Raw genomic sequence first — 142869 nt, 5'->3', positions numbered from 1 at the left:
CCATTAGCCTGCGGGTTGTATGCGGTTGTGCGGTGGACTTTAGCCCCCAGTCCATCAGCCATGGCCGACCAAAGCTCGGAAATGAACTGGGGGCCTCTGTCTGACGTAATGTCCGCGGGTGGGCCGAAACGCGAGACCCAGGTCGACAAAAACGCCTTGGCCACCACTGCTGCGGTAGTGGACGCCAGGGGGACCGCCTCCGGCCACCTGGTGGTCCGGTCAACAACAGTCAAAAGGTGCGTAAAACCTTGTGACTGCGGCAAGGGACCCACCAGATCGACATGCACATGATCGAAACGTTTGCCGGGTATGAAGAACGGCTCCAGGGGCGCCTTGGTGTGTTTATGAACCTTCGCACGCTGGCAGGGAATGCACGCCGACGCCCATTCCTTAACAGATTTGCGAAGGCCTGGCCAAACAAATTTAGAGCTGACCAGTTTAACAGAGGCCCGGACCCCTGGATGAGAGAGAGCATGTACCGAGTCAAAAACTTGACGACGCCAGGAAGCGGGAACCACAGGGCGAGGGCGGCCGGTGGAAACGTCACAGACGAGGAGGGGACCACCGTCCTGCACGGGTCTGTCCTCCAGTATGAGGCCCGTCTGGGTGGATTTAAGCGCGAGGATGTCAGGGTCACCGCTCTGATCGGCAGCCATAGCGGAGTAGTCTATGCCGAGAAAGACGGGAGAAACCAGCGCACGGGACAAACAGTCAGCCACATGATTGGATTTACCAGCCACGTGCCGAATGTCCGTGGTAAACTCAGAAATGGCTGCCAACTGGCGCTGCTGGCGTGCACTCCATGGATCGGAAACCTTGGACATGGCAAACGTCAAGGGTTTGTGGTCCACGTATGCGGTAAAGTGACGACCCTCGAGAAAAAAACGGAAATGACGAGACGCCAGGTGGAGCGCCAGTAGCTCCCTGTCAAAAACGCTGTAATTGCGTTCGCTGTCACGTAGCGTACGGCTGAAAAAGGCGAGCGGTTGCCAGACACCCGAGATTCGCTGTTCCAGCACCGCACCCACGGCTATGTCCGACGCATCAGTGGTCAACGCAATCGGCGCTGAGGGGGATGGGTGGGCCAGAAGGGCAGCATTAGCTAATGCTGACTTAGCATCAGAAAACGCTTGGATGCTGTCCGGAAACCAGTCATTAGCTTTTTTACCCTTTAACGCCCCATAAAGGGGCTTCAGCAGATGTGCCATTCACTCGGATCTGTAACTGTGTGTATTATTATTAAGTATAAGTAAGCAATCAGATTACTTATGTAATCGAATTACTTATGTAATCAGATTACTTATGTCAGTCCGTTATCTCTACTATCCGTCAGTGGCGTCGTTAGGCCTATTTTAGGGGTGCTGAAGCCTCCCTAAAATATTCTTAATAATAATAATGGATACTTTATTGATCCCCATGGGGAAATTACTTGTTTTTCTCTGCATTTGACCCATTCACTCAGTGAAGCAGTGGGCAGCCCACTAAGCAGGCGCCCGGGGAGCAGTGTGTAGGGACGGTACCTTGCTCAGGGGTACCTCAGGGTAGCCGTTAAGTGGATTCGAACCGCCGACCTTCCGATCATGGGGCGACCACTTTACCTACTGAGCTATCCCTGCCCCCCTAAGCCCCCCTAAATAATTTGGTGGGGTTTTTTTTTTTTTTTTTTTTTTTTTTTTAACTTATTCGATTTGTTTTTTTACAGAACTTGCAGACAAATTCAATATAAAGATGCAGGAATATGAGTTTAAAGAAATAATAATATAAACCTGTCGCTATTCACACAAATATGATCATAACTCGGTTGGTCCCTTTCGCTTTACATTGTTAAGGTAGCGTCAGTGCTTCGTTATCCAATCCCTTCCAGTTGTTCACAGGGGACATCCACATGACTGAAAATCCAGTCCTCGTTTTCACTGCTACTTTACACTCCGCTCGTATACACCTGCAGAAACACTAGCGTGCATGTGGCAAACGGCAAGAAATCATGGATATACGCAAGTTTTTCAAGAAAGTAAGTCTTCATCACTGGCTGGTAGTAACAATTAGTTAGCTCCAGCTAACAGCAGAGAGTCCCATGTAAATAATGAACCAGGTGCTCCCCATTTTGTAAATAAAAACCTGGCTAGCGCACTAAGTTAAATTGTTAGCATTGTGGAGGTATGTAACAACGACAGGAGAGGTCTCAGTGTCTCACTCCAACAACTTTATTAACTGACAGAACTTCACATATAGTCAGCGCCAAAATCTCCACCCCCACACTTCCCTTCAACTTGTGTGTGAGTGGAGCCACCTGGTGGTCCGCCACACATACCCCCCCTTGAACACACAGTCAGGTCTCCATTCAGTCCAGGACCCTGGGTCTAAGCAAACGACCCGCACGACTGAACCTGGGAGGGAGAGAACAGGCAGAGGAAGGTCCATCCTGTGAACGAGGCTGGTGAAGGCGAGCAGGAAAGGCAGGAGGAGGCTCAAACGTTGGTGGTCCGGGGGTAGTCCTGGGGGGAAAACCAGAGACTGTCAACCCCAGCGCAGGAGGTCGGCCACGGCGAGGGGCCTGGGCCGGCACTACATCACTGTCCGGAAGAACATGTGCTGGTTTAAGTCTGTCAACACACACAGTCTCCCTTCGACCCCCAAAATCCAAAACAAAATGTTTCTGGCCCGGTTCAATAACCCTGAACGGGCCGTCATACAGCGGCCGCAGCGGTGTCCTGTGGGCATCGTGCCTGACAAAAACAAACTTAGCAGTCTCTAAAGTCTTTGGAACAAAGGTGTCAGGCACGCAATGGTGCACCAGACCAGGAACCCGAAGCGAGTGCAAAAGCGGGGTGAGAGAGAGCACCGATGGATCGAAGCAGGGAGGAGGATTTTCAGGCAAGAATTCTCCAGGCACGCGGAGGGGCTGACCAAACACTAGCTCAGCTGGGGAAGCGCCGAGATCCTCCTTAACCGCAGAGCGCAGCCCAAGCAAAACCCACGGGAGGCGGTCAACCCAATTGCCATCCTTTAAGGAGGCGCGAAAGGCAGCCTTCAGCGACCGGTGGAACCGTTCACACATCCCATTAGCCTGCGGGTTGTATGCGGTTGTGCGGTGGACTTTAGCCCCCAGTCCATCAGCCATGGCCGACCAAAGCTCGGAAATGAACTGGGGGCCTCTGTCTGACGTAATGTCCGCGGGTGGGCCGAAACGCGAGACCCAGGTCGACAAAAACGCCTTGGCCACCACTGCTGCGGTAGTGGACGCCAGGGGGACCGCCTCCGGCCACCTGGTGGTCCGGTCAACAACAGTCAAAAGGTGCGTAAAACCTTGTGACTGCGGCAAGGGACCCACCAGATCGACATGCACATGATCGAAACGTTTGCCGGGTATGAAGAACGGCTCCAGGGGCGCCTTGGTGTGTTTATGAACCTTCGCACGCTGGCAGGGAATGCACGCCGACGCCCATTCCTTAACAGATTTGCGAAGGCCTGGCCAAACAAATTTAGAGCTGACCAGTTTAACAGAGGCCCGGACCCCTGGATGAGAGAGAGCATGTACCGAGTCAAAAACTTGACGACGCCAGGAAGCGGGAACCACAGGGCGAGGGCGGCCGGTGGAAACGTCACAGACGAGGAGGGGACCACCGTCCTGCACGGGTCTGTCCTCCAGTATGAGGCCCGTCTGGGTGGATTTAAGCGCGAGGATGTCAGGGTCACCGCTCTGATCGGCAGCCATAGCGGAGTAGTCTATGCCGAGAAAGACGGGAGAAACCAGCGCACGGGACAAACAGTCAGCCACATGATTGGATTTACCAGCCACGTGCCGAATGTCCGTGGTAAACTCAGAAATGGCTGCCAACTGGCGCTGCTGGCGTGCACTCCATGGATCGGAAACCTTGGACATGGCAAACGTCAAGGGTTTGTGGTCCACGTATGCGGTAAAGTGACGACCCTCGAGAAAAAAACGGAAATGACGAGACGCCAGGTGGAGCGCCAGTAGCTCCCTGTCAAAAACGCTGTAATTGCGTTCGCTGTCACGTAGCGTACGGCTGAAAAAGGCGAGCGGTTGCCAGACACCCGAGATTCGCTGTTCCAGCACCGCACCCACGGCTATGTCCGACGCATCAGTGGTCAACGCAATCGGCGCTGAGGGGGATGGGTGGGCCAGAAGGGCAGCATTAGCTAATGCTGACTTAGCATCAGAAAACGCTTGGATGCTGTCCGGAAACCAGTCATTAGCTTTTTTACCCTTTAACGCCCCATAAAGGGGCTTCAGCAGATGTGCCGCTCTGGGGAGAAAACGGTTGTAAAAATTCACCATCCCCAAAAATTCCTGCAGTGCCTTAACAGTCGTGGGACGCGGAAATTCCGAAACAGCTCGGACTTTGTCAGGCAACGGAACCGCGCCCTCGGCGGAAACACGGTGCCCAAGGAAATCGAGAACGGGCAACCCAAACTGGCATTTAGACGGATTAATAATCAGTCCATGCTCCGCCAAACGCTGAAAAACCTGACGCAGATGGAACATGTGCTGCTCCTTCGAGCTGCTGGCCACCAGTATATCATCAAGATATACAAAAACAAAGGGCAGCCCGCGCAAGACCGAGTCCATCAACCGCTGGAAGGTTTGGGCGGCACCTTTCAGGCCAAACGGCATGCGCAGAAACTCGAAAAGGCCGAAAGGTGTAATTACGGCGGTTTTGGGGACATCCTCCGCGCGCACGGGAACCTGGTGATATCCCCGTACCAAATCGATCTTAGAAAAAACCGAGGTCCCCGCAAGATGGGCGGAAAAATCTTGGATGTGGGGAATGGGATAACGATCGTTCTCCGTGACATTATTAAGACGGCGGAAATCCCCACAAGGTCGCCACCGACCATCAGATTTAGGCACCATGTGTAACGGAGAAGCCCAGGCACTGTTCGAACGCTGCACGATGCCCAGACGCTCCATGGTGGCAAATTCTTCCCTAGCGACAGCCAGTTTGGCGGGGTCGAGGCGGCGCGCGCGCGCGAACACCGGGGGCCCTACTGTAGTTATGTAATGCTCTACCCCATGCTTCGTCACCGTGCTCGAAAAAGTGGGGACAGTGAGTGAGGGAAACTCAGAAAGCAAACACTGAAAAACGTCACCCGAATCTACTGAGTTAGCATGCACCACGGGCTGAGCACCCCGAGTCAAACAGGGTAATGAGGAAAAGGACACAGCATCAATTAAACGTCTGTTAGCCACATCAACCAGTAGTCCGTGAGCACAAAGAAAATCAGCGCCTATTATAGGCACAGAGCTAGCAGCAACAACAAAGTTCCACTGAAAGTCACGGTCGTGAAAGCAAACAGTCACCAACCTTTCACCGAAGGTTTTGATGGGAGAGCCATTAGCCGCTGTTAGCAATGGCCCGCAACCCTCAGCTAGCCTGTCCGAGCCAGCCGGGGGAAGAAGGCTCTTCTGTGAGCCGGAGTCCACCAGGAAACGCCTCCCCGAGCGTGAGTCCTCTAAGAAAAGCAGCCCTTCCTTGTTGCCAGCGGTCGCGGCTGCTACAGAGCGCTGACATGCCCGTTTCCCTGGGTCTGGAAACTGCAAGGCGGGAGGCAGCGCCGTGCCTTCGCTCCAAAACGCTGGTGATAAAAACAAAGCCCCTTTCCGCGGTGCCGCCGTGCAGCGATTCCGGCCACAGTGGACGAGTCGGAGGGCCCGTGGAGCATCGGTGAGGGGGAGGGGGAAAACGCTGGTGGGTCCTGAATAACCGTCTGGACGCCGAAAGTCCTGGTAGCCAGGAGGATGCGATCCGCCTCTTCCGCAAGGGAGCGGTAATCCTTCGTGGCCAATAGCGGGGAGTTGGCAAGGCCAGCGCGCACTGGAGCCGGCAGCTGTCGAAGAAAGAGGTGGGTGAAGAGAAATCCTCCGTCCTCCGCGCCCAGCAAGGACAGCATGCTCTCCATGAGCTCGAGGGCGGTGCCGTCGCCCAGGCCCGCGATGGAAAGGAGTTTCTCGGCCCGCTCAGCATCAGAGAGGGAGTAACGCCGCAGCAGCAGCCCCTTGAGGGCGGCGTACTTGCCCTGGGCTGGGGGATCCCGGAGGAGAGTCATCACACGGCGGGTTGACAGCGGGTCAAGTGAGGCCACCACATGGTGGTATTTAGTGTCGTCGGCTGAAACTCCACGACGAGCAAACTGAGCTTCTACGTGCATGAACCACGAAGAAGGATCGTGAAGCCAAAAATCCGGCAATTTAAGCGCCACAGCAAACGCAGCCATCGGCGGAGGTGAAGGTCCGGCGGCCGCCGATGCTTCCAGGCCAGAGCTGGCTTCATCGTCGAGCCTTAGCATGTTCACTACAGGGGTCACCAATGTGGAGGTATGTAACAACGACAGGAGAGGTCTCAGTGTCTCACTCCAACAACTTTATTAACTGACAGAACTTCACATATAGTCAGCGCCAAAATCTCCACCCCCACACTTCCCTTCAACTTGTGTGTGAGTGGAGCCACCTGGTGGTCCGCCACAGCATAATGTTAATTTCTGTCACTCGTTTTAGCTCTGAAAAATCCAGCTGAGCTCATTCAGGTATGGTTATCATCAGTGGAAATAATAATAATCACTCCATCCCCATTAACCTGTAGGAGTCAGGGCAGAGGAGCACAGAGAGGCAGAGGGGAGAGACGTCTGCTGGAGAGGTGAGTCAAAGGATGGAGTCATTTGTGATGGAGACAGTCTGATTAGAATTTTATGGGACTCAATATGGATATGAAATATGAAACATTTCAGTCACGGTACAACATATAAGACCTGTTTAACTTGAGCTTTTATTTAGGAGAGTCAAGGTTAGAAAGTGGAGAGAGCAAAGAGAGAGATATGTATATAAGTCAAATTAGCCTGACTCACATATTTTTGAGGGTTCTATTTTAATATTACTTCAATTCAAGTAATTTAGTAATATTTTTCAGGGCTTTAAATTGCAACCATTTTAGTCACATGCGTGCTCAAAATATAATGTTTGTAACTTCAAAATATTTGGGAGCAACAAATTACTGTGGAGCGGGAGCAGAAGTCATGATATTAGCAATTTACATTACAATTCAGTATGTTTTAATGTATCTTGAAGGGTGAGGCAGAAGGAGTGGCTGAGGGAGAAAAAGGTCAAGGTGAAGGTGAAGACAGCCCAAACAGAGGGAATTTTCTTGCGTGCATGGAGCTTTTGAAGGAGTTTGATGCTTTTCTTCAAAAACATAATCCCCCATCAAATGCACAGTATATCTCACCAACATCCCAGAATGACATGATTGACTGTTGTGCCCAGGAAGTTACTAGTGTCATTGTATCTGAAATGACAAAGTCTAAAGTCTATTCCATCATGGTGGATGAGGCAAGGGATAAAAAGGCAGAGCAGTTAGCTGTTTGTGTCAGGTACGTGTCAGAGGGGGCAGTGAAGGAGCGTTTCCTTGCACTTGCAGAGATAAAATCATTTGATGCCCAGTCCATTGCAAATGAGATTCAGCAGCAGATCCAAAACTATGGTCTTGCAGAGCTTAAGTGTGTAGCACAAACATATGATGGTGCAGCCGTTATGAGTGGCTCCACTGGAGGTGTACAAGCACATTTTAGAAGGCTCCATCCTGAGGCTATCTATGTGCATTGTTATGCTCATCAACTCAACCTGGTTTTGTGCAATACTTGCAAGGCTGTCCCAGAGGCTGTGGAGCTTTTCAGCTTGTTGGAGTGTGTGTATTCTTTCTTCAGCACCTCCCTAGTCAATCATCATAAGTTCATGGAGACTCAGGCAAAGCTTGGATTGACAAAAACTGAGCTTGTGCAACTTTCAAACACTCGCTGGGCATGTCAGTTGCGATCAATCAGTGCAGTTCTTGAGACATTGCCTGCCATTTTGGAGTGCCTATCTGCAATTGGATCCCCCATAGCTGTTGGTCTCAGAGCAAAGCTCTACAAGTTCTCAGCAGTCTATGCACTACTGATGTTTCAGTCGATTCTGTCTGTAACCGAAGGACTCCACAAATTCCTGCAGAAAGAGACTTTAGACCTGGCAGAAGCTTTTATCTGCAAACAAGCTGTGTGTGACACACTTAAGGGCAAACACTCAGATGCATTTGCTACAGAGCTGTATGAGAAAACCAAGGCCCTGTGTAACACCCACAGTATCCCTGAACCAGGTGCCAAGACAAGGCACAAACAGAGGAAAATGGAGGATTTTGTCCTGGAGGCAACTGTGGGTTCACGCACTGAATTGAACAACTCAGACACATTGAAAAGAGAGTTACTTTTCCCTTGTGTGGATCGGATGGTTGGCGAGCTTGATCAAAGATTTTGCAGTGTAGATGCAGGGCTGCTAAAAGGCGTCCAGGCATGCAGTCCTAAATCTGAGAACTTCTTGAGTGAACCACACTTGAATGAACTTGCAAAGCACTACAGACTTGACCTGAAAAAAGAGGAGGTTCTGGTGGCCAGAAACTTTCTTACCCGGAAAACAGAGGCTGGATGTCCACCCAAAAATATGTTGTCTGTGTACAACCTCCTTGATTCAGACATGTTTCCCTCTCTGAAGGCAACCATCCAAGTTGCTCTAACAGTGCCTGTCAGCAGCTGCTCGTGCGAACGGTCCTTTAGTGCACTGCGTCGGCTGCACTCCTGGCTGCGTCAAACAATGGGTCAGAAAAGACTTCACAGTCTTGCAGTCATGTCTATTGAAAAAGACACGCTTCAGCATCTGAGTCACAACAGAGTGATTGACCGATTTGCCACTCTTAAAAACAGACGTCATTCTTTGATGCTTCCACCCACCAAGTAACTGGTGATTGCAGCCAGAAAAATGTACTTTTTTATTTTCAGTTTTTTTTCTTGTTATTGATGCGGCAAACACATTTCCTCTGTTTTTTTGTTGTACTGTATTATAAAGCAGACTGAAATAAAACAATAGATCTATTGGTGGCCTAGGATGTTTAATCTGTCCAAAAAAGTAGGAAAACAATTTCTCAGTCTTTGTTTTCTGTTTGTGAAATTTTGTGCTCATTCACTACGTTCGTTCATGTCGTGTGCATCTCTTGGGGGCTAAGCCCCCCCTGTCCTTAAAACCTAGTGACACCCCTGCTAACCGTATATCTGTATGAATCATCCTAAAATGTCTGATATATGTGAAGTATTTCCAGAGAAAATAAAGTCATTCACTCGCATCTGTAACGGTGTGTGTTGTTACTAAGTATAAGTATAAGTAATCAGATTACTTATGTAATCAGATTACTTATGTAATCAGATTACTTATGTCAGTTAGTTATCTCTACTAACCGTATATCTGTATGAATCATCCTAAAATGTCTGATATATGTGAAGTATTCCCAGAGAAAATAAAGTCATTCACTCGCATCTGTAACGGTGTGTATTATTACTAAGTATAAGTAAGTAATCAGATTACTTATGTAATCAGATTACTTATGTCAGTCAGTTAACTCTACTAACCATATATCTGTATGAATCATCCTAAAATGTCTGATATATGTGAAGTATTTCCAGAGAAAATGAAGTCATTCACTCGGATCTGTGACGGTGTGTATTGTTACTAAGTATAAGTAAGTAATCAGATTACTTATGTAATCAGATTACTTATGTAATCAGATTACTTATGTCAGTCAGTTATCTCTACTAACCGTATATCTGTATGAATCATCCTAAAATGTCTAAAATATGTGAAGTATTTCCAGAGAAAATAAAGTCATTCACTCGGATCTATAACTGTGTGTATTATTATTAAGTATAAGTAAGGAATCAGATTACTTATGTAATCACATTGCTTATATAATCACATTACTTATGTAATCAGATTACTTATGTAATCAGATTACTTATGTCAGTCAGTTATCTCTACTAACCGTATATCTGTATGAATTATCCTAAAATGTCTGATATATGTGAAGTATTTCCAGAGTAAATAAATTCATTCACTCAGATCTGTAACTGTGTGTATTATTATTAAGTATAAGTAATTAATCAGATTACTTATGTAATCACATTACTTATGTAATCACATTACTCATGTCAGTCAGTTATCTCTACTAACCGTATAGCTGTATGAATCATCCTAAAATGTCTGATATATGTGAAGTATTTCCAGAGAAAATAAAGTCATTCACTCGGATCTGTTTTTTTGTTGTACTGTATTATAAAGCAGACTGAAATAAAACAATAGATCTATTGGTGGCCTAGGATGTTTAATCTGTCCAAAAAAGTAGGAAAACAATTTCTCAGTCTTTGTTTTCTGTTTGTGAAATTTTGTGCTCATTCACTACGTTCGTTCATGTCGTGTGCATCTCTTGGGGGCTAAGCCCCCCCTGTCCTTAAAACCTAGTGACACCCCTGCTAACCGTATATCTGTATGAATCATCCTAAAATGTCTGATATATGTGAAGTATTTCCAGAGAAAATAGTCATTCACTCGGATCTGTAACTGTGTGTATTATTATTAAGTATAAGTAAGTAATCAGATTACTTATGTAATCACATTACTTATGTCAGTCAGTTATCTCTACTAACCGTATATCTGTATGAATTATCCTAAAATGTCTGATATATGTGAAGTATTTCCAGAGTAAATAAATTCATTCACTCGGATCTGTAACTGTGTGTATTATTATTAAGTATAAGTAATTAATCAGATTACTTATGTAATCACATTACTTATGTAATCACATTACTCATGTCAGTCAGTTATCTCTACTAACCGTATAGCTGTATGAATCATCCTAAAATGTCTGATATATGTGAAGTATTTCCAGAGAAAATAAAGTCATTCACTCGCATCTGTAACTGTCTGTATTATTATTAAGTATAAGTAAGTACTCAGATTATTTATGTAATCAGATTACTTATGTCAGTCAGTTATCTCTACTAACCGTATATCTGTATGAATCATCCTAAAATGTCTGATATATGTGAAGTATTTCCAGAGAAAATAAAGTCATTCAGTCGGATCTGTAACGGTGTGTGTTGTTACTAAGTATAAGTATAAGTAATCAGATTACTTATGTAATCAGATTACTCACATAATCAGATTACTTATGTCAGTTAGTTATCTCTACTAACCGTATATCTGTATGAATCATCCTAAAATGTCTGATATATGTGAAGTATTTCCAGAGAAAATAAAGTCATTCACTCGCATCTGTAACGGTGTGTATTATTACTAAGTATAAGTAAGTAATCAGATTACTTATGTAATCAGATTACTTATGTCAGTCAGTTAACTCTACTAACCATATATCTGTATGAATCATCCTAAAATGTCTGATATATGTGAAGTATTTCCAGAGAAAATGAAGTCATTCACTCGGATCTGTGACGGTGTGTATTGTTACTAAGTATAAGTAAGTAATCAGATTACTTATGTAATCAGATTACTTATGTAATCAGATTACTTATGTCAGTCAGTTATCTCTACTAACCGTATATCTGTATGAATCATCCTAAAATGTCTAAAATATGTGAACTATTTCCAGAGAAAATAAAGTCATTCACTCGGATCTATAACTGTGTGTATTATTATTAAGTATAAGTAAGGAATCAGATTACTTATGTAATCACATTGCTTATGTAATCAGATTACTTATGTAATCACATTACTCATGTCAGTCAGTTATCTCTACTAACCGTATATCTATATGAATCATCCTAAAATGTCTGATATATGTGAAGTATTTCCAGAGAAAATAAAGTCATTCACTCGCGTCTGTAACTGTCTGTATTATTATTAAGTATAAGTAAGTAATCAGACTATTTATGTAATCACATTACTTATGTAATCAGATTACTTATGTAATCAGATTACTTATGTAATCAGATTACTTATGTCAGTCAGTTATCTCTACTAACCGTATTTCTGTATGAATCATCCTAAAATGTCTGATATATGTGAAGTATTTCCAGAGAAAATAAAGTCATTCACACGCATCTGTAACTGTCTGTATTATTATTAAGTATAAGTAAGTACTCAGATTATTTATGTAATCAGATTACTTATGTCAGTCAGTTATCTCTACTAACCGTATATCTGTATGAATCATCCTAAAATGTCTGATATATGTGAAGTATTTCCAGAGAAAATAAAGTCATTCAGTCGGAACTGTAACGGTGTGTGTTGTTACTAAGTATAAGTATAAGTAATCAGATTACTTATGTAATCAGATTACTTGTGTAATCAGATTACTTATGTCAGTTAGTTATCTCTACTAACCGTATATCTGTATGAAGCATCCTAAAATGTCTGATATATGTGAAGTATTTCCAGAGAAAATAAAGTCATTCACTCGCATCTGTAACGGTGTGTATTATTACTAAGTATAAGTAAGGAATCAGATTACTTATGTAATCAGATTACTTATGTCAGTCAGTTAACTCTACTAACCATATATCTGTATGAATCATCCTAAAATGTCTGATATATGTGAAGTATTTCCAGAGAAAATGAAGTCATTCACTCGGATCTGTGACGGTGTGTATTGTTACTAAGTATAAGTAAGTAATCAGATTACTTATGTAATCAGATTACTTATGTAATCAGATTACTTATGTCAGTCAGTTATCTCTACTAACCGTATATCTGTATGAATCATCCTAAAATGTCTGATATATGTGAAGTATTTCCAGAGAAAATAAAGTCATTCACTCGCATCTGTAACTGTCTGTATTATTATTAAGTATAAGTAAGTAATCAGACTATTTATGTAATCAGATTACTTATGTAATCAGATTACTTATGTAATCAGATTACTTATGTAATCAGATTACTTATGTAATCAGATTACTTATGTCAGTCAGTTATCTCTACTAACCGTATTTCTGTATGAATCATCCTAAAATGTCTGATATATGTGAAGTATTTCCAGAGAAAATAAAGTCATTCACACGCATCTGTAACTGTCTGTATTATTATTAAGTATAAGTAAGTACTCAGATTATTTATGTAATCAGATTACTTATGTCAGTCAGTTATCTCTACTAACCGTATATCTGTATGAATCATCCTAAAATGTCTGATATATGTGAAGTATTTCCAGAGTAAATAAATTCATTCACTCGGATCTGTAACTGTGTGTATTATTATTAAGTATAAGTAATTAATCAGATTACTTATGTAATCACATTACTTATGTAATCACATTACTCATGTCAGTCAGTTATCTCTACTAACCGTATAGCTGTATGAATCATCCTAAAATGTCTGATATATGTGAAGTTTTTTCCAGAGAAAATAAAGTCATTCACTCGCATCTGTAACGGTGTGTATTATTACTAAGTATAAGTAAGGAATCAGATTACTTATGTAATCAGATTACTTATGTCAGTCAGATTACTTATGTAATCAGATTACTTATGTCAGTCAGTTATCTCTACTAACCGTATATCTGTATGAATCATCCTAAAATGTCTAAAATATGTGAAGTATTTCCAGAGAAAATAAAGTCATTCACACGCATCTGTAACTGTCTGTATTATTATTAAGTATAAGTAAGTACTCAGATTATTTATGTAATCAGATTACTTATGTCAGTCAGTTATCTCTACTAACCGTATATCTGTATGAATCATCCTAAAATGTCTGATATATGTGAAGTATTTCCGGAGAAAATAAAGTCATTCACTCGGATCTATAACTGTGTGTATTATTATTAAGTATAAGTAAGGAATCAGATTACTTATGTAATCACATTGCTTATGTAATCACATTACTTATGTAATCAGATTACTTATGTAATCAGATTACTTATGTCAGTCAGTTATCTCTACTAACCGTATATCTGTATGAATTATCCTAAAATGTCTGATATATGTGAAGTATTTCCAGAGTAAATAAATTCATTCACTCGGATCTGTAACTGTGTGTATTATTATTAAGTATAAGTAATTAAGTAGATTACTTATGTAATCACATTACTTATGTAATCACATTACTCATGTCAGTCAGTTATCTCTACTAACCGTATAGCTGTATGAATCATCCTAAAATGTCTGATATATGTGAAGTATTTCCGGAGAAAATAAAGTCATTCACTCGGATCTGTAACTGTGTGTATTATTATTAAGTATAAGTAAGTAATCAGATTACTTATGTAATCAGATTACTTATGTCAGTCAGTTATCTCTACTAACGTATATCTGTATGAATCATCCTAAAATGTCTGATATACTGTATGTGAAGTATTTCCAGAGAAAATAAAGTAATTCACTCGGATCTGTAACTGTGTGTATTATTATTAAGTATAAGTAAGGAATCAGATTACTTATGTAATCAGATTACTTATGTCAGTCAGTTATCTCTACTAACTGTATATCTGTATAAATCATCCTAACATGTCTGATATATGTCAAGTATTTCCAGAGAAAATGAAGTCATTCACTCGGATCTGTGACGGTGTGTATTATTATTAAATATAAGTAAGGAATCAGATTACTTATGTCATCACATTACATATGTAATCAGATTACTTATGTAATCAGATTACTTATGTCAGTAAGTTATCTCTACTAACCGTATATCTGTATGAATCATCCTAAAATGTCTGATATATGTGAAGTATTTCCAGAGAAAATAAAGTCATTCACTCGCATCTGTAACTGTCTGCATTATTATTAAGTATAAGTAAGTAATCAGATTACTTATGCAATCAGATTACTTATGTCAGTCAGTTATCTCTACTAACCGTATATCTGTATGAATCATCCTAAAATGTCTGATATATGTGAAGTATTTCCGGAGAAAATAAAGTCATTCACTCGGATCTGTAACTGTGTGTATTATTATTAAGTATAAGTAAGTATTCAGATTACTTATGTAATCAGATTACTTATGTTATCAGATTACTTATGTCAGTCAGTTATCTCTACTAACCGTATATCTATATGAATCATCCTAAAATGTCTGATATATGTGACGTATTTCCGGAGAAAATAAAGTCATTCACTCGGATCTGTAACTGTGTGTATTATTATTAAGTATAAGTAAGGAATCACATTACTTATGTAATCACATTGCTTATGTAATCACATTACTTATGTAATCAGATTACTTATGTAATCAGATTACTTATGTCAGTCAGTTATCTCTACTAACCGTATATCTGTATGAATTATCCTAAAATGTCTGATATATGTGAAGTATTTCCAGAGTAAATAAATTCATTCACTCGGATCTGTAACTGTGTGTATTATTATTAAGTATAAGTAAGTAATCAGATTACTTATGTAATCACATTACTTATGTAATCACATTACTCATGTCAGTCAGTTATCTCTACTAACCTATAGCTGTATGAATCATCCTAAAATGTCTGATATATGTGAAGTATTTCCGGAGAAAATAAAGTCATTCACTCGGATCTGTAACTGTGTGTATTATTATTAAGTATAAGTAAGGAATCAGATTACTTATGTCATCACATTTCATATGTAATCAGATTACTTATGTAATCAGATTACTTATGTCAGTCAGTTATCTCTACTAACTGTATATCTGTATGAATCATCCTAAAATGTCTGATATATGTGAAGTATTTCCCTAGAAAATAAAGTCATTCACTCGCATCTGTAACTGTCTGCATTATTATTAAGTATAAGTAAGTAATCAGATTACTTATGCAATCAGATTACTTATGTCAGTCAGTTATCTCTACTAACCGTATATCTGTATGAATCATCCTAAAATGTCTGATATATGTGAAGTATTTCCAGAGAAAATAAAGTCATTCACTCGGATCTGTAACTGTGTGTATTATTATTAAGTATAAGTAAGTAATCCGATTACTTATGTAATCAGATTACTTATGTAATCAGATTACTTATGTCAGTCAGTTATCTCTACTAACTGTATATCTGTATGAATCATCCTAAAATGTCTGATATATGTGAAGTATTTCCCTAGAAAATAAAGTCATTCACTCGCATCTGTAACTGTCTGCATTATTATTAAGTATAAGTAAGTAATCAGATTACTTATGCAATCAGATTACTTATGTCAGTCAGTTATCTCTACTAACCGTACAGCTGTATGAATCATCCTAAAATGTCTGATATATGTGAAGTATTTCCAGAGAAAATAAAGTCATTCAGTCGGATCTGTAACGGTGTGTGTTGTTACTAAGTATAAGTATAAGTAATCAGATTACTTATGTAATCACATTACTTATGTAATCAGATTACTTATGTCAGTTATCTCTACTAACCATATATCTGTATGAATCATCCTAAAATGTCTGATATATGTGAAGTATTTCCAGAGAAAATAAAGTCATTCACTCGCATCTGTAACTGTGTGTATTATTATTAAGTATAAGTAGGTATTCAGATTACTTATGTAATCAGATTACTTATGTAATCAGATTACTCACATAATCAGATTACTTATGTCAGTCAGTTATCTCTACTAACCGTATATCTGTATGAATCATCCTAAAATGTCTGATATATGTGAAGTACTTTTCCAGAGAAAATGAAGTCATTCACTCGGATCTGTGTGTATTATTATTAAGCATGAGTAAGTAATCAGATTACTTATGTAATCAGATTACTTATGTCAGTCAGTTATCTCTACTAACCGTATATCTGTATGAATCATCCTAAAATGTCTGATATATGTGAAGTATTTCCAGAGAAAATAAAGTCATTTACTCGGATCTGTAACTGTGTGTATTATTATTAAGTATAAGTAAGTAATCAGATTACTTATGTAATCATATGGTGTGTTATGTCATTGCGTGTATGTGTTTCCTTTTTTATTGTGAAGGTCTGCGTCTTATGTGAGTGTTTTCAGTTTGCCTCCCTAGTCTCGTCACGTTAATCACTCCCAGCTGTGTTCCCTACCTGCGTGTAATCTCCCTGTGTTCTCTGAGTGTATTTAAGTTGTGTCTTCTGTCATGGTAGTTGCTGCTTCGTCTGTGTTGTTTCCCCTCGTCTCCCCGTATGTATTTCCTCGGACCTCCCTGCATCTACGTTTCTGGTTTGTGTTGTTAGTTTCCCCAGTTTAGGTTTCCGGTTTCATGTTCACTCACCATTGCTGTTTGTACCCACTCCTGTAAATAAATACTCACCTGCACCAGAGCTGCCGCCTTTTGGGTCCTTTCTCCAACTCCACACGGCTTGCCCCGGCAAACCGTGACAGGATCTGTAACGGTGTGTATTATTATTAAGTATAAGTAAGTAATCAGATTACTTATGTAATCAGATTACTTATGTCAGTCAGTCATCTCTACTAACCGTATAGCTGTATGAATCATCCTAAAATGTCTGATATATGTGAAGTATTTCCAGAGAAAATAAAGTCATTCTCTCGCATCTGTAACGGTGTGTATTATTACTAAGTATAAGTAAGTAATCAGATTACTTATGTAATCAGATTACTTATGTCAGTCAGTCATCTCTACTAACCGTATAGCTGTATGAATCATCCTAAAATGTCTGATATATGTGAAGTATTTCCAGAGAAAATAGTCATTCACTCGCATCTGTAACTGTGTGTATTATTATTAAGTATAAGTAAGTAATCAGATTACTTATGTAATCAGATTACTTATGTCAGTCAGTTATCTCTACTAACCGTACAGCTGTATGAATCATCCTAAAATGTCTGATATATGTGAAGTATTTCCAGAGAAAATAAAGTCATTCACTCGGATCTGTAACGGTGTGTATTATTATTAAGTATAAGTAAGTAATCCGATTACTTATGTAATCAGATTACTTATGTCAGTCAGTCATCTCTACTAACCGTATATCTGTAGGAATCATCCTAAAATGTCTGATATATGTGAAGTATTTCCAGAGAAAATAGTAGTGATGGGCAGATGAAGCCCCATGAAGCACTGAAGCTTTTCATCCAATTGGTTCACCCCAACGCGAAGCTTCATGAAGCTTCATTTGCTCTAGCAGGACACCTACTGGACGTAAAAATAATAGCTGGCATGAATTTGAAGAGTGTGGCCTTTTGCACACAGCCTGTAAATGTCAACAACAAAAGGAGTGTGTAAAACATGTATATTGTAGTGATCCAGTATACTGTGTATATTTATAGTGGCAGTATGGGAAATGATTATTTGGAAATGCTTGAAATGGAAATGATCATTTACTGTGAGGTGAGGTGTGGTTGGGGTGTGGACAGTGGTTGTGCTTTTGTAACGTTGAGGTATGGACAGCTACACACTGAGGCCTCAGTCCTGCCTGTTCACATTTTATTCTGTAAAAACTAAATTTTCACTGCTTTTATGACCTTTTTAGTGGGGAGAACATAGCTAGGATTTAATGATTTAACAAATCTTTTGAATCCTTTGTCCTCCACAATGCTAAATGGCTGGGAGTCCTCAATCACCATGCTAACCAGGTCTTCATCTATTTGAGATTGTTCTCCTGAGGAAAGACAATAAAGATAAAGCACAAATATAAATATCACATACGTAACTTATAACAGTTGTATAATATTGTTATATCATTTAGTAACATTACTGCATGCTATATTATCATGGCATTTGATGGCTCACCTGGTCTTGCTCCACAATCGGTGTTCCCCTTATTCTCATGCAAAGCTCTGTAGTGCCTAAGCATGGATGAGGTGTTGTTGTTATATCCCAGCTCCCTGGCACATAGCAAACACTTCACCTTGTACAAAAGTCAAGACAGCTCAACATAAATTGTATTGCACCATCAGTATTATGAAAATACATCTTCTGTAGAAATTTACATACCTTGTTGGGAGGAATAAGATCAAAATGTTCCCACACAGGGGAGGACATCCTCCTCTTCTTAGCTGGCTCCATTCTCTCCTGACTTTCTCTCCTCACTCTCATAAACCTCCAAACGGTCTCCAAACTCTCACTAACCGCAACTCTCCATCAAACACCCACATTTTTGAATGAAGTCTGAGGGGTTTATATCGCTGTCATATCTCGCGGCAAAGTTCGAACCACTTCATGAACCAGTCACGTGGTACAGCCGGGCAGCGAGGCTTCGGACGTCATCATTTTCAGCTCCTCCCATAAATGAAGCAAGCCTCGATACGCGCTTCGCGGAAACGCCCCCTCCATTACTCGACACACGCTCCGAAGCCTCGATACAGAACGTCCCATCACTAGAAAATAGTCATTCACTCGCATCTGTAACTGTGTGTATTATTATTAAGTATAAGTAAGTAATCAGATTACTTATGTAATCAGATTACTTATGTAATCAGATTACTTATGTCAGTCAGTTATCTCTACTAACCGTACAGCTGTATGAATCATCCTAAAATGTCTGATATATGTGAAGTATTTCCAGAGAAAATAAAGTCATTCACTCGGATCTGTAACGGTGTGTATTATTATTAACCCTTGTGCTCCCCTTCGGGGAAGCCCCAGACCCCGGGGGTCCCAAAGTACCCCTGGGTCGCATTTCACAGGCCGCGCATCAGGGTTGGCTCCTGCACCCCGTACACCCACGTTTCCCTCCCTGAATGCCACTCCCATTTCAATTTTTCTCCTAGTTTCAGGCAGTCTCTGTCATGTTCGTCCATGGGAGGCCGCTGTTAACCCTTGTGCTCCCCTTCGGGGCAGCCCTAGACCCCGGGGGTCCCAAAGTACCCCACCCTCAGTAGAGACAGGTGAATGAAAATGAAAAAAAAACAGAACGATCATTTGGGGTCGAAGAGTGCCCCAGAGCGATTCTAATGGGTTCGTCAGGGGATCAGGAAAGAAAACGTAGCACTTGGGGGCCACGCACAGAAGCTGCTGCGGCAGCATGGGGGTCATTGATACCCCAGTACATAAAAATGAAGCATAATCACAATAATGATAATAATGATAATAATAATAAGAAGAAGAAGATGAAGAAGAAGAAGGAAAAGAAGAATACAACACAAAGACGGTTCTGAGTTTTATTTTATTTTATTTGAAATTACACTCACGATACAACTGAGGCTTTTTTGTCTTTGTTCTTCCTCCTGTCTCCTCTTCAGCCTTTCTCCTTCGAGTTTCTTCTGGGCCGCCTTATACATCTCGTTGGTGTGGTGGTTTCCTCCATTGAAATCCACCATTTCATCTATTTCATCCAAAAGACAGCCCCAGAATAGAATAGAATACAATAGAATAGAATACTTTTATTTGTCAATTTCTTCAAATGTACTTGCCATACAAAGGAATTGAAATTACGTTTCACACTGTCCCATGCGTAGACATTGACAACAATAAGGTGCAGATGCACAACAAAAACAGCCCTAACAATAAGGTAATAAATAGTAATATAATAATATAAATAGTGCTAAAAGAAATACTAAAAAAATATATATAGCAGCAGGTGTGTGCAATTGCTATGCAAGTCAGGAATGTTTTCAGTTCTTGGTTCAGAGAGTGTTTCCTTGTTGGAGAGTGTGCGTGGGTGCAAAGAAGCTGTTCAGGTTGTTGAGCAGAGTGGTGTCGCTCTCACAGCTACGTGCTACAGGCTTGTAGTCTGTAATAGCCTGGATGCCTTGCCATAGGCTTCTTGCGTCCTTGCTATCATTGAAGTGGGAGGTTATCTTGTGTGTGTAGTCCTGTTTCGCTTTCCTGATGCCACGGGACAGGTTGGCTCTCGCTGTTCTCAGGCCTATTTCATCCCCAGCTCTGAAGGCCTTGTCTCTGGCCTTCAGCAGCCTGTGGACATCTCCTGTTAGCCATGGCTTCCGGTTGGCTCGAGTTGTGATACTTTTCACTTGTGTTACATCATCAATGCATTTGGTGATGTATGAGCTCACTGTGTCTGTGTACTCCTCGATGTCTATGATGTTATTGTAGGTGGCTGCTTCCTTGAATATGTCCCAATCAGTTGACCCAAAGCAGTCTTGAAGAGCAGAGGTGGCCTCCTGTGGCCACACTCTTACCTCTTTCATAACAGGTTTGATGACCTTCACTCTCTGTCTGTATGCTGGCATTAGCATAACAGTGAGGTGATCAGAGGTGCCGATGTGGGGGAGGGGGATGGCTTTGTATGCTCCTTTTTCCTGTGTGTAGACCAAGTCCAATATGTTGTCTCTGTCACGGGTCTGGGTCCGTTGGACCCAGTATGTGGAGTTTCATGTTTTTGTTATTCCATGTTTGAGGTTATTATGTTTTGGTTTTAGTTTGCATCAGGGATTGTTTTCTTGTTCTTGTTGTGTTTATGATGATTATGATGTTTATAATTTGAGTTTCATGTTTAAGGATTTGTTCTCGGTTGTATCTCACATTTAGTTTAGTTCAGGTTCCATGTGTCATTCTGTCTGTCTCTCAGTGTCAGGTCTGCGTCTTGGTGTGGTGTTCTCATTTCCTGTTTTATTGTGAAGGTCTGGGTCTCATGTGAGTGTGTTCAGTTTTACCTCTGTCTCGTCTTGTTGATCATTCCCAGCTGTGTCCACCACCTGTGTGTAATTCCCCTGTGTTTCTCTGGGTGTATTTAAGTCATGTCCTCCGTTATTGTAGTTGCTGGTCCGTCTGTGTATTCCACCCTGCCTCATCTGCGTTTCTACCATGTCTCACCCGTGTGTTCTCCCTGCTGTCCGCCGTTAGTCTCTTCTGGTCGTTCTCGTTAAGGTTTGTGCTCTGTAGTTTAGTTGATCCCAGTATAGTTTAGTTCTAGCTCCATTTGCCGTTTGTATTTACTTTCATGTTCAATAAACCACCTTTACACCTTCACGACTGTCTGCATTTGGATCCTCCTTCATTTCCTCCACACGGCTCACCTCACTCGCTGTGACAGTACGGACCAGCCAGATATGGATCCAGCGGCATTCACCCCACCCACGGAGCTTCGGGACCTCATCACGAACTCCGCTTCAAAAATAATCAACCTGTGGCTAGAGCATGAGGGAGAAGCATTCCTCCACGTTCTGGAAGCCAGACTGCAACAGCTGCTCACGGATTATCCCTGGCTATTGGACTCGCTACACCCACTCGTGCAAGACTTCATCCTTCACGAACTTCACCTACACCCACCAGCCGCTACCGCTTCCCAACCCAGCCGGACGCGGAGGTTTTGCCCGGCCCGCCGGAGGTTTTGCCCGGGAGGAAGCGACGATCGCGCCGTCAGCGCGTCGCCCCACAGCCGGAGATTAGGACTTCGGAACTGCCGGCTGTGGTGAGTGGAAAAGACGCTCCGTCTGTTTCACCAGTTCATATGACTGTTTATACCGGGGCTGTGTTCGTTGAGTCAGCTGCTCAGCCGGTAGCTCGGTTAGCTGCCCAGCAGTCGCTAACTCAGTCAGCCGCTCAATCATCACCTCCATTACAGTCACAGTCAGACCCAGTAGACACCATGTTACAGTCCATAGCCCAGTCAATAGCTCAGTTGGCAAGAGATTCATCAGCCTTATTATCAGTTCAGCCAGCCACTCCACCACCTGTTACTACTTCGCTACCTGTAGCTCAGTTGCCACCAGTTCAGCAGCCTGTCCACTCATTTACCCAGCCTTTATCCTCACAGCCTCATTACAAGCAGGGAACACACTCCACACAAACTTTTGCTGGTTCATTTAAGCTGGCCACCTCAGAGACAGTTGCTCCCTCTAGGGCCTCCCCAGAGGCTGGGTGTCAGTCACCAGCCAACTCTGGACCCCTAGAGGTCAAGACGCCAGCACCAGCAGCCTCACCAGAGAACTCACCAGAACAGTCTCGGCTCTCAGCACCCCCTGAGAGTTCAAGTGAGTTCACCCGTCCGCCTCAGTCCTCTGCTGAGTGTATTGGGGAACACTTTCAGCCCTCTGAGGACTGTATCCCACTGTTGCTGCCTGAGTCTAGCCACTGTGCTGCTCAGTCCCAGCCAGTGTCCACACTGGCAGAGGTCTCCATACCTGCTGCTTCGGAGACTGGTTCCACTGGAGGGCCTGAGGAGCCCGTCCAGTCTCAAGTCATGTTAGCTGGGGGTTCAGGTGAACCCAGCCAGCGTCCTGCCTCGTCGGCTGGAGGGCCTGAGGAGCCCGGCCAGCCTCAAGTGTCGTCTGCTGGGGGTTTAGGAGAACCCAGCCAGCCTCAAGTGTCGTCTTCTGGGGGTTTAGGAGAACCCAGCCAGCCTCAAGTGTCGTCTGCTGGGGGTTTAGGAGAACCCAGCCAGCCTCAAGTGTCGTCTGCTGGGGGTTTAGGAGAACCCAGCCAGCCTCAAGTGTCGGCTGCTGGAGGGCCCGTGGAGCCCGTCCAGCTTCAAGCCACGTCTGCTGGAGGGCCCGAGGAGCCCGTCCAGCTTCAAGCCACGTCTGCTGGAGGGCCCGAGGAGCCCGTCCAGCCTCATGCCACGTCAGCTGGGGGGCCCGAGGGGCCCGTCCAGCCTCATGCCTCGTCAGCTGGAGGGTCCGAGGGGCCCGTTCAGCCACCCGTGTTCGCTGGAGGGTCCGAGGGGCCTGTTCAGCCACCCGTGTTCGCTGGAGGGTCCGAGGGGCCCGTTCAGCCTCCTGTCTCCGCTGGAGGGCCCGAGGAGCCCGTTCAGCCGCCACCTGCAGCCGCCTCGTCATCGGCTGGTCCAACTTCTGCTTCTGCTACGCCTGGTCCGGCCTCTGCTTCAGCTTCGTCTGCGCCTGGTCCGGCCTCTGCTTCAGCTTCAGCTCCGCCTTCGTCTGGTCCAGCCTCCGTGTCTTCATCCACGTCTGGTCCAGCTTCAGCTCCGCCTTCGTCTGGTCCAGCTTCAGCTCCGCCTTCGTCTGGTCCGGCCTCGTCTGGTCCGGCCTCGTCTGGTCCAGCCTCGTCTGGTCCGGCCTCGTCTGGTCCTGTGGTTGCCACGCCGCCGTCAGTGCCAGCTCGACCCGTTCCGCCTCGCCTCTGCCGGCCGTTTTCCGGGCCTCTAAGATGGCATCATGGCCTTCGGGGACGGCCTCCGGAAAGAGTTCGTCGCCGCCGCTGGCATCGCGGCCGTCCTCCGGACCTGCTCAGTGGCCGCCACTACCTTCCAAGAGGTCGGCCTCCTGAACTGTTTGCCTGTCGCCGCCGTTGCCGTGTGCACGGTCGGCCCCCAGAACTGTTTGCCCGTCGCCGCCGTTGCTGTGTGCATGGTCGGCCCCCTGACTGTGTTATGGACTAGTGAACAGTCGTGTTTTGGTTCTGGACTTTCGTGCTCCTGGTTTTTTGTGTTTCGGTGATGATGATTATGATGATGTGAAGTTGAGAGTTGTTTGCTCCGGCGGTTCGGGGTCCCTCCAGACCCCAGTGTTTGCCATCGTAACTTACGAATGTGCATTGGGGTTGCGAAATACCCCATTGTGGGTACACTTTGACCCCATAGTAATCGTGGAGTAGAGAGCATCCCCGGTCCTCGCAAAGGCTGGTTTACACGTAACCCGAGGCCCATAAGGCTAAGCACTCACCTGCGAGGAGCAGGAGAACCGAGGAACAGGAGGCAGGAGGACTAGTGTTGAAATCTCCCAATTCTTTGAATCTTTGGGCTGAAGGAAGGACAATACTCGGTGTATAAATGCTCAATCAACAATCATTTATTTCCATACAATTCAACACAAAGAGCATTTAGAACCATCATGATGGGGAGACATGCATGAAGAGGGTCACAGCAGTCTCAAAATGGTGACGGGTTACTCAGCTTCTTATAGTCTCTGGTGGCCCCCACCTAGTCGTAAAAGCCTAAACATTACATTCTTTCTCTCTTACAGCGCCTAAGTTATGACCTCGGCTCCCTGTCTTTCTGCTCTTCTGAAAGGTGGGGGTATGGAATGTGGTCTATCTCCCCTGTCTTAGACACCAAGTCTCCTGCTTACAACCTTCTTTTTATGATTCAACAATAGAGCATGTCAAGAAAACAGTGTAACACATTCCCAGCAGATCAAGGATACAGAGTGATGCACACTTATCTAATGAACTAATATGTGAATATGTTCTGTTAACTCAAAAGTATAATGAGAACTAAACTACATACAGATCACACGCTCTATATTAAAGGGTATAATATGATCTACAGCAGTATTCTAATTCAACTACTTTGATTACATATATAAGGTAACATATAGTAACAGAATAATCTAATACTAGGATACAGGGGGCGTCCGAGGTCCTCATAGAGGCCAACGCCAACACTGCTCTCTCCAAAGCTAAGCGTCCGACAGCGAGGCACAGGAGAACCGAGGAGAAGGAGGACTAGGAGGCAGGGAGTGTCCGAGGTCCTTACTTAGGCCGGTTTACGCGAACACTGCCAAGAAGGAGACGACGATGATGATGATGATGATGTGAAGTTGAGAGTTGTTTCCTCCGACGTTTCGGGGTCCCTCCAGACCCCAGTGTTTTTCATCCTAACTTACGAATGTGCATTGGGGTTGCGAAATACCCCATCGCCATTACTAAGGGGTCACAGTGTACCCACGGAGTAGAGAGCACCCCCATTCCTCGCGAAGGCCGGTTTACGTGTAACTTGGGGCCCACCCGGCTAAGCGCTTGCCTGCGAGGAGCAGGAGAATGGAGCAGAAGGAGGTAGGAAGGCGGCAGGGAGAGTCTGAGGCCCTCAAGGAGGGCGGTTTACGCGAACTCTGTCCTCTGTAAAGCCAAGCGTCCAACAGCGAGGCCCAGGAGAACTGAGGAGAGGGCCGGTTTACGTGAAGACTACCCTCTGTAAAGCTGAGCGTTTGCAAGCGCAGGGTAGAAGGACCAAGGAGAAGGAGGAAGGAGACGATGATGATGATGATGATGATGATGATGATGATTGTGTGAAGTTGAGAGATGTTTGCTCCGGGAGTTCGGGGTCCCTCGAGACCCCAGTATTTGCCATCGTAACTTACGAATGTGGTGTGGGGTGGCGAAATACCCCATCATGATCACTAAGGGGTCACAGAGTACCCACGGAGCACTGATCTGACTGTTTATTTGGTTAAAACCAAAATGTTAGAAAGTTCATGTTCAGTGAAATCACTGAACAAAGTGAGGAAGCTGATGCACTTTTAAATGTTGTCTTCTTTGGACCACGACAGCTGTAACTAGAGAACGGTCGAGGAATCTGGCTGTTCATTTGAAGCAGCTACTGCAGTTCATGGAAATTGGTACATTTAGCAAAGTGTGATCCATGGTCTGATTTAGATGAGTGAAATCATTGAACAAAGTGAGGAAGCTGATCCACTTTGACATGTCTGTTGTGAAAAGACTTTATTGGATTCCTACATCCTGGTAGGTCTGGATAGCTGCTTGTCCCTTAAAAAATTAAGGGGGATCCCGTTTGGATCTTTAGCCATCAGAATTGTTGTCTGAAGGCCAAGAAAGATGCCTAGAGGATTTACTTTACCATCATGGCCTTGCTATATTGGTCCATTTGATTGACCTTTATTATAATTATGTATTTATTTTATTTTCAGTTGTTACAGATGGGACAGACATGACTGGGGGATAGGACAGGGAGAATGAAAGAAAGAGAAGGAGAGAAAGAAAAACAGAGGAGAGAAGAGATAGTGAGAAACGGGGGAAGAAAGAAAAACACCTGAATCACCTGTCGACAGAAGAAAAAAACAGAAAACAAACAAAAAAGAGCAACATAAGAAATACAACACCATCACACAATAAACTAGCTAACAGTAGATAACAGTAGATACTAAAGGTAGCAGCCAAGAAAGGTGTAGCTTGTGTCTGTGAACACCCGTTTGTACACCTGTGTGGATCAGCGCGCTTGTATTCAAAAAGTTTCTCCATGTAACGATCTGCTAGGGAGTGTGGGGAGCAATAGCCCCGTCCCCCAGTGCATGAAGCAGGTATGGAAGGAGAACTAGGCCCCAGACATCCAGAGGGCCCAGAGTACGAGAACCCAGGGAGGACGGCCAAAGGGGCAACCGTGCCACCCTCCTGAGAAGAGCTGAGGAGAGCCCCAGATGAGGGGTCACCCAGCAGCCACGGAGCAGAAGCCAGAGGGGGTTGCAGTGATGTGCCTGTGGGCTCTGCCGGCAGCCAGCTGTGCCAGAGAGGACCAAGCCCCACGCCCAGAGGCCAGAGGGCCCCCCACCCCCCGGAAGGGGCCCAGCCGGGCCGCAGGCGCCAGGCCTGACTCTCCTTTTTCCTGACTTCTGTGTCTGAAAACAGAGAAGAACATTTCATGATTTGGAGGATATAGCATCAACTGAAATCATTTCCATTAATGGTGAAAAAGAACAGTAAAAGCAGTGTTTGTTTCTTAGACATGAGAGGACAGTCTGTGTCACCTCTTGGCTGAACTGCCTCTGTTAAATCTGACAGCAGTGTACTCAGTAACTTCCTGTTCCTGCATGTGTCTGTGAGGCTGAGCTGCTCTGATGTTGGAGTAGAGAGGATCTGCCTGGTTATTGGAGAAGTGGATGCTGGTATACTGAAGATCATCCTGCTCCTCTGGCTGTCTCTGATCAGGTAAACACTGTATAGGAAAAAAGAAAATCTCAGCTACAAATGTGATCAAATGTATTTCAGTTAAAGAACAACAGCAAAGAAGTATTTGTGAGTCCAACAGGAAGTGTAAAACCAAAATGTTGGTTATTTGTGCAACACTGATGTGACTGTTTTCACCTGTTCTCTGTTGTTGGCTCTGTCTTCAGATTCAGCAGATTCCTTGGACATCCTCTTTTTTTCTGGTTGGGACAATTCATGTAGAACAAAATAATGACATTCATAAACTGTTAAAATCAAAGTTTATCTCACAAACAATAATGTAACAGATCTGCTCACTGAATCCACAGGAAGACAGAAGAATATGACTGGCAGGAGAACAGCAGCAGTTACTCCAGCTGCTTTTAATGTTCCTGTTCCTGTGGAAACAAAGATCAAAATAAAACACTGTGTATATAATGGTATACCATATCGTAAATAAAAAACAAAAAACAAAGACGGTGTGTCCAAACTTTTGACTGGTAGTGTGAATTCATTTGTAAGAAATAAAAATATGCAATGCCCCCAGTGCAATGACCTGCAGCTCTTTATTTCAGATTTTGTCTGAAACAAGAGTTAATTGTTTTATGTCCGTCCTTTAAAGTCTTAACCCTCTGTGGTTGGATCTTACCTTTGGATGTTTACACATTCTGCAAATATTTTCCAAGAACACAATGGGCAGCTGTTTATAGGGGAATGTGGTTTAATGCAGTACAGCTGTTATTATCACATCACAAAAATAACATTCATATAAGAAATAAAATTGTCTTGTGTCAACTGTATATGGTGTTAAATAGGCATATACCAGCGGCCCCCAACGCCTGGGCCACGGACCGGTACTGGTCCGTGAGTCGTTTGGTACTGGGCCCGAGAGTTGAGGCTCGGGAGTGAAATGTATGGTTTTCAGGGTTTTTATCATTAACTCTGTTTCCCTGGGTCTTTACTGGTGTTGTAGTTGTGTGTCTTATTTTGAAAGAACTATTTACGCATTACCACAGCGACCAGTGAGCATTAAGGGGCAGAGAGGAGGATGTTACTCTCAATGTTGTTGGTGCATTTCAGGAGGATGTTGCTAATAAAGTTACACAATTACACAGCAAATTTGCATTTATTATTATATTTACAAAATAACCACAGTTTTTGTCTTGGTCATATCATTTTATTTTGTTGTATTAACCGCGACGCCTTAAAAGCCGGCCTGTGAAAATATTGTCTGACATTAAACTGGTCCGTGGCACAAAAAAGATTGGGGAACGCTGGCCTATACTACTGTACTTTAATGTTGGTCATAAGGGTGGTACTTAAAGAGCCACATATTTTATGAGGTGGTACTCATAGTGAAAAGTTTGAGAACCACCACACAGTTCATGTCTCAAAACATTCCAAACCTGATCAGCTTTAGAGGTTAAACAGTTTACCCCTCGTCTTTGCAGCCTAAACCTCAGAGAGTTTACGTGCCTAACGCCCACATCATGCCAACAGAGAAGAAACGGTCAGCGCTTCGCTGGAAGATCAGGAATGATTTGGCCAGTGGTCTCCTTCTATACAAATTCAGCTAATGATTACACTCTGCATGTTGTTTTTACATACTTTTATTCAACTTTTGTATTTTTTATTATTCGAGTTATGACTCTCTTGTTACAAACAATAAAAGCAAAGATAATATGACTTATGTTAATACATTACAGGTAATCTGTTTTAAGGAAAGTCAGAGTAGGGTAGTTTAAACGGGTAGAGAGGCGTGTAACGCTCATCGTGCCAGAGCAGCTTATCCTCCAGAAACTTAACCGTTTCCAAAGTGAGGACGATGGCTTCATGTTTCAGCATGCTGTGGACATTCAGACCTGAGAGAGAAAATATGACAAACTGTGTGAGTTTTATATAACAGATTTGTTACATATAACATTTAAAACCCTGAGCTTTTTAACAACTGTTTAATTAAACTGGCATGTTAGAGGTCCAAAGACACAGTGCTGCAAAGACTTCAATGCATGAAATATTGTTTGAAAGCGTGAACAGAAATAATACATTTTACCATCAATTAATCTGTTAAAACTGAGTCACACTCAGTGTGAACTCACCGATTGCTGGAATGACGTTCACTGTCTTCAAGTTTGCCGTGGCCTGAAGGATGTTTTCAGAAAAGTCTTCACCTCTGAAAGCAACAACAAAAACGTGAGCACTGAGCAACAGTGGGCGTCCAGTGGTGGATATTCAAACAGATTTGAAAGTTGATCATTTGTACAGAAGTGCTGCTAAAGATACTCACACATCCACTATTAACACAGACTCTCCCCAGTGTCTGTGTCTGATGAGGTCAAGCAGGTACTGAGAGTCTGGTGTGGGGATGTTCAGGGAGTCCACAATGTGAAGATCATCCTGTGTCAGCAAGCAGTTCAAAAGGGGGGAAAGTATTCAGCTGTCAAGAAATATTACGGATACGTAATAATGTAGTTAAAGTCATCATGTATCCTATTCTCACATTTGTTATGTGCTCTAATTATAGTGTCACAGATAAAGAAAGGACTTTCTTTCTTTCTTTTGAACACTTACAAGTTCATCAGTGTCACCAATCTGCTACAAACCAAATACTCTCACGAAATGATATGAGAACATAAAGGGTGAAGAAATTCTCCATTTAAAACAAGTGGATTTATCTCCTCCTCTCTTTAAGCCAACTTTCTTCTAAGTGGCTAACCACTGCAAACAAAGGGTCTGAACAATAGGTGGGTGGGGCTTCTGTATTCACACGTGTGAGATATCTGTACGGGTTATCGCCTCTGTGACATCATAACAACAGCACTTGTGATAAGTGGGTGACAAAAACAGCTGCTTGTGGACACCGTCATATGTCACTGCATGTTTTTACAACTCTTATTACAGATGTTATGAGCCTCTAACATCACTAGCAGCTGCATTTGCTCTTCAGGTGAAACAAAGGGGTTTCTCTTACCTGAGCCATCTTGGAGCTCAGCCCAACTTTGAGTCCTTGCACTCGAACTTTCATGGGTAACATGTAGTAGTAACTGGTGGGACCTCTGGGTCCATGAGACACTCCACCTGAATGAAACACAGAACCAGTCAGACCATACTGGCCTCCAGCATGGGAATCCTTCCAGATCAACCCCACTGAAGGGTGATCATGTTTCTGGGAGTCATGACACAGAGACGAGCACACGCTGGACTATGAAACAAAGATCTTCATTTTCAGTTATATTTGGAAAAAAGGAGGCAAAACAGCAGACATGGAAAAAATGAAAACAGAAGTTTTACAATAAGATCAAAAAGAGACACCTCCTCTCCATATGGGTGATCGGATGCTTCCATGCCGAGCTCGTCCACTTCCTTTCTGTTTCCAGGGTTTCCTGCCTCCACCGCTGACCTCTGACCTGACTTTAGTGTGGGCGTGACTCTGAGATGTGAAGACAGCCATTAGTCTACTTTTCATTTTCTTTATCAGCCGCAATAAAGCTCAAACTTTTCTGCATTTGATCGTCTTCCTCTGTCATATATGCACTGTTACGTATTCCTAATGTGGTCATTTCAGACACAGAGCTCTGTCTGAGCTGAAGTTTCTCCTGCCTGCTGTTCAAAACACATCTTTGCAAGCAACAACCAATCAGAAGAAGTTCTAATTTTACTGTTGTTTACTCTCCACGGATGTGAACTGTAAAAGTATCAAATTAAATTTAAATGTAATAGCATAATCTTAGCTCAATGTAGCAACACATGATGAATAAAATGTTCCTAAGCTTAAAGTGCTTGATTATGTGATATATATTACAAAAAACTCAAATGCAATTGACATTTTTAAATAGTAACTTACAATCCTTTTGTAATTTCTCTGCCATGTTTCAACACTGTGTAGAATATCAAGCCTGAGGAATGACAACAAAGATTAACTTGCACATTTCAGTAGGTGCTGTGAAATGTGTAGAACTGAATGGAAAGTGTCAATAGTAGCTTGGTTACCTCGGAGGAACTGCAAACACATCAGGGTGAAGTTGAGCCACACCCAAAGGTTCGCTGTCCTGTCTCTCCAGAGACTCCACCCAGGTCTGCACAGGGGTCAAGTGAGCAGGAACTGCAGCATCACACTTCCTCAGAGGAGGCAGAGAGGAGTCTGCAGGAGGTGGTGGACGCTCTGCAGGAGGGTATAAAGCAGCAGTCAGTGAGGAAGATTTTCATGTATCCCACCCACAATGATATCAGTGTTATCAGGGAAATCACAATATTTGGTTTTTGGAGGACAAACAATAACACTGAATAAATCTGATTTAAAATCCATTTTCAAACATTACATTTATCTATCAAGTACACAAGCTTCATACTTAATCTGTCAGGATCCACGAGGTTGGTGGGCAGCAGTAAGTTTGGAGGCAGAGCGCTCTCATTAGAGAACGAGGAAGCGAACTGAGGAGTGAGAGGGAGAGAAAAACTTGAGGATGAACAAAAAACACTAAAAACAAAGACAAACGGGTGTTATATTAATCTTATACACACATACTCAGATATAATGCTGCACTATGGACGTTTTTTTCTATATCTAAAGAAATTAAATAACAGCAAAAATGGCTCCAGATTATTATTGCAACCATTTGGACAGAACGCTGTTATCTGCCTTTGGGTGATTTGAGGATACAGAGCGCGGTTGAGGTATGTTTTTCGTCACTCACCCTTTTAGCGACTCCTCTGCCACGAAATATGAAAGAAAATCGAAGCATTTCGGCTATTTTTTGTTTGTTCTACAAGCTTACACTGTTAAACTGCTCTTAAATAATTTGAAAACAACATGGTAAGGGGGATGACAGGCTGCATCAAAGGTCGAGGACGCTTTTCCGTGTGGCGTGCTTGTGGCGCGTCTTGATGACATCACTCAAGTAAAGTGGCACCATCTATTGGTTGGACGCAATGACTGTAGACTGTTTTCTACAGTCATTGGTTGGACGTGGTTAAAGTGACAAAAAGCTTTTTTTTCACCATCCAACTTCAAAACAAAGAAAAACGTTAGACAATAACTGATAATCGATCAACATCTCCAGACAAAACAAACAAGAAAATAATTTAAAAAGACAATACTTCTGTCTTTTTAAATTTTATATATATAGATACACTAAAACGTTTTAGAATACCCCATTTTTTTTCAGCTAATTGAAAATTATGCAGTTTAATGTCTCATAGCACTCTGAAATGAAAGCATAGTACAAATAAAGAATTGGAGTTACAAAAAAGAGAAAGAAATCATGGAATCAATTTATATAGCAAATGTATTCTAAACTTTTGACTCATCAAAGTAGCCACCTTTGGCAAAAATAACAGCTGAACACACCCGTTGCATTCTTTCAACAATAGAAATTAAATATTCTTGAGAGAGTTCTTCCCATATCTGTTGCAGAAGTTTCCATAAACATGCAGCACCTGTAGGTTGCTTTGCTTTCACTCTTCGGTCCAGTTCACCCTAAACTAGCTTGATGGGGTTTAGCTCTGGAGACTGTGCTGGCCACTTCATGGTTTCAAGCTTACCATCTTGTTCTTTTTTCCTGGTGTAGTTCTGGAATAGCTTGGACTTGTATTTTGGGTCATTATCTAGCTGTAGGATGAACCCCTGACCAACTAGGCAGGCCCATACCAAAGGGTATTGCATGGCTCAGCAGAATGCTGTGGTAGTGGTTTTGGTTCATGGGGCCTCTCACTCTGTATAAGTCACTAACCCTGGATCCAGCAAAACAGCTACAGACCATCACACTTCCTCCTCCTGTTTTTTTTTCTTCTTTCTTTTTTCTTTTTGGCCTTTTTCAGCTTTATTTGATAGACACAGTGAAGAAAGAATAGGGAAGCAAGGAAAGAGAGAAGACATGCAGCAAAGGTCCATGGGTCAGATTCAAAACCGGGCCAGCTGCTGTCAGATGCATGGCATGTGGTCTCCCGCTCAACACACTGAGCTAAACCGGCGCCCACTTCGACCTCCACGGTTGAAAGTTGATGCCACACACTGTGGAAGCATCCTCGAAACTGAGACTTGTTTACTACAACCACTATTAAGCTGTGGTTGAGCTTGAGTTTTCCTGTGAGCCATGGAAGCTGTTATTTCTCAGAAACCTCTGATTCAGTTGTGGCTTTGGGTCTGCCAGACCTCTTCCTGTCAGAGTTTGCCCCAGGTTCTGAGTGCTTTTTGATGGTGAAGGAAATTGTACTCACTGACACCTCGACTTTCTTTCTTTCTGTTTTTGTTTTTTGGCTGTAGAGAAGTATTCTGTCGACTCTGTTTTCAAGATAACATTCCACTTGTTCCAAAACAAAATAGGTTTCTTGAAATCATGACAAAGTAGGTTTACCAGGATTCCTGCTCAATTATGCTGTGCGACTGGTTAGAGTTGATCCAGCTTGGCAAGCAGTTCAGTTTACACAATAGCAGGAGAAAAATCACAATAGCAGGAGCTTTTTATTGTAAGGTAAAGATCCAACAGACCCTACATACTGCGCAAAGTAGGAGATAAAGTTAGAAAATATAACTTCAATGTTGGCACTCCTCGCATAGATGTTCAGCCATCTTTGTTTTCATTGTTGTGGGATGAGACAGTCAGTTTCTAAGTAATAGAATCATCTGAGTTATAAACTTCCTGTTTTTCATTGTACTGGGCAGCAATGTTTGTTGGAAGAACTTATGACTGTATGTATTTTTTCAGGAATGGCTTGCATACGAGCCTCCACCAGTAAGTATTTCTCCAGATTTTTTTTCCATTAGTCATTTGTCCTTCGGTATTGACACAGTCAAACTATCTCAACTGGGTTTAGGTCAAGTGACTGTGGAGGCCAGGGCATCTGACGCAGCACTCCATCACTCTCCTTCTTGGTCAAATAGTCCTTAAACACACTTCCAGCCTGAAAGTGTGTTTGGGGTCATTGTGCTGTTGAAAAATAAATGAGTAAGTCTTTTCCCAGATATTTTTTTTCCATTAGTCATTTGTCCTACCAAATGGTTTGTCTTTATTTTCATGATGACATTTCCTTTTGCCTTCATTCTGCTGTCTATCTCTTCCAAAACTGACCTTGTGAACAAGGCACCATGGCAACCATTTCAGGTGACTACATTTTTAGTTAAAAGATCAGAGAGGTATGACGGAGCTAATCCATTTAGAGACCATAACATCTTAAAATCAATTATATAATGTACTGGAAGCCAGTTTAAATGAGCCAAGACTGGGGAAATATGGCCATGTTTATGTGTCCCTGTCAAGAGTCGGGCTGCAGCATCTGAACAAGCTGAAGACGAGAGAGCAGAGCCTAGCTGATACCAAAATAAAGACTATTACAGTAGTCAAGCCTGGATGAAATAAATGCATGGATCACTTTCTCAAACTCAGCAAATGGCAAAATATTCTTAGTTTTTGCAAGGGCCCTGAGCTGGAAGAAGCTTGCTTTTACAGTAGAATTTATTTGTTTCTCAAATGAAAAACTGCCATCAAAGAACAATCCCAGATTTTTTGCAAAGGGAATTCTGGACTTTTCCAGAGGGCCACGGTCACCCTTAAAAATAAACGAGGGTCAGACGGTCCAAATAGTACAATCTCATTTAGATTCAAAACGTTTAATGCAAACCATGGTTTAATGTCATCAAGGCAGTCTAGTAAAACTTTTATAGAGTCTGTAGAATCCTTTTTAAGAGGAAAGTAGATTTGAGAATTATTGGCACAACAGTGGAATGAGATTCTCTATTTTCTGAAAATAGAGCCTAATGGGAGCATGTAAAGGGAAAAAAGCACTAGGCCCATGATAGATCCTTGAGGGACCCCACATGGAAGGGGGTGGATGTGGATGAAGAGCCACCAAAACTGACAGAAAAATTTCTATCAGTTAAATAGGATCTAAACCATTCAAGTGCAGTTATTTTAATACCCACACACTCTCCAGTCTTGATAAGACAATCACATGATCCACTGACTCAAATGCCGCACTGAGATCTAAAAGCACTAAAATGGCAGCATTACCAGAGTCAGAAATTAATAAAAGATTTTAAAGTAAACTTTTAAAGTTTCAATGCTATGTAGCGCTTTGAAACCAGGTGGAAATGTTTCTGAGATGTCATTAATTTCCAGAAAAACCTGGAGCTGAGGGAAGACAATTTTTCCAGGATTTTGGACATGAAGGGGGGTTTAGTGATTAGTCTAAAATTTGAGAGAAGTGTTGTATCAATATTTGTTTTGGGGTTTTTTGAGAAATGGGTGCACTACGGCACGCGTAAGATTAGCTGGGATGGTTCCCATTAGAAAAGAGGTATTAATAATGGTTAAAACATTAGGTCCAATAATGTCAAAGACTTCTTTGTGAAAAGGCGAGAGGGGATAATGTTAAGGTGAAACACAGGAGGCTTAAGATGGGAGACTATTTCAGCCAGAGTACACAGAGAAACAGGCTCAACGTGATCAAACACAACTGAGGAATATGGGGGAACAGAGGGATCGTAAGCTGGAGGAGTGATGTGAGACCTGATAGTAGCAACCTTATCGACAAAAAAAATGTAAAAAGTTTTCACAGGTGGCTGGAGACCCTGGTAAGTGTGTGGTGGGTGGAGGGTTGATTGCAAAATTAGAGGTCTTGAATTAGACACGGGCCCGTAGCTGTTATTAGAGATGATATCTGACAAATAGTTTCTTCTTTTTTACAGGGCTTCCCTTAACATATCAAAGGAAATCTGGAGTTTATCTTTTTTCCATTTTCTTTCAGAGTGACATTGTTTAACCAGGGATCAGGTTTAGGTCTAGCACACTAAGTTTTTTTAAAAGGAGTAACAAATCAAGCACATTTGAACAAGCAGCATTGAACAAAGTGAGCAGATGATCAGCACGTGGCTTAAGGAAGTAATTGTCCGAGGAAGGGGCACCAATATTCTGATAAACAGCAGAGAAATGTCAAGCAGTAGCAGGAGCGATGATGTGGAAATCACGCACAGGCAAAAGAGGTTTAACTGGAGGACATGGTGCCGAAATTTGGATTATAACAGGCATGTGATTAGAAAACTTAAGCTTGCAAATTTGAATGTCACATAGCTGCAGACCACAAGATAAAACTAGATCCAAAGTATGTCCATGCTCATGGGTGAACAAGATTAAAACAGTCAATAAGATTCAGGAAGTCTTTCATAAGAGGCTTTTGGTAGCAGCAAACATGAATATTCAACGCTTCACTGGAAGATCAGGAATGATTTGGCCAGTGGTCTCCTTCTATACAAATTCAGCTGATGATTACACTCTGCATGCTGTTTTTACATACTTTTATTAAACTTTTCAATTTTTTATCATTCAAGTTATTTATTAATGACTTTCTTGTTACAAAAAATAAAAACAAAGAAAATGTGACTCACTTAAGTCAGTTAGTACATTACAGGTCATTTATTTTAAGGAAAGTCAGAGTAGGTTAGTTTAAACGGGTAGAGAGGTGTGTAACGCTCATCGTTCCAGAAACTTAACCGTTTCCAAAGTGAGGACGATGGCTTCATGTTTCAGCATGCTGTGGACATTCAGACCTGAGAGAGAAAATATGACAAACAAACTGTGTGAGTTTTACAGAAGAGATTTGTTACATATAACACTTAAAACCCTGAGCTTTTTAAGAACTATTTAATTAAACTGGCATGTTAGAGGTACATAGACACAGTGCTGCAAAGACATCGATGCATGAAATATTGTTTTAAAGGAGGAACAGAAACAATACATTTTGCCACCAATTAATCTGTTAAAAAGCTGCAGGTGTGAGTACAAGAAAATAATTATTATAATATGATGTGTTAAATTTGTTTAGATCAGAGGAATAAGGAAGGATTGGTCTGTGTTTCAGTTTGGGTTAGCTGTAGGCTTGTGAGTGTGTGTAATTGTTTAGAGGGAAAGGAATTTATTGACACTGGGGGTCTGCTGTCATAAAAGGAGACAGGAAGCTACAGTTGGGGTTGTTGATGCTGATGCTTGTACCTTTAATTAAAGTTCATAATTGCCATAACTTGGAAGAAGGTTTGCAGGAGACTCTCCACATGCTTATCTGTAAATGTAAGACAGCAAGAGGCCAACGGCCCAGTGGATGCAGAGTGGGGGTCTCAGTGTTTGTAATATGTTAACTCTGTTTTCTATGTTGTGTAGAGGAATTTGGTGTAGCTTGGGTGAGATTACTTTTATGACCGTCAGGAAGTCACGTACGCAGAGACACACACACAGTGCTTAAACTGTTACACTCACACATCCACATGCACACTCACTCACGTGCACTCACACATACACACAGGTACGCGCACACATTCACTTACGTGCACTTACATAGACATACGGGTACGCGCGCACACAGGCACTCACGTCCTCGTGCATACACACACAAACACAGAGTTTGCAGCACACCATGGGGGTTTTATGATGGGGTCACTTCTATAAAGCTGGCTGTAACAAACAAAGGAGTGGAAGATAAGATAAGATAAGATAAGATAAGATAACCTTTATTAGTCCCACACGTGGGAAATTTGTTTTGTCACAGCAGGAAGTGGACAGTGCAAAAGTTATGAGGCAAAAATTAGAATACAATAAGAATAAATACAGTACACAACTGTACAGAATAGAATAAAATAAAATACTATATACAGTAGAATAAAATAAAATAAATATACAATAAGATAAAAATAGAATACAAATACAAATACTATATACAACTGAGTAAAAATACAACGATGACAGAAAGGATTATTGCACTTAGTGTTATTGCATATGTATGGATGTGTGTGCTTGATCAGTTAAAGTCTTTATTATGGAGTCTGACAGCAGTGGGGAGGAAAGACCTGCGAAATCTCTCCGTCCCACACCGTGGGTGCCGCAGTCTCCCACTGAAGGAGCTGCTCAGTGCTGTCACAGTCTGCTGCATGGGGTGGGAGATGTTGTCCATCAGGGATGACAGCTTAGCCGCCGTTCTCCTGTCACTCACCACCTCCACTGGGTCCAGAGGGCATCCTAGAACAGAGCTGGCCCTTCGGATCACCCTGTTCAGTCTCTTCCTGTCCCCAGCAGAGATGCTGCCGCCCCAGCAGACCACGCCATAAAAGATAGCAGAAGCCACCACAGAGTCATAGAATTTCTTCAGGAGTGGGCCCTCCACTCCAAACGACCTGAGTCTCCGCAGCAGGTACAGCCTGCTCTGCCCTTTCCTGTAGAGGGCGTCTGAGTTATGAGTCCAGTCCAGTCTATTGTTCAGATGAACACCAAGGTACCTGTAGCTGTCCACAGCCTCAATGTCCATACCTTGGATGTTCAGTGGTTGCAGTGGAGAATGCTTGTGCCTGCGGAAGTCTACCACCAGTTCCTTGGTTTTACTGGCGTTGATCTGGAGGTAGTTCAGCTGGCACCAGTCCACAAAGTCTTGGGTCAGACCTCTGTACTCCTTGTCGTCCCCATCAGTGATGAGGCCGACTATTGCAGAGTCATCAGAGAACTTCTGCTGGAAGCACTGGGTGGAATTGTGGGAGAAGTCTGCAGTGTAGATGGTGAAGAGGAACGGAGCCAGAACCGTTCCCTGTGGGGCCCCCGTACTGCAGACGACCCTGTCCGACACACAGCCCTGAGTCCTCACATACTGTGGTCGGTCGGTGAGGTAGTCCAGGATCCAGGTAGTGAGGTGATGGTCCACTCCAGAGTTCACCAGCTTGTCCTTTAGAACCGAGGGAAGAATAGTGTTGAAGGCACTGGAGAAATCAAAGAACATGATTCTCACAGTGCTTCCAGCGGTCTCCAGGTGAGCGAGGGAACGATGTAGGAGGTGAATGACGGCATCATCCGCTCCAATGCCAGGCTGACTAGGCAAACTGAAGGAATAAAAAGGAATATGCCCGAGGAATAAAAAGAACCAGGGTGAAACTGATTTCGCAACACACTCACTACGAACACTATTAAGTTGTTCTTTCAACTTGAGTTAACAGCTTGCATGATCATTGATCATGCAAGCTGTTAATTCTTAGAAACCTCTGATTCAGTTGTGGCTTTGGGTCTGACAGACAAAGATGTTTTTCACACTTGAGTAACCTTGAATTGCTGCCTATATATCAGTGCTGCAGCTACAGTACTGTGCAAAGTACTGCTCCTGCTAGGAAAATACTGCTTTACGGGGACAGTGATTTATTGGAAGATGTGCTAACATACTTGGAAAAACTGTTTGTACAGTTCTAAGAAACTCGAAAGTCCGAATTTGTTATGAGCAACTTTGCTTATAACACATTATTCTTCTTGTAATTTCTTTAAAGTATTCTTCAGGCCTAGTTCCCCGGGCTTCTTCACGGACATTCAAAGTTCTTGTTTAGTTGCTGGCTGACTTTTATTCCATCTCTGTCAAGATGATCCGGCACTACTTCAGTCATTTTGAGGCTGAAATGAAGCCCCAAACCATGACAGTCTCCACCTAGCATTAAAGACAGCCGTGGGCAGTCTGTTGTACCTCTTTCATCCATGCATATTACCAGTTTAGATTAGAGATAGATTAGATTAAACTTTATTAATCCCTCGGGTGGGTTCCTCCGGGAAATTCAGTTTCCAGCAGCACAGCACCGACAGAAGTTGCATGTTATAGATACAATAAAGGGGAATGAGAGTACGGATATAAGCAGAAATATACCATATATACACATATATAAATACAGAATATATAATATGGATAAATAGGATTGCACATTTGAGTGAGTCTATTGCACAGTGATTATTGCACAGTCTAATATAAGAAAAAAATATTGCGAATATTGCACAGTGAAAAAAAGCACTACAGCTCAGCTGTTCCCGCCCTCCTTTGTCCTCCTGTCTCCCCTCCCTCTCCCCTCCAGTGAGGAGTTAAACAGTTTGATGGCGTGTGGGACAAACGAGTTTTTAAGTCTGTTGGTTCTTGAATTTGGGAGAAGCAACCTGTTGCTGAATAGGCTCCTCTGATTATTTACGACAGTGTGCAGAGGATGCCCAGCATTGTCCATAATGTCCAGCAGTTTCTTTAGTATCCTTTTCTCTGCCACTGTCCCCAGAGTGTCCAGCTTCATGCCGACCACAGAGCCAGCCTTCCTGATTAGTTTTTCCAGCCTGGATGAGTCCTTCTCTGCTGTGCTGCTCACCACAGCATAAAAAAGTACTCCTGCAACCACCGACTAGTAAAACATCCTCAGGAGCTTCCTGCAGATGTTAAAAGGCCTCAGTCTCCTGAGGAAGTACAGTCTGCTTTGGCCTTTTTTATACAGGTGCTCTGAGTTGTATGACCAGTCTAATTTGTTGTCCACCCACAGCCCGAGGTACTTGTATGTGTTGACCACCCACCTCCACCTCCTCTCCCTCTATCTGAACTGGGTGGAGCTGGTCTGGACCTCCCGAAGGTCTTTGTACAGTATTGTAACAACATGAATTCTTTAATATGAAAGAATGATCTTAAACAGTGTTTTAAGTTCCATAATTACTCTAAAATATTGGAAGCAAAAATTTGGTTGAAATAAGAATGGTTTTTAATAAACTCCAGTATATAAACATGTATAATAGACACAATGAACATCCAAAAGAACCAGAATGATAATATATATACACAACTTTGAATACTGTGCAATTCAACGGATAGTATTTAAAAATATAGTATCTAAAGAAAATGTATTCATTTAATCTTGTAAAAGTACCCTATAGGACCCCACAAGTCCACATATTTCCTTTATTCCTTTAATATAATAGTTAGAGAAAATGTAAATAATAACTGTTAAAAAATATAAAAACATTTATGATACAAAAAGCAGTTCTACTACATTTAATAAAATAAGAGCAATAATGCTGCACTGTAATCTAGGTAACATCATTGCAAAGCCACGATATATATATATACACACACACACACACACACACACACACACACACACATAAAACATATAACTACAGTACAAAAAGCACATTAAAAATGGAAACACAAGTCCTTTGAAAGCTATACAAGGTTGGAGAAAAAGAACGTTGACCCTCTTAGGTCATGTTCATTGGGAACTTCAAGGTCCAAGTTTCCTGGATGAAAGTCAAGCCCTCCAAGTGTGTTATATTTACGATTTGGCCTCTTTTGATTTTGTGCTTGATTGGGAAAAACAGTCACATAGTATCCATCTGAAGTGTTAGATGCTCTCATTCTTGAATCTGGAGAAAATTGTGGCAAACGTGTATTGTGTTTGATATGGCCAGATGGGATTCTTCTGGGGTCCCTCATGCCAGTGTTAACTCCAGATGGGGAGATTGCGTGTCCATGGCTGTGTGGAGCCTGGAGATTAAGGTTGGAACCTCTAGCTCTAAGCACATGATGTTTTCCTGTAAAGTCGTCAATATTGAGATCTGAATGATTTAAATCAATATGTTGGTGGAAAACGCCATCCATTCCAGGGAAGCTGGATCTTACTTTGGTTCTATGGGACCTTCTATCAGTATTACGAAGTCTGATATCACCATCTATGTCCAGGTCAGGAAGTTTCATGGTGAGATTTGACATATCTTGTGTGTGATGTTTATGTGAAGGTGTTTGAAAATACAATGAAGGATCATCAATACTAAGACCTGGAGATCTCAGATGCTGCTGTGGAGGGTGCATTGCAACTTTGGGCATGTTGAGGTTCATGTTTGGAGCACTAACCCTTGGGCTTGATATATGTCCCTTCATCTGGGGTTGTTTCATATTCAGTTTTGCATTTGGAGGATTAATATCAAGATTTGTTGGTCTCAAAGCTCCACCAAAGTCAATATCAGATGCTTGATGTAAATCTGGGCTTCTAAACTGAGGCGGCTTGAAATATGGTTGTTTTAATTTTCTGTCTAAATCAAGATCAGCATGAGGGCCATGGATGTTTCCTAAGGGAATATTTGTGTCAACATCTGGACCTCTTATGCCTCTTAACTGAGGGCCATTAAAGTCCATCCTAGGTTGTCCCATGTTACCATTAATCCCTACATCAGGGTGTTTTGTATTGAGCTTGGGACTCTTGAAATTGGCATCAGGTAAATTGAAATCTGACATACTAACGCCAGGTCCAGAAAGTCTCATATGTGGTGTTTTTGCCTGTGGTCCAGAGATACTGAGATCTGGTGTATTTAAACTTGGGATTTTAAATTTTCCTTTTGCACCAGTAACATCTAAAGTTGCCTCAGGCAAACCAATGTCAACATCTGCAGTGTCCATTTCCAAGTTGGGAGCTTTGAGATCCATGTTTGGTAAGTCTACCTTAGTCACATCAAGTCCACCTTTCATCTTTGGAGCTTTGAGATTCAGATCTGGAGTTTTTAGATTTGAATTTAATTTCAAATTTGGGCCTTTTGGTACTTTAGCTCTGACATCTGGTGAATTGAGGTCAACCTTTGGGAGATCTGTTTTTGGTGCAGAAAATCCCAAATCAAGCATTTTCAAATGTGGTGTTTTAAATTTCCCTGAAGGGCTACCAAAGTCAACATCAGGGAAGTCAAAGCCATTTTTAGAACCTTTAAAGTCTATATTTGATGAAGGTAGATTAGGTTCATTAAGTCCACCTTTCACTTTTGGACCTTTGACTTTCAAATTTTGTTCAAAGTCTGGCCCATCTAATTTTGGTCGAGAAAATCCCACATCAGGTAATTTTAAATTTGGAGATTTTAACTTTCCTGATGGGCTACCAAAATCAACATCAGGAATTTCTAAGCCAGTTTTGGAACCTTTGAAGTTGGCATTTGGTGCCCTGAGGTCAATGTTGGAGCCGTCAAAAGTGCCATCAAACTCAGGTCCTTTAACATTTGGTAGATTACTCTTAGACATTTTCAGTTTTGGCATTTTCAGCTTCCCTTTTGGTGTGCCAGTGTTGATATCTGGAGTGTTGATATCTAATTTGGGAGCTTTAAGATCCATGTCTGGTAAGTCCATATCAGGTGCATCAATTCCACCCTTTATCTTTGGAGCCTTTAGATTGAGATCTGGGCCTTCTAACTTTGGACCAGAAAGACCTAAATCAGGCAGATTCAGGTTTGGCTTTTTAAACTTGCCAGATGGACCAGAAATATCTAGATCAAGATCCGCTTTAGGACCTTTGAGGTTGACATTGGGTGTATTTATGTTTGGACCTTCCAAGTTGCCATCAATTTCAGGACCTTTAAGGCTTGGAAGGTTGAATTTAGGCATTTTCATTTTGGGGAATTTCAGCTTCCCTTTTGGCGAGCCAATGTTGACATCTGGAGGGTTCATATCTAATTTGGGAGCTTTAAGATCCACGTCTGGTAAGTCCATATCAGGTGCATCAATTCCACCCTTTATCTTTGGAGCTTTTAGATTGAGATCTGGTGACTTCAGATCTGTGTTTAGGTCCAAATTTGGTCCTTTAGGCAGTGTCCCTGACAGATTAAATTTAGGCATTTTTAATTTCCCAGAAGGAGCATTAACATCCCAATCTGGACCATCAAGTTTTGGTATTTTAACTTTACCCGATGGCAAGTCCCAGTTGGCATTTGGTTTATCCATTTTCAGCTTTGGGGCTTTGAGGTCAATGTTTGGCATGTTTATGTCAGGTGCATTTATTCCACCACTGAAATTGGGACCAGAGATATCTAGGTCAGGTGTTTTAAGGTCCAAGTTAGGGCCTTCTAACTTTGGACCAGAAAGACCTAAATCAGGCAGATTCAGGTTTGGCTTTTTAAACTTGCCAGATGGACCAGAAATATCTAGATCAAGATCCGCTTTAGGACCTTTGAGGTTGACATTGGGTGTATTTATGTTTGGACCTTCCAAGTTGCCATCAATTTCAGGACCTTTAAGGCTTGGAAGGTTGAATTTAGGCATTTTCATTTTGGGGAATTTCAGCTTCCCTTTTGGTGAGCCAATGTTGACATCTGGAGTGTTCATATCTAATTTGGGAGCTTTAAGATCCACGTCTGGTAAGTCCATATCAGGTGCATCAATTCCACCCTTTATCTTTGGAGCTTTTAGATTGAGATCTGGTGACTTCAGATCTGTGTTTAGGTCCAAATTTGGTCCTTTAGGCAGTGTCCCTGACAGATTAAATTTAGGCATTTTTAATTTCCCAGAAGGAGCATTAACACCCCAATCTGGACCATCAAGTTTAGGCATTTTAACTTTGCCTGATGGCAAGTCCAAGTTGGCATTTGGTTTATCCATTTTCAGCTTTGGGGCTTTGAGGTCAATGTTTGGCATGTTTATGTCAGGTGCATTTATTCCACCACTGAAATTGGGACCAGAGATATCTAGGTCAGGTGTTTTAAGGTCCAAGTTAGGGCCTTTTAACTTTGGACCAGAAAGACCTAAATCAGGCAGATTCAGGTTTGGCTTTTTAAACTTGCCAGATGGACCAGAAATATCTAGATCAAGATCCGCTTTAGGACCTTTGAGGTTGACATTGGGTGTATTTATGTTTGGACCTTCCAAGTTGCCATCAATTTCAGGACCTTTAAGGCTTGGAAGGTTGAATTTAGGCATTTTCATTTTGGGGAATTTCAGCTTCCCTTTTGGCGAGCCAATGTTGACATCTGGAGTGTTCATATCTAATTTGGGAGCTTTAAGATCCACGTCTGGTAAGTCCATATCAGGTGCATCAATTCCACCCTTTATCTTTGGAGCTTTTAGATTGAGATCTGGTGACTTCAGATCTGTGTTTAGGTCCAAATTTGGTCCTTTAGGCAGTGTCCCTGACAGATTAAATTTAGGCATTTTTAATTTCCCAGAAGGAGCATTAACATCCCAATCTGGACCATCAAGTTTAGGCATTTTAACTTTACCCGATGGCAAGTCCCAGTTGGCATTTGGTTTATCCATTTTCAGCTTTGGGGCTTTGAGGTCAATGTTTGGCATGTTTATGTCAGGTGCATTTATTCCACCACTGAAATTGGGACCAGAGATATCTAGGTCAGGTGTTTTAAGGTCCAAGTTAGGGCCTTCTAACTTTGGACCAGAAAGACCTAAATCAGGCAGATTCAGGTTTGGCTTTTTAAACTTGCCAGATGGACCAGAAATATCTAGATCAAGATCCGCTTTAGGACCTTTGAGGTTGACATTGGGTGTATTTATGTTTGGACCTTCCAAGTTGCCATCAATTTCAGGACCTTTAAGGCTTGGAAGGTTGAATTTAGGCATTTTCATTTTGGGGAATTTCAGCTTCCCTTTTGGCGAGCCAATGTTGACATCTGGAGGGTTCATATCTAATTTGGGAGCTTTAAGATCCACGTCTGGTAAGTCCATATCAGGTGCATCAATTCCACCCTTTATCTTTAGAGCTTTTAGATTGAGATCTGGTGACTTCAGGTCTGTGTTTAGGTCCAAATTTGGTCCTTTAGGCAGTGTCCCTGACAGATTAAATTTAGGCATTTTTAATTTCCCAGAAGGAGCATTAACACCCCAATCTGGACCATCAAGTTTAGGCATTTTAACTTTGCCTGATGGCAAGTCCAAGTTGGCATTTGGTTTATCCATTTTCAGCTTTGGGGCTTTGAGGTCAATGTTTGGCATGTTTATGTCAGGTGCATTTATTCCACCACTGAAATTGGGACCAGAGATATCTAGGTCAGGTGTTTTAAGGTCCAAGTTAGGGCCTTCTAACTTTGGACCAGAAAGACCTAAATCAGGCAGATTCAGGTTTGGCTTTTTAAACTTGCCAGATGGACCAGAAATATCTAGATCAAGATCCGCTTTAGGACCTTTGAGGTTGACATTGGGTGTATTTATGTTTGGACCTTCCAAGTTGCCATCAATTTCAGGACCTTTAAGGCTTGGAAGGTTGAATTTAGGCATTTTCATTTTGGGGAATTTCAGCTTCCCTTTTGGTGAGCCAATGTTGACATCTGGAGTGTTCATATCTAATTTGGGAGCTTTCAGATCCATGTCTGGTAAGTCCATATCAGGTGCATCAATTCCACCCTTTATCTTTGGAGCTTTTAGATTGAGATCTGGTGACTTCAGATCTGTGTTTAGGTCCAAATTTGGTCCTTTAGGCAGTGTCCCTGACAGATTAAATTTAGGCATTTTTAATTTCCCAGAAGGAGCATTAACACCCCAATCTGGACCATCAAGTTTAGGCATTTTAACTTTGCCTGATGGCAAGTCCAAGTTGGCATTTGGTTTATCCATTTTCAGCTTTGGGGCTTTGAGGTCAATGTTTGGCATGTTTATGTCAGGTGCATTTATTCCACCACTGAAATTGGGACCAGAGATATCTAGGTCAGGTGTTTTAAGGTCCAAGTTAGGGCCTTCTAACTTTGGACCAGAAAGACCTAAATCAGGCAGATTCAGGTTTGGCTTTTTAAACTTGCCAGATGGACCAGAAATATCTAGATCAAGATCCGCTTTAGGACCTTTGAGGTTGACATTGGGTGTATTTATGTTTGGACCTTCCAAGTTGCCATCAATTTCAGGACCTTTAAGGCTTGGAAGGTTGAATTTAGGCATTTTCATTTTGGGGAATTTCAGCTTCCCTTTTGGTGAGCCAATGTTGACATCTGGAGTGTCCATATCTAATTTGGGAGCTTTCAGATCCACGTCTGGTAAGTCCATATCAGGTGCATCAATTCCACCCTTTATCTTTGGAGCTTTTAGATTGAGATCTGGTGACTTCAGATCTGTGTTTAGGTCCAAATTTGGTCCTTTAGGCAGTGTCCCTGACAGATTAAATTTAGGCATTTTTAATTTCCCAGAAGGAGCATTAACACCCCAATCTGAACCATCAAGTTTTGGCATTTTAACTTTGCCTGATAGCAGGTCCAAGTTGGCATTTGGTTTATCCATTTTCAGCTTTGGGGCTTTGAGGTCAATGTTTGGCATGTTTATGTCAGGTGCATTTATTCCACCACTGAAATTGGGACCAGAGATATCTAGGTCAGGTGTTTTAAGGTCCAAGTTAGGGCCTTCTAACTTTGGACCAGAAAGACCTAAATCAGGCAGATTCAGGTTTGGCTTTTTAAACTTGCCTGATGGACCAGAAATATCTAGATCAAGATCCGCTTTAGGACCTTTGAGGTTGACATTGGGTGTATTTATGTTTGGACCTTCCAAGTTGCCATCAATTTCAGGACCTTTAAGGCTTGGAAGGTTGAATTTAGGCATTTTCATTTTGGGGAATTTCAGCTTCCCTTTTGGTGAGCCAATGTTGACTTCTGGAGTGTTCATATCTAATTTGGGAGCTTTAAGATCCATGTCTGGTAAGTCCATATCAGGTGCATCAATTCCACCCTTTATCTTTGGAGCTTTTAGATTGAGATCTGGTGACTTCAGATCTGTGTTTAGGTCCAAATTTGGTCCTTTAGGCAGTGTCCCTGACAGATTAAATTTAGGCATTTTTAATTTCCCAGAAGGAGCATTAACACCCCAATCTGGACCATCAAGTTTAGGCATTTTAACTTTGCCTGATGGCAAGTCCAAGTTGGCATTTGGTTTATCCATTTTCAGCTTTGGGGCTTTGAGGTCAATGTTTGGCATGTTTATGTCAGGTGCATTTATTCCACCACTGAAATTGGGACCAGAGATATCTAGGTCAGGTGTTTTAAGGTCCAAGTTAGGGCCTTCTAACTTTGGACCAGAAAGACCTAAATCAGGCAGATTCAGGTTTGGCTTTTTAAACTTGCCAGATGGACCAGAAATATCTAGATCAAGATCCGCTTTAGGACCTTTGAGGTTGACATTGGGTGTATTTATGTTTGGACCTTCCAAGTTGCCATCAATTTCAGGACCTTTAAGGCTTGGAAGGTTGAATTTAGGCATTTTCATTTTGGGGAATTTCAGCTTCCCTTTTGGTGAGCCAATGTTGACATCTGGAGTGTCCATATCTAATTTGGGAGCTTTAAGATCCATGTCTGGTAAGTCCATATCAGGTGCATCAATTCCACCCTTTATCTTTGGAGCTTTTAGATTGAGATCTGGTGACTTCAGATCTGCGTTTAGGTCTAAATTTGGTCCTTTAGGCAGTGTCCCTGACAGATTAAATTTAGGCATTTTTAATTTCCCAGAAGGAGCATTAACATCCCAATCTGGACCATGAAGTTCTGGCATTTTGAGATCGCCTGATGGAAAGTCTAAGTTAGCTTTTGGTGCATTAATTTTTAGTTTTTGTGCTTTGAGGTCAACATTTGGCACATTTATGTCAGGTGCATTTAGTTTTAAATTTGACCCTCTAGGCAGTGTACCTGAAAGCTGTCCATCGAGTCCATCCAAGTCTCCATTCAAACCAGGAACCTGAATGACTGGTAAGTCAAATTTGGGCATTCTAAACGTTGGAGCCCTGTATTTTCCAGATGGACCTTTAATACTAACTGATGGAGCATCAGTGGCCCAATTTTCACCCTTAAGGTCAGCTTTGGGAATGTTTGCATCAGGTGCAGACATGCCACCTTTTAGTTTTGATGTTTTCAATCTTAGGTCAGGTGTTTTAACATCAGTGTCACTTTTGAGCATGCCAGATTGAGCGTCCAAATCTAAATCAGGAGATTTAAGAGAAATCCTTGGTTTCTTGTGTGACATCTTGATTTCACCTAAAGGCATGTCAGTGTCTGTTCCACTGATATCTGGTTTTGATACATTAATACCCAACATTCCTTGCTCTGAATCAGGTGATATCCCAGACAGCCTAAGCTGGGGTGATTTTACATAACTGGAAGAATCGTCCAAATTTAGATCTGGGTTTTTCAGTCTCTTGGAATACTTTAGACTGAGTTTCCCTGGTGTGCCTTCATGCTTAACGTCACATTCTGGACCACTAAAAGAAGATCCTGAGAGGCCCAGATCTGGCAGTTTAAATGTAGGCATTTTGAATTCCTGGTTTCTTCCTTCAATGGCCACTTTGGGAACGCTGGAATTAACAGATGGACCACAGAAACTTCTGCCATCAAGGTCTATCCCCATTTCAGGGGTAGTAATGTTTGAACCTTTTAGGCCTACATCTACTTCTGGAACTTCAAGTCCAATTTGAGGATTTTCAAGATTTCGCATTGCATTGTCAAATGATGGGTGGTCAGTATTTTGCAATTGCATACAAGATGTAGTGCTGACATTTGGGTCTTCTGGTAAGTCTAGATCTGGACATCTGGCACCGATTTTGAATCTTGGAACCTGAGCTTCACTTAGATTAGTCCCATTCAAGCCAAGACCTAGCGGTGGAAGATTCAGATTGCTGCCATCTGTTAAGCTTCCCTCATAAGAGTGTGAATCAGCATTAGCATCTGTGATTAAAGTCTTGGATTTCAGAAGTCCAAAGTCAACTCCAAGGCGAGGCAGCCCCATGTCATTTCTTTGGTTGACCTTGGATGAGCTTTGTACAGGTGGTTTGGCAGTAAACTCCCCATTCACGTAGCCCCCTTCAACACTGGGTACATCATCCATCAAAAACTTCTTGATTTTGGTGTTGTACAGTTTGTTGTAGGAATCCGTCAGCATCTGGAAACAGTGAGAAGTTGATGATTGGAATGAAACTATAACATGAGAGTTTATGTGTTGTAACAGATGGGAGATAATTATTAATTATCAATTGTCATCATCATCACTATTTAATTTGAGTACCAAATTCTCTTGTTTTGTTTTTTGCATCCAGCATTAAATGTATCTGCATCAGAAAATGTAAACAATTGTGAACTGTGTTCCACTGTTGCATAAACATACTGAAACTAATATAATTACTAATCCTTTATTTTTAATTGATATTATCTGCATTTAACCTACAGCCCCAGGACCCTTGGTACACTGGTCCAGATTGTCAAGGCTCTTGCTCCGGTTGCTTCGAGTGAGGACTTGAACTTTATCATCAAATGGCTCCATCAGCTTCAGTACTTTTGACACCTCTTCTTTGGACAGTTGATCAAAATTGATTGTTGCCCCCAGAATTTCATCCCCTGAAAAAGACAAATGAAGTTCTTGCACAAAAAAAATACCTTGTTCGAGAACATGCTTGACTGTGTGCAAATAATACTGTATATCCTTCAAGGGCAGTTTTAGTACTTTAAACCTGGCCTGATCTTGACCTAGAACAGCGGTCAGCAACCTTTAACACCCAAAGAGCCATTTGGACCCAGTTTCCAAAGAAAAGAAAACACTGGGAGCCGCAAATACTTTTTGACATCTAAAATGAAGATAACACCGTTATTGTTTTTTACCTTTATGCTTTGTATAAACACCTAAAGTGTGTTGCTCATGAAATTCATGAAGTGCTACAGAGAAAATTACATTTTATTTATGTAATGAACACATTTTGACCTTTTAAAAAATATAACAAAAAGGAAAGGCACCTAGTTGAAGGTCTATTTTAAATGAATTAAAAAGCTGAAGCTAAATTATTCATATACTAAACAAAAACTGTAGTGAGCCGTCATCCTTATATCACCTTTATATCACAGCTGCCATTTCGCAGCCTGTAGCGGAGCCCTGACCTGAATTTTAAAAATAATTGGGAAAAAAATCACTTAACTGCCTCAAAAATGAAAAATAAATATTTGCAAAATATCTGCATAAATATTTATTTTACGGGGTTAAATGGCCTGCATTTGGTAAATGGCCTGCATTTGTATAGCGCTTTTCTAGTCCCTAAGGACCCCAAAGCGCTTCACACTACATTCAGTCATTCACCCATTCACACACACATTCACACACTGGCGATGGCAAGCTACATTGTAGCCACAGCTGCCCTGGGGCGCACTGACAGAGGCGAGGCTGCCGGACACTGGCGCCACCGGGCCCTCTGACCACCACCAGTAGGCAAACATGGGGTTAATGTGTGTGGCAGGGCGTAGTCTGCAGTGCTGCTGCAGGGGAGGTGGACGGACCTGAGCGGCTTCCACAATCAAGCCTCGCCTGTTTAAAGTCTGTGCTCTCTCTGCTGTTGTGTTGGTATGTGTCGGGCTGTGAGCTGGAAAGCTACAGCTGGCTGTTTGGCTACAGCAGTCATGTGTGAAAAGTGGTCAATAAACAAACATCGTCGGGTCTGCCGTTGTATGTTTACAATGGGACTGTGATGGCATCAGCCACACAGGGGTAAATCAGTCCATTTTTTACTTTATTAGTTTGCTTTGCAGTTTTCTTCATTAATCATTTGGTTAAACCTAACACTGGTATTATGAGGCGCGCACATAGTAACATTGTGTGGTTTTTCTAAAATGTTTTGTTATATTAATTATGTTTCTCTCTCTTTGAGTTACCTGGGTTTGGGCGGTGGCTGTTTCCTGTCTGGGCAAAAGGCGTGGCTGAGGACTCTGGGAACAAAATGCCTGCTCAGCAGGACCAACCATGGGCTTACCAGGAGCAGGGGTGTTTTAGGTTTAGTTAGGTTATTCTGTGCTTAGTTAATATTAGTGTGTGTTTTTGTTTTCCCCCCTATTGTGTGTAAATGGTTTGGCCAAATCACTATAAAAGCTACCCTCATGTGTCTTTGTAATTAGGTCAGTTTGTGAGTTAAGTTGTGTCTCACTTTGTTTTGTTTAAGTTTCTGGAAATTCCTTTTTGTAGAGTTCTATTTAGTTGCCCTCTTTTATGGGCCTGCTAAGTATGTTTTTGAATTTTGTTAATTTTGGACTTTTTGAGGGTTAAAATAAAGAAAACCCTTTTTGAAGGCACTTTTTTGCCTGTGTCCTCTTTGCTTTGGCTGCTTGGTCCCTCACAGGGACTTCAGGTCCAGACCGTCTGTGCACAGCGTCTGCAAATCGGGGCTGTACGAAGTCACTTCATCTTTACGCAGGACTGTAAGCTGTCCTCTTTGAGGCGTGAGCGGTGTTTGTTTTTACCATAGCTCATGGTGGAGAATAGCTGCTCACATACGTATGTGGATCCGAAGATCCATAATTGCACTTAAATGTACAATAGTTTCCTTGAATTTAAGGTGTGTTCTTTTTAGAAACAACTATTTTATTTCTTGTTTTCAAAAAGTCAAAAACAATACGAAGAGAAGTTTCAATAGGATGTCAAGATTCATACCTTCCTTTAGTCCTTTGCCGGAAGAGACATTATTGATACTGGAAATGACCACCCCTCCCTCCTCTAACTGCTCCAAGGTCAGGGCTTCAGAGAGGCTTCTTCCCCTGCGGTGTGAAGGCTGCAAGTAAAAGCAACATTTTTGTAAACTGAACAGAAGAATTACTCCTCTAAAGTAGACAATTTAAAACAAAATATTCAATTCTGTATATATGAGCATTTTAGGAAGAATTAAAACAATATGTAAACGTTTCATACCATGACTCTTGTGGTTTTCTCACTATTGCACTGAGAAATCCAGGTTGACTAAGCCTGTAAAAGAACAAATAATATACAGTTAACAGACTGATTAACAGATTAAGGGAGCAAGTAAAACAAATGGCAAACTGTTCATGTATTTTCCTTAAAGTAGAGCATTAAACCAGTCAGCTACAACATTAAAATGGAATGAATTCAGCCCTTCTAAAAGATTTTTACTATACATACTAAATGTAAAAAATCTTAAGGCTTTGAGGAAGACTGTATCCATTTTTGTACATACTGTACTGTACTGTATGTGCTTAGAGAAGTGGCACCCAGGTGAGTCAGCAGATGCATCTTTCAGGTATTCAAACTATGGCTTTGAAACTGTTAGCTCATCATTAAGGAAAACCTAGAACAGGTTTTTCAAGACTGTTTTCTTTTTGCAAGCACACAAAGCCCAAGCAGCCACACCCACCGCTTCCTAACACAATGACACAAGAACACAGAAAGGCCTCCTGTGAATCCAACACAGTATGATCTATGGGTTTTTATAATTCCACACATTAATAGAAAATGTGAAATAAATGTCCACACAAATGTCTCCGCAACCTCAGTGTACTATTGCTGAACAGCAACAACATAAAGAGTGATCAGGCAACAGGTATTACATGGACATGTCAATAACTATCTCAGGACTGTTAAAATACATAAAATGTTAAAACAACGTGATAGTTGGCAATAGACTCTTTTTATTTTTCACTTTAAGTGAAATCATATTAAGGTACAATAATATACATAATTTATGTTTGTATGATGTTTAAATTGAAAAAGAAATTAGCAAAAAGGTAACAATTAGACATGTAAACAACTCCAATCAAACATCTCCTCATGAGGATTTTATCCTTCGCTAGCATGAAAAGACGAAACCTTCAGCATTTAGCAGGTATCGTGCACAACTTCAAATGGCATTTGATTAAAGGACGCCACTGATATACTATTCAGTTACATATTAAACATTTTACAAGTAAGCCAAAGTGCACATGCCTTTGTTGAGTCCCAATTAGAAGAATGAACTACAGTGCTAATATTTAACAATCCTCAGATAACGTATAATTTCTAATTATAAAAAAGTGAAAACATCAAGATGCAGAACAATGATGACCAGACATGTTCTTTCAAAAAAAAAAAACATTTTGTGGTTTTTTTTTTTCTTGAGAGGTTTATTGAAAGATTTACTAATGTCATAAAGAAAAGTAATGCCTTTCAAAAGAAAAAAAGATGCTTGTTTAGCTGCAAAAATAAAATAAACCTGAAGACAGATTGAATGGTATATGGTGAAATGGTGCCAGGTGAAAAGCTGAAATGCAACCCACTACCACCACCACGCATGAAACCTGCTAGTGAAAAGTAAATTTAAGAAACTGAGCTTACCTCAGCATGCATGTGCCTGCTGTGGTGTTGGAGTCGTGTCGTAAAGTTTCCCCACAGAGTCACCAGTCCATGCTATTTCCACTGAAGGGTGAGAATGAGGATATACAGAGCAGTCAGGTGGACATATACTCAACCTGAAGCAGCCAAACAGGTTCCATTTTAAAGAGCCATTAACTGTCAACAGACACAAACATGCGTTTTTGCATCATACGCCCTCATGAAACTTTCACACACCTTGACTACCACATGCCTCTGGCTCGCTGCATATAAACACAAATACACACGACAACAGACAAGAGTCTGTGTCGTGTCAGTGTCTGACCCACGTGTCTGTCACACAGCCGCACATTTCTTCCTAGAAAGCAAACAGATAGAGTATGCACGCATGTTAAAGCTAGCATTACGGTTGATTCCTGATTTTAAGGGACCAAAATACAAAATAAAAAAACAAACACTCCCCCTGACAACTTGATAAGTGTGGTAAGAAAATTTCTGACCTGAGCCAAGGGAGCGGCAGGCGTTCACCGTGTGAGTCACTCCGATTAGTCACTTGTTGGGGACAAAGACTGTTGTCTGATTCAATCTGGATTGAAAGAAAAGAGAGCTCAGTTGCATTCACAGAATTATATAATCCTACCTGAAAGGGTACAGCTGCAGCTCCATATGGGCTCTGACTGTACAGTGTTTTTAATTGTTCTCAGGCAAATCTGGTGAATGAACTCAACATACATGTTTAATAATCAATAGCATTTTTATTACCAACGAATTTTTACATTACAGCTGTTGACAAGCCAAGAAAAACAAACAACAAAAATCACTCCTGTCAAAATATACTCACCTGCAACTAAGCATACAAACATCACAATCACAACATTTAGATAAACTTTTTTTTATTAATACTTGAATCTAAATTTGATTTACAGCTCACATTAAAGCTGCCGAGATCATTCCATTATTATTTCATCAATTTAAACGATTCATACTATCCTCCCTTAATTGTTTGACTGACAAATGTTTTATTATTCAGGTTGTCAGTTGCTCTTTGTCTTGGTCTTACATTAAAGTAAAATGCACTTGAAAATACAATTCATGAGATGAAGGGGATCAATTTATGACACATACAGATATACTAATATGATGATCAGCATGTGGTTATTTGATCAATGTCATATGTCTGAAAAGTCTGACGTTGATGCCAAAAAAATAAAATGTGTCAAAAAATAAAGTCAGATTGCTTTAAAACAGTACATATAAAGAGAGGCAAACACACCCCAGGCTGAGTTCTTTGCCTGCAGCAAGCCTGAATCGTTTTTGTTAGTCTGTTGAATGACAGTAAATCATTGACAGAGAAGTGAAGTAAAAGACTCCGTCTGGTCATAAAAAGCCTGCATGCTTCTTCATAATAATAATTTAAAAAAAAACACTGAGAAACTGGATTTTGTGTTTTCTTTGTACAGATGGTTAACATTAAAAGAGTAAAAAAAAGAAAACAGGATATAATGATAAAACAGAACAAACAGGAGTTGGATAAATTAAAACCAACTGTTTTGTGGCAGAGCTTTTCTCTTCAGTGTAGTTCTAAGATCTAATAAACCACCAACAGTCCTGTGCAGAAGAAAACTTACAATAAATGTTTTACATATATCTCATGAGACTTATATACTTTATATTAAGTCTCATACAATGTTGACCTCATTCAAGTGACCTGTATTTTCCACACTATAAGAATTAAGAAAACACAAATTATGACGACTGCTATGATTACTGTTCCTGCTATTATTGTAAATGGTACTAGAAAAATGTGTAATTCTATGAAATAGTACTTCCATAAGAACACAGTCACATCCATTTATAATCATCATCTTTGAAAGAAAGTAAAAAGTTTGGATGTGTTTCCTTGCAGACAAGAGGAAGAAGCAGCAACTTCATGTTAGTTCCACAGATGAGGATTCCCAAAACTTTGATACATCTACTCTCATTTAAATCTACAAAATATGAAGCACTTTACCTTCCATATTCATGTTGAACTTGGCAGATACAGAATCAGGTACTATTCAGTGTGTGAATGTGTGTGTGAATGGGTGGATGACTGGATATGTAAAGCGCTTTGGGGTCCTTAGGGACTAGTAAAGCGCTATATAAATACAGGCCATTTACCATTTACCATTCAAATAAAATTCCTCATAGCCCTTACAGGTCTTGCAGCATTTAAAAAAAAATTTCAATAAAATGTTTTTTTAAATAAAATTCTAAAAATAAGACATTTCTGTATTGTTGAACTGTGAATGTTTCTTATTTTCAGGTCTCTCTTTTTATCTAAAGCACTCAAAGACTGACTGAACTCTCTTTATATATTGAAAGATGATTCATAAAATGCTCCACATATCATTTGTTTCAAATGAATCCAAAACAAGATTATAAAGTCATAATTTCATATATTTAGACATTTTTTTCTACTCAGATTGCTACTGTAATCCCACTGCAACATTTCTTCTACAGCAGCGGTCCCCAACCTTTTTTGCGCCACGGACCGGTTTATGCCCGACAATATTTTCATGGACCGGCCTTTAAGGTGTCACGGATAAATACAACAAAATAAAACTAGTACCGGTACCGAAAAAAAGAAGATTTATTCATAACACGCGTGAAAAGACCCAGGAAAACCAAGTTAACGATAAAAACGATAACAAAATAACGCTGAAAACCGATAAAACCCTGAAAACCACACATTTCACAGCTGAGCCTCAACTCTCACGGCCCGGTACCAAACGACTCACGGACCGGTACCGGTCCGAGGCCCGGGGGTTGGGGACCGCTGTTCTACAGAGTGGTGTTTTGTTATAACACATCAATGTTTAGTGGCTTGTGGTAAGACCAGATCTAGGGCCAGATCTGGGGCGATCGTGGCTCAAGAGTTGGGAGTTCGCCTTGTAATCGGAAGGTTGCCGGTTCGAGCCCCGGCTTGGACAGTCTCGGTCGTTGTGTCCTTGGGCAAGACACTTCACCCGTTGCCTGCTGGTGGTGGTCAGAGGGCCCGGTGGCGCCAGTGTTCGGCAGCCTCGCCTCTGTCAGTGCGCCCCAGGGTGGTTGTGGCTACAATGTAGCTCGCCATCACCTGTGTGTGAATGTGTGCGTGAATGGGTGGATGACAGGTTGTGTAAAGCGCTTTGGGGTCCTTAGGGACTAGAAAAGCGCTATATAAATACAGGCCATTTACCAGGTATTTATGTTCATAATTCACATAAGTGCAAGCAGACATGATGTCTTATTTCATCAAACACAGGCAGTTGTTCTGAATAAACACAAAATTACTCCTGACAAGTTTACACGAGTCATTTACATATGGTGACGAACATTTCTGGCTGTCTGTCTAAATTAGGATTCAAATATAACAATAACAAAGTGTAAAAAGTAGCAGCTATTATACCAAATGGATTTGACTAATTCCCCTTATTTTAAGTTACTGTTTGTTTTTTTAATTTTCGCGACTGCTGACTTTGAAACCGAAGTTGGACATCCGAGACTTGAAACGATGGTTCTCAGCTATAAAAATGATGGAGTGCCACCTCTGGGTTCTGAATGAGCTGATGCCCCAAGTACAGAGTTTAAAGAATCAAAGTCTTGATGTTAAGTGAATGAACAAAGGAGCGGAAGATTTACAGACGGATTAATGAATTGTCTCCGGTGATGTGGTCTGAAAAAGATGGCAGATACAAGCAGCAGAAGGATATCTGAGCTGAGCTGATAAAGTGAGGATGGATTGGAGTGGAGTTGCTACTTCAGCACATCTAAAGGAGCCAGTTGAGGTGGTCTTGGGTACTTCCTGATTGAGGAGACTTAAGGGCAGACCCAGAACATGCTAGAGACATTATGTTTCTCAAGTGGCCAGTGAACTCCTTGGTGACCACTGGAAGAGTTGGGGGAGGGCTGTTTAGTTGTCTTGATTCAAGAATATGGCATAAATTCAATGAATGCTGTTTATGCATTAGAATAATCACATTTCCAAACAGCCTCGCTTTTGAGGCCAAGCTGTCCGTTCCTAATGAGTTTTTGCTCAAAGTCTGCAACTCTTCTCTGCATCAACTCAAAGCAGCAAGTTGTCTGTAAATGTGTCTGATCATCTCACTGTCCCTGATCACCCGCCAGTCTGTGAAAGATGGAGTTATCAGCTTGGCAGAGAGACACGGGACTGTCAAACTCCACCACCTTCCCAGCATGCATCACTAGCACACGGTCACAGTCCATGATGGTGTTGATCCTAATGTGAGACAGGCACACAAAACACAAAAAGGTGTTTCATTCAGAAAATAAAAAGCAGGAAGTTTTAAACTACAGTTGTAAAATAACATTCTGAAATGTGCTTTAGTGCAGGACATGAACACATGCAGTCACCTGTGGGCAATAGTGAGCACAGTCTTGTCCTGAAACTTCTCTCTAATGGTCTGCTGCAGGAGTTTGTCTGTCTTATGATCCACGCTGGCAGTGGCTTCATCAATACACAGGACCTAAATGACAACAAAAACATTGACTGGAAAAATGTTTTGCTTTATTTGTTTGAGCAATCACGCTAAAATATTTTGTTCTCAGTAAATATAAATAAATAAATGTCTGGAAATACAAAGTTAGTCGGTCTTCTTTGCAGTAATGTAGAAGCATAACATTCACAAAGCTTTTGCAAATACCTTCTCCTGTACGCAGAGTCTTACAACCTACTTCCTTGTGAACAGGTGAAGGCGTGTCACATAATTAGAGCTAATCAAACCTGTACAGTTTGTTCTTTGTTTACAGCCTCATACTGTCACTGATGTCACAGAGAAAGCCACAGACTATTTTTCACCCTTTATTGTAATTCTGTTGCACCCTCTCACCATCAGTGTCAGTCACTCGAGAGGAAATTTACCGTCTCTGACAGTGGTCGGAGACGACGTGTGTCGTCGGTACAGTGTAATGGTAAAGCTGCAAAACTCACCTTGGCTTGCGTCAACAGAGCTCTGGCCAAACACAGCAGCTGCTTCTGTCCTGCAGAGAAGAATCTTCCTCTTTCTCCCACCTCAGCATCCAGACCACCTGATATTCACGAAAACACACACAAAAGGCATGAGAGGCAGCATGAATCTGTCATCATCTACATCTTCATGTTGATGATCTTCATGTAGTAGCAGCTCCATTTCATGCAAATTTGAACCTTTATTTTAGGCTTTTATGATAAATGGCCCATAAAGTAAACAGGATTAATACAAAGATAACACAGGAGGAAAGAGAACTCAAAGATAATAATGTTAGGTTCTGAAACACAGTCATCAGTTATCAAAGTATGTTTGCCAGCCGTTGGTCAGTGGATCCTTAGATTTATTCTGTGGTACAAAAAAATACTTTCGATCATCCAGCGTGTTGACTCAAGAACCATTTTCCCAGTGCAAGTAGGTAAGAACCATTTTGTAACTGAAGCAGACAGTCATGTGAGCAGACAGGAATGGAAAAGGGTGGCATCAAAGGTGCCAAGCAGACACACCTTTGTAACAAAAAAGACAAAACACTGCAATTCTTCTGCTCTCTGTTTTGTGTTGGTTTTTTTGCCTGTCCTGTTTGGCTCTTTTGCATCAGAATTGTTGTCTAAAGGCGAAGAAAGATGCCCAACGGATTTACTTTACCAAACTGACCATCCCAGCCTTGCTGAATGGTCCATTTGATTCACCTTTTATTGTTTATTTTATTTTCACTTGCTGAATACGGGACAGACTTGACTGGAGGAAAGAAGGGGAGAAAGAAAGAGGGAAAGAGAAACAGCTGAGAAGAGGGACGGGGGAGAAGGGCAAAAAACAAAAACCAACAGAACGGGCAGAGAAAAAAAGAGAGAGAAAAAAAATGCATATATCGATCACCTGGATCACCTGCTGAGAAAGAAAAAAGAAAACAAGCAGAAGAGAACAAGAGTAATAGAATAAACAACATCACAATGATATATGGGAATATGACAGTAAATACTAAATATTAAACATTATTGTGCAGCACATAAGATCAACAGAACACAGTGTGCTTTGAGGTAGGAGCCAAAAAGGGTGTAGTTTGTGGGTGTGATCACCCGTGTGTACACCTGTGAGCATGGACGCGCTTGTTTTTTTAAAAGGTTCCTTCATGTAATGATCTGCTAGAGGGTGTGGGGGGGCCACAGCCCCGTCCTCCAGGGCATGAAGCAGGTATGGAGGAGATCAAAACTCCAGACATCCAGAGGCCCCCAGAACACAAGAGACCAAGGAAGACCAACAGAGGGGCAGCCACGCCACTGTCCCAGAAAGAGCTGAGGAGAGTCCCAGATGAGGGCTCACTCAGCAGCCGCGGAGCAGAAGCCAGGGGGAGTTGCAGTGACGCGCCCGTGAGCTCCGCCGGCAGCCAGCTGTGCCTGAGTGACCGAGCCCCAGGCCGAGAGGCCGACGGCACCCCACCTCCGAAGTGGCCCGAGCGAGCCCCAGGCTCCAGGCCCCGATAAGCGGCCACCAAGGAGTGAGCCGGTGTGTACCTGGACGCCCACCCCCAGACACAAAGAACCACCAACGCACCGATGTCTGAGGGCGTCTGCCACTGGCAGGGGAAGTGGTGGTAGGGGGAGATAGGCCTCCAAACCTTGGAGGGCCTGAGATGTCCCCAGAGAGGTGGCGCCTGACACCCAACCTGACATATAGACACAGACATACAGGCACACACAGATACAAACATCCATTCCCACCCTCATGCTCTCATATGCACTTACTCCACACTCAACCAACGTGGAGACAGACATAAAGAGACGTTGTACACACGATCACACTCCCCAAGCGTACTCTACAAACCGGGTCTAGGTACCCTTGCCCCTGGAGGGGGAACTGCACCCAGACCCAGGTGGTGTTACCCTTTTCCCTGCGGTGGGGGGAGGCAGACCGCCCCGACTCCGCAGCAGCAGGAAGGCCCCACACTCCAGACCGCAGTCGGACGGCCAACTCCTCCTCCTAGCCCCCCCGCTCCAGCAGGCCGCAGAGAATGGGGGTGGGAGAAGACTCCAAACCTCCCTCCACCCGCTCATTGTAGTGTTGATGCATGTGTGTTCTAAGGTGCATTTAAAACCCAGGAGGGCTTGGAGCTACCTGCCAGAGAGCAGCAGGTAAGCGCATGGTCCCTCCTGCTAGCCCTCAATGTCTACGTGTATTTAAAATTGAGGGGTGGGCAACGACGCCAGGGGTGAGGTGTACACCCTGATGGTACTTTGGACTCCGTGTATCGTGCCCACCCCCAAGATCCTATATGTATGTGTAATGAGAGTGTGAGTAATGTGAATGTCTAAGTTGTGGGATAAAATTGAGGTACAGGCAGCCAGAAAGGGGGGGGGGGGGGGTAGCCTCCTCTGCACCCTGGTGACATACCCCTACTCCAAGGCCCTGCATGTGTGGGTGGTTGTGGTGGAGCGGGAAGAGGGAGGCAGCTGGAGATGGGGAGGGAAGGAAGGGAGGGGCAAGTGACCCCTCCCTGGGGCCAGCTCCCCCGCTGACCCCAGTAGGCACCCCCATACTCCGCGACCCGCCAGGGAAAGGGGGCCCAGGCCCATCCAGACCGGGGCCCAGCGCAGCAGCGCCTCCCGGCCCCGCAGAGCCCGGGACAGTCCACCCAACCCCACCACAGAGAAAACTGCACCCACCCCACCATCCACTCATCTTCCAGACTACACAAGACAATAGACGCCCAGGCTGAGATCTTCCTCCACCTCTCCTGTATCTCCCCTTCCTGCAGAGAGTTCCTGAAGAGAGGAAAGCTCCTGCAAGATGTGACAATCTCCCCCACCAGTTGAAGAGCCCCCCAGCCCCCCTTCTGCTCTCTGTTAAATCACTGGGTCAAACACACTTTTGTAAATAACTCTCACCCATTCTGCTGACCACAGTGCTGAGGTGGCACTGCTCCAGGACGTCCAGCAGCTCCGGCTCCAAGTGTCGCCCACAGGGGTCCAGATTCTCTCTGACTGTGCCACTGAAAAGGAAGGGGTCCTGAGGAATAATGGCCAACCTGGACCTGCAGAGGGCAACAACAGCACATAAGTCAACTTGTCTCCCACTGATTGTATTATATTATAAAGTACATTATGTTAGTAATTTATCTTCTAAAATGCGTTAGAGCACAGTTTTCGTGTAACTCTTATCCAATACCAATAAACAACTCAATTCAAATGTACCTGAGTTGAACTAGACCCACAGTGGTGATATCCAGCTGATCCAGGAGAATCTGACCCTGGCTGAGCTCCACCATCCGAAACAGGGCCAAGAATATCGTGGACTTGCCAGATCCTGTACGTCCCACAATGCCTATTTTCTCTCCAGGTCGCACCATGAGGCTCACTCCATCCAGGGCATTAGGCAGACCATCCCTGTAGGTCAAAGCCACATTCCGAAACTCCAAACAACCGTGCTCAGGCCATGAGGGGGACAGCTGAGGTCAGAAACAGAGAGGGTAAAATGCAAATAGTACTCCAAGAAATTTAAAACGTGTGACTGAGTCCATAAACACGTTAGAAACGACACTTGATTTATGGTATCATAAAAAAGAAGGGCTGTTTTCCATAGATTTCTTTACAACAACCCATATTTTTTTAAAGCAGAGAGACTGCCCTCTGCTGGGCAATAGAAAAATATACATGTTAAAGTACTTTGTGTTGGCTTTTGTTTCAATTGACAAAAAAAAAAAGATGCCACGTCCATCTTTATTTAAATATGTAAATAGGTGTACAAATGTTTATATATGTTATTAATATATATATTAATATATATGTAAATTGTGTCTCATGATCTTTTCCTCTGACTTTCAGGTTTGGACTAAAAAGTAAGATACATTCTGTGAAGACAGCTGTGAGGTAAAGCCAGGAGCTCTGATAAAGCTTTAGTGTAACCCACTGTTGTTATGTTAATATCAATATCCAGTGCACCCGACCTCTGTATTCTGATGCTGTGGTTCAATGGGCAGTCCAGTGGAATATTCCTCTGTTCGTTCCACGCTCACCAGCTGCATTTCAGTCTGCGTGAAGCTGAATATGAGGCCAGATAGCAGCTGTGTGATAGACAAAGCGTAGGACAGGGACAGACCCACCAGACCTGATAGGAAAACCGGCACACACAGTCTTACTCAATGGCTCCTACGGTCATTAAACACGCACAGCCTGCAAATTCTTCTGCTGTCTTACCTGGATCAACAGAATTAAGCTGGTGCTGAACAACAGCTATCACCCCAAGGCCTGTCACCACAGCGATACCAATCAGCTGCAGACGGATGTCCAGCCACTGCCCTGCAGCGTAGCTAAGAAACAAACAGCGTTGGTTCTGCTCCAAACGCCTGGCGTTCTCCTCCTCAAACCTGAAACAGCAGAAAAATGTCCCTGCGGTTTAGCTGTTTCTTTAGTCCCTATACCTAATATATTTTATTAATATTAACACTTCCTGTCACCTATGTTCAAGAGAATTTAAATTAATTTTATGTCCTGTGCAAGATAAAGTTAACAACTATTACTTATTTTCACATACATTTATCTAATCACTGAAAACTCTGTTTCCGTGTCACTCACCTGGCAGAGTTGCCACTGGCCCGGATCGTTCCCAGTCCAGTCAGTGTCTCTGAAAAATGCGAGTAGATTGGTGACAGAGTGAGGCTGCAGAGGCGCTTCAGCTCTCGAGATGTGTGTCTATAGAAGTGCTGTGTGCGGTAGTACAGCAGACCCAGGGGAAGCAGGGCCACCAGGACCCAGGGCAGGCCGTAACTTATCACCACCAGCATGCCGAGCAAGCCAAAAATGTTGGCCAGTAAGATGTTCAAGACAAACGGCAGGCTGTCGTCCACGCTGTACAAGTCTGAGGAAAAACGGTTGAGAATTCGGCCCAAAGGAGTGGTATCGAAGAACGCCATAGTGGTCTGGATGGACACGCAAACAAGACATTTTTTAATATTTTTTGCTAAGTGGGAATTACTCATGTCACTCACACTTAAAGTGTTTTCCTCTCTCATTATGCATTTGCATTTTTCTTTAATGAATCTTGTGAACTATAACAATTGCAGATGCAATTGTGATCTGTAGTAAGAGTAAAAATCCTTATTATATATGTATTTAAAACTACCTAGCACATCAGAAGGATTGGCATTAAGTAGATAACATAGGCAGTGTGAGCATACCTCTTCCTGTTAATGAACATCTACTCAGCTCGTCTGATGTCTCACACTGCTAACCCATCAGTCACCACCCTGTTTCTCCAACCTTTAGCTATTTTTGCCAGACATGAAAAGCACTCAATCTGCTATGCTGACTGCTGACATACCTTAAAGACTTGATTCAGAAGTCTGTTGTGGATGGCAGAAGCGGCACACATTACTCCATAGGCAAAGAGGAAGGCACGGAGCGCGGTGAACACGGTGTTGGCCACAGCAATGGAGCCGTAGACCGTCAGGTAAAACTTAACATCTGCATCGATGTCGTTCGAGAGGAACATGTAGTCAGAGGGCACTGAAGATCTGGATGGGTAGAGGTGAATATCTGATTTTAGTCAAAAGACTGAAGTAAGACAGGAAGAAGTCAAAGTTTAAATCACAGTACTAAAAGCAGTTTTTATTTTCATTCTTCAAAATAAAAGATAAACTTTGTGTTTAACATAATAATAGAAAATGTAATGGCAAAGTCTTTACATCTGTACCTTTTAAAAATAATATATAAATGAAATTTTAAAAGAAATCATCATTATCTCACGGCTGAACTGCATGTTATTATTATAGCATGTGCTCTTTTAAAATTGGTTACAAATTTTGTGTTTTAAAGTTTATTCTGGAACAATGATAGCAAGGCATCTTGGTTGTGTTACCATTCACAGAATCTTTTTCAAAATGTTGCCAATTGGTCAACTCACATGAGCCTTCCAGGTGAGAAAAGCAGCAGATGAGGTGAGCTGAAGGCAGGTAACGAAGAATCATTATTCCCAGTGGAACCATTGTGTTTTAGCTCAGAGATCCAGTAGGACAGCCACCAGTCAGACACATTTTTAGATGCTGATTTACACACAAACACACACACAAAGTTCTTATTAAATTAGAAATGAATTTAAAGCCAGAAGACAGTAATTATTTTTTCTTTTGGGGACAAAATACCCTGAAGCCTGCTTTAAACAATAATCCTATATCGCCCAAGTATCATACAGGTCGCCTGGACTTATTTTGTAATTTTGGCAGTAAAATTAAAAAATAATTCTCATCTTTAAAAGATGAAAAAATGTTGACCACAGAGAGACAATCTTGGAGGTGATGTTTCTGAAAAAATTGCTAAGCGTCCCCAGTGTACAAAGATCATAAAAAGCATTCCAAACCTTGCATGAGGAGCAGAGAGACTAAGACGCAGGAGGCCAGTACTCCACCCACAGCGGCCCAGTAGGTCTGGTAAACTCTCCATGCCAGCCTGCCCACCTGTTTCTGCTCTGCCCCCGAGAGGTCAGGATCATTATCCACATGTAGCTCAGGCAATGAACTCATTTCCCCTTCAACCTGCTCCACGCCATCTGCTCACAATCAACAGGGGCCAAACCAAAAGGATTATAAGAGTCCCAGAAAGAAGAGCTGAATTTTGGATTTGTTGAGATTTTGTTGAGATATTGCTATTGAAGAAGAAGATGACAACAATGGGAACTCTGGACTTGTAAGAGATTATACATGCGCCACTGTTTTAACACCTGAGTTTTTGTTTGTCATAATGTGAGGTAAACACACCTTTCTCTTTTGTGTTGCGGTTGTTCTTCTGCTTTTTCTGGACTGCGTCCACCAAAGGAAGGACTTCTGCTGGTGTCCCTGTTTAACACAGAAGAATAGAAAGGCCTTTTATTCCACAGATGTTCCACCTTATAATAATAATAATGGATTGGATTTTATACAGCGCTTTTCAAGGCACCCAAAGCGCTTTATGCCACTATTCATTCACTCTCACATTCACACACTGGTGGAGGCAGCTACAGTTGTAGCCACAGCTGCCCTGGGGCAGACTGACAGAAGCTGGCCAACACCAGTAGGTGGTAGGGTAAAGTGTCTTGCACAAGGACACAACGACCAGGACAGAGAGCCCGGGGATCGAACCAGCGACCTTCCAGTTACAGATGCGCTTCCCAACTCCCTGAGCCACTTACAAGTTGATGCTCTTCTTGCATGTAATGCTAAACGAATAAAGTGAGCTCAATATAAACAACTAGACAAAACAAAAAAGCCATGACGCCTTTTAATAAATGTCCTGTATCTGTACAATAGCCGCTCTTTTTTTTTTACTTGGCATATGGACACCTTATACAAGACAACATGGCACTCTAAGAATTACAAATAAAAATCAAAGTCTGAGATGCTAAAGATGGCGGTTGTCCCACCTCGTTACCCAAAAGCCAATCAACAGTTTAGGTATAAAGCATATTAGCCAATCACATTATTCTGTGGATAAATGTACACTTCAGCTATGTGGAGGCAGACATCTTTTTCTACTTGTTATTGTTCTACAGATGTAGAGATGTGTACTTTTTTTCAATTATATTTTGCCTAAGTGCATATAGAACATTGATTTTAATTTGGCATGAGCAGTTAGTGGTAAAGCTGTAATATTGTAATATTGGATGAAAAATGCTTTTCTGAACTGTATTTTGGAGCAAAAATGCAAAAGTTGTTGGGATTTTTTGTATTTGACTGCCACTTCTATTGCATGCAGTTTCTATGACCCACTGATCAATACAATTGTGAGTTATGACTTTCTCCCCATCCATTCTGATGGAAACTTCAAAATAACTTAAGCTGCTGATCTGTGACATTTGTTTCTAAAAGGACTTTAAATCATTTAGAAGTTACATTTATACAAATGTCACCAAGATTTAAAGCAGACTTCAGTTTCTACCTGTTTTGATGATTGCTCCATTGTCCATGAGGACAACCACATCAGCTTTGTCCACAAACTCTATGCGGTGTGTGCAAAGGATTCTGGTCTTCCCTCTGAGGAGCTCCATGATACATTTCTTCATAAGGTGTTCAGCCACATCTGCATCCACTGCTGCCAGTGGATCATCGAGGAGGTAGATATCTTTGTCCTGCAGGAGAAGCAGAAAAAAGGAAGGGGAGGCAACATCACATTACACAAGCATATTACATATAAACAGCTTTTTATGGCTTTGTAACTATTTGTTACAAGAAACTGTTAACATGCAGTTCCCTCAAACAAAATTAAAAGCTCTAAACGTTTACCTGATAGCTTTCAGTTTTTATCAATCTGTGCAACAGAAGGAAAAATATAATTCTAATATCATTTATCCTTGTTTACTGCAGCCTGACTCATTTATTTTGTAAAACCTCCTCTGTGCCTCTTAGAGTGTGAAGCAGATGGCTGGATTGTGCTGAAGACTCACCATGTAAACAGCTCTAGCAAGTGCCAGCCGGGCCTTCTGTCCTCCACTCAGAGTCACTCCGTTCTCACCCACTTCAGTCTTGTCACCATTTGGCAAAACCTGCAGGTGCAGAAACAGAGCAACCAAAGCCCTGAAAACCAATTTATTTAACATTTTAAACAATCCCAGAAACTCCATGCAAAGCACAGTGAAATCAGTGTGAAGAAACGTAAACAATAACATTGTCACAATCGTACATTGAGGTCATCTGAGAGGGCGCAGGCCTTGATCACAGCCTGGTAGAAGGCAGCATCGTAGTCTCTGCCAAACAAGATGTTGTCTCGTACTGATGCATGCTGGATCCACGGTTCCTGTGAGGCCAAACCAAAGCCAACCTCCCTGTCTGCAACATAGAGCACTCCAGTCAGCCTGCAGAGACAAGTGGAAGATGGATAGACCTTAGTCACACATTATTAATCCCAGGTTGTGTCAGTGCACTTAAAAACACTAAAACCAGATTCACTATTGATTTTATTGACTTTTTTGGTTCCAACTAAGATGAAAAATATCATCTAGAGCAGCATAAAGCCCCTGACTGCCTATTAATCACCTAAGCAAACCTTCATATTGGGAAAGGGAATATTGATGACTCGACAACATTCTTCATATGTAAATTAAGTCATAAGCGATAATATTTTCAATAAAAGTTTCATAAGCTGTGTACCTATTAAGTTCTCCAGTCAGAGCAGCCAATAAGGAGCTCTTTCCACAGCCGACCTTCCCAACCACGACAACCAGAGAGCCCTGAGCCAGACAGAAGACCGCAGATGTCATGTCTGTACTAAGTCAGCTCCAAACACCTACTGTTAAAACATTTTGGTGTCAATGCGTTTTTGCAATTTAAATATTCATATACAATTTTAGGGTGTTGAATACTGAGCTTATATCACTGACAGGAGACGATGAATTTCCAACTATTGGGATTGTTTTAAAGCACAATCCCAATAGTTGCTTGTACCTTGGTTATGTTTAAATTGAGACTGTGCAGCTGCAGGCTTCCTTTAGCTCCTCCAGACTCTTCCTCTTCGTTTGGACTGCTGGGTTCCTGCCATGAAAATGATCCCTGGCTCAAAAGGACAGATGTCTGGCTGTCTTCTGGAGACACTGGGCACAGATGTGGTATTTCAGCACAAGAGAAACATTACATAGATTTAAAAAAGCAAGTTTGGCTGATGAACTATGTACTAGGGATGCAACGTTACCAATTTTTTTCAAACCGATACGATACCGGATCTGAGTACTTGCCGATACAGAGTACAAAAACCGATACTTCTACCACACACACACACAAATGCAATGAATTGGAAGACAGGTTTTATTTTATTCTCTGCCGATAATAAATAATATCTTAATAAAAATGACCACATGAGCTGTTGAGTAATTTTAGGCTGTCCACATTGCAATCACTTAGGGAACGATGGGGAAGTGATCTTGGCCAACGGATTACAGATGAGACTTGGCACAAGATAATCAATAGCATTTCTTCATCATCTATTTGCCTTAAACATGTGGTGATTCAGTTCAAAGTTGTTCACCGTCTCCATTGGTCTAAAACTAGACTGAGCAAAATCAAGGATGGGTTTGACCCCACATGTGACCGGTGCAAACGAGAGCCTGCTTCCCTATTTCACATGTTCTGGGCGTGTCCAAAACTGGGTAGCTTTTGGAAAAGCATATTTGAAACCATATCCAACATATTTGGTGTTCCAATTGCACCCTGCCCGTTTATAGCTATTTTTGGAGTGACGCCTTGTGATGCCAGTCTTTCCAAATCACACTCTGATCTTCTGGCCTTCTGCACTCTTTTGGCCCGTAGAATGATATTATTGTAATGGAAAGAGCCACTTCCACCTGTATATGGGCAATGGGTTAAGGATGTCATGTACTATACTCAGCTGGAAAAGATCCGCTACACTGTAAAAGGTTCGGTTCGGCGGTTCTATGACACATGGCAACCTTTTCTTACTTACTTTGAAAGATTAAGTCCGGATACTATTGCTTAATGTGCGTGTGAGTGGGGTTTTTTTTTTTTTTTTTTTCTCTTGCTGTTGTTCATTTATTTTATTATTTACTTTGTATCTGTAACTTTATTTTATTTTATGTTATTTTGTCTCTCCTTTCCTCTCTGGCTGGGTTTTAGTTACACTGTTCTGGGGGGGTGGGGGCACAACTGTCTGTTAATTTTGCCATAATTGTTGTTGGAAGCAATTCTTTGTTCAATAAAAAGACCTTGATCAAAAAAAAAAAAAAAATGACCACAAAAAAATTTCAAGTGAAAAATAAGCACTTCTGTTAAATTATTGCAGAGTCTCCACATTGTAATTTAACAAAATATCACTGAACTATTGGCACTGTCTCGAGTTTTCGGAATAATAAATAAACACTTCTGTTTGGAATAAAATAAATACAAATTAGGTTTGAGAATAAAATAAACTTTTAAATTGTTGCAGAGTGTCCATATTGTAAACAAACAAACAAAATAACGAAAGTATTTGGCATTGACGAACGAACTCCCCATCTGCCCGTGGATCATCAGTCCACTGTGCCGTTAAACCAAGGACTGACATCGCGCACACACTGCTTGTCTTTACCTCTTTAGAAAGTTTTGGCACCATTATCTCCCTGATGTGTGGGCGGCTGGGAATTTCATATCGCAGCTCGAGTATGCTGAGAAGAATCCTATGTTTTCCACGACTGGCATTGGCTGGTCATCCAGAGCGATAAATTGAGTCAGAGCCTCTGTTATTTTAACTGCCCGTGGATTTTCTCTTGACATTTTTCACCGCTTTTCCAAAACCTGAGTTAAAGTTGGCTGTTCCGGTCCACACTGCCAGTCCACGATACCAGTATCGGTATCGGTGCATCCCTACTATGTACAGTTGGGTAAAACGTTTTCTTTAGTTTCTGTGAACTTTACTCTTTGAAAAAATAGCATTTGATGCAATCACTCGAACAAATACTTGATTAAAGCAGAAAATAACCTCATCTTTAATGAGCAGAAGCTGTTCTAAACATTCATAAAAACTGCTTTTTCCTTGAATGAACAAAAAAGCATGAGGACCTGTTTCACATCAAAATCAAATACACCTCCACACAAACAAAGTAGGAAATCAAGCAGTACCCTACCCAGGGCATAGTATGCCTGCAGGTTCTGGTTGGTTAGTTTAAAGAAGCGCTGGATTCGTTCCAGAGACACTTTGGCTTCCAGGACTCCATTGAGCACCCAGGGGAAAGCATTGAGTGGGATGATCAACATTCCTACAAGGGCAAGTGTGGTAAACACCTGCATGGGATGAGAATCACATTTACAAGAATGCACTCTTAAAAACGTATCACAAGTTATATAGTCCATTGTTATATATGCATTTATACAATCATTTACATGAGAGCATAAAACTAGCTTAAAGAATTTCTAAGTTCAAAGCCACTGATATCCTTTTTTACTAGGAATACAAAAAAGGTACAAAACATTTTTTCTATTCTGAGAATTATTTAATAAATTAATATATTTATCTCAGTGGCAATTTTTTTTCACCATTGTCCTTGACTGTCATTTTGGGGAATTTTTCTGATGGTCCGAATCCAATCCTGATCCTGATCATGAAGCGTGCTGAACACTTTTCTGTGCAGGATATAGATCCCCTGAAGCTCAGTGTGTAATATGCAAATAAAACTGACTTGATTTTACTTGTGCCTATTGAAATAAAATAACTATTACTGCTATGAGTTGTTAGTCATTTGAACATTATTGCTCACTGTGCAGAAAATCCACCTCAACCTTTTATGGCACTTAAATAATACAAATTATTATTCTAAAGTTGTCCAATTGTAATGACTGATTAGAAAAAAGATGGGGAAAAATTTTGTTTGAAGAAGGTCTTCGATGCATTGGAGTGAGCTGGTTCAAGCAGACAACTCCAACTGTGGTACTTATGCATGTACCATGTCATCAAACACACCCTCCCTTCTCATCTCTCCCTCTGACATTTCATTTCCGCTGCTGCCCTTTTTTTTTTTCTTTTTTTTTACTTGTTAAATACGGGACAGACTTGACTGGGGAAAAGAAAGGGGAGAAAGAAAGAGGGAAAGAAAAACAGCGGAGAAGAGGGACGGGGATAAAGGGCAAAAAAAAAAACAACAACAAAATAAGCAGACAAAAAAATACATATATCAATCACCTGTTAAGAAAGAAAAAAGAGAAAACAAGCAGAAGAAAGAAAAAAAGAGCAACATAATAACAACATCACGATGATCTATGGGAATGTAACAGTAAATACTAAATATTAAACATTATTGTGCAGCACGTAAGATCGACAGCGCACAGTGTGCTTTGAGGTAGGAGCCAAAAAGGGTGTAGTTTGTGTGTGTGAGTCCCCGTGTGCTCTCACATACACACCCGTGTGTATGTGAGAGCACACGGGGGGCATGGACGGTGGGGTGCGTCCATGCCCCACCTGTGAGCATGGAAGCGCTTGTATTTAAAAGGTTCCTTCGTGTAATGATCTGCTAGAGCAGGGGTGTCGAACTCCAGGCCTCAAGGGCCGGTGTCCTGCAGGTTTTAGATTTCACCCTGGGTCACCACACCTGAATCAAATGATTAGTTCATTAGCAGGCCTCTAGAGAACTTCAAGACATGTTGAGGAGGTCATTTAGCCATTTAAATCAGCTGTGTTGGATCAGCAACACATCTAAAACCTGCAGGACACCGGCCCTCGAGGCCTGGAGTTCGACACCTGTGTGCTAGAGGGTGTGGGGGGGCCACAGCCCCGTCCTCCAGGGCATGAAGCAGGTATGGAGGAGATCAAAACTCCAGACATCCAGAGGCCCCCAGAACACAAGAGACCAAGGAAGACCAACAGAGGGGCAGCTGCGCCACCGTCCCAGAAAGAGCTGAGGAGAGCCCCAGATGAGGGCTCACTCAGCAGCCGCGGAGCAGAAGCCAGGGGGGGTTGCAGTGACGTGCCCGTGAGCTCCGCCGGCAGCCAGCCGTGCCTGAGTGACCGAGCCCCAGGCCGAGAGACCACGACAAGCAGCCACCAAGGAGTGAGCCGGTGGGTATCCGGACGCCCATCCCCAGACACAAAGAACCACCAACGCACCGATGTCTGAGGGCGTCTGCCACTGGCAGGGGGAGTGTTGGGGGGAGATAGGCCTCCATACCTTGGAGGGCCTGAGATGTCCCCGGAGAGGTGGCGTCTGATACCCAACCTGACATATAGACACAGACATACAGGCACACACAGATACAAACATCCATTCCCACCCTCATGCTCTCATATGCACTTACTCCACACTCACCCAACGTGGAGACAGACATAAAGAGACGCTGTACACACGATCACACTCCCCAAGCGTACTCTACGAACCGGGTCTAGGTACCCTTGCCCCTGGAGGGGGAAACTGCACCAAGACCCAGGTAATGTTACCCTTTTCCCTGGGGTGGAGAGAAGCAGACTGCCCCGGCTCGGCAGCAGCAGCAAGGAGGCCCCACATTCCAGACCCCAATCGGACGGCCAACTTCTCCTCCCAGCCCCCCCCCCCCGCCTCAGCAGCTCCCCTCTTTTCAACCCCTCCACCACTCCAGCATCTCAGGTGTTGCTCTTGTCAGAGTTATTTTTTTAAATATGTTTATACAGTAACCCTACATTCCCTAATTCTCTACAAAGCTCACTCAGCATCAACACAGCAGCCAGTTTACCTTTGCTGCCGTTAGCTGGTGTCCAAGCAGCACATACGTGACGAAGGTCAGGATGGAGATGACCACAGGTAGAGCAGCCCAGGTATACACACACAATGCATCCAGGTATTTGACAGCCTTAAGGTGGGACAGCTCCTCTTTGCGACAGTCAGCCACCTTCTGTGTGAAATGAGGCTCCCAGCTATAGAACTTGATGACGCGAATGCCGAAGAGGATCTCTGTCATTAACTGGAAATAAGTTCAAAATTAAAAATAATCTCAACAAGATTTTTTCCCTGGGTAGCTTCATAAAAGTATATAAATCAACTCAGTGTAATAAGAGCTTAAACATGCCATACCTTAACACGGTTATCCTTCCACATGAGCATCTTTTTATTGTTGCTAAGGATGCAGGAAGCAAGGAACTTGTTGAATGGCACCAGCAGCAAAGCTACGGACAGTCCTCCAAGGAAAGCTACACCCACCTGCAGATATAGCAAGTAAAGGGTGACAGCTAACTGAAAGGGCAGGCTCCACAGCTCATGGAAGCTTTGGAAGAAGTTAACCACACGGTCGGTGTCTGTGCTCATTAAGTTCACCACCTCTCCTAAAGTAAAGCCAGCCAAGCTGCAGCTGCTGACTCTCAGGGCTTTGTTGTAGATGGCCGTCACAAGAGCAGCTCGTGCTGACAGCGCCACCTTGGAGACCTCGAAGACAAAGATGTTTCGTAGAACAGAGCACAGCAGGGTGGTAGCAAAGAGCCCCAAGGCACACCAGACACCCCTGCTGACTGGGGCACCTTTATCCTCCATAAAATTCACAAGACTACTGAGGAGCAGTGGACCTGCAAAGCTCAATATGTTGACTGTCACCTTCAGCAGACCAAGGATGTAATACCACTTCCCAAACGCCTTGTGTAGCACCTTCAGCAATCTTACATCACCTTCCAGCTCCAGTGGTTGGTCCTGGTTGTGTAAACTCCAGCTGCCACTTGGGAGGTTTGTGCTGACTGGTGTGGGCCATTGATCCTCTTGGTAAGTGACTGGTGATCCTTGCCAGCAGGCTTCCCAGCACTGGTGAAAATACCGACAAATCACACTAGTTCTAAGTTTCTGGGGAAGGTGATATACATCGGCTGGTCTGTCCAGTTCCCATCTCTGCCCTCGCCTGAGGAGAGGGGTGAGCCACAAGTAGAAGAGTCGAGATAGGCAGTCACTCCCATCCTCAGCCACAATCTCCCCAGTCTCCAGCTGGGTGTTCTCTGGGATGAGCGGAGAGCCATCAACATCGTTAATATACAAAGTGTACCCAGCATCACTGATGCAGGGGAAAGCAAATGCCAGGAGGTAAATGAGAAAAAGAAATGTCCGTACTGAGGCAAGAACAAATCGGGCCAGTTTAAGAGGTTCAGCTGGGTTTAAATATTCCTTGTTGTTAGAGTAAATTATCAAGTTGATGACAAGGTTGGGGAGTAACAGAAGCACCAGGAGAAGCAGCAGTGTTGGTCCTCTGGTTCTCTTAAAAACAGTCCTCTGGAGCACTGTTATGACACTGAAGTGGACCAGCCAGGCCAGGATTGCACAGCTGCCAGCTAGGATGTCCAGGTACATGTCTCCCTGCTGGAGGACACTCACCAGGATGACATCTGCAGTGTAGAGTAAGGCAGCCAGCAGAGCTGACACGAGCCTGAGTGTCCAGCCACACGGGGGAGACGTCTGGAGGTGGCTGCATCTGCAAAGCAAACAAAAATGTGAAAATATAGACACAATTTTTAGAATCATCGGCATTAGTTTTATAGGGTGCCCCATTCGATGATTAAGCTGCGCATTTTGAATTTAGCCAAAAACTGGACAACTCAGAGAAGACTCCAAAAAAGATGGGGGGGAGTTGCTTGTTTTTAAAGAATTGTTGTTACATTAAAGTAAAACATACTTCATCAGAAAATCCACTGCAAGGATTGATATGCATGTTTTTTTGTAACTACAACTTCATTATCCGCTAATAAAATTGCAAGATTGGAAAAGTGTTGTTGATAAGGACCTGGTATCAATGCATGACCTACCTTGACATGCTGAGGTAGCAGGCACTGAAAATGGCCATCCCAGCATGGGGCAAGACACCAAGGATGAGCTGGTTAAAACAGGGGCTGATGCATTCATTCTGCCACAGAGGAAGAGGATCCTCTTCATCTGTATGACAGAGGCCTGCAATCAGGTCTGTTGGCCCAAAGTCATTCATCCTTCTTCCTACTTGACTGCTGTCATTCTAAAAATTATCTGTAGAGGAAAAAATAATATTATTTATCAACTTTTAAAAAAGGTAACAAGGGTGTTTCAAAGAAAACCCACAGGGTAGTTATTATTCTAGAAAACATTATTTTTAAAAAAAGAAGAAGAATACAACAATTTGTTGGCACTATCATCATCTTCCTATCAGTAAATAAGACAACATTTTACCATTGGCAGAGGCCACTGATCATCTGTTATGTCCCGTCAATTCTGCAGTCCATTTTTCTGAGATCCAGGTTCAATAATTCACATATTTATTCATAAATCCCTGGGTTGAAGACAGTACAGATAATTTCAGTAATGAAAAGGTGATAAAACTACAAAATAAACAAGAACTAATGTACTAACAGCAGCTATCAGCTAAATTTTAAACACAGCTATGTCCCTGAATTTTGTAATCTGTGCACGCCTAATGAAAGTGAACATATTTTCCCAAAGCCAAAGTTTGAAAAATGGCAGTATAAAAACAGTATAATAAATAACCGGATTATAGTTTAGGCAATAGTCCTGTATGATTAATTTTATTGCAAGAAAAAAAAGGGGCATCCATCTATTTTTTTAGCCTCTTATCTATTTCAGGGGTTTTTTAAGGTTGTGGAAATTTATGGAAATTTGTTTTATTTTGAAATACAAGCTATGGTCATCCTTAGCTTGATCAAGAACTTTTCATATTTCATTCTGAAATGTTCAAATCCAAGTACACAGTTACATTAAGGATATAAAATGCAGCTAGACTCTTTCCATAACTATGTATTTTATGCCTGTGACAGAATCATCTAGACTCATTAGCGGTTCATTTATGCACCTAACTGCAAAGAAAATGTAAGGCTTTAATGTTTTCTGTAACATTCGTGTTTCCTTGTTTACCAGATTGTTTACCAAATAAACCTTTCGTGAAAGACCTGTTGTTATAGTACAGTCTCTGTTGTGTGTGAGCCCTTCAAGAAGTTTAAGGGGCAAGTTAACAACTCTGGATTAAAAAACGTTAACATACAATTTGTTGCAATTTTTTAGGTGTTGTTGCTCCAACATTCACAGCACTAACCTTTAAGGAGTGACGAAGCAAAAAGAAACATGGAACGACAGACAGGCACATTTATCCGGTCTTCCTGACTGAAACACCCTCACACTAATGTAAACAAATTAGGCTAGCAAACTAGCTTAGGTAACGGAATATTACGCTATTAAGTTTTTTGATGTTACCGCATGCACTATGTAAATAGAAACTTTAGCGAGCTAGACCAACTATAAATACAAGTCGACATACAACTAATTTAAGAGCATTTAGACCACAGGACTTTAAATGTTACCGGCTTTCATCTAGCTAACAGGAAATGGATCTGTTGATTGCTGATGACGAGTACAAAGAGCTTTTCAAAATAAATGCTCGATGAAAAAAAACACAGTACAAATAAATGCTGATACTAATTCTACTATTACTGCTACTACTAATAATAAAACTGATGATGATGACTAATAATAAAATAATATTAACAATAATTCAAAAACTCATGGGAGCAACAACAAACCCGGATTTCAAAGTCATTAAATGTTTTTTTCAAAACAGAAATATAGATCAACCTTGAGAAATCTGTGTATAAACTTATTTGACTTGACCATTAGTAGAGTGTTCTCATGTTATGATATAGAATTTCTTTAAAAATTATTTTTTTAAAAATTGTTATGGCACTAAAATCAGTAATGATGCTTCTATAAGGCTTAATTATCCAAATAAGGCTGTTACAGCCTACCAGGCATAAAAAAATATGTGCTTGGTTGTGATTTATTTACACAAAGACCACGATTATCCTTCTATTCCTGACAAACAATAATCACATTAAGTATGAATATAATTAATCTATTATTAGTCCCAAAATGAAAGTTAAAAAGAGTGACGCAGTTGATAAGGTATGAGTTCTTTATTGAGGGGGGGTGATGGTAGAAAAGGAGCAAACTATGTTTTAGCACCTTTATACAACTTAGAAAATTAATTGCTGGTTCTCTTGGTTCTCCTGATATACACAAAAAAAGGTTTGTAGAACACTTTATGACATATAGGCTTGGAGAAGAAGCATTTCATTCACAGAAACCAAGCAACAGAAATGACTTAATTCAGGGGAAAAAACACATTATATTTAATTACAATCAACATTAAATTTACAAATTTTGGAACCTGGGAGTTTAATCAGTGCACATGACATTAGCATGTAACATAAGTTAAAAACACAAAACAAAATTTTACAAATGTTGTTACCTGGAATTAGAAAGAAAAAAAACATCTTTAAATACTGGGTGCAGCTGTCTAAGGCATCTTTAATTCATAGAAAAAAGATCTAGAAGTCTTATACAAAGCAGGAATGAAGCTATACAATGTCACATATATATGTTTTTTTCCTTAAAACACTGTACAAAGTCCACTTCCTTCAAGGCTGGCTACGCCAACCACAAAACTATGCAGCTTACCAATTTTTAATATCCTACATTTACCGTGTCTGACAGACACGTTTTATTTACATATTCACTCATGAAATACAAACATAAATATGAGCAGCCTCTGTCTCTCTCTCTCTCTCAACGTCACCTTTTTGAAGCACTTTGTTCAAAGTGCTTTGAAAACAAATCGGACTTGAGCTTTTTTGGTCAAATTTCTCTGCTTTGCACAACCTGTAGCAAGCCTGCACCATCTACCAGAAACAAACCTCACTGTGAAGCTGCTCTGCTGGATAATTTGACCAAAAAAAAACCTTGTTAAGCAATGACTTAATGTACTTCTTTAAATAACTCCCCGGCAATTTCAGGCTTCAAACTCACTGCTGACTTGTTAGAAAACGGTCAGCTTATCTTCATAACATCAAAATCACTGAGCAAATGTACATTTTCTGTAAAACAAATGAGATTAAAGAAAGTTATATCAGTACTGTGCAGCAGGGCTAATGCTGGTCATCTGTACATCACAAAAACATCTTAAGTGTTAATTTAGAATTAAAGCCATCATATAGCTGGAAAACATTGTGTAACTCATAGAAGGCCTGAGAAAGCTTTATTTTTTCCTGTTTTTTTGCATCTTGTGACATGATTGTCAAGTCAGGCCAAATAATTAAAAGTCTGATCTTATATACAGCAATGCATAGGCTACAATTCATCAAATCTGAACAATGAAAGAAAGACTAAAGTGTAGTTTTGTTCGTTTTTTAAATGAGTAAACTGGGAGAAAGTGTTGGAGGTACCAAATTTTTAGGTTCTTTAGTTTGAGAAGGGTGAACATGTTTCCTGCCACGATGAAACTTGAACTATTCAGGTTAAAAACAGGTAATAAAAGAAGCAGAAATCATTAAGTTTGTCAAAGTTAGTTGTCAACTATGAACATGCAACCATTTAAGAACTCAAATAAAATCAATCTAAAACTAAGACTGGTTTGACTTGGAACTAATGTGATTAATGACTGGATGGCTAAACTTCAGGAGCTATACAAAAATAAATGGCAATCTGATACACAGCCCTAGAAGTAAGTGTACATGTCTTGTTATACATGGTAAATAACCAACTATGTAGAAACAAAGTGTGGACCACAGATGCAAGAGCATGTTTTGCATTTGAGTTATCAACTCTTCTTACTGCTAATATTTCACCAAATTAAATCTTTAGCATCTAAACTCAGTAAAACTTAGCTCATCAGCAAAAGTCTTTCTATGCATTTCTGGGCCATCTCACCAGCCTTTAACAATTTTATTTAATTTTCCTGATATTTGAAACTTCTTGCAGTGCCTGTGTAAAGGTAGAGAATTTTAGGTAGTATAAATACATAACTATCAGACATTTTCCTGATAAACTTGAAAAGAACAATGGTACACTCTCAAACATTTCATCTATTACACACAACTCATGATAAAAGAGCACCAACTGTCTCAACTCAACAGAGGAAACACCTGGAGCCACCATGAGCAGTGTGTAAATTTTCATTGTTGAATTTTAAGATACTTAATATGTTTCCTCCACATCTTTAGCAACAGCTTCCTCTTTGTGGCTTAAAGAGGTTAGATTCTGCTTTTCCTTTATCCGTTTCATGGTTTACAAAACTCCATCCTCTTTACTTTGGTGTTCCACAAGGACTAATTCTTGGAGTATTATATTTTCTAATTAATTACCCTTCCTTAAATTTAAACAATCAATTTCCCAACACAATTCCCAACATTAGCCAACTTTGCAGATCGCATCATATTGCTGCATTTAGATCACTACTGGTAACCAGGGACCTACCAGAGCTCACAGAAATGATATACTGTTATAGCTCCAGCACTTCCTTAATTGTGGTCTGTTTGGTTTTTTGTGATTTATTTTTACATTACTGGGGGGGGGCTCACCCTCAATTTCTGAAATTTCTTAATATTCTGTAATAAAGAGTATGAAGGTTTTTGTGGTAGAAGAAAAAACAATATAAAAGAGACTGATGATGTTGGGTTTTCTAAAAGTAAAAAATAAAAAAAATCTGTATATGTTCTTCCGCCAGAGAAGTAGAGGAGTTCATAAATAATCTAGCAGAGTTAAGCATTTAAATCTAAAGCATTTTTACCTTACAAATTCAGTCACAGTAATCTGTCCACATGTTCAGACCAAATGGGGAAAAAAAATGTTTAAAAAATGGTCAATAAATTTGCTGAAAGTTTGAAGTCCACCAGGAAGGGTTCCTTTGTACACCACGCTACACAGTGTCCTTGAAGAGTGACAGGGAATCAAGCATTTCATTCTGGAGAGTTTCCCATTGTGGGATAAGTCACAAGCACAATCCCTTGGTCTCATCTCCACTGCCCATCCTTCCTGTAACACAGTTACTTTCTGAGTTTTTGTATCTGTATACCGTCTGCTCACAAGTTCTTGGTGTTTATGTGAGTCTTGTAATGCTTTGTCAGGTGGTCGCTCCGCATGAAGCGTTTCTGACACTGGCTGCACTCAAAGCGCTTGTCTCCTGTGGGAGGGAAAAAAAATGTATTGAGTAATATTTTTAATGCACGTTCAATAATGAAGAAACAATAGGTGTTTTTAAAAACATAATTTGTAAAAATGTCTGGATTGTTAAGTTTTTAAGTGTATTTAGCAACTCTGTGTGCCTATTTTTCCTCTGTATGTGAAGTGAAGTTTAATACAGAGTGATTTGATGATTCTGTTTGTTTGTGTCCAGAGCACCTGTGTGCGTCCTGGCGTGCCTCTGCAGCTCGTCACTGCGCGTGAAACGTTTCCCACAGAAAACCCAGTTGCAGACGAAGGGTCTTTCACCAGTGTGCAGCCGGACATGAGCTCTGAGCAGAGATGTTTTCCTAAAAGTCTTTTCACAGCCAGGGACGTGGCAGATGTGTTTCCTCTTTCCCACCTCACTGGGTCTAAACAGTGAACAAAATTCAAACCCTTTATCAGTATGAGAGTTTTAATAGTCTGAGTGCTAAAAAGTATAATATGAACTTCCCAAAATGTAGAACTGATCCCAACCCATCCTTTGACAGACTCACCTCTTGTCTGCATCTTTACAGTTGGGGCAAGTGCAGGCCATGCGTCGTTTCTTTTCTCCTGGCTGGCCAGGCAACTCCAGGGTGAGGGTCTGGTCTACCTGAATAGCAGGCTGGCCCTGTGCTGCGGCCAGCTGGAGCCCTCCACCCTGCATGGTCTGCACCGTTAGGTGCTGCTGGCCTAACAAACGCAGAGACTCATTGTAAGACAAACAGCAGGGCTTCTGCAGGAGCTGGATAATTCAGTTTACTGCCATCAGTGAATTGAAATTCTAATCAACAATAAATTAAGATGCGAAAGCTATATGTTGCAAAATAAAATTTCATTTTTGTTTTAGAGTTTTTAAACACATTGCAAACTTTCAGCTGCTTTTGCTCTTTGACTGAGGAAAAGGTCAACATTATTCTTTATTAACATAAATAACTGACAACTGATAAAGTTATTTTATCCATCCGTTTGACTGCTTATCTGGGTTTGGGTTGGAGGGGCAGCAGACTTCCCTCACCCCAGCCATCTCTTCTTCATCTGGACAGACAAAGAGTCATCCCCAAGCCAGCCAACAGATATAAACTCTCTCAGACCCAGGTCTGCTATCTTTAACACCAGACCTGGGTCTGACCTGAGGCCTCTTTCCAGTAGGAGATGCCCAAAACACCCCACTTCAGAGGCATCGATAAAGCATCCTCATCAGACGGTCAAATCATTTTTCAATGTGGAGGAGCAGTGCTTCTATTCTCAGTGAATGTCTTTAGCAGCAATAACATGAAGTAATTGTTTTCTGTATAACTATCAGCCTCTCACATTGTTATGGACGAGTCTGACCGACGCTTCTTTACAAGGTTGCTTCGTTGAGGTTCGTGGACGTGAATTTACACTAAGCTCTCTTAAAGTCTGACCACAGCATTTTAATCAGGATGAGATCTGGACTTTTACGGAGCCTCTGGAACACTTTGAATCATTTCTTTTACATCTATTTTGTTGGAGATTTGCTGGTGTGCTTGGGTTGACTGCTCATGGTTGACTCAATGACTGCAGGGCATCCAGATCCTGTGGTTGCAAAACAAGCCTCTGCTCCCACGCTTGACAGTTTTTATGAGGTGTCTGTGCTGATGTGCTGTGTTGTGTAGCACTCGGCTGCTACTTACCTTCTAAACTGCCATGCGAGCAGGAAAGGGTTTACTTCATTTTTTCACAAGACTGCATAAAGTTCGTTGAAAATATTATTTTTCACATGTCTGTAAACTGGTCCACCTCTTGCACAAAACAGAAATGGCTAGGGACTGCTGGTAAGCAGCAACAGAACTTAAGAGAGAGGCGAGTATCCAGTAAAATAACAACTGCAGATGGTGTTCTATTCGTTTAACACAAAAATTACAATTACTTCAAACTTCAACTCCAATCCAAGTTCTTCCACCACTGCATTTCCTCAAAATGGGAAATGAGGGTGGTGGGGTCCCCCCCCCCAGTGTGCTGCACACCATGCATGCGCTGCATAAACACCCCAGTGTATTTATCAGTAGTACTAGACAATAACATTGGCTCTATAAACAGCCAGTGGAAAGCTTGAAGAAAAAAAAACAAACAAACCCAAAGCATCTAGCATCAGCTCACCGCCTGCATTGGTGATGGTAACAGGAACTCCCTGAACTTGGACCCCGTTGATGCTGATGGTCTGCACTGCTTGTGCTGCTGAGGTGAGCTGCGATGTGTTCAATTGTATCATTCCACCTGCAGGGGCAATTTTTGCCAAGGTCCGCTCCTTTCGTCCTCCGGTAGCTTGTGTTCTCTTGGAGCCAGCTGGTGGTGCGACAGTGGTGGTAGGGGCAACTGTGGTGGCAGGGGTTGTTGTTGTCATGGAGTCCTGAAGCTGAACCGATTGCCATTCACCTGATGCTGTTTTAAAGAGAATCTGGGGAAAAAAATATCACTAAGTTTACTTAAAATGTTAAACTAATTCCTAGTTAAACTGTTATATTATCTTATATATGACTTTGACATGTTGCTAGCTTAGTTGTAAAAATGTCACATGGTCCTTTGCTACCGTTCCTGAGGTATTCATAATAAACAGAAGAAGTCATTTTCAGCTGCTTCCTTATTTACAAGGAGTTACCTCAGCAGGTAGTGCTAGATATTGATTTAGCAGAATTTTACACTGGATGCCTTTCCTGACACAACAGACTAAAAATATTAAGAGTTAAAGAAACAATAAGCCTGAACAGATACCTGCGTTGGTGATGTTTCTGTTGGAGTGACCTGCAGATTCGAGGAGACAGACTGTCTCTGCGGGACGGGTGGCAACGTAGCAGAGGCAGCCTGTACCACCTTCAAAGCCTGTTGTGGGATCTGAACCACCTGAGAATCTGGTTTGGGCTGGACCAGCTGGACCTGTTGCACCATAGCAGGTTGCCCAGGACTTTGCACAATCAGTAAATTGTTCCCTGCCTGTGAATATAGAGAGAAGAAGCTGACCAGTAATCCTCATACGTAGGCTTTAGCCAACATCTTCAATGTTTTGACCACACTGAAAGGCTAAACATTCATTTAACAGTTAGCTATAGACTGGGTTGAGTGTTTCAAAGTAGAATTTCAAACTCGATAACAATATTGTGGTTTCTGTTTAACTGCGGATTTTATCAATCTGAACTGCACACACATTTACTCGCTTTGGTAGTATATTTATGTCACAGGGAACCCTTTGAGCGTGAAAAACAAAAAGTGGTTGTAACACTAAAAAGACTTTTTGTTTTAACCATTTGGTGGCAGAAGAACACATCACAAATTAAAAAAAAAAAACAAAAAACAAAAAAAGAAACAAGCTTTGTACCATAAAACAACTGCCTGCCCAAAACTGAAACTGTCCTGAGGCTAATTAGGAAGCAGACGCTTCTGAAGATGTAAAACAGTTGACAGTTTCCTGTTTTTTTTTCTTCTTTTTTGACTCCTCACAAAAAAATGATAACAGGAACAGCAGGTTATTAACATTCATTAGCATACATACATTTTTATTAAGATCAAAAAGTCCCAGTGCTCAAGCCCGGCTTGTATTACAGGAGCACAAACCTTAAGAAGTATACTCTGTGATAAAACAGAATCAGTTACACTTATTTTCAACAAAAAAGAGAGAATTAAAAAATAAAATAACTGATAATTAATTAAATATATATGGCATTTGGGGACTTCTACTTAACATGCAGTAAATGCTAGACTAAGAGCAGTGAGAGTAGATGCCGAGACTAGCTTACATGTCAAACTTGTGTCTGCGTAATGTTATAATTTGACAAACTTTAAATAAAACACTGACAGTTCAAAGAGAACACATATTTAGAAGGGGACCATTAAGTCTGTTTGAAGATTAACTTAAAACAAATAAATCGTGCCTTTGTTTATGCTTTTCAGTACCAGAAACAATAACAAATAGGGGTACCTGTATGATGTTATCACCAGCTTCTATTAGGATGGTCTCCATCTGCTCTGGGGTTGGAGAGGCAGCCTGTGCTGGAGGTGGCGGTGGAGGCTCAGCAGCCAGTACTGCCTTTTTTTTCCTCCCTCGTCGTGCCTTTCCAGGAGTGGGAGGGGCTGCAGCTGTCTCTGTGATGATTTGTGTCCCACCCACTTCCCCTGTAGCCACGTTGAGGGGAATTGTAAGTCCACTAGGCAGCTGCACAACGTTTGTAGCTGTATTGTTTGGCTTCCGCACCTTGAGGGAGGGCTTGATGGCTACGGTCTTCTGTGGCGTGACAGGAGCAGTGGCTGCAGCCGGAGCCGGCATGGTCATGGGAGTGGTAATGATGGCCTGGTTGGTACCGGGTATGAGCTGGATCTGACCTCCCTGTGGCATCACTTGAATGGTTTGTGCACCCTGGATCTGCGGCACCACCTGATACTGGATGCCAGGAGTGGCCGAGGTGCCGGTACAAGCAGGACTCTGCTGGATAGTAAGGACGATGGGGCTGCCAGGAGCTGTGGAGCCCAGGCCAGCAGGTAGCTGGATCACATTGCCCTTTGTTGAAAGGAAACCAAGGTTTTTCGGTGGAGCTGGCGCTATTGGAGCTGGCTTTATAGGAAGGAGCCGGCGAGGTTGTGGCTGCGCTGGCGGAGAGGTGACAGGAGCCTGAGCAGCAGGAGGGCCGATTTTACTGCAGGTGGCAGCCAGCAGAGCCAAAGGAGAGGGCTGAGTGTCCTGTGGGAAGACAGAAACATAGTCCAAGCCTGCATTAAAACCAGCCTGAACAAGAAGAATTCAGCACTAAGGGAACGATAGGATGAGGTAGTAGTCAGATCAAAAGCTAAAACAAAACAAGTTAACACAACCCAACAGGTAGGCCTACAACTACACATTAAGAATCATAATCAGTAGCGATTAAGTGGTGTAGTAGGTGTAGGAGTTTCCACCTGCGATGCCTTTGTGCCCCTCTTTGGTCCAAATGTGTGATCATCAAGCTGCAGGACAGGGAAGCATTCTACATTAATGCCATCTTCAGCACACTTTATATACACTGGACCGCTTCATGTATTTGAGGCAACAAACGGGTTTAAGTTGGGACTAAGAAGGTTGATACAACAAAAGTGAAAAAGGTTTAGTGACTACTGGTGCAAGACACAAAGCGATGTCATTAGTATTTAAATTCCCAATTGTGCAGTTGTGTCTCTCAGATATTGATCAACATCGAAGCAAAACAGTGACTGAATTTATAGAATATATTGTTTTTGTTAGAAAAATATAGCACATCAGCTCTATCCTGGCACATAGAGAAGTGAGGGCCGCTTTTCCATTTCCAAACTAAACTAGTGCAAGAGCACCGAATCTGGATCTAACCTCATCTGAGAAAGTAATGATAATGCTGCCATAATCCATAATTAGTGGGCGTAAGGGTCCAGATAACAGCGGTAAGTTAGAACAGTTGACTGGTTCTTTATCATTTGTTTAAATGTCTCTGGGGGTTTTTTCCAGTCAAAGCAGTTTTAAATTTGACAATAAACTTATCATGACATCTTAACTTACACAGTGTCGTTTTTGTATGTATGTTAATTTCAAAATTCTACGCGGCCTTGTTCTCGAGTTATTGCATTCACAAGATTTTCAGAAAACTTAACCACCGAGATTTTTAGTAGATGCACCTATGGTATTCACTCAAGTTATCGCATTCACAAACTTAGGTGTCCACACTGCCCGCCAGGCAGGGTAACAACAGTACTCCATCAGCGATTTGCAATTGAGGGTTAAAAAACACTCAATGCTTACAATGCACTAAACATCAAAGGAATTCTACAGAAAAATAAACACACAGTGTATATTAGCACAAAGATATGGCAGCAATATGAACACAACAGATGTTAAGAGCAACAGTAAGAGAAGAGATTGCAACAGTGCAACATGCGTGCACAGCCGAGGCTTGTGGTTGCTACTCACTTGTGTTGAAGCAGAGGAGGGCTGAAGGTATTCGCTGGGACTGACAGCGACAGTGGTAGCCATACTGTCCTGTTGTTCTGAAAAAACGCACAGCAGAGAGATTTCAGGCTGCCTGCAATGGTTAAGCTATTCAAGGGTATCACAGGACATTGCAACAAAACAGAAGAGCTCTGTGAAGGACAAGCCATGCAGTATCTCACTTAAACTGCTATATGATCATTAAATGTCATCAATTACACAAATGATGCCATTAACTGCGCTAATTAACGCATTCATTTGCATGCTGACACTTTCATTTTCACCAAACATGTGGGATATTTATATGACTCACATCTCTTAAAGGATTCAGGAATGACAGAGTTGTGCTTTTTTGTTTGTTTGTTTGTTTTTTGAGGTTTCGAGAAAATATTTTCCCTCCAATATGTTGACGATATTAAAAATATTCAACTCACGCATGTTATTAGCAGAGTCATTAGAAGCTATCTGTCAAGAGTCAATATATCATGTTGTTGTTGTTGTTAAATCACCATAATTGCAATTTGCATGAGTCAGCCACATTTACCAGTGACAGAGATGGGAAACAAATGCTTTTCCTTCAAAGGTTTCTATGTTTTCTCTATTTTTGTCCAGAATCTACTCCACATCTATTCCACATATTAAATTTAAATAGGTCATTTATTCAATTTTCTCGGTAACTTAGTGGAGATTTTGTATATTCACACACATTAAACTGCATCAATAACAGAATTATAAAGGAATACAAAATTTCCACTGTGATGGAATATACCACAAAGAGCTAACTGGCCAAAATAAATAACATAAACAATGCAGACGATCTCTAAAGCCTGCTCTGAAAAACAGTTACCACTAATGCAAAGCAGTGTACGGAACTGAAGCTTTAAAGTTTTCCAGTACGTGGGGAATAATGCAGACACCTACTGATCTCTTTGATAAATATACACGGTTCTTTTAGGTACCGCAGCACATCTTTTGCTATTTGACTTGTTTTTGATCCAGTCTAATATAAACTTAGGTCATTAACCAGATCAAAATTTAGTCAATCGAGAAAGAGCTGTGATACCTGTACTTCATAAACTTAACAAGTTGTGTCTGCCAGAGGTTGTGTGTGTTCTAACAGCAAATGTCAATCTACTGGCCACATGTCAAATACTCTGAGCAAAAAAAAAAATACATTGGACTGCGCTCAAAAATATTATACGAGAAAAAGACAGTAAATATATTGAGCATATTATATTTCCATTTCAACAGTTAGCATAAGTACATTTAGGGCAGGCTGCCCAGCAGCAGTTTAAGAGCAGGATAAATCTTGAGAGCCAAGCAAAGCAGCCTAATGGCCAAAATAGGTCGATGCTGTTATTGTCAAACAGAACTGCTGTGGAACTGTGGATAAAGCAATGCAAGCTGTTTTACTATCCATTACTGCTTGAACTACAACACAGCTAGTGCACACGATACAATCTCCACTTTTTTTAATAATTTATATAAATTCAAGAACAACACACAAATATGCAATTTAAAAGCCAAGGGATCTGTGACAGATTCAAATATTTTAATTTGGGATTTTATAGAACAGAAATACTCGCAGGCATTTTTAACATCTATTAACAATAATGACAAATGTAAAACGATAAACACTACTGGGACAGTAGTCCAGTACTGTCCCCTAACCCCTGTTGAGCTACATATCTAAGCTGGAAAACACCTGAACTCAACCAGCAGATAAGATATATGACCACATGGTAGCCACAGATCACTCTTCAGGCTGTCCCGATATTTGTGACAAATACACAGGATGATGATAAAGAAGTGATTCATCATCATAGATCTGCAACATGCAGATTTGTAAGCCAATGGCCATATTTTATATAAATGTATAAAACAAAGTAAGATGAATTAGAGCGGTGTCCTTTCATCATGATAAAAAAATGATTGCACAAGTGTGTATATGTAAATTAACACAGATACTGCAATAACATTGCCACCAACACTTGTTTGGAGTTGTAATGTTTGGGGCTTAGTTATTCTCTGCCTGCTCTAACAGGTGTTATAAATTATGAAACAGGTTTGTGGTTGCCTGTCTTTGAAAGCATGTACCTTCACCACAGTTTGCAGAGAAACAACTTAGTTTCTTTGTAAGAGTGCAAATGCAGCTTTCTTCAAGAACTTATGTAGTTCAGTGATCTTTCTTGTCTTCACCCTTTGCACAGCATTTCTGTCCACACACGTAAAAACACAAAAATGCACAAGTATTACAATGATCATTTATTGAACTTCTCTTACATTTTTATTGAGGAAAATGATGTTGCAATACACCCATCACTAACAACATTAAAAGCACTGCCATTATGTGCTACAATTCAAGGTTCTGCAGTGAAACTTTAGTTCCTGGTACTCGTGTGGGTACTTTGACTAACTTTGTTGCACACCAAGAACACAGGCCACACCTTTGACATCACCCTGCAGAACAACACACCCTGCCACTAAAATACAAATAAAAAAAACTCTAAGGAACAAAAAACAGACATGCAAGGCACCCTGATCTCATTCCAGTTAGGCATCCTGACCTAGGACAGCCTCACTCCAAAACCAATGCACTGGATCTGTCACCAACATTCCAGTGCCTGACACCACAAGTGTAATAATATTCCATAAAAAAGCATTCCATACAATGCCGACGTCAGACAATAACTTGCTAGTTATGAGGAAATGCCTGAAGTACAAATTCCTCTTTTCTACAAACTGTGCCGTCTGTATCTGCCAGCTCATCTGTCGACAGTAAACTTAAGCCTGACACACAATAAACTCATCTCTGTGTCGTGGCTGGTGATCAGCTGTACAAACAGGAAGGAGTTCCTCTGTTGGAGCTGCCTGCCTCATCTAGTAAAAGCATTATAAAATGCAGCTGTTAATCGAAACGTCTGAACATGACTACCAAAGCAACAGACTTTCACTCGGGGATATCTCAGCCTGCTGAGCGAGCCACTAATCTCTCCATTCTGACACATTTTGGATTGGTGATTGCAACAGAGAACAGAACTTCCCATCAGTTATGCAAGTGTGACTTTAAGTCCTGCAAATAACACAAATGGGGGAAAAGTGCGGCCTCAAAATAGCGCCGCCATGCAACACAGTCTGTTAGGTTGGCTTGCAGAGCAACAGCAGCTAACGTTAGCCACCAAGCTAGCTAGTGCTACTGACTCAACTGAGGCAGACTCAAATGTCTATCGACTAGCTTATATATGTGCTGGTTTGCTTTGATAAAAATAAATGAGGCGAGACGGGAATGGGTGCAACATGAAAATATGTCGGTGTATTGCTGTGGGGTTTCATATGTGGTGGAAATGGACAAATCGATTTGGGGGCAGAAACAAGTAAAGGACCAGCTACATAGCTTCCAGTAGCATTTTGGCTAGCTGACGCGTAGCTAGCAAGTCAAACTCTCTTTGATAACGTTACAGAAAAAGGGAGCTCTTTGCCGGAAGTGCACTGCTTATTTTGGTACATACAACCGCACGAACACCCCTAAAACATAGTTATTTGTACCACAGCATGATTAGTACTTTCCCTTAAACGCAAATATAATGTTTTACGAAGTAGAATGTAATATAAACACCAATGTTTTAATTCCTACCCACCGCTCATGACGACATTCGCTCTCCGCGAGCCTTGCAGACCGAACCCATGGAGGAATCCGCCCGCGCTGTTGCACCAATCCACGGACAATAAAGAGTTAATTGACGTCTACCCTGACCAACTACCTTTAGCTGTCTTTGTGACCGAAGTCCACCTGAGCCAATCCCGACGTCATATTTCTGTACATGGGTCGATGGATGACCGTTTGGCCAATGGGATATCTAGATTGTGATCAGTGGGGCGGTTCCAACAGGACTGACCTGGAACAAGCGAGTGCCCTATTACAGCAGGAGCACTGCTTCACTGACGTCCCTGACGGCCAATGTGATCTTTAAGGGGCAGTACAGTCAAACTAAGAATGACAGCCGCGCTGATCAATGAGCTTTAAGTCACTTGTGCCTGACCTGTTTAAACTGTGGCACGATATGGAGCGGGACGTTATGTGGGATAAAGACTGCGCTCAGTGAATGGATTATATATTTATTTTAAAGCTGTGAGCATATGTTGCATTGATAGTTCAACATTTGTCTGTACAGTACAGGATATCACTACCAGCCTACTTTGCACAGCTTTGTATATTGTACATTTTAGATGTATTTATGTTTTGGTTTTTTTTTTTTGACAATGTTGGCCTGTTAATGGCTTAATTACTGTTTGTTTAAAGGTCCACTCACGCAAAAATCAAATCAAATCAAATCACTTTTATTGTCACATCACATGTGCAGGCACACTGGCACAGCACATGCGAGTGAAATTCTTGTGTGCGAGCCCCACAAGCAACAGAGATGTGCAAACACAACAACACAAACGAGCAAAATACAAGAATGGCCAACCTGAAACTAATAAATATATGTACAATATATAATAGTGTATGCATTTCTGGATGTGTATACTAAATATTTTCCTACGTGTGTGTGTGTGTGTGTGTGTGTGTGTGTGTGTGTGTGTGTGTGTGTGTGTGTATACACATTTTTACAAATTAAATAGTAAAAAAAATAATAATAATAATAATAATAATAATAATAATAATAAAATATATAAAATATAAAATATACAGAGTTGAATATGTGCAAAACAAGTGGCATTTATATACAGTGTGGAGTGCATAATGTTGAAGTTCCAGTAGTGAAGCTGAGGTGTCTATGACGTGTTCAGCAGTCTGATGGCCTGATGGAAGAAGCTGTCTCTCAGTCTGCTGGTACGGGACCGGATGCTGCAGAACCTCCTTCCTGATGGAAGCAGTCTGAACAGTTTATGGCTGGGGTGACTGGAGTCCTTGATGATCCTCCCCGCTTTCCTCAGGCAGCGCTTCCTGTAGATGTCTTGGAGGGAGGGAAGCTCACCTCCAATTATCCGTTCAGAGCACCGCACTACTCGCTGGAGAGCTTTGCAGTTGTAGGCGGTGCTGTTGCCATACCAGGTGGTGATGCATCCAGTGAGGATGCTCTCAATGGCACAGTGATAGAAGGTCCTGAGGATGCGGGGGCTCATGCCGAATCTTTTCAGTCTCCTGAGAAAGAAGAGGCGCTGCTGCGCCTTCTTCACTGTTTTGTTTGTGTGTACTGACCACGTAAGATCCTCAGCCAGATGTACTCCAAGGAACCGGAAGCTGCTCACTCTCTCCACAGCAGCGCCGTTGATGGTGATGGGGGTGTGTACTTCTCTGCACCTCCGGAAGTCCACTATCAACTCCTTTGTCTTTGCGACGTTGAGGGTGAGATGGTTGTCTTGACACCAGTGGGTCAGGGCGCTGACCTCCTCCCTGTAAGCCGTCTCATCACCGTTGGTGATAAGACCCACCACTGTAGTGTCGTCCGCAAACTTCACAATGATGTTGGAGCTGTTAGTGGCTGTGTACTTAACACACAAAAAAGATGCCTGGCTAAAACATGTATGACATGTCTTTTATCTTATCCTGTTGTTTTCAACACAGCCTTCACAATAGGCTGTAGTTTTACCCTGAAAAGCACTTTGACATTTAGCTCTCTGCTTGTGTGGTAACTGCTAATGCAATAGAGGATGCAGCATTCAAGTCATTAGTCCACCAATCTATAGACTGCAGACTGTAATGATTGTCAGGTTATGAGACAATGGCCCTGTTGACACATTAAAAGCACATTACTCTCTTTGTTGTCTTTTTGCTTTTGACCTCTTTGGATGTATTTGTGTTCCTTCCTGCATATCTTTTTCAGGAGTTTGATTTGTCTGCTTCACCATAGCGCTTCATGTTTTGTTTTTGTTGTTGTTGTTCTTTGTTTTAATCTTTGTAGACTTTGTGCCTTTTTACTGTCCTTTTGGTTTTTGTCTTCTGATAGACACAATTGATTTGTGCTAATATAATCACATTAACTGACCCTCTCTGTGGCTGATTTACAACTCTTTCTGATCCAATTTCTGTTTTGCACAGTTTTATTGATTTGAGTCTATTACTACACAGAAGAAGAAAAAATCCTACTCTCTTTAATCTTTGATTGATCTCTGATACTTGGCTCGATAAAAGACTCAACTCACTCAAATGAAATTATGCTGTATATTTGCATGTTGTCTTTGTGAGCATGCACAGATATATAGGATTTCTGCAGTGATTCTTCGTAAGATTATTTTTGTAACTTTTGTGATGCATTGTCTTTGGATCTAGTGCCATCATCAGGTGAGTATGTTATCTAAATATTTCAGTAAGTGAGGAACCAGCTGGATTGTTGTAGAATATATTAGGGGAGGCAGAAATGTAGAGTGATTGTGAACATTAAGCGACACAGTTTTACTGTTTTACTTTTAACAAGCACATATTTGGCTTACAGTGTTGAACTCCAATTATATTTTTACTGGCAAAAACTTTTTTTTTTTGTATAAAGCAAATAAAGCTCTTAATACTGTAGCTGAAACTTCTACTTGAATATTTTATTTCAGAAAATATCTGGTGTATGATACTAAATTGTCATGACCAGTGTCTGTAAAACAAATTCCATTTTTATATTTATGTTAAACATAACACCCAGCACGCCCCTGTGGGCGGTTTATCCTTCAAGCTCGGGTCCTCTACCAGAGGCCTGGGAGCTTGAGGGTCCTGCGCAGTATCTTAGCTGTTCCCAGGACTGCGCTCTTCTGGACAGAGATCTCCGATGTTATTCCCGGGATCTGCTGGAGCCACTCGCCTAGCTTGGGAGTCACCGCACCTAGTGCTCCGATTACCACGGGGACCACCGTTACCTTCACCCTCCACATCCTCTCGAGCTCTTCTCTGAGCCCTTGGTATTTCTCCAGCTTCTCGTGTTCCTTCTTCCTGATATTGCTGTCATTCGGAGCCGCTACATCGATCACTACGGCCGTCTTCTTCTGTTTGTCTACCACCACTATGTCCGGTTGGTTAGCCACCACCATTTTGTCCGTCTGTATCTGGAAGTCCCACAGGATCTTAGCTCGGTCATTCTCCACCACCCTTGGGGGCATCTCCCATTTTGACCTCGGGACTTCCAGGTTATACTCGGCACAGATGTTCCTGTACACTATGCCGGCCACTTGGTTATGGCGTTCCATGTATGCCTTGCCTGCTAGCATCTTGCACCCTGCTGTTATGTGCTGGATTGTCTCTGGGGCATCTTTACACAGCCTGCACCTGGGGTCTTGCCTGGTGTGATAGACCCCAGCCTCTATGGATCTTGTGCTCAGAGCTTGTTCTTGTGCTGCCATGATTAGTGCCTCTGTGCTGTCTTTCAGTCCAGCTTTGTCCAGCCACTGGTAGGATTTCTGGATATCAGCCACCTCCTCTATCTGCCGGTGGTACATACTGTGCAGGGGCCTGTCCTTCCATGATGGTTCCTCGTCTCCCTCCTCTTTCTTGGGTTTCTGCTGCCTGAGGTATTCACTGAGCACTCGGTCAGTTGGGGCCATCTTCCTAATGTATTCTTGGATGTTCGTTGTCTCATCCTGGACTGTGGTGCTGACACTCACCAGTCCCCGGCCCCCTTCCTTCCGCTTAGCGTACAGCCTCAGGGTGCTGGACTTGGGGTGAAACCCTCCATGCATGGTAAGGAGCTTTCTTGTCTTTATGTCAGTGGCTTCTATCGCCTCCTTTGGCCAGCCTATTACCCCAGCAGGGTACCTGATCACGGGCAGGGCGTACGTGTTGATGGCCCGGATCTTGTTCTTACCATTCAGCTGACTCCTCAGGACTTGCCTGACCCTCTGCAGGTACTTGGTGGTTGCAGCTTTTCTAGCGGCCTCTTCATGGTTCCCATTCGCCTGCGGGATCCCCAGGTACTTGTAACTGTCCTCTATGTCTGCAATGTTGCCTTCTGGTAGTTCAATCCCCTCAGTTCTGACTACCTTCCCTCTCTTTGTTACCATCCGGCTACACTTCTCCAGTCCAAACGACATTCCAATGTCATTGCTGTATAGCCTGGTAGTGTGGATCAGTGAATCGATGTCTCGTTCACTCTTGGCATACAGCTTGATGTCATCCATGTACAGGAGGTGGCTGACAACTGCTCCGTTCCGTAGTCGGTATCCGTAGCCAGTCTTGTTAATGATCTCACTGAGGGGGTTCAGGCCTATGCAGAACAGCAGTGGGGACAGAGCATCTCCTTGGTAGATCCCGCACTTGATGGTGACTTGTGCTATGGGCTTGGAGTTGGCCTCTAGTGTTGTACGCCACATCCCCATTGAGTTCCTCCCCCATATATATATATATATATTAGGGGTGCAACGATACACAAAATTCACGGTTCGGTTCGGTTCGATACTTTGGTGTCACGGTTCGATATTTTTTCGATACAAAAAAATGTTCATGCCTTTTTAATTTGTCATTTATTAAAATTATAAATATATATTTTAACACAAAAGTACAGTTTTTAAATTTAACCCTAACCCTTGTGCGCGTTTTTTATTTTGACAGCGAATGCGCACCTGCGGACCACTTATGTGCACCCCTGGTTATTTAGCTCGTCATTGCAGCCACAGAAATTCTTTTGTCCATGAAACCATAAAGCTGCACTTTCTTTTTGCCTTATAGTCTCATTTGTCATAACTTCTCCGTTTTGTGGTAAGCTTTTCTTTGGCTGTCACTTCTTCACCCTGACCTGTCTTATTTGGCTCAGCAGAACTAAAATATATATCCTGCTACTTTTACACACGGACTCACATAAGCTCAGCGATTCTCTGCTAACTCTGCTTCACATGTTTAAGCTTGCTGCGGGAGATTTCACTTGTCATGTTTGCATAGTAAGCTAACGATTAATAAGACGATGTCAGAGGAATTGGTGCACAAATTATCATCACTCACAGATCAGTGCTGTCATTGCAAAGTGAAAGCAAAAAAACAAGCGCAAATTCAAACGCGACTTCAATATGTCACATATTGACAGTGGCTCACCGATGCCAATGACATAATTACCCAGCTACATTTCTGAAAGAATGCAAAAGCATTGACATATATTTTTCCTACAATAGCCCGACGGGCGGGGCAGAGAGATTTTTGTAGCCCGACTGGAAAGATCGCTAGCTCCGGGACGTCGGGCTAGCGATTTTGCAAGCCCTGTATCTGATTGAGGAATCACTCATCTTTGGAAAAGAGAGTTTATTACAGAGAAAAGTCTCTTTCCAAAATAAAAGCTATACTATCCGCTTCTTCTGGGCTATATTCTCAGCAGCATAAGGAGAATCATGTGCTAACAGCTGTCTAAATGACTCGGCTAAAGTTAGTAGCATGCTTGCTTGTTTTTTTTCTGCTTCCACATGTCTTTGCACTAGGATGATGTCGGCGTAAATGTGCAGTCATATTCGTTGTGTTCCCACTAGTGCTTTCAGGTTAATCTCGTTGAAATGACCTTAACGCCACAACATGGCAAATCTCTGTTAACGAGCTACCGCCGATCTCTCCGTGCATGGGGCTAGACGGCCAACACGTTAATGAGCTAACTGCGCTAACACACTAGTTCACACCAATGTAATTGAGCATTGCATGGCACATCCAACATACTGTTTTACTTTAGTCCATGACTCGCTTACCTTCAGGGTCATACGTCACATGAAAACCAAAATTATTCCAAACGCCAGATCTGAATGAGGGTGGGGGAGGTCCATCTTGCAAGGAGAGCTTAACTTCTGTCTCGCTAGCTTGCCCTGCGCTCTTCCTTCTGACTATGCTGTCTGTGTTGAGCGCTCAGTGGATCTGCGCTCAACAGTGCAGCCTAGGCGGAGTAGTCGAACGCAGATTCACTGAGCGCTCAACACAGACAGCATCGTCAGAAGGAAAGTTGATAAAATAAATTACAAATGTTGTATTGTTCGATACATATGCGTACCGAACCGAAAGCACTGTATCGAACGGTTCAATATCGATACGAATATCGTTGCACCCCTAATATATATATATATATATATATATATATATATATATATATATATATATATATATATATATATATATATATGTATATATATATATATATAGAGAGAGAGAGAGAGAGAGAGAGAGAGAGAGAGAGTCATTAGTCATGACACATTAACACTGTTTTGAACTAATTTCAGAGCTTTCTGTCACAACGACAGAGAATAGATCATTGTGACATCCAAACATTATTTAATGGTTTTAAATGTCTTGTGTTCTTCCTATGACTAATACAACCGTGTCATCAAAACAGAATCTGAAAGTGTAACCTTCATTTTTGCATTCTTACCTTTAGCTTGTTCAAACACTGACTGGTTCCTTTGGGATCTGAATACTAAAGATTAGGGACTTTCCTTTTTGACTCATGTCATGATGCCATTCACTCTCTGCGAGCATTTTATACCTTTTCTGTCGGATGTTCAACTTGTTAAGAAAATGTCCTGTCAGGCCCATCTGTCGTCTGCATCAGCCGAGCTGGCCCCCAGCACTTTCAGCCAGCTTGTAGGCTACTATGAGCTGGCCTTCTTTCTCATTGGCTCATTCCCATTGACTCCATTCACATCCACAATGCACGTAATGCCTTTTCATATAGGCTTTTCCCAAAAAGTACCCTTGACCTTATTCACATACAGACCTCTTTCATTTCTTCCCAGTCTGTCCTCTCCCTGCATCGCTGCATGAGTTTTTTAAGAGCTTAGGAAACCGGAGTCCTGCTTTTAGTTAAAGCACTCTCTCCCTCTTCACCTCAAGTGTGCTGTAGTTGGCTTGATGAAGGATGCAGATACTGTCTCCCACCTTCTCCCCAGGCACCTCTGTGGAGAGCCTCAGAGAGAAAGTGCTGCATAATTTAACTGGGACATCTCACTTTTATCAGTTAACAGGCTTCATGAGCAAGCCAAAGCTGTGGCAGGAGTTTTCAGCCTATTTCAAAGAGAATAGCTGACATTAAAAAATGAAGCACACTCTACATTAAGAACTCAAAGCCAGAAGCTGTGAAGCAAGGGACGTGATGTTGTGACGGGTTTTTAGCCTTTTTGACATTTTATAAACAAATGGTTTATATACAGAATGTAAGAAATACTTGCTTACTTAATTTAAATTGTTTTATTTAATTTGGATCACAGTAGCTATTTAAGTTCACTTAGTTATATTCATACACACTTTATATATTGTGCATGCTTTAGTCACTTTGAGGCAGTTTTGTTATTCAGGGTTGATGTTCAAATGACTAAAAAAACAATGTTGCAATAATGAGGTGGTCTGCTGGTCACAGAAACACACACAACACAACCAGATGTCTGTGCCGGTATGACTTAACCATTCATATTGATATTTTAAGAATTTATTTATCAACTGTTAATTATTCATGAACTAAGAGTGTTTAATTTAAACTTAAATTGAATTTTGAGCTTTATATGTTGGCATATTCATTTCATGTAATTCATTAAAAACAAAAACAAATAATATTATTATTACTAATAATAATAATAAAACAGTCTGCACAACAAATTCAAGCATAAAAATCTGAACCTCATCATAAGCGGGTATGCATAATAGCTATAAAGGGCTGGATCAGGTGACCCTATATCCTCCCTTAGTTATGCTGCAATAGGTGTAGGCTGCTGGGGGATTCCCATGATGCATTGAGTATTTCTTCTTCAGTCACCTTTCCCACTCTCTGTTTATAGAGCTCTCTCTGCTGAGAATCATACTTCCACAGCATGTCTTTATCCTGTCTTCCTTCTCTCACCCCAACCGGTCGCAGCAGATGGCCCCGCCCCTCCCTGAGCCTGGTTCTGCCGGAGGTTTCTTCCTGTTAAAAGAGAGTTTTTCCTTCCCACTGTCGCCACAGGGCTTGCTCATAGGGGGTCATATGATTGTAGGGTTGTTCTCTGTATGTATTGTTGTAGGGTCTACCTTACAATATAAAGCGCCTTGAGGCGACTGTTGTTGTGATTTGGTGCTGTATAAATAAAATTGAATTGAGTAATGGCACAATGTCTTGTTCTCTTAAGCTGATGTTAATTTCTTTATAGCAGGTTTTCCTATTTTATAAATAATGTCATCAAATTTTATAGTGGAGCAGATTTATTTAAAGTGAAAGTTTTTGGAGGGTTTTCTACAAAAAGAAAAAAAAACAGATTTTGCTGAGCAGTTCACATTTATCCATAAACCCTGTTAAGACAAAACTGTCGATCTGTCATTAATGTCATAGTTATGCCAAAGCAGTGATAGGTCTGTAGAATAATATTAGTATGTCAGTTAGGTCTCAGTATGCCAAGATTGAATTTTTCCTACTTTTAGTTTGTGTATCACAGCCTCACACAATGACCAACAATTGCTAACTTTAAATAAAATATATGGAAAATATATAAACAGCAGATTGGCTTGTTGTTTCCAAATCTTTCAGTGATATTAATTAGTTTTATTAAATTAGTTAATTAGTTTTCCATAAACCAAAATAAAATTCAAAATGAGCTAAAGTTAGATCCCATCAATATGTTTACTGAAATATTTTCAGTCTGCTTTCAGTGAAAATACTCAAATTGGGGGAAAAAATGCCACACACCAGGGTTTTTTGTTTCCTTTTTACTGGAAAAGCCAGTAGCCAGCTTCACGGTACTGAGAAACAGAATGAGGAAAATACACCTGGGCATTTCAACAAATAAAACAAACAGGTAGAGAGCAGTTATAGGAGGTATACACACTGAGAGGCAGGGCATTTTGGCAATAATCAAATGTTCCCAGATTCAATAATTTCAGTTCAGATGAATCTTTCATTTCAGTAACTGAAAATATCTACCCTAAAGCAGGAAAAACCCCCACATCAAATACCCGTTAGTATCGTAAACCAGTTTTCCGAGGACGTATTTTCTCTTTGGTGTAATTTCACTATTTCTGTATATATCTGTCTGAACATGAACAGCACCAATGTGAAGTCAACTGGGTCTTTTAAAAGCAACAAATACAGGAGTTTAAATAGACCCGAATACAATGCATTGGGAGAAGTAAGGGCGTGTGAAATCAGTGACAACCTTTACGTTCATTTACTTAATGAACTGTAGTAATGGCTGTCTCTTTACATCGTGGCTCAGTAATCAAAAATAAAGATAATAACTCTATATGTTTTAGGCATTCTTGGCAGAAGACAAGGCAAAAACATGAATCAACAGAACCCAGAGCATAGCAGAAACTGCTATAAGCCAGCACCTGTGGGGGTCATTTCTCTGTGATTTAAATTACAGCAACAAAAACAACCAATTTTATGGCATTAGACATTTTATTGTATTTTTGGGGGGGCGCTTAGGGAATAATGTGTTTACTATTATGTGATATTTTATACTCTGAAAAATCTGTCAAGTATTTAGTGGGCAATATAAACGCTTTTTGTTTTTACCTATTAGAGGAGAACAGCCTAAGACTGCATACCTCTAAAAGCAAAACATTTCCTCCGCACCAAGCATAAATTGACTCTGAATGTTTTCTGAAAAACTTTATACATATAGCAGTCACTTTTTAGCTAAACATTGCTAGCACCAGGTTGGACCCTTTTTGCCTCTAGAACTGTCTTAATTCTTCGTGGCACAGATTAAAGAAGGGGCTGGCAAACATTCCTCAGAGATTTTGGCCCATAACATCACACAGTTGCTGCATATTTGTCAGCTTCACATTTATGCTGCAAATCCAAAAGGATTGGAGGGCGTTTGAGCGCAGTCAACTAATTTTCACGTTCAGAAAATCCGTTTGAGATGCTCTGAGCTTTCTGATATGGTGTGCATGGTACACCATGGTCACAAAAGGATTGACATGGTCAGCAACAATAATCAGGTAGCCTATGTAATTTAATAGATGCTCATTGATACCAAGGGGCCCAAAGTGTGCTAAGGAAACATATCTCAGACTATTACATCACCTCCCCCAGGCTGAACCGTGACTACAAGACGGGATGGATCTATGCTTTTATACTGCTTACACCACATTTTGACCCTCGTCATTCAACTGTTGCAGCAAAAATTCAGACCAGGGAACATTTTTCCAATCTTTCCATTTTTGGTAGACGAATGCAAATTGTAGCCTCAGTTTGCTGTTTTTAGACAGGAGTGACACCCAGCTTCTCAAGGTTCAGCGTGTTGTGCATTCAGAGCAATTTCCCTCTGCATACCTATATTGTAAAACATGACTATTGGGGCAACTTTAAAGCAGAATGGCAATTTCCTCTCACCTCTGGCATCAAAAAGGCATTTATAGCAGCTCACTGGATATTTTCTCTTTCCTTTTTTTCTGTGAACCCTAGAGATAGTTCCCCAAAAGTTAATTCTGTTCATCTGGACGTTTTCAGTGGGAGAAATGTTTCGTCACTCGTCCAAGTGACTTCTTCAGTCTCAGCAGACTGCAGGTTTCCCCAATCTTATAAACAGTACATTTGCATAATGACTGAAACTAGCTCCACTGAAGGAACAATGGGCTGTGAGATAGACCTAGACCTAGAGATAGTTGTGTGAGAGATGGCCTGTCTGGCACCAACAAAGAAATCACATTTTTCCCCCATTCTGATGCTCAGTTTAAACTTCAGCAGGTGATAATGACCATGTCTATATGCCTCAATTCATTCGAGTTGCTGCTATGTGATTGGCTGATTAGATATGTCTTAATGGGCAGTTAAACAGGGGTACCTAACAAGGTGGCCAGTATGTGGACCCAGATTAGTTTAGGATGCTGTTTTAAGAAGATCAAAATAGTGTCTACCATGTTCTTATTTCAATTAAATAGATATTTTTAACAATATGACACAAAACGTCACAAAAAAATCCCTACAAACATCCAGTGATGACTATATATTGAAATGCCTATAGAATAAGCATACCAGCTGCCTTCTAAATGGTTGCTCATAAGCAACACTTACACTCAGCAGCTCTGACTACCAACAGGTAAATCTCTGGGGACCATAGGCTTGCCAACACAAACAAAATGAGGATAGCACTTTTGGTTTCCTGGTAGCTACCGCAGATGAAATCGCAGACAGTATCATATTGTGCCTATATTGTTGAGAGGCCAAAGACAAAGAAGACTTAAAGCAAAACAGCTTGTATCTCAGAATAAACTCAATGGGTTTTAGCACTCAAAGCTCATAGTAGGTTCACATAAAGTAACAACAGTTGGCTAGCTATTTACCCAATAGAAGTGGGTGTTTGTTTGTTTTTTAAAAACAAGGAGTCCAGTTTAGAAAGTTGGGTTATAGCGAAAAATGCCTATTGCCACTTTTAAAAAATAGCTGGCACACTGATTAATGTATAATAGTGAAAATAACCAGTGCTGGTTGCTGCAAGTGAAAGCCACAGTCAATACTCTTAATATATTCCATATACAACTTATACAACTTGAGGAGTTCCTCAAATTGTGTCATATAACATTAGATGAGTTTAAATAAAATGAAGAAATTTACTCACGGGATTTTAAAAAAGCAAAAAACGTTTTTTAGCTGATTCATAGGGTCCAACTTTTGGGGTTCAGTTTCAGATGATGAAGACACCAAATGATTTGACAGGCCTCTGTGGCCCTGCCTCTGTGTGTATACCAGCACTGAGGACATCTTTTAATCCAAAATCCCTTTTTTTGACAAAATGGAAGGAAAAACAAGGAAATGGCAGCAAACAACAGTTGTACAAATTGACCAGTGCATTGTGTTTTAAAAGTCCATTTCAACAGGTTCAGGAAATTGAGTTCATAATTCAGGCTCTGTTTTTGTGCCTGTCGACATGTTTTCAGGTGAGCGTATCTCTACAGTCCCTCCTCAGAAGTCACTGAGTCCACTGCATATGCACCACGATTCAACTGCAAGCACACATCATTCCTCTCATTAGTCCAAATCCACACATAGGAGGATCCATCCCAGTCACATTGGACACACAGATTTCCAGGGACTCTGAATGGCCGATGCTGGAAGACTGGTAGACCAGTACAGACAGTACAGTCCTCCACAGCAAAACCTGGAGATGAGGGTAAAACTATGTATATTAATGCTTTATATTAAGATTTCACCTGAGCATCTCAGTCACAGGATCAAAACATCGTTGGATTAGAACAGTACTATTTACCACTCTAGAAATCAACAGCATGCTGTTGATGAACTAACTCACTCGAGCTGAGAAGAGCTCTGCTGCTACGTCTGCGACTCGGCCTCCTGCCCTACTCCCACTACCCTCCGGATGCTCTTGATTGACAGGTACATCTCCTCCTCAGGGTCATAGTAATAAAACTTACTCAGGTAGGAGATCAGCGGTCTGGAAAGAGGTGAAAATACAGGCAAAAAATCAGTATCAAAATCAAAAGCTGGATTACTGAATGTAGAGATAAAGAAACAGAACAGAAGACACAAAAGTTTTAAACATCAGCACAAAGAATAAATGAAAACCAACCCAGGATTTTTCAAAATATCTCAGCTTTTGGTTGGATACCAATGAAACTATGCTAACACATACTGTTTTTATGAAAAACAAAATGTACCGCCTTTTTCTCTACCTGAATCATGTGGTTGGAGGTTGCTAGGTTAAAACCTCAGTAAGAGCTATAAGTGAAAACCCATCAATAAAGAGTCTGTTAAAACCGTTCCAACACCTTGGAAAACAGCAGCATTGTTCAGGATGCTGGCTTTCCACTCCTGTATATTTCAGCAAGTATATTTCCCAGTTGAAACCGAGTACCTGGGCAGTGGAAGCTCTTGGATGTGGTCGATGCGGACTATTTGTCGGATGCAAAAGCGACAGAGATGTTGAAGTGACTTCACGTTGCTGAAGCGAGACACAGGATACAGCAGCTGAACCGGAGTGGGAGGTAGTCCTGGGACAGAAAGAAACATTTTACTCAGTGAAACATTTTAATTTGCCCTTTCCCAATTTTGCTTTGGGCACTCTGGTGGCCCAGTGACTAACATGTAGGCGTCCTTCACAGACTTTGTGTCCTCTTGTCAACTGTTGTGCCTGTAGCTTAATGGCCAAAAATTCTTACAAAAACATAGTTTTATTTGTTTTGAGACTTGCAGGACTTTTCTTAAAAGAGATGCTGGTTTCCAGCTTCATAATTTTATTCTTGGAATCTACTAGAGCAGCATTTTCATTTTATTTACAGTTAATTCTTATTTATTGTGTACTTTCATGGCTTTGGGATGGTGTATCAGTTCATCCAACTCTCCTTCGGCTCTTCCCCTTTAAGTCAGCTTCTCTTAGTAAACAGGATATCTGATCTCACTGGCATCACGCAGACACAGAAGTAGATCAAACTGTGTGAAACTCAGTGCTTAGAGCAATGTGAAGTATAAACTTCTGGATTACAGGGATTGATTGTACATACACTTCTCTATCAGCATAGGCATCCACCGCTTCAACCTCAGACCACTTCGACACAACTCACAAATGAAGATCATTTCTGTGGAGCGATGCTTTCAACTAACCTGTTGCATGTGAGTCAAGTATTCGCGCTCTTTTAGCTCCATTTTTGGTCTCTACAGACGCCTGAGGGAAGTACCTGTCTCTTTAGCTGCTAAAAGCAATAGATTTTTGGAGCTTTTGCTCTGGCTGAAAATTATATTATCGTGGGAATAGGAATTAAATAAAACAGTAGAGTTGTAGCTGTACAGGGAAGCAATGAGCTGAAATTCAATATAAAGCTCCCTACAGCCCATGGTAGAAGCAGATGCAGCTGGTCCGTTACTACAAGACTCCTCACACATTTGATGCATGTGAATGTATAGACTATAGGCTCTCTGAGCAGCCTGATTCTGTCATGTTTAGCAAAGATTATTCAGACAGGTGTAAATAAAGTATTTGCTAGACTAGTAGAGGAGCAATCCACAGGAAATTGGTGCTCGGTGAGTATTTCTAGCTCAAGATTTAGTTTAATATAAATATAACAGTAAAAGATTCGTTTCAATCTGACTCAGTTATGTCTGATAACATTTTGCACAGATATATTTCCCAATCAGAAGATGCTACCTTACTTATTGTCATTTAGGTGTGATGCAGTAAACTACAGTGAATTGTGCGATATAGGTTGGCCTGAGGTCCACATGCATCACATCTGTGTCGGCATGATTCTCATCAGGGGTAAATCTGCTCACGGCTCAATGATATGTGTATAAATCGCACAGGTGGATGCAAAGGATACAATAGCATACAGTTACACTATAGTATACACAAACTAGTGTAAATTTACTGTAAGACATAAATGACCAGATACCTTCACATGAGCATGATGCAAAACCTGAATGTAGACATAAAAATGGTACATATATAGCTATTCTCTCCTCTCCTCCCGGTCTCTCAGGCACTTCTCACTAAGGGGTGATTCAAATGTTTTTTTGATCAGTTGGAGCTGGGTGTTGATATAAAGCCTGTGTTGTTTCACCTGGGACTCTGGAGCGGAGGAAGTAGAGGAATTTCCCATTTTTGGAGTGCATGATGGCTCGCTCGATGAACTCCACCACAGAGTGACAGCGGTCCTCAAACTTCGGGTGACACCACAAACTGAACGTCCCTGCAGGCAATAAAAGAGGAATAGTTTCCTGTATGTACTGTATCATGTGTACTTTTTCAATATCTATAAATCGTACCCACATGAGTAACGTTTTTATAAATGCAACTGAGATGAAACTGTTCCTGGATAGTTCTAAAGAGACTAAAGAGAACAAAAAATAAAGCTACACAACAGGAAATTTCCATCAGCCTGTGCAGCTTTAAGATGTAAATCATGCTCTTTAGGCCCTGGAAATAATGCAACTTTAAAGGTAAAGTTCACCACTAAATCACTTTCACATACATTTCTACTGGCTTGAAGCGCTATTTATCCTTTTAGATGGCTTTGATGTGAGGTGCCCAGTTTAGTAGAGCTTTGTGGAGCACGAGGGGCCAGAAAGCACAGTTAACACACTCAGCACCATTGCAGAAATCATGACAAAGTTGCTCAGAAAATCCAGAAGCCTTTTCGTAAACAGTTTCATGCAGGAGTTGTTTACTTTCTACTACCAAAAAAGGGCATGCAGCTAGCAAACATTACAGCTGTCACACTGTTGTGCATATGAGCCTCTGATCACAGGGATACGCAGGCCTCATGCTGCATAGTAATACAGCTGGCAAGTTTAAAAAAAAAGAAAGTGTCATGGTTCTGGGTCATTTGACCTCTAGATAGTCTTGAGCTCCATGTTCAGTATGTTTAGTTTTGCTTCCCCTGTGGTGTCATGTTCATTTGTATCAGCTGTGTTCTCCAGGTGTTTCCACTTCCCTCATTGCCCTTCTGTGTATTGAAGTCCTGTCTTCCTTTGTTCCTTGTCAGGTCGTCTGTTCGTCTACCCGTGTCTGCTCTCCTTGCCGTGTTCATGGTCTGTGGTTTTCCCACGCTCTCTGTGTTTAGATCTTTGTTTAGTTTTTCCCCACTTTAGGTTTTTGGTTAGTTTATCTCTGTGTTATTTTGCCTTTGTTTCTCATATTTCCTGCCTCAAGCGTTTGCGTTTGAGTCCTCTTAAATAAATACAGGGTCTGCTGCCGCAGACACGTGACAAAAAGAAATATTAAGGTAGAAATTACTTTAGAGCAGTTCATAATTACATAATACTGAATAAAAATAATTTACAAACAGCCAATATGTGAACAGACAAATGCTATGAGTGATTCGACTTCCTGTTGACTTCACAGTGGTTCTTTCTCTTGAAGCCTTTCTGCCCTCAGTTCATGCTGGGTCATGATGCATTCATGCAAACAAGATTGTACTGATGCGAACATGTTGTGTCAGTGAAGGCTGCATATCTGTATAATGAATGTGTTTTCAGCCATGATGCTGTGGCCATGTAATAGTGACTCATTAATGTACAGCCCCAGTTATGAACATCTGCATGGGAGCGTGCGTACTGGAGTATGTGACCAGTCACACATTCATCTTTGTACAAGTCACCTTGTTAGTTTGTCACACATGTGAGGCGTGTGCATGTGGCGCCATGTGAGTTATTCATGCTTCATGAGTTTTGGTTTCAATTTGCTCGATCTGTACAGGCCTGTCTGCTTACACATAATGTTTTCAGATCTGTCTATATGTTTACTGTAGACAGATTGCTATATTACTGTATGTAAGTCTGTATGTACAGGGAGTGCAGAATTATTAGGCAAATGAGTATTTTGTCCACATCATCCTCTTCATGCATGTTGTCTTACTCCAAGCTGTATAGGCTTGAAAGCCTACTACCAATTAAGCATATTAGGGGATGTGCATCTCTGTAATGAGAAGGGGTGTGGTCTAATGACATCAACACCCTATATCAGGTGTGCATAATTATTAGGCAACGTCCTTTCCTTTGGCAAAATGGGTCAAAAGAAGGACTTGACAGGCTCAGAAAAGTCAAAAATAGTGAGATATCTTGCAGAGGGATGCAGCAGTCTCAAAATTGCAAAGCTTCTGAAGCATGATCATCGAACAATCAAGCGTTTCATTCAAAATAGTCAACAGGGTCGCAAGAAGCGTGTGGAAAAACCAAGGCGCAAAATAACTGCCTGTGAACTGAGAAAAGTCAAGCGTGCAGCTGCCAAGATGCCACTTGCCACCAGTTTGGCCGTATTTCAGAGCTGCAACATCACTGGAGTGCCCAAAAGCACAAGGTGTGCAATACTCAGAGACATGGCCAAGATAAGAAAGGCTGAAAGACGACCACCACTGAACAAGACACACAAGCTGAAACGTCAAGACTGGGCCAAGAAATATCGCAAGACTGGTTTTTCTAAGGTTTTATGGACTGATGAAATGAGAGTGAGTCTTGATGGGCCAGATGGATGGGCCCGTGGCTGGATTGGTAAAGGGCAGAGAGCTCCAGTCCCACTCAGACGCCAGCAAGGTGGAGGTGGAGTACTGGTTTGGGCTGGTATCATCAAAGATGAGCTTGTGGGGCCTTTTCGGGTTGAGGATGGAGTCAAGCTCAACTCCCAGTCCTACTGCCAGTTTCTGGAAGACACCTTCAAGCAGTGGTACAGGAAGAAGTCTGCATCCTTCAAGAAAAACATGATTTCCATGCAGGACAATGCTCCATCACACGCGTCCAAGTACTCCACAGCGTGGCTGGCAAGAAAGGGTATAAAAGAAGAAAAACTAATGACATGGCCACCTTGTTCACCTGATCTGAACCCCATTGAGAACCTGTGGTCCATCATCAAATGTGAGATTTACAAGGAGGGAAAACAGTACACCTCTCTGAACAGTGTCTGGGAGGCTGTGGTTGCTGCTGCATGCAATGTTGATGGTGAACAGATCAAAACACTGACAGAATCCATGGATGGCAGGCTTTTGAGTGTCCTTGCAAAGAAAGGTGGCTATATTGGTCGCTGATTTGTTTTTGTTTTGTTTTTGAATGTCAGAAATGTATATTTGTGAATGTGGAGATGTTATATTGGTTTCACTGGTAAAAATAAATAATTGAAATGGGTATATATTTGTTTTTTGTTAAGTTGCCTAATAATTATGCACAGTAATAGTCACCTGCACACACAGATATCCCCCTAAAATAGCTAAAACTAAAATCAAACTAAAAACTACTTCCAAAAACATTCAGCTTTGATATTAATGAGTTTTTTGGGTTCATTGAGAACATGGTTGTTGTTCAATAATAAAATTATTCCTCAAAAATACACTTGCCTAATAATTCTGCACTCCCTGTAGGTCTGTAGCTTATCTACTGAAATGGTGCTAATAGACTTTAAAACAGCTCAGTCAATTATATGAAGATTTGTCTCATTTATATTAAAAAAATGCCAAATATACAATGACACTTTTATCGAACTCAGATTTTTGCATACAGTGCTTCCCGAGTTTTGTATAAAGAGACATTAGCCTTTTTAATGTTGCTGATTTTGTCTGCTGGGTTGAGTCAGGTACAGTCTGTTTTTACTCTGTTAATTTATTGCAAACTACAGTTTGGAATCCAAAACAAATCCCCCCACGGGGACCAATAAAATTGCTGATATGATGAAAATGACTTCATCTCATCTGTAAGTCAAAGCCTTCTACTTGTCAGCTAGATGCCATTCCTAAAGTTTTGGTTAAGGCATGTCTACCTTCTTTGCTTCCCCTCATATCTGCTATCATCTGCTCTTCACTTACCACTGGAACTGTTCCTGCTTCCCTCAAAATTGCTGCCATCACCCCAATATTTAAAAAAAAAACTGGTCTAGATCCCAATAATTTTGAGAATTTTCGGCCTATTTCCAATCTACCATTCCTTTCAAAAATTCTTGAGAAAATAGTTGCCACACAACTCCACTCACATTTAACTAATAATAATCTGTATGAACAGTTCCAGTCCAGCATTGAAACAGCACTTATAAAATTAACCAATGATCTTCTTATGGCAGCTGACTCCGGTTTACTTTCCATTCTTATTCTCCTCGATCTGAGCGCTGCTTTCGACACTATTTCTCACTCCATTCTCCTCAGTAGGTTAGCCTCTATCGGTCTCTCCCATACTCCACTAGCCTGGTTTAAATCATACCTGTCTGATCACACTCAGTTTATTCAACTCAAATCCTTTACTTCTCAGCCCTTTCCTCTGACCACTGGCGTGCCCCAGGGATCTGTCCTGGTGCCCCTTCTTTTCATTATCTACCTTCTACCGCTTGGACATATTTTCCGTAAATACAATATCCAGTTTCACTGTTCTGCCGATGAAACCCAGCTTTATCTGTCCACTAAACCTGATTCTGCTCTTCCCCCATCCTCCCTCACCCTCTGCTTAGCCGAACTAAATTCATGGTTCTCTTCTAATTTTCTCAAACTCAATAGTAATAAATCCGAGCTCCTCTTGGTCGGCACTAAATCTACATTATCCAGAACCAACAGTTTCTCTGTTACTATCAATAACTCGCCGGTCTTCGTTTCTTCCTCTGTGAAAAGCTTGGGTCTCATCCTCGACAGTACTCTATCTTTCAATTCAAACATTAATAACGTCACTCGGTCTGCATATTTTCAATTGCGCAACATTAATCGTCTCCGTCCTTTTCTCACCCCACATGCCACTGCCATTCTTGTCCACAGCCTTGTTACTTCCCGGATTGATTATTGTAATTCACTTCTTTTTGGTCTTACTCAGAAATCCGTCCACAAGCTCCAACGCGTCCAGAACTCTGCTGCCCGTATCATCACCAGGACCCCTTCTGTCCACCACATCACTCCTGTCCTGCAGCAGCTTCATTGGTCAAATATCGTATCAATTTCAAAATACTCTTGTACACATTTAAGGCTATTCATCATCTTTCTCCTCCATATCTCTCTGATCTGGTTCAGATCACCGCCCCATCTCGATGTCTTAGATCCTCTTCTTCCCTTTCTCTCTCCGTCCCCTCCCCTCTTCTTGCCACCATGGGGAGCAGGGCTTTCAGCTGCTCTGCTCCACGACTCTGGAATTCTCTACCTCCTGATTTAAAAATTTCTCTTCCTTCACTCTCTCTTTAAGTCCCAACTCAAAACTCACTTGTTCAAAATAGCTTATCCCACATAACCTCTCCACTCTGCTATTGTAAATTTGTTTTATGTCCTATACTTTTATGCTGCTTTTTTTATTCTACTGTGTACAGTGTCCTTGAGTGTTCTGAAAGGTGCTTTCAAATAAAATGTATTATTATTATTATCATTATTATTATTATTATCATATCTTATGTTGCTTTACATAAGATACTTTACACAACAAAGTTCTATAAGTGCAAACTTGAGTAAAATCGTGCCAAAGTATTTTCTCCAGAGGCAAACATTACGTTTTTTGTGCTTTTATTCCACAAATGTATCTGTGTGAACAGTCTGACCTTTTTTTGTTATTTGCTTTCGGTTCCACATCTCATTTTTAGACTCAAACTGTATAGCTTGTGCACTTTGTATGCTATACTTGGCTCTCTAATGCATAAGGTGTTGTTTGGAACCTGCTGTGTTTGTCTGGCAATCACGAGTGTGGCAATAAATCAAAGTCTAGATAAACATCTTCATCTTTAATGATGAAATTTTTGACACATTAACATTTATTAACATGTTGCATCAAGATCCTTCTCTATGCCTATGCTCACCTGCAGCGTATGAATAGCATGAAAACTGCTTTTGTTTGGCAGCTCTTTCTAAATACACTTCGCACTAAGTGAAGAGTGGCTAAAGTGGAATATAGAGTACAGTTTGATGTGCACATTTGTGTATCATACTTAGCTTGCGTGTGTGCATGAAGGTCTTACGTGACTCATTGTGGTAATATGTGCTCACAAATATCCGCGTTACACGCCTGAGATGTTGAATAACCATCATATGGGACTGTGTGAGTGGGTGTTTGTGTGTTTTTTGAAGCTCTATCTTTCATTTTAGATTTATAGTAAGAATAAGAAGAATAAGAATAACTTGACATAACTGTGAATCAACCTCTTAATACAGTTGTAACTTGCGAGACTTATACTTTATCTTCTACAAGGTTTTGTAGCCCTATATATATGGAATATTTGCCAACTGAGGAGCACCATGAGGATTAGATCCTTTATTGGATTTAATGATGTAAAGTGTTTGCACTTCAACATTACTTGATACTCTTCTTTTATCAATTTCATGCTGACAAATATGAGATTGGTCAGAATGCAAAGATAAATCTTTACCTCCAAAACCTTAAAAGTCTGAACCCCTCATAGTCTGAACCTACTATGACTGTCCACAGAAAAAGAAACACACAGACAGAAAAGGAAGGAGGGCAAACTCTCTAACAGAATAAGCCTGTAAATTCAGTCCAGTACAACTTACCCAGACCTCTGAGCTCTATCCTAATGCTACCCATAATCTATAAACTCTATAAAAACTAAATAAGAACCAGAACTGAATAATAATAAGTCTTACTAGAAAGATAATGACATCAAAAAACTAAAACACAACACATGGCACATGACACCAGCTATCAGTCTGAATATCTTAATGTCACTTTCATATCAGATACACAGAAAATCTTTGTCCAGTGACATCGCCGAAATATTTTTGAATGCAATGATTCCCTCACAGGAAAAGCTAACACCATACTACATGGAAACAATGCACATTAATAATCTTAGAAAAGGACTGGTACAAGTATCGTCAAAGCAAAATCTATCTTAACCTTGCAAGCTGGGAAGATGTGATAAATACAGCAGAATGGTCAGTTTATAATAAACAATGTGGATTCTAATTAATTAAGATAAGACTGAAAAAACAGTTTGTTCTGTCGCCTGAAGCATCATTGAAACCGTGAATATATAGCTGACTACAAACGCAGCACTGCAGCCTCGCTTTGTCCATTTAAATTGACTAATAAGCTGGTTTATAGTGTAGCATCACTGCTAGTGTAGAATGGTCATGTTAGGAGGATGTTTTTCTTTATCTAGTTCAGTGGATTACTCTAGAAAATTGCCTCTGTTAAGTTCATAAATAATCCCATCTGAGACGTGTGTGTGTGTGTGTGTGTGTGTGTGTGTGTGTGTGTGTGTGTGTGTGTGTGTGTGTGTGTGTGTGTGTGTGTGTGTGTGTGTGTGTGTGTTTCTCACCTCTGTAGTGCTCCATGCGAGTGTGGTGTGTGACTCCCTGTGATCTGAAGCTGAGGCTCAGGATGTACCGAGGGTCTGAACTGTCACGAACCAGGAAGGATCCGTCTGGTTTACCCTTCAGCTTCATCTCCGCATCCTCCCAATTCATGGGACCCCAGTACCAGCCGCACTGCAGGTTGAACCCCCAGCCCCCAATAAAAAACAAAGAACCCCCCCCCAAAACAAAAACAAACAAAAAAAAAAACAGAGAAGCATTCTTAGTTATGCTTTTCTTTTCTCTGATCAATAACCTTTGGAAATAACCTCTACATAAACAGATTGTAAAGCCATCCCAAAAAACAGAAGACCTTGTACATTTTATGGATTTATAGGAAGTTACACTTTGTATAGTTGACCATACAATGAGAAGCTACATCAATATCATCTTACCTTCTCCAGTTCTCTCAGACTGGCGGTGAAGTTGCTGGCTTCCGACCGCCGCAGGGCACACAGCATGGGGGGTGGGGCCTGTCTGATGGGGGGTGGACCATCAGCTGATGATGGGTTGGAATGAGGAAGGGCCCGTAGGAAAGCATCTATATGAGAGATGTTAAAGGTGCCAGATGAAGCATTTTTAACATAAACATGTCTATACTACTAACTGACGCACATTAGCTGATTATAATGAGAGCGGGAAGTCACTAATCTCTGACCACAATTCCCATCATCCCTCGGGACAGATCTTACCATTGAGGCTGAGACTGTGCTGGATGGTAGTGTGGGAAGGAGGAGGAGGAGGAGGGAGAGGCAGAGGAAGAGACTGCAGAGAGGCGCCCATGACGCTCACTAGGAAAGGCCCAGGCTGGGGCCCGGCTATGTCGTCTGGAAGAAGCGCAGGAAGGAAGGGAGGAAGGCAAAGGAGGTAAATGAAGACAGTAGGGAGGAAGGAGAGAGGAACGACCGAGAGAAGAAGAAAGAGTGAGGAAGAGGAAAAAAGAAAAGGTGTTAGGAAAGGTGAAGGAAGGAAGGAGGTTTTGTCAGCACCATCGACAGAAAGTCTCAAGCTCGGAAATGAAACTTTACCACCTTTATAATTGACAAGTATTACACATAAAGACCAAAAACAACCACGCATTTATCCAAATCCTATGAGTGTAATCAAACCTAACACATCCTGCTAGGTTGTCTAAAAACTATTAAATAAAAAAAAATACATAAATTAATATGCAAACAAATGCAAAAAAGGGTATTAAAAATAAGTGCAGGCATTATCAAATCAAATCACTTTTATTGTCACATCACATGTGCAGGCACACTGGCACAGCACATGCGAGTGAAATTCTTGTGTGCGAGCCCCACAAGCAACAGAGATGTGCAAACACAACAACACAAACGAGCAAAATACAAGAATGGCCAACCTGACACTAATAAATATATGTACAATATATAATAGTATATGCATTTCTGGATGTGTATACTAAATATTTTCCTACGTGTGTGTGTGTGTGTGTGTGTGTGTGTGTGTGTGTGTGTGTGTGTGTGTGTGTGTGTGTGTGTGTGTGTGTGTATACACATTTTTACAAATTAAATAGTTAAAAAAAAAAATAATAATAATAATAATAATAATAATAATAAAATATATAAAATATACAGAGTTGAATATGTGCAAAACAAGTGGCATTTATATACAGTGTGGAGTGCATAATGTTGAAGTTCCAGTAGTGAAGCTGAGGTGTCTATGACGTGTTCAGCAGTCTGATGGCCTGGTGGAAGAAGCTGTCTCTCAGTCTGCTGGTACGGGACCGGATGCTGCAGAACCTCCTTCCTGATGGAAGCAGTCTGAACAGTTTATGGCTGGGGTGACTGGAGTCCTTGATGATCCTCCCCGCTTTCCTCAGGCACCGCTTCCTGTAGATGTCTTGGAGGGAGGGAAGCTCACCTCCAATTATCCGTTCAGAGCACCGCACTACTCGCTGGAGAGCTTTGCAGTTGTAGGCGGTGCTGTTGCCATACCAGGTGGTGATGCATCCAGTGAGGATGCTCTCAATGGCACAGTGATAGAAGGTCCTGAGGATGCGGGGGCTCATGCCGAATCTTTTCAGTCTCCTGAGAAAGAAGAGGCGCTGCTGCGCCTTCTTCACTGTTTTGTTTGTGTGTACTGACCACGTAAGATCCTCAGCCAGATGTACGCCAAGGAACCGGAAGCTGCTCACTCTCTCCACAGCAGCGCCGTTGATGGTGATGGGGGTGTGTACTTCTCTGCACCTCCGGAAGTCCACTATCAACTCCTTTGTCTTTGCGACGTTGAGGGTGAGATGGTTGTCTTGACACCAGTGGGTCAGAGCGCTGACCTCCTCCCTGTAAGCCGTCTCATCACCGTTGGTGATAAGACCCACCACTGTAGTGTCGTCCGCAAACTTCACAATGATGTTGGAGCTGTTAGTGGCCGTGCAGTCGTAGGTGTAGAGTGAGTACAGGAGAGGGCTCAGTACACACCCCTGTGGAGCACCAGTGTTCAGTGTGATGGGGGATGAGGTGATGCTGCCCAGTCTGACCACCTGGCGTCTGTCAGACAGGAAGCTAAGGATCCAGCTGCAGAGGGAGCTGCTCAGTCCTAGATCCTGCAGTTTCCTGTCCAGCTTCGAGGGAACGATGGTATTGAATGCTGAGCTGTAATCTACAAACAGCATCCTCACATACGTGTCTCTCTTCTCCAGGTGTGACAGGGCAGTATGTAGTGTCAGGGCTATGGCATCATCAGTGGACCTGTTGTGGCGGTATGCAAACTGTAGAGGGTCCAGTGAGTCGGGTAGTGCAGAGCAGATGAAGTCCCTGACCAGCTTCTCGAAGCATTTGCTTACGATGGGGGTCAGGGCTACAGGTCGCCAGTCGTTCAATGAGGAGATGGTGGAGGATTTGGGTACAGGGACGATGGTGGCCATTTTGAAGCAGGCTGGGACTACAGACAGAGAGAGGGAAAGGTTGAAGATGTGCGTGAACACTCCAGCCAGCTGAGCCGCGCATGACCTGAGGACGCGGCCGGGAATCCCGTCCGGACCAGTAGCTTTGCGTGCGTTCACCTTCCTGAAGCACATTTTATTTAATAAAATGTCCATTTACTTCCGGTGTGTGTAATGTATATTCTTTTCCATTATTTATTTGTATTCTAATATATCAATCAATCAATCAATCAAGGCTTTATTCGCCACGTGCAGGTTGCCCTGCGGTGAAATAGGACCCCCCTCCTGACCTTACACACACAACACAGACATCACATGGGGATACAGGTCGGAGATCGGTAGCGTTACAGAAAAACACTGAAATATACACTACAATGGGAAAGTACAAGAGGAAAAAAAGAGACCTCTACTCTACTGGGCTCCTGGGAGGACAGCATGAGAACAGGAAACAAAAAAACTCCTCTGCACAAAAAAGCGCATAAATGCCCACAGCACAACATTATGGATCCCGTGACAAGCCACAGGGTCGGGTGGGGAGTGAGGAGTAATCCGACTCAAACACAGCAGCCATCCTGCCCAGCGCCGAAAGGGTGTCCGCATGAAGTGATGGTGCTTTTTACTTTAGTGCGAACAGCTCATGTGAATTTCAAAGCTGTTTTAACAGTCCAACACTGGTCTCTCAATCTCGCGTTGGAGAGCCATGAGCTTCTCCATGATGTTATCAAACTTGCCTCTGTGATGTTGTCATTCTTGTGCTCAAAGAGCCGATTCTGAGAACTCACGACCACAGTGAGCCTCCCCAAGATGTAATCCAATTTGCGCTCAGAGATGTTATTCCGAGCGAGCCCCTCCAGATGTAATCCAGTTGGCACTCAGAGGTCTTGTTCTATTCACAGCAGTTTCTCAGCACCATTTTGAGAAACTCACGCCTCTTCCCATCGTTTCAATCCCAGCGGGCAGCTTTGTGGGGGTTTGAACAGCCGGTTCTGCTTTCTTAATTCTTCGATAAGTCAGGGCCAAGCCAGCTCCGATCAGAACCCTGTTACCATGGTTCCGAATAGGTAGATATCTTCAGCACTCAGGCTCACCCGAGCCCAGACCTCTCGTTGAGAAAGGGGTGTCAATTGCATTTAGGGACCAGTTGATCCAATCCATAATTCCTCTTTTAGGTTTTAGAGAACAGACTGTGAGAGAATGTGCCAGGGAAAAGTAACACAAAAAACACAAGACTAGACAAGGACATAAGAGGCTAAGCAGGGAAGATAAGGGAGAGGAGGAGGAGAGGAGAAAAGTGCGACCGCCTTCGTTATATATATATATATATATATAACACCCAGCACGCCCCTGCGGGCAGTTTATCCTTCAAGCTCGGGTCCTCTACCAGAGGCCTGGGAGCTTGAGGGTCCTGCGCAGTATCTTAGCTGGACAGAGATCTCCGATGTTATTCCCGGGATATGCTGGAGCCACTCGCCTAGCTTGGGAGTCACCGCACCTAGTGCTCCGATTACCACGGGGACCACCGTTACCTTCACCCTCCACATCCTCTCGAGCTCTTCTCTGAGCCCTTGGTATTTCTCCAGCTTCTCGTGTTCCTTCTTCCTGATATTGCTGTCATTCGGAGCCGCTACATCGATCACTACGGCCGTCTTCTTCTGTTTGTCTACCACCACTATGTCCGGTTGGTTAGCCACCACCATTTTGTCCGTCTGTATCTGGAAGTCCCACAGGATCTTAGCTCGGTCATTCTCCACCACCCTTGGGGGCATCTCCCATTTTGACCTCGGGACTTCCAGGTTATACTCGGCACAGATGTTCCTGTACACTATGCCGGCCACTTGGTTATGGCGTTCCATGTATGCCTTGCCTGCTAGCATCTTGCACCCTGCTGTTATGTGCTGGATTGTCTCTGGGGCATCTTTACACAGCCTGCACCTGGGGTCTTGCCTGGTGTGATAGACCCCAGCCTCTATGGATCTTGTGCTCAGAGCTTGTTCTTGTGCTGCCATGATTAGTGCCTCTGTGCTGTCTTTCAGTCCAGCTTTGTCCAGCCACTGGTAGGATTTCTGGATATCAGCCACCTCCTCTATCTGTCGGTGGTACATACCGTGCAGGGGCCTGTCCTTCCATGATGGTTCCTCGTCTCCCTCCTCTTTCTTGGGTTTCTGCTGCCTGAGGTATTCACTGAGCACTCGGTCAGTTGGGGCCATCTTCCCAATGTATTCTTGGATGTTCGTTGTCTCATCCTGGACTGTGGTGCTGACACTCACCAGTCCCCGGCCCCCTTCCTTCCGCTTAGCGTACAGCCTCAGGGTGCTGGACTTGGGGTGAAACCCTCCATGCATGGTAAGGAGCTTTCTTGTCTTTATGTCAGTGGCTTCTATCTCCTCCTTTGGCCAGCCTATTACCCCAGCAGGGTACCTGATCACGGGTAGGGCGTACGTGTTGATGGCCCGGATCTTGTTCTTACCATTCAGCTGACTCCTCAGGACTTGCCTGACCCTCTGCAGGTACTTGGTGGTTGCAGCTTTTCTAGCGGCCTCTTCATGGTTCCCATTCGCCTCCCCAAGTACTTGTAACTGTCCTCTATGTCTGCAATGTTGCCTTCTGGTAGTTCAATCCCCTCAGTTCTGACTACCTTCCCTCTCTTTGATCTCACTGAGGGGGATCAGGCCTATGCAGAACAGCAGTGGGGACAGAGCATCTCCTTGGTAGATCCCGCACTTGATGGTGACTTGTGCTATGGGCTTGGAGTTGGCCTCTAGTGTTGTATGCCACATCCCCATTGAGTTCCTGATGAAGGCTCTTAGGGTCCCATTGATCTTGTACAATTCTAGGCATTCCAGTATCCAGCTGTGGGGCATTGAGTCATAGGCCTTCTTGTAATCAATCCAGGCAGTGCACAGGTTGGTCAGTCTGGTCAAGTTATGACAAATCAGACTATAAGGCAAAAAGAAAGTGCAGCTTTATGGTTTCATGGACAAAAGAATTTCTGTGGCTGCAATATGACGAGCTAAAAAACAACACGCACAAGGGTTAGGGTTAAATTTAAAAACTGTACTTTTGTGTTAAAATATATATTTATAATTTTAATAAATGACAAATTAAAAAGGCATGAACTTTTTTTTTTGTATCGAAAAAATATCGAACCGTGACACCAAAGTATCGAACCGAACCGTGAATTTTGTGTATCGTTGCACCCCTAATATATATATATACACACACACACATACACACATATACACACACAGTGGGGCAAAAAAGTATTTAGTCAGCCACCGATTGTGCAAGTTCCCCCACCTAAAATGATGACAGAGGTCAGTAATTTGCACCAGAGGTACACTTCAACTGTGAGAGACAGAATGTGAAAAAAAAAAAATCCATGAATTCACATGGTAGGATTTGTAAAGAATTTATTCGTAAATCAGGGTGGAAAATAAGTATTTGGTCAATAACAAAAATACAACTCAATACTTTGTAACATAACCTTTGTTGGCAATAACAGAGGTCAAACGTTTACTATAGGTCTTTACCAGGTTTGCACACACAGTAGCTGGTATTTTGGCCCATTCCTCCATGCAGATCTTCTCGAGAGCAGTGATGTTTTGGGGCTGTCGCCGAGCAACACGGACTTTCAACTCCCGCCACAGATTTTCTATGGGGTTGAGGTCTGGAGACTGGCTAGGCCACTCCAGGACTTTCAAATGCTTCTTACGGAGCCACTCCTTTGTTGCCTGGGCGGTGTGTTTTGGATCATTGTCATGTTGGAAGACCCAGCCTCGTTTCATCTTCAAAGTTCTCACTGATGGAAGGAGGTTTTGGCTTAAAATCTCACGATACATGGCCCCATTCATTCTGTCCTTAACACGGATCAGTCGTCCTGTCCCCTTGGCAGAAAAACAGCCCCATAGCATGATGTTTCCACCCCCATGCTTCACAGTAGGTATGGTGTTCTTGGGATGCAACTCAGTATTCTTCTTCCTCCAAACACGACGAGTTGAGTTTATACCAAAAAGTTCTACTTTGGTTTCATCTGACCACATGACATTCTCCCAATCCTCTGCTGTATCATCCATGTGCTCTCTGGCAAACTTCAGACGGGCCTGGACATGCACTGGCTTCAGCAGCGGAACACGTCTGGCACTGCGGGATTTGATTCCCTGCCGTTGTAGTGTGTTACTGATGGTGACCTTTGTTACTTTGGTCCCAGCTCTCTGCAGGTCATTCACCAGGTCCCCCCGTGTGGTTCTGGGATCTTTGCTCACCGTTCTCATGATCATTTTGACCCCACGGGATGAGATCTTGCGTGGAGCCCCAGATCGAGGGAGATTATCAGTGGTCTTGTATGTCTTCCATTTTCTGATGATTGCTCCCACAGTTGATTTTTTCACACCAAGCTGCTTGCCTATTGTAGATTCACTCTTCCCAGTCTGGTGCAGGTCTACAATACTTTTCCTGGTGTCCTTCGAAAGCTCTTTGGTCTTGGCCATGGCGGAGTTTGGAGTCTGACTGTTTGAGGCTGTGGACAGGTGTCTTTTATACAGATGATGAGTTCAAACAGGTGCCATTCATACAGGTAACGAGTGGGGGACAGAAAAGCTTCTTACAGAAGACGTTACAGGTCTGTGAGAGCCAGAGATTTTCCTTGTTTGAGGTGACCAAATACTTATTTTCCACCCTGATTTACGAATAAATTCTTTACAAATCCTACCATGTGAATTCATGGATTCTTTTTTCACATTCTGTCTCTCACAGTTGAAGTGTACCTCTGGTGCAAATTACTGACCTCTGTCATCATTTTAAGTGGGGGAACTTGCACAATCGGTGGCTGACTAAATACTTTTTTGCCCCACTGTATATACATATAATATATATATGTATCCTCTTATTTATGTGTTGTTGTTTTTTTTTGTTTAGTTCACCTCGCAGCAGTAGAAAACATCATCTACCAGTCATTACAAACTGTATTACCAAAAAAACAAAGTCAGTGGAAGTAAAAATAGACAAACAGGAAGACTAAATGTTTTTCCCTCTTCTTTGCTATCGATTGAGTCACTGCATCCAGATTTCAAATTAAATCTGTAGATTGCTGTTGACCTTTCAAAAGCTTCCACAATCAGATTACAGCAGATTATAAAAATTCGTCTGTGTCTGAGTTTCCAGAAATGTCCGGCGGTAACCAAAACTACTAAGCAAGACAGAAATATTAAGAGAAACTGCCTGGGCTTCAATTCCATCTGAGTTATAGCCCAGCTGCAGTGAAGCTCTCTGAAACCAAAAGCTTACAAAGGTTTGTTTTTTTATGGGCTTTATACTTCATGGATACTGTAAGTGAACTACTACTATTGGAAGAAGACGAGAAGAGAAACAGAAACTGACAGGAAGTAGAGAAAAGTACCTAAGAGACTGAGACTTCGACGAGGAGGGGGTGGAGGTGTAGGTGGGTGTGGGTGTGGCGTATTCGCCCCTCGCCGTGAAATATCCACATCCACTAGAGAAACGGTCTCACCTGAACACAGGAGGAAGAAAAGATAAGAAGAAATTGAGAGAAAGAGGAAAGTGAGCAGACGGTAAGACAGTGAAAGGGGCTGTGCTTTGTGAACCTGTAACTGTGTGTTGTTTTGTCTGTGCTGCAGCATGCCATTAAAGCTGCACCAGGCAGGATGTTTATGGAAAATTACACCCAGCTAATCAGCCTAAATCACTACAATAAAGGAGAATATCCCCTCTCAGCTAATTGAAATGCTGCACATTCAATGTTTACCGAAGTCAAACCCTGCAGTAGGGCATGGTTGCTGGCAGCGAAAGAAACAAAATCAAAGGGTTAAGAGCCAAACCCTCAAGAGCAGAAAAAGCTGGACTTGCCCACATCCAGTCTCAGCCACCAACATCGCTTTAGCTCGCTTTTTGGTTGTGAAACATCACATACAGGCTGGGCTGGTAAACATGAGCAAGCCATGGGCACAGCTTCAGGGTTTTGAAAGTCCCCAAGATTTCAAACGAATCATCCTCACAAACTCTGCAACATGAAGCAATGCTGGGTGCAGCTTTAATGTTTTGGTCTAATTGGAGGTTGTGAAGCTTGTGCTCACAAACTCCAAAAATTCTCAGTCTGTGAGTAATGTGGGAGACTGCATAGAGGGAACGTCAGAGGCCGCCATAGGTGCTGAATCAAGTTTTGCCTTATGAGCCACAAACCTTCTCTCCCTTTTTACCTTTGTGTTAAATCAGCTTTTATCTACTGCACCAGTTGCAGTTTTAGCATGTAGTGTTTTGGTAAATTGTGAGATGACCATGTTGGGGTCTCACTGACATCATAAAGCTCCAAAAGTAGAAAAAAAACTGAATGAAACTGACCATTAGATCTTTTTGAAGACTGAGATTTGTAGCCACAGATATTACTTTTATATACAATTACATCATTATCTGAAGCATGGAAAAAAGAACACAGCAGGTAACTTTAACAACATTTGGTCTCACTATACTCTCCAGTGTTATAGGATCTACTTCAATATTTATAGTTGTAAACACTCGCCATACTTAATATCTAATCTCAAGACGTAACATAAAAGTACTTTATATCAGGTTCATGTTGACTCAGTTTCACATTCTACTGCCCCAAATGTTTTCTACAGCACTCGCTTCTGTCAGTCTGCCCCAGGGCAGCTGTGGCTACAACTGTAGCCTCCACCAGTATGTGAATGTGAGAGTGAATGATTAGTGGAATTGTAAAGCACTTTAAGGGCACCGAAAAGCGCTATATAAATGCAATCCATTATTATTATTATTATTATTATTATTATTATTATTATTATTATATGTGGCTTAATCTGCACTACTACAAGTGCACTACTTACTCCTGTCTAAATAACTTGTGCGTAAAAACGCAGGGCCAGCTGTTTTTTGGACTTATTTACAAGTTGATAAAATAAAACTACATTTGTGAACATTTTACATCTGCAGTGGGAATTAATGAGTTTAGATCAGTAATTCAAAGAAGTTTGTCATTTGGAGTGAAATGTGCTTACTTGTTTCTCTTATCTTGCAATGTTTGTCCAAAAAAAGTTAAAAGGGTGAAAGAAAGATAAAAACTGTCTAATTTTATTCTTATGACTTGCTAACTGTGCATATAGGATGGAAATCATAGGCTTTATAGGGCTTTTCGTGTTATACATTTGTGCTAATCTTGGCTTCTTGCATCAGCTTCTTGGATAGAAATGAGACTGGAAGTGTCTTCCAGTGTATCCTTGGACTGCCTGGCTTTGGCATCAAGCTAACATTTTTACTAACATGTGGAAGTGTTCCACCATTGTAACATAAGATTGTTCTTCTTATGTGTTTTGGGTGACAGACTGGATATGTTTGACAGGTATGTGTGATTTTATTAAGAAAAATATTCCCCGAAAAAGTTCTAAAACAAACTCCAGACTCAGCTTTAAATTAATCTTCAGACTGTCACGTTACATCATTTCATCTTTCAGAAACAGGACCCTGTTTTGGAGGAGGATTATATTTTTGTGATGGGATTCAATGTGAAAATTTCAGATATGTACAGAGAGAGAAGGGGTTATGTGAATTAGTTACTACAAATTAACGTCAAAGATAGTAAAGGCAGACATGAAGAATTTTTAAAATTTTAAAAATTTTTAATTTTGTTATTTCTGCTGAATGTTTTTTAACTTCAATCACTGAAAACAATATTGATCGTATTATACTGTTTTTTGTTTCCATTTAAATGATCAAAAGAGACCATTTTCACTCAAGCCCCACCCACTTGCTAATTAAAACTCCTTTCTAATGAGCAGTAGCCAATCAGAAGAAAAGTGGCTTAAAACAAGATTGTTCTTAATAAAGGTGTAGGTGCTAAAACAGCTTGTCTTATGAGTTGCACCAACACTCAGTGCAAGATGGAAAAGGATTGTTTAAAACCTCCCAAGTAACATCCAAGAATAAAAATATAGAGCTGGAAATGAGCATAATATGTTCCCTTTAAACATCCATTGTTTAGTTTTATCAGCCCCAAAGCCTAAAGTAGATTTTAAGGTTAATTACCAGCTTAAACAACATGTGCTTCGATTCAAAGTATGAATGGTTTGCCAAATGGAGCTGAAGTTGTGTAATTATTGCAGCAAAGAGTATATCTGCTCCTCTTTTCTGGTGAAAAAAATAAAACTTAATATCTTAAAGGCTCCTCATGTGTACAGTCACTGACTCTGTTAAATCACACCTCTGCTCAGGTTATTGTTGGATGTGCCAGGAGCTTGACACAACATTCCTCCGTTTTGTCGCTTTTATGTGACAATAAACTGAATATTTTGACGTGGTTGTGGCTTCTTTCTTTTTTTTTTTTTCTTTTTTTTTTTTGGAAAAAGGAGTACATTCAGAATTCATACATTTCTTTCTCAAATTAACAGTTATACTATTATGTTGATTACTTACAAGCTTATCAGAAGGTTTGGGTGATGGATATCAGAGGGGTTTTCCTCTCTGAGCACAAAGCTGTGAGAGAATCAAAACCAAAGCCAAAGCAACCCTTACCAGTGAAAGTTGAGAGAGAGGCAGAGAGGGAGGCTGGGGAAAAGGCACTGTGGGCCCTGGTCAGTCTGGGCTGGCTGTGGCTGAAGAAGAAGAAGAAGAAGAAGAAGAAGAAGAAGAAGAAGAAGAAGAAGAAGAAGAAGAAGAATTATGAGAAGAGAATTAGATTGCAGAAGAAGTATTAGTGCAGTCTTTAATAGTGTGTGGGTCCTGCAGCTCTATCTCTCTCTCTTTTTGCATTTTCTGTTTGATGCTCTTAGCTCCAGCACTAAAGACTTCTAAAGCTATGTTTTTTAATCATAGCCTGCCTTCAGTGTGCTGCTGTGAATAATGACTTAGCTGTGAAGACAATAGAGGGTGACAAGCCAGAAAGGTTAGAACAAAATCTCAGCATCTAATAACATGTAGCACCAAAAAGTTCTAAAAGAAAGATCTGGCAGATGAGAGAGTTCAAGCCTCTGGAAATCAATGTTCAGCTTACAGAAAAGGTTAGGATGTTTCACTGGCCGAAATTTAATAATGGACTTCCTATTTCGTATGTTAGGTTAGACTTTTTAAAAAGTCTCTGACCTACATGTATTAAGACAGCTTTTATGTTTTTAACTTGCTATGTTTACTTGTTCTGACCCTGACAGAAGATCTGTTTAGGATTTCTTACTTGTCTGCATCCTGCTCAGCACCCGCTGCACACGCCATGTCCACCAGACTCCCGGCAGAAGATACTGAATAAGTCACTGAGGGCCTTTTGTCCAAAAGGTGACTGGAGCCGCTGCAGCTTTTAGTCCGGAACAATTTGCTCAGTCTGATCTTTAACGAGCCCTTTTTTGACTTCCCTGGAACTTTGAGCATCTTTTCCCCGCCCGTGGCCCTGCCCGTGGGAGTCCGGGGCGCACTGGCGCACCGCTCCGGCCGCCTTCTGGGTGTCGATGCCTGGCTCAGGTTCGGGCTTGTGGCCCAGGGCGAGCTCTGGGCCGGGGTAGTCGACGATGACTTGGCTGAAGCATGCGTGACAACCTCTGTATTCCCACAGCTTACCTGCGAGAGCCGGCCGGATAAGTTCCCGTGGAGGCTGCACACCTGCGTGGCAATGTGCGCCGCAGCCGCTGCTTCTGTCGCCGTCTCCTCCACCTGCCTCCTCAGTTCCACTTGAAAACTGCTGATGGAGAAAGCCCCGGACATTTTCTGAACTATTTCCCTTTTCCTGTTGAGTAAAAACTCCCGGCGTCCGTTTTCATCATCTGCCTCATCCTCCGGACACTCGTCCATGTCCAAACCGTCAACGTCCCCGTTCCCCAGCCCTTCCAGCACCAACAATGCGTCGCTAGTCTCTGTTGGGTCATCGCCGGGCTCTACTCCCCCTCCTGCCGGCCTATGTGCACTCTGACACGAACAGTGTGGGAGCTCGCCTGCTTTGAACAGCATTTTGGGTACCGCGCCAACCCCAAGCTCCCCGAACCGCCGGGCCAGCTCAAACACGGCTCCTTCCCTGTCCCTGGTGGCGCATCCCCATTTAGAGTCAATCACGGTGAGAGGGTTAGATCTCTCCGTCAACACGGGCCACTCTGGCGTAGTGGCGATGAGTCGATGCCGGTGGCATAGCTCAGCCGCTCCCTGCATCTCCACAGAGGCTGGCGAATGCGCTCCCCATGTCCGGTCTAGCAGGTTCTGCTGCTGCTGCTGAACCTCTCTGACACTCAGAGTGTTGTTATTGACCGCTGGGCTGGAGCAGCCAGATCCCGGGCTCTGATCCAGAGCATCCCTCGGCTGATTCCGACGGTCTAATTCCAAAATCCCCTCTCCGTTCCGCATTATATTGGAGAAGACTAGCAACTGAGGCCGTAGGCCGGGGCTGGGAGCGAAGTCAAACCCCTGGGCCTCCATGGAGCTCTGCGGCGGCGGAGGCGCAGACAGTGTGGCTCGGCTCTCCGTCACCCCAGAGTCAGGTGCAGCCGTGCCCTCGGTGCTCGGCTGTGCTTTGTTCAGGTGGCTGCTGGGATGCTGGAGGCCCTCCGTTGGATCTCGGCTTATATCCAAACCCGCTTTGACGCCGCTGTGAGCCAGGACCTCCTTCCCCAGCCCTGCCACCACTCCTCCCGGCGGCAGATTCCCGTTTTCTGCGTCCAAGCGGTCATCCTCGGCCACGGAAACCAGGCGCATCAACACAAAATCGGGCGACATATCTTGAGCGTTGTTCATAATTGTTCGTCAGGATCACGAAACGAGAATTGCTAGGCGATCTGCTCTTCACATAGCTAACCGCATAGATCTCGCTCCTATAATAAAGAAAGGACCAAGCCGCTGCTGCCTCCCATAAATAGGCTATGAGCGAAAACGTTAAAAAAATATATCAGGCGATGTTTTCATCCTCCTCCTCCTCCCCTTCGCCAATGCAGCGTCCGTTAAATATGTTGAAGAAATGCGTGCAGTTTGCTCCGGGCAGCAGGCGGACCCCTGGGTCAGACATGCGGTCTGATTTCAGTAGAATAAAAGCCAGCAGAGTCTCCGGTCAGTGACCACAGTCTGCCTCTCTGTTCCGAGCCAGGCCCCACCCGCTCCTCCTCCGCTCAGCCCATAATATCACTTTATGATGAGAACCATAAATTCGACGACAGCATCTTAATATCACAGAGTTGGCCTATCCAGCCTCACATCTGAACAACTGATTTTTGGTTTTCCGTCTTCATAAGGGGACGAGGGAAATATACAAATAGCCTACAGGCTACACATGTTTTTCCCCCTTCCCCCCCTAGACATTAGTACAGCTCTTAAATGGATTTCAAAGACAAATAGAATCGCCCTCAATATTTTCATAAAGAGGTTGTTGTAAGCCCGAATCTATTAAAGTTGCTTTTAGTAGATTTTCACAGGTTATCAGAATATTTAATAAAAAATAAAAATAAAAAAGCAGTGTGGAAATGTATGCAGAAACACTAGGAAACAATTTCACGCTCCTTATGCTCTCATGAAGATGGATTACCCTTTTATTTATGAAGTAGCAAACTGTGCAAAAGTTTTTGCGCCAAAATAGACTTGAAGTACCAAAATTAAAAGTAGTCATTATGCAAAATATCCCTTATCAAAATCATATTACTGGATCATAATTATTGACTCATTAATACATATATGATTTTAATGTTGCACCTGCAGATGATTTCAATCATTAATGCTATGTAATAATACAGCATCATATGATTTATATCTTGAAATCTGCAAATTAATAACTAATACCAATAATATACTGAAAATAAACAGTATGTACAAAGAACAATATTTGCTGAGATGAACAGTACACCAGGTGGGTGATATTAGGGGACCAGTGCCACCCCATGGCACTCCTTCTGGAAGAACCCCTGACAGATATGTGCCAGGCATGGACAACAGGTTCTCTGAAACAAAGAACAATGATTCCCTATATTTATCTCAGCAGTTGGTTCAGACCAAAATAGAGGTAAAACTAAGCATGTGTTGGACCTATGCTGGAACACAAAGTAGTCTTTCATGTCAAACTTGGTCAAAGCGTCTTACTGCGTTTGTCTTCGCTCCTGGCAGTGATCACAAGAGGTCCTTGTCAGGAGAATGTAAACATAGGTTGTTGTTATTTCACCTCAAAGATGAAACGCAGAGTTTAGGGATATCCACATGTTCTCCAGTTCTTTCAGTTATTGACTGCAAAAGATTGTCATTCAGTCATTTTATTAAAAATTCTGTTAGTTTGTCCAATTACCTTTGGGTCTCTAAAATGAGAGATGTAGCTCTTAAACTACTTATTAAAGCACACAGTCTACACTTAAGAGTTACAAACAAAGTGTAATTATCCAGATACTGGGACTTCACAGTATCTGCTTCGAGGAAGGGTTTGTAAGCCTTACTCACATATAGCTAACAAAATACGAAAGAAGATTTCAAATTACTGTCTGCAAACTAGGAGAGTTTAAAAAGAGCATTCATTAAACAGAAACAGTAAAATAAGAACTGGGTTCATATTCTTACTGGAGTCTTGTCACCAGTACCTATCTTATAGCTCTTATCTAATGAGATGCTGGAAAGACAACGAGTTCCATGTGGCACAGTCCCAGATATCTGATGATGAAGACCCACTTAAGAGCAAGTTTATTCAATCTTCTGACAGAGTGCCACTTTTTACATAAGGTTGTGTGTCTTATTGTTGGCTTCATCCCACAGATTCAGACAGTGCGGTCACCCTATTACATTTGATTAGCAAGTGAAATAGGGTGACTGTAAGCTGCTGTAGCACATGGCAGCTCCTCAGCTGACTGATAATGGCAGGTCTAATAGCCAGCAGTATGTACATGGAGACTATCCAAATATACCCTGGTGCTAATTTGGCTTAGTGAAGTTTAAGTGGGAATTACAGAGAGAACAGCAATGGATGATGTCCGAGGGGAAAAAAAGAGAAAACTACAAGGAAAGAGCTAAAAATAAAAGTTAAATACAAATAATAAAATGGAAAAAGAAGAAGCGGATGGAAAACAACGACAGATGATAATAACTGCCTTTTTAAGTGAACAGTAAACAACATCCCAACACCTCACTGTGAAACAGGGCTTTGTCTTTCCTGCATGTGCCACTGATACATGTGAGGCAGTAGAAAACCAAATTAGCCAGTAATAAAACACAGGAATCCAACCAGAACAGAAACACCTGCCCAGTGTAAAGCAGCTGTGAAAATATGTAAAGAACAGACACACATGCAGAGATTCCTAAATGTATTAGAGACATTTGTCCCCTTCAAATTAAGCTGCCATCCACAAGGAGTAGAATAGCAAACAGGCCAAACCCACACACCTTTCTTTCTAAGCTGAGTGTCCCATTCCAGCTCCAAACAACACTGTTAAAGTACCAAGGGCATGTTATTTAAGGAAGCAGTTAGATAACAGAACAAAAAGCCATAAGTCCATAACAGGTTAAAGGACAACTGATATTTTAATTGATACGCATCTTAAAAGCGAGGGGACATAATTATCGATGTTTACAGCATTACCCTCATGGTTGCTTTACCTTTCACATGGAAATATCTCAGTGCGGTTTGCTACAGAAACTGTTTTGGCTTCTGATCCTCGTTTAAACAAAACCATGAACCTTCCCTAACCTTAACCGGTGTGATTCTGGTGTCTGTACTGCCACTGACAGAGGTCTGGATGTCAACCTTGGGTATTTTGTATATCTGCCATCAAACCCAAGTTACCCAGCCAGTGATTATGCTACTGCTGAAGCATTTCCATGGAAACAATAATGATATTGTAAATTATTTATTTATTTATTAACCTTTATTTAACCAGGAAGATCCCATTGAGATTAAAAACCTCTTTTTCAAGGGAGACCTGGCCAAGATAGGCAGCAGCAGATGTCTCACAGTTACAGAAATTACTCAAACACAGGCAGCAACAACACACATGCAACAATAAGTGAAAGAATACAAATAAAATAAAAATAAAATTCAATAAAATTCAAATAAAATAAAAAGTCAGTTAAAATGACAATCAATCTAATTGAAACAGTTGCATGTTATGGACTTGGCCTCAAGGATTCGTAGTTTAGATTTAAAATCACTTAATGAAATGAATTCAGTCATTTTCCATTCCTTCTGCGGTTTGTTCCAGGCCGAGGGTGCTAAATGGACAAAAGCTCTTTTACCAAGTTCAGTTCGGGCAAATGGAACAGAAAGCAACAAGTAACCATGCGGACGAAGAGAATACCGACCAGCATGTTTCATTACAAGCAGGGAACATATATAAGAAGGCAGCAACCCAAGTATCGCCTTATATATAAAACTGTATAAATGAGAGTTCCTCCGACTTACCAAAGCAGGCCATCCTACCTGAGAGTATAACTCACAGTGGTGAGTCTGAAATTTACAGTTAGTGATGAACCTCAGAGAAGCATGATACACAGAATCAACCATTCGAAGACATTGAGCAGAAGCATTCATATATAGAATATCACCATAATCCAGCACAGGCAAGAATGTTGCAGCAACAAGCCGCTTCTTTGTATTAAAAGAGAAACACAACTTATTTTGAAAATAAAATCTCAGTTTTAACTTCAGGTTTTTCACAAGATTCTCTACATGTGGTTTGAAGGTAAGCGAGTCATCAATTAAGATTCCCAGATATTTATAGGTGTGAACCAACTCTATTTTATTACCTTCAAGAGTGGTTACTGATGGGATTGTTTGGGCTCGTCTCCTTGATTTAGAAAACAACATGAGCTTTGTTTTGTCTGCGTTGAGAACAAGTTTAAGCTGATGTAATGAGTGCTGGACAGCAGAAAAGGCTTTCTGCAAGGAGTCGATGGCTTGGACAAGAGTTGAACCACAGCTGTAAATAACTGTATCATCAGCATAGAAGTGCAAGTTTGCATCTGGCACATGTAGACTAAGATTGTTTACGTAAATGATAAATAGAAGGGGACCTAATACAGAACCCTGTGGCACTCCGCTGTGCACTGTAACAAAGTCAGAACATAGACTGTCAGATTTAATGCACTGAGTCCTGTTACTGAGGTAGTTTGAGAACCATGCCACTGCTCTCTCAGAGAGTCCTGACTGGAAGAGTCTAAGTTTTAAAATACAATGATCAACAGTGTCAAATGCTTTTGACAAATCAATAAAAAGGGATGCACAGTGTTGTTTTTTATCAAGTGCAATAGTAATATCATTTACCACTCTAATTGCAGCTGTGATAGTACTGTGATTCTTCCTAAAGCCTGATTGATATTCAGATAAAATGGCATTGATGTGCAAAAACTCCTTTAACTGCTCACACACAAGAGCTTCAAGAACTTTGGCCAGCACAGATAGATTAGATATTGGTCTGTAATTAGTTAACACTGCTGGGTCGCCCCCTTTTAATAGAGGAACAACAAAAGCTGATTTCCATACTGAGGGAATTTTATTCATGTCCAGTGTGAGGTTGAAAAGTGTTGTGAGAGGCTCTGCTACAAAATCAGCTGCCAGTTTCAAGAAGTAAGGATCTAGTAAGTCTGGCCCTGGAGATTTTCTAGGATCTAACAGTTTAAGAGCTTTACAGACCTCCTGCACAGAGAAAGGAACAAAGTTAAATGGCTGACCAGTGTACACCGGAAGGTTTGTGCCAGATTTTACAGAGACTGGGTTCAGAGAGTCAAACAAAGAGCCAGAAGATATAAAGTGCTTGTTAAAACAATTCATAATCTCCTTCCTATCATAAACAGGAACAGAATCCTTAAAAACATAGGTGGGTAGAGCGTGGGAGCTTTTACTCACTGAAAGAGACTTAATGATTTTCCAGAACTTCTGTGGATTATTTAGGTTCTCAGTGGTGACAGACAGATAATATTCTGTTTTAGCTTTCTTAATAGAGGAAGTACATCTGTTTCTTAGTTGTCTGAAAAGAAGCCAATCACTGGGGTAGCCTGTTTTCCTCGCTTTGGCCCAAGCCAGGTTACGCTCATGAATGATATCTGCCAGCTCTTGGGAGAACCAGGGGTTTTCACGACCTTTTATCCTATATCTTCTTAATGGAGCATGTTTATTCACAATTTGCATAAACCCATCCTTAAAGAATGCCCACGCTAATTCTACATCAGGGATCAATCCTATTTTCTTCCAGTCATAATTTGACAAATCATGATAAAATGCTTGCTCATTAATACATAATACATAAATATAATTTCTAGAAGACAGGTTTGCAAAGGTTTTAATCTAATATTAAAACACTGCACTATGGTTCATAATACTCACAAAAACAATCCAATAATTCAGAATAGTTATAATAATGATGAACAGCAGAACAGTTACAGTTACAGATACAGTTTTCTTCAAGGGAACAAATAGACCCAAATCAAAATGCCCAAACACAGCATGACAGAGCCGCTGGATCCACTCACTAATCCGGTGGTCAGTCTTCCTTTTTCATTTAAAAAACTGAGCTATGCTGCTGTTATGTTAATTTTCAGTATGTGAAAACTTTGCAGTAAATGCTGAAGACTGCAGTCATTTTATCATTTTTGATTTGAATACTTACAAGCTAACCTTCTCACAAAGGCCTTGCTAACATGCTGATGATATAAGGGCTCAGACTTTGGACCACAGACTGTATATCAAAGATGGCTATAGCCACAGTTTCCACTTCTGATGCCAATGTGGAAGTGACTTAAACCTGAATCTCACTAATGGGGAGCAGGGTGCAGTCGAAATAAGAACTGAATGGAATATAAATCCATGTAAAAACAACCTTTTGGCTCCCTTGCTCTATGATCTCAGTAAACAAGTTCCTGTTGGGTTTATAGTTTCAAGTCTTGATGATGATGTTTATTTTATACAGTCTGGTCATATGTAGGATTAATCATTTAGAAAGGCAACTTTCTCATCAAGTCTGGTTATAAAATACTGAGATCCCTGAAGTACTCAGACTGAGGATTTGCAACATGATTTCACTAACCAAAAGCATGATGTCATGGTGTTAGTGGCCATCTTTTATTTACGCTCTATGAGAGATCACCATTATTGTGACTATAAGCACAATATTTAGGGTTTTTTTACTCAGGTATGAATCATCTGCAGGATACCACAAATGTTTGTACAAAATGTCCCTATTTTAGTTATTCTGTTCTCTTCTGCAGGGGGTTGGGGCCTATTCCAGCTAGCAAAAAACAAGAGACAGGGGTACACCCTGAACAGGTCCCTAACACAGAGAGACAAAGAGACAAACAACATGTATGGACTGTGGTAAGAAGCCATAGTACTTGGAGAGAACCCACACAGACACAAACTGATGTTTTAAGAAAGGCTAGCCAGCAAACCAAACTAACATGCCGTTGTGTCTCCACCTCAACCATTACCTGACCCTAGAATTAAAGTTAGAGCCTGCACACACAACAACAAACACACTTGATGCAGTAACAGAAATACAAGTACAAACATGGAACTGATGATTATGTCAGTAACAACAGACATTTGATTGGTTTAATTTAAAATGTTTGGTGTGGAAATGTTCATTTTGTGAGTGCCCTAATAACCATCCTAGTAACTGGTACCAGCCCATATCTGTGTGTTATGAGCTGTCAATGAGCTATGCCAATGACATTTTCCAGTTCTAAATGTCATACACGATAAGATGCGGACTGTATTGAGAAGTGGTGCGACAAAAGTAAATATGTAGAAATATATATCTGTGTTTAAATGAAGTGTAGTATGAACACAGCAGTAGCTTTAAAACACTGAACAAAGCGCTCCAAAGACGCAAACCTCCACACTGACTAGCAGTGTTGTATTAATGCTGTGAGACAGGCAGATGGCGCTGCAGGTCATTCTGTAGTGATAGATGACGCTGCTGCTGAGTGCAGATAATGCTAGGAGAGTGGATGAAGGCCCATTAATCCTTACAGTGTGTGTGTGTGTGTGTGTGTGTGTGTGTGTGTGTGTGTGTGTGTGTGTGTGTGTGTGTGTGTGTGTGTGTGTGTGTACATGTAAGCCACAGAGATGAAAACAGTGTTTGCTCATATTTGATGTTTATGTGGCGTAATCAAACTAACAACCCGCCCTGCAGAGCTGAATATTGATGTGATGAAGCCCGGGGGTCATTACACATCGTTTTTCCTTATACATCCCTTCATCTTATATTTACTCTCGTTCAGTACAGTCTTCTATATCATTATTTATGGTCTATTTTGCATTGCGTACCTTCTAGATGTTCCGGCTCTTTTAGTTCTTTTATTTGCTTTTAATAAACAAGCCTCTAAAATAATATTTACATGAAACTGTCTTTACTTATTTACTTAGTTATCTTAGTTACTATATTACCCACTCAACCCTTGAATACCCCAAACTCTTATCTGCAGCACCTCAGGTGGTGCCAGATCAGTCAGCACTGATGTTTGTTTATATGGGATCAAACTGGAACAACTTGAAGACCTCAGGAGTGAACAGTTGCCATCGCTGTAGGACCAAGATTTCCACAAACTGTCACTTTATTTTGTGTGCAATATTAGAACACCCTCATATATGAAGAGGGGGATGGATAGACTTAAAAGCAAGTTCTAGGCTAAGTCACAGCAATTATTGTAGGAGCGTGTTCAGATATCAGTTATAATCACGCAATGTTCAGCCGAGAAGAAAAACAATCTGGGCTGGTAAGACTGAGTTCACCCCAGTGTTTTATCAATTTCTTCTTCAAAAGACAAAAAACAAAAAACTTGCGAAATCAAAATATGCAGTGCATGTGTGTCCCATCATCATCAGGGATTCCCTTGTTACTCTTCACAGTGCACAGTGTATTGTTTTAAATGGTCTTTAATGGCTTTCAGACAGATTACATTTGTTGGACTGAAGAAAAAGTTCAGATGTGACAACTTCTAGTGCCTTATTAGCTGCGCACTTGTACGTGCATGAAATGATTAATAACATTACCAAGTAGATAAGCTAGAAGAAAAACGGTAGGTATGAATGTGACTCATGGTGTGTTAAAGCTTCATTTCATCACTGCACTTGTCGTTTGCGTGTTTTTCTAGATGCACGAGAACAGTCTGACTTATTGTGTTCCTCAAGCTCGACTGCACCACCTTCGCTGTTCTGCAGTGAAGTCCCAAGGAGGGTGTGTGTGTGTGTGTGTGTGTGTGTGTGTGTGTGTGTGTGTGTGTGTGTGTGTGTGTGTGTGTGTGTGTGTGGCTCACAGTTGAGGAGGGGGCTGGGGCGGGAGATTCTCAGAAACTGGTTGCCATAGTCACCAAAACTAGTCTTCTTGCCCGCATTACTCCTCCCATCATACATCTGTGTCGCCTTTTCTTTCATCACGCTTCTCATACATCTTTCACTCAGCAGTGTGAAAGACACACGATTGTTGCACCAGTGTTATGGTATTTGCGAGCTCCCCCACCACACACAAAAACTAACAAATGAACTCATGCGCCTAAACAGAGAATAAACTCCCTCATGCTGCAAAAACTTAGAAACAAAAAACTGAAGTATAAATGTGGAGGTTGTTAACACTTTACATCCTGTGGCCTCCACTGTGTGTGTGTGAGAGAAAGAATGCTCGTCTTTCTCTCGTGTACGAGGGGTTAATCCAACCATCCAGTAGAGATATTTTTGATGGATGTCCAAATGCAGCAGAGCTTAACCCTCATCTCTGACTGAATGCATCATCCTCTGCTTTGTGAACACGCACGCGCACACACACACACACACACACACACACACACACACACACACACACACACACACACACACACACACACACACACAACAGATGTACCACTCTCATCACCTTTAAGCACTGGTGAGGGTTTGTCAAAACGGAGGGGGGAGTTCGGGGCTGAATGAAAGGAAGGGGAGGACGGAAGGCGGGAGGCAAGGAGAGAGGGAACGACGGTAGAGAGGGGTGGGACGAGCATCATGAGCTTCCACCCGACGGGCTGGAAGCTCTGTGGAGCAACAGATAGCAGAGCGGGAGGCAAAAGAAGAAGGGAGAAGTCTGCTCTCTCTCTCTTAACCCCTCCATCTCTACAACATCTCTCCTTCTCTCCTCCTCCTCCCATCTGACGCAGGGAGCCCCAAGTTTGAGGTTTTTCCTCTCTCCTCCTTCTTGCTGCGCACACTGCGTTTTCTTTGCACTGGTGATTGTAAAGCACGAGAAACGAAGACTGAGCGCGACGGCACGCTAGAGACACCTTACGGGAAACAGAAATGCGGGGATTGCTCCCCTCGTCAGTTTTATCCTTGCACCACCACCGAGGACTCGCAGGTTCAACTACATCTTCGTGTTGACACGAGCTCAGGCGTGCATGGTTCCGTGCGGCGCACAGATGGAGCTGTGCGCTCCGAGTGTGAGTGAGAGCTCAGCAGCGCGTGTGGCAGCGTTGTTACCGGATACCTGCTGCTGCAGTGCCTCCCAAATGTGAAGATGAAAAGTTCAAAACAACATGTGACGGGTTATCACTTCAAAGGAAATCCAAAAGGGGCAAAGCGTGCTTTAGCTGAGTGACCCCTTCAGTTACTTCCCCCCTTTTTTTCTTCATCAGCGTGCGTCCAGGATGGATCCCGTCTGGCTTCTCCTCCTGCTGCCATCCGTCCTCAGAGCGCAGGTGGCTTCAGATTTCCCATCAGGCGTCACAGTGGAGACGACCAACAGCACTGAGTCATTGACAAACAATACAAGAACTTCAGAAAACTCCACCAGCCCCTCCACTTCCTCCACTGCTGCAGAGCCTTCGGGGTTTTCCACTTCAGAAGCTCCCACCGAAATAGAGGATGACTGGTCACCGGCAGAGACATTTCTGTACACCGGAGACCCCTCGACTCTGGTAGTGGGCCGTTGTTCACGGGCGTATAGCACCCGTGGGCAGATGGGACCCCTGCCCCTCAGCTTCACCGCCCCCCTCAGGCCAGCTATGGATGCACTAGCCAACACTGCCAACTTTCTTAACATGATCTTCCAAGCTAGTGACCTGCATGAGAGCACGGTGCAAGAGGATATGGAGTGGTACCATGCCCTGGTCCGTGCCCTTCTAGAAGCTGATGTGCTCATCCGGCGGGCCCTGTTTACGTTTGATGCTGACCCAGCTGCCCACGTGCCGCAGCTAGTGCTCCATGCAACTCGCAGCCCAATGGCTAAGGTGCAGACAATCATCCTCCAGGACTTATCCAAGGCATGGGAGAGCCTGCACCCACCTGCCCCTGCCCCTGATGACAGCTGGTTCAGAAAACTGAAATTCCCAGAGTCCAGCCAGCCAATCACAACCCTGTCCAAACGAGTGCTCCTCAATGACCTCAATACCTTGGACACACCTAAGTGGGGGCAGGGTGACAGCTATGTGACCAATCGCAGTGGGGTACGCTGGGATAGTGCTCCTTTTCTGGACTGTATGGATGAACGCTTTGTGCCTGGCTGGATGCTCACACTCTCCACCTCCTTCTTTGGTCTCAAGCCTGACCTGACACCAGAATTCAGGTTAGGGCCTGCACACATACAAACAAACAAACACGCACAAACCAAGCAATAACAGTCACATAAATACAGGCACACACATAGAAGTGACACCTCTGATGATGTCAGTAATTATAGAAATTTGGTTGGTTCACTTTAAAATGTTTGGTTTGGGAATGTACATTCAGTTTCCTAGTAACCGTCTTAGTAATGATGTGAATCCATTGATCTGTGTGATGAGCTGTCAATCAGTGGTGCCAATGACATCTTCCAGTCATAAAATGCTATTATACGTTTTGTATTATGAACAGAGAAATTTGCATCCACATTGGGAGCACTTTTTTCAGTCCTTTGAATACTCTTAGTAATGTGAGGGTCTTAAAGAAAAACATTTAAGTCATAATTTTTTATGCAAAATCATGCCTAATGAGACCATTAACGATCTTGTTGCATTTAAACACCTGTTGTATCGATTGGTCACTGTGAGCAGAGTAGTTTAAACAAAACTCCAAGTCCATTTTACCCGCTGAAAATGACAGAAGCTAGCACTCTGAAATGAATTTACAATAACACTCGTGTTTGAAGAGTTTAATTAAATATAACATTTGAAATAGAATGTCTTGCATGGTCAGGCAAAATGTGCAGTAGCAATTTAATTCAGTTTAACTGGACAAAACACAGACTAGAGAGAAGTCAAAAGTTATTGACCTGGAACAGTGGGATATAAACACATGGGGAGTAAAAAAGAGGGGAATGCAAGAGTGGTACATCATGGGAAGTCCCCCAGCAGCCGTAGGCTATTGCAGCATAATTAAGGCATGGCTCAGGGTTACCTGAACCAACCCTAACTGTAAACTTTACTAAAAAAAAAAGTAACTTTAAAGGCTAATATTCAAAGTGTCTGTCTCCTGAGAGAAACTGGAAGCTGGTTCCACAGCTTTGCCATGTTATCTTCTCTGCCTTAAATTCTACTTTTAGAAAGTCTAGGAACCACAAGTAAGCCTGCGGTCTGAGAGGGAAGTGCTCCATTGAAATAATATGGCACAGTGAGGTCTTTGGGATATGAAGATGTATGCGGAAAAAGAAGAGACTTATTCTAAGTCTGACCTCATGTGGAGCCACTGTTGTTTCTTTGTTTTGTCACACATCTGTGACCCACTCCCCCACTGTCTGTGTGTTCGGCTTTAGAGGTGTGATCCGTGTGGATGTCAACATTCAGGACATTGACTTGGACCAGTGTGCAACAGGGGAAGGCTGGTTTGCTGATACTCACCAGTGCAACCGCACCACCATGGAGGTAAACACAGTGTAGACCAGGGACTGAAACTACCTTTGAGATAGCGACAGAAAGTCAAGATTTTTTGTTTTTGTTGCTTTTAGTACACACAACCAAATTGCCATGAAAAATGGCACCAGTATTAAAGATTTTGTTGTGAAGATCCCTGAGATTTCATCTGGCACTATTAGCATCTATCTCAATATACATGACTGACAGATAACTGAGCAAAACTGGATGAAACTCCATGGCTTTGGTGATGTCATTCCTTTTTCATTTTTTTGGTCAAGGTTAAATTTCAAGGACATTAATATGGGAACATAAGGAACATTGGATAGATTGAATTGTTTTCGATAGAACTGTAATTGCTGTACATACTTTTTAAAACCATGGTACCTGCAAACCTACAGTACATTATGACTTAAAAGGAACTGCTAGCATGCTAGCCAATAAATATATATGGTGACAATGTTAAACTTTCTCGAACATCTCTAAGTCAGCACGTGAGTATTTTTATTAGGAACATTTTAGCACATTGCCTATTATACTACATACTGTAAGCAATATTATTCCAGTATGATCTTAACATCTGGACCACAAGGCAAGAACAAGTGTTGTTTATTGTTCATGAATCTAAAAGTGTCTGCCACTTCTACTGCCATAGTAGGGTAGTCAGTGTTTCATCATTAATCATAGTCTTACACAAAATATTAATTTTAAATGTCACATGGGATCAGACGGAGTTTTTTTCTGGAGTTTTGAGATTATACGTATATTCATTGGTTTAAACATCCTTTCGCGTGCTAATTGTCTCCTTTCTCTTTTGAGGATGAAGCCTGAAATATTTACTAGATCATTCAAAGTAAGGAGAAAGAAAGGACTGTGAGAGGGGGAACTAGGTGATGCTACATTGTACATACTGTACAGTACCTGCACTACACCAGAGTACCAACAATAGTAACAGGACATTAGAAGAAGCCTCTCAGCCTTTATATTGCCTCATGTGGTTGAATTTTGAAAAAAAGATATCAAGATCACGTGTGCATCCACTGCTTGATTTCTTTTTAGAGATTTCTTTTTAATGTGAGGCAAACAGCTTGGTGTTTGAAAGGGAAAATTTAGAAATTGAAAGAGGGGAAGATATGTCCTGACATAGCCTGGTGTTGATCTCCGAATCACCTCCCACATCTCACATTTGGTTACAGCAGAGCTTTTATTTCGCTTCCCGACAGCTGTTTCTGCATGTTTGAGTAACAATTACTCAAACAGTTACTTAAAATGATAAAGACTGATAAGAACAATTTTTCTGAGGTTGTAGTGTAAAATAAAGAAATAAGTAAAATACATTTTATTTATTCTTATTTCCTGTGTTGTATGCTTTTAAACATGACTAAAGTTTAGAAGACTGAGGTTGGCATATGTAAAAGTTGTCATGGTCCTGAGTCTGCCGACTCAGTCTTTTGTGTTTCTTTATGCTTTTGTTTATTCTGAGTATGTATTCTGTTATGATTTGCCATTTGTTAGGTTTCTGTTCTGTGCCTGCCCTGGTCCCACTGTGTTCTGTCTGTCTATGGCAGGGGGAGGCAACTCCAGGCCTCGAGTGCCAGTGTCCTGCAGGTTTTAGATCGCACCCTGGGTTAACACACCTGAATCAAATGATTAGTTCATTACCAGGCCTCTGGAGAACGTCAAGAAATGCTGAGGAGTCACTTAGCCCTTTAAATCAGCTGTGATGGATCAGGGACACATCTAAAACCTCCAGGACACCGGCACTCGAGGCCTGGAGTTGCCTACCCCTGGTCTATGGTGTCACACTGTCTGTTTGTGAATCTGTCTGTTTAGTTCAGTGTCTTGTCTGGTTCTCTGTGTCTGAGTTTCCTGTTTTATTCTGAAAGTCTCTGTCTCATGTGAGTGTGTTCAGTTTACGTTTCCCCTGTCCCTCAGCTCTGATTTCTCCCAGCTGTGTTGCCCTCCTGTCTCTCATCCCCTGATTACTGCTGTGTGTATTTAAGCCCTGCGTGTTCTCCTGCCTGTTGCTGGTTCGTCTGTGTTCCACGGTGTCCTTTTCCCTCTCCGCGTCTCTCTCTCCGCAGTTTAGTTTTGTCATCCCTCATTGCCTGTTTTGCCACTACGCCACTTTGTAAATAAACATCACTAGCACTATCATCAACTGCCTGCATTTTGGGTCCTTTCTCCCTCCAACACCACACGGCTCGCCTCAGCAGCCGTGACAAAAGTAATCTCTGTGAGTCAAAAGCTCTGACTTCAGACAGCTGTTGGAGAGTTTTGTCTAATTTTGGGACTCGCCTTCTGAGCGAAAGCAAAACTAACAGACATAAAATAATTTCCTAAAGAGTTATTATTAGCTGAAAACCTGGCATGTCTTGGTGTGACTTGGTGTGCAGTGTGTCCTTTGAGGAAACTGAACAAGTGGAGGGAAAAAAAGTGGCAACTATCTACAGCAGGTAAACCGTGTCTGAAAGTCGTGTCCTAGGAAAAAATCCAACAAAGACCTGACACAGGATCTCAGGACGCAGGGCTGAGAAAAGGTCTAACAGCATGAGTCTACTGCCATCTGTAAAACACAGTGGAGGCTCTATCATGGTTTGGGTGTGTATTTCAGCCAATGGTGTTCTTGTCAAAACTGTTGTGTGTGTGTCATGACATGGCTGGTTACCTGCCTTCTGGCTCCCACACACCTGGCATCAATCACACACCTGCTCCTGATGACCTTGTTTGGTTGCTTCATAAAGATGCAACAGAGACTCAGTCTTCACTGGGTCATGGCTAGAGAAACAGTGCAGCATGTCTCCTAGCCTTGCTGTTGCCTGCCTGCGAATTAGATTCTTACCTTCCTGTTTTTGTGCCCAGGATTACCTTTCAAGATGTGAAGTAGTGAGCTGGTTCTTGTGTGGCTTTGGGAGAAGATTGGATAGTGTTAGGACTTTGAGGAAACGTTTGAGGAGACTGGACTGTTACTACTGTTCACTACCTTTCGGTTGTTTAAGAGTCACTGTAAAGAAATGAGCTGACGTTCACTTGGAGCCCTGCGTTTGAATCCTTCTTCTACTTACGTCTCCTTGACAGAACGATCCAACCTAGAGGAAGCAGCCAGATTCAGCTTGGTCAGGCCCAGCTGTATCCACAGACGCGAAGAAAATGTTTTGTGGCTGGTGTCTGTCTGTATTGCGGTAACAAAAGCGCCTTTGCAGCAACTTCTCTGGTGCGGCCGAAAGGCTGTGTCTGGCACGGTGTAGATTCTGACATCTTTCTGATAACTCCTTCCTACTCCGGCTCATGGTTCTGGGTAAAATCACCATCGATTCCCAAATTTAGTCACTCAAAGCTTTTATTAATTACAGAGTGGGATAAAATTTAGACCTCCTACCCGGAGCACCTTTGCCCACCAGCCACTTACATAGTCTGTCTAAACCCCAACAAGAAGCCATGGAGAAATGTACCACAGTGTCTTGCTGCTGGTATTATCCTTCCATCGTCATCTCCCCTTAGTGCTGGGTTTTTCTTCATCAAGAAAAAGGATGAAACACTTCGCCTCTGCATAGATTTCCACAGCATGAACAAGATTACAGAAAAAAAAACCTTACCACTCCTCACCTCAGCATTTGGACTCTTTCAAGGCGGCACTATCATCACAAAACTGTAGTCTTCCAACTCTTTTCATCTGGTGAGAATGAGAAAAAGACACAAGTGGAAAATAGTGTTTAGTATGCATCACTTTGAGTATCTGGTTTGACAAATGCTCCAGCTGTGTTTCTTGTCCTGGTTAATAATGTCCTAAGGGACTTCATTAATCATTTTGTGTTTGTGTGCCTTGATGATATACTGATTTTCCCAAAGCCCCTGCAGGAGCATGAGAAACATGTCTGTCTGGTCATCCAAAGCGTCTGTGTAAAGGGGGGAAAATGTGTCTCATGCTGACTGTGTCTTTCTTGGGCTTCACTGTTGAGAGAGGGCAAATGAAGGCTGACCTGGTGAATGTTAAGGCCGTGGTAGACTGATCAAGGCTAACTGCTCTCACCTCTCCGAGGCACACGTTTCAGTGGAGTTCTGCAGCCCGAGCCACATTCGACAAGCTGAAGCAGCTCTTCACCCACAGCAGTTGTTCTTGAACAACCCAATCTGAGTGAACAGTTCATTGTGGAAGTGGACATCTCAGATTCTGGAGTTGTTCTCTCGCAGCAGGATTTGGGTAAGATGCATCCATGTGCCTTTTTCTCTCATTGTGTCATCAGTGTTAGTGACCGGGAGCTGCTGGCCATAAAGTTGGCATTGGAGAAGTTTTCCTATCTGCAAACCGCAAAATAAATAGATTCCCGTCAAGCGAGGTGGAGTCATGAACTGAAATTCGCACGGAGGCGGGACCCAGAAACAGACACAGGGGTAATGCAGTAGCCGGAGGAAGTGGGAACAGCTTATGGGAGAGGCTGTTCTAAAACACCGCAATTGGACCCACGGTAGTACGCAGGGCCAGGGAAATGGGAAATGGCAACGAAGGAAGTGAGCCTTGAATCCAGAACAGGATGGTACGGAGACTAAACAACATGAGTAGCCGGTTGCGCTGGTTTAAACAGTCCCTTGTGGTTAACAGTGAAATAAGGCTCAGGTGTGAGACAGGCAGCTCCGCCCAAGAGAGTAGCCAGTGCACCATCCTGATGACAACTCCCCACAGCTGCTCCCACGGACCATGATAGGTGGGCTTTGGCAGAGGATTGGATTCTGTGTGGATTTTGAGGAAACCCTCAAGAGCCTGTACTGTTCCTACTATTTTGACCTTTCTGAACTGGTATTTAAGAGTCATTGTAAATAAATGCACTGGCGTTCACTTGGGGTTGGCGTTTGAGTCACTTCTACTTACATCTCCTTGACATCTAATGTACAAATATGGAATAAAGGCGGCCATACCACCTTCCTTCCATTAACATTTGTATGTTAATGTAACTCGTACCAATTTCCCATTTTCCTTGCAAAATATATAGAGATGAGGGATATCTCAAGACATATACACACTATTGTGTATCTTCTCCCATATACAGTAGGATCTAGTGTTGCAGTTCCACATAATAATGTTGTGATCTTAAGCTCTCAGCTCTTATTCCAGTATCGATGATTGTTCCAGTACATGTTCAATAACAAAGACATCTAAAGGTGAGTTGGGGTACATCTTACATAAACAAAACAATGAAACAAAGATGTTCTGATAAAGAATGCCCCACTTCTCATTACTGAATTTAAGCTCCAGGTGTTTTTGCCATGTAGTTTTAAGTGGGACCAAAGACAACATATAATGGGCTAACAGACAACTACAATGGAATAGAAACATTTGAAACTGGAGCGCAGACTATGATCTT

At 42.1% G+C, this 142869-nt stretch overlaps 7 protein-coding genes and 1 long non-coding RNA gene across 17 annotated transcripts in view; 1 reads left to right on the top strand and 7 right to left on the bottom strand.

Annotated features, from left to right (window-relative positions):
- Positions 1-2182: 2182 nt before the first annotated feature.
- LOC308395302 lies at positions 2183-5479 on the bottom strand. Its single transcript, XR_013971371.1, has 2 exons — positions 5328-5479; positions 2183-2495 (listed from the first exon to the last, which is right to left on the bottom strand). It is a non-coding gene; the product is annotated as an uncharacterized lncRNA (long non-coding RNA).
- Positions 5480-25457: 19978 nt separating this feature from the next.
- LOC308396240 (uncharacterized protein) lies at positions 25458-27902 on the bottom strand. The gene is made up of 4 exons (XM_080881402.1): positions 27615-27902; positions 27456-27517; positions 27119-27306; positions 25458-26989 (listed from the first exon to the last, which is right to left on the bottom strand). The coding sequence occupies exons 2-4, from the start codon at positions 27504-27506 to the stop codon at positions 26800-26802; spliced, it is 429 nt and encodes a 142-aa protein (XP_080737528.1). The 5' UTR covers positions 27507-27517; positions 27615-27902; the 3' UTR covers positions 25458-26799.
- Positions 27903-28890: 988 nt separating this feature from the next.
- On the bottom strand, positions 28891-32177 carry LOC308396239 (large ribosomal subunit protein uL4m-like). Its single transcript, XM_080881401.1, has 9 exons — positions 31991-32177; positions 31646-31727; positions 31287-31458; positions 31141-31192; positions 30609-30726; positions 30268-30374; positions 29584-29693; positions 29396-29469; positions 28891-29158 (listed from the first exon to the last, which is right to left on the bottom strand). Exons 1-9 carry the CDS (start codon positions 32036-32038, stop codon positions 29013-29015), a joined length of 909 nt encoding a protein of 302 aa, XP_080737527.1. The 5' UTR covers positions 32039-32177; the 3' UTR covers positions 28891-29012.
- Positions 32178-39964: 7787 nt separating this feature from the next.
- LOC308395079 (uncharacterized protein) lies at positions 39965-54159 on the bottom strand. 3 transcript variants are annotated; one of them, XM_080879745.1, is made up of 6 exons: positions 54141-54159; positions 53907-53987; positions 52491-52544; positions 52236-52353; positions 49995-50164; positions 39965-49712 (listed from the first exon to the last, which is right to left on the bottom strand). In XM_080879745.1, the coding sequence occupies exons 3-6, from the start codon at positions 52491-52493 to the stop codon at positions 41271-41273; spliced, it is 8733 nt and encodes a 2910-aa protein (XP_080735871.1). In that variant the 5' UTR covers positions 52494-52544; positions 53907-53987; positions 54141-54159; the 3' UTR covers positions 39965-41270. The 3 variants fall into 3 exon arrangements, with proteins under 3 accessions (XP_080735871.1, XP_080735872.1, XP_080735873.1); XM_080879746.1 differs by lacking the exons at positions 49995-50164; positions 52491-52544; positions 53907-53987; positions 54141-54159 and having other exon boundaries at positions 39966-49712; XM_080879747.1 differs by lacking the exons at positions 52236-52353; positions 52491-52544; positions 53907-53987; positions 54141-54159 and having other exon boundaries at positions 39966-49712; positions 49991-50101.
- Positions 54160-54638: 479 nt separating this feature from the next.
- On the bottom strand, positions 54639-76662 carry abcc10 (ATP-binding cassette, sub-family C (CFTR/MRP), member 10). 2 transcript variants are annotated; one of them, XM_080880879.1, is made up of 23 exons: positions 76368-76662; positions 75491-75590; positions 75097-75310; positions 73394-74765; positions 73056-73283; positions 70484-70640; positions 68316-68461; positions 68022-68101; positions 67555-67726; positions 67319-67417; positions 66814-67003; positions 65658-65735; positions 65261-65449; positions 64808-64946; positions 64226-64418; positions 63481-63824; positions 63103-63272; positions 62853-63013; positions 62101-62354; positions 61795-61940; positions 58876-58973; positions 58299-58411; positions 54639-58164 (listed from the first exon to the last, which is right to left on the bottom strand). In XM_080880879.1, the coding sequence occupies exons 3-23, from the start codon at positions 75270-75272 to the stop codon at positions 58029-58031; spliced, it is 4641 nt and encodes a 1546-aa protein (XP_080737005.1). In that variant the 5' UTR covers positions 75273-75310; positions 75491-75590; positions 76368-76662; the 3' UTR covers positions 54639-58028. The 2 variants fall into 2 exon arrangements, with proteins under 2 accessions (XP_080737005.1, XP_080737006.1); XM_080880880.1 differs by lacking the exon at positions 75491-75590.
- A 564-nt stretch (positions 76663-77226) lies between these two features.
- On the bottom strand, positions 77227-90038 carry sp2 (sp2 transcription factor). 4 transcript variants are annotated; one of them, XM_080880681.1, is made up of 9 exons: positions 89888-90038; positions 86232-86308; positions 85214-85261; positions 84246-85001; positions 83045-83263; positions 82409-82730; positions 80824-81001; positions 80504-80697; positions 77227-80285 (listed from the first exon to the last, which is right to left on the bottom strand). In XM_080880681.1, the coding sequence occupies exons 1-9, from the start codon at positions 89892-89894 to the stop codon at positions 80185-80187; spliced, it is 1902 nt and encodes a 633-aa protein (XP_080736807.1). In that variant the 5' UTR covers positions 89895-90038; the 3' UTR covers positions 77227-80184. The 4 variants fall into 4 exon arrangements, with proteins under 4 accessions (XP_080736807.1, XP_080736808.1, XP_080736809.1 ...); XM_080880682.1 differs by having other exon boundaries at positions 82433-82730; positions 89888-90037; XM_080880683.1 differs by lacking the exon at positions 85214-85261 and having other exon boundaries at positions 89888-90037.
- Positions 90039-99893: 9855 nt separating this feature from the next.
- socs7 (suppressor of cytokine signaling 7) lies at positions 99894-125978 on the bottom strand. 3 transcript variants are annotated; one of them, XM_080879419.1, is made up of 10 exons: positions 123960-125978; positions 123305-123384; positions 120165-120275; positions 112557-112691; positions 112260-112405; positions 111831-111999; positions 104674-104802; positions 102975-103110; positions 102411-102554; positions 99894-102260 (listed from the first exon to the last, which is right to left on the bottom strand). In XM_080879419.1, the coding sequence occupies exons 1-9, from the start codon at positions 125495-125497 to the stop codon at positions 102434-102436; spliced, it is 2565 nt and encodes an 854-aa protein (XP_080735545.1). In that variant the 5' UTR covers positions 125498-125978; the 3' UTR covers positions 99894-102260; positions 102411-102433. The 3 variants fall into 3 exon arrangements, with proteins under 3 accessions (XP_080735545.1, XP_080735546.1, XP_080735547.1); XM_080879420.1 differs by lacking the exon at positions 112557-112691; XM_080879421.1 differs by lacking the exons at positions 112557-112691; positions 120165-120275.
- Positions 125979-134752: 8774 nt separating this feature from the next.
- Positions 134753-142869, top strand: part of gpr179 (G protein-coupled receptor 179) — a 27451-nt gene continuing 19334 nt past the window's right edge. For both annotated transcript variants that reach the window (XM_080881412.1, XM_080881413.1), the window contains exons 1-2: positions 134753-136248; positions 137413-137521. In XM_080881412.1, the coding sequence (XP_080737538.1) occupies positions 135332-136248; positions 137413-137521 (1026 nt within the window). In that variant the 5' untranslated portion in view covers positions 134753-135331. The remainder of the gene's footprint in view (positions 136249-137412; positions 137522-142869) is intronic.

This window comes from Rhamphochromis sp. 'chilingali' (genome assembly GCF_963969265.1).
Source record: "Rhamphochromis sp. 'chilingali' genome assembly, chromosome: 4".
NCBI lineage: Eukaryota > Metazoa > Chordata > Actinopteri > Cichliformes > Cichlidae > Rhamphochromis > Rhamphochromis sp. 'chilingali'.
This window is presented reverse-complemented; position numbering and strand designations above follow the sequence as displayed.

Excerpts from the sequence above, each read along its gene's own strand:
- LOC308396240 (XM_080881402.1), bottom strand. The coding sequence starts at position 27,506 with ATGTCCAAGGAATCTGCTGAATCTGAAGACAGAGCCAACAACAGAGAA. Across the intron at positions 27,307-27,455 it reads GAGCCAACAACAGAGAACAG|TGTTTACCTGATCAGAGACA; the intron begins GTGAAAACAGTC and ends TTTCCTATACAG. Across the intron at positions 26,990-27,118 it reads AGAGGCAGTTCAGCCAAGAG|ACACAGAAGTCAGGAAAAAG; the intron begins GTGACACAGACT and ends CTCTGTTTTCAG.
- LOC308396239 (XM_080881401.1), bottom strand. The coding sequence starts at position 32,038 with ATGCTTCGATTTTCTTTCATATTTCGTGGCAGAGGAGTCGCTAAAAGG. Across the intron at positions 31,193-31,286 it reads GTGTTTGCAGTTCCTCCGAG|GCTTGATATTCTACACAGTG; the intron begins GTAACCAAGCTA and ends GTCATTCCTCAG. Across the intron at positions 29,470-29,583 it reads TCTGTGTTAATAGTGGATGT|AGGTGAAGACTTTTCTGAAA; the intron begins GTGAGTATCTTT and ends TGTTGCTTTCAG.
- LOC308395079 (XM_080879745.1), bottom strand. Across the intron at positions 50,165-52,235 it reads CGGCAAAGGACTAAAGGAAG|GGGATGAAATTCTGGGGGCA; the intron begins GTATGAATCTTG and ends TGTCTTTTTCAG. Across the intron at positions 49,713-49,994 it reads GTACCAAGGGTCCTGGGGCT|ATGCTGACGGATTCCTACAA; the intron begins GTAGGTTAAATG and ends CACTGTTTCCAG.
- abcc10 (XM_080880879.1), bottom strand. The coding sequence starts at position 75,272 with ATGAATGACTTTGGGCCAACAGACCTGATTGCAGGCCTCTGTCATACA. Across the intron at positions 65,450-65,657 it reads CCGCAACACAAAAGAGAAAG|ATGGCGTGGAGCAGGTTGAA; the intron begins GTGTGTTTACCT and ends GATTGTGAGCAG. Across the intron at positions 61,941-62,100 it reads GTGGGTCTAGTTCAACTCAG|GTCCAGGTTGGCCATTATTC; the intron begins GTACATTTGAAT and ends TGCCCTCTGCAG.
- sp2 (XM_080880681.1), bottom strand. Across the intron at positions 85,002-85,213 it reads GGGGCACAAAGGCATCGCAG|GACACTCAGCCCTCTCCTTT; the intron begins GTGGAAACTCCT and ends GTCTTCCCACAG. Across the intron at positions 80,286-80,503 it reads GCACGCCAGGACGCACACAG|GAGACAAGCGCTTTGAGTGC; the intron begins GTGCTCTGGACA and ends TCCCTCCCACAG.
- socs7 (XM_080879419.1), bottom strand. The coding sequence starts at position 125,497 with ATGAACAACGCTCAAGATATGTCGCCCGATTTTGTGTTGATGCGCCTG. Across the intron at positions 120,276-123,304 it reads CTCTCTCTCAACTTTCACTG|GTGAGACCGTTTCTCTAGTG; the intron begins GTAAGGGTTGCT and ends TCCTGTGTTCAG. Across the intron at positions 103,111-104,673 it reads CCTCCGCTCCAGAGTCCCAG|GACTACCTCCCACTCCGGTT; the intron begins GTGAAACAACAC and ends TTTCTGTCCCAG.